General features: G+C 33.9%; 2 protein-coding genes across 2 annotated transcripts; one reads left to right on the top strand and one right to left on the bottom strand.

The window, feature by feature from the left end:
- Positions 1 to 4,409: 4,409 nt before the first annotated feature.
- Positions 4,410 to 34,205, bottom strand: LOC133185358 (dynein regulatory complex protein 1-like). The gene is made up of 20 exons (XM_061320522.1): positions 34,040 to 34,205; positions 29,509 to 29,709; positions 28,127 to 28,178; positions 27,941 to 27,997; positions 25,538 to 25,612; positions 22,405 to 22,542; positions 22,017 to 22,226; positions 21,330 to 21,469; positions 20,969 to 21,028; positions 20,348 to 20,422; positions 20,073 to 20,219; positions 18,682 to 18,779; positions 16,282 to 16,418; positions 10,825 to 10,914; positions 10,534 to 10,629; positions 10,363 to 10,401; positions 8,003 to 8,151; positions 5,619 to 5,771; positions 4,761 to 4,863; positions 4,410 to 4,622 (listed from the first exon to the last, which is right to left on the bottom strand). Exons 1-20 carry the CDS (start codon positions 34,153 to 34,155, stop codon positions 4,560 to 4,562), a joined length of 2,199 nt encoding a protein of 732 aa, XP_061176506.1. The 5' UTR covers positions 34,156 to 34,205; the 3' UTR covers positions 4,410 to 4,559.
- Positions 34,206 to 36,561: 2,356 nt separating this feature from the next.
- LOC133185515 (large ribosomal subunit protein uL5) lies at positions 36,562 to 106,849 on the top strand. The gene is made up of 5 exons (XM_061320796.1): positions 36,562 to 36,726; positions 45,389 to 45,495; positions 62,125 to 62,272; positions 98,205 to 98,299; positions 106,799 to 106,849. Exons 1-5 carry the CDS (start codon positions 36,603 to 36,605, stop codon positions 106,826 to 106,828), a joined length of 504 nt encoding a protein of 167 aa, XP_061176780.1. The 5' UTR covers positions 36,562 to 36,602; the 3' UTR covers positions 106,829 to 106,849.
- The last annotated feature ends 25,303 nt before the right edge of the window (positions 106,850 to 132,152 follow it).

The following is a 132,152-nucleotide window of genomic DNA, read 5'->3' on the forward strand; positions in this document are numbered from 1 at the left end:
CAGGACATGTATATGAGCGTATGGAAATAAGAACATCAGTTAGGTTATTACATTGTGTCACTGTTGGATGTATAAACTGATAAATGGGCTAGCTATTGTACATTTTTTAACCCAAAGTAAATTTAGGTTCAAAATGAGATAGTGTTATGAATACTTTTGACCTGGAAGCAAAAGAAAAACTAGAGTTTTGATCAAAAAGTTGGGGCATCAGATGATGATTTGTTGAGGAAAACTGTTTGGAGTCTTATGGAATTCCAGTCAGTCAATACCTCTAATGGTGCTTGCAAAGAGATGAAAAGATTATCGGCGTTTTGCGAAACCTGCTTTAAATATTCCATATCAAGATTAACAACCAAAAAAAGTGTAAAAAAAAATTGATGGGCTATTTTCAATTGTTTCGGGAAGTAGGCTGGAAAAGTATTAGAACATAGATGACATTCAAATAATCTGAGGGGATTTGATGACAAAGGTCTACTGTAAAATGTCCAAAAATGCCTGGAATTTGTTGACAGACGTAGTGATTTCTATGGTGGCATATTTCTGCCCCCTAAATGCAAGATAATTTATGTTAACATGCAACAAAATTATGTAGACATGCAACATATTTATGTCAACATGCAAAATACTTATGTTGACATGCAGCTTACCAATCTTAGAAAATATAATTTAAATATGTATAAATCTACTGACTCTCGCCATTATCTGGCTTCATTATGGTGGCATATTTCTGCCCCCTACATGCAAGATAAATTATGTTAACATGCAACATAATTATGTAGACATGCGACTTATTTATGTCAACATGCAAAATAATTATGTTGACATGCGAGTTACCAATTTCTCTAGAGAATCTAATTTAATATTGGTAAACTTACTAACGCCATTATATGACATCATACAAGCAAGTTACAACAGGATTATGTTGACTTGCAACTTATTTATGTCAACATGCTAGATAATTATGTAGACATGCAACTTATTTATGTCAACATGCGACTTATTTATGTCACAATGCAACTTATTTATGTCAACATGCAAGATAATTATGTTAAAATGCGAGTTAATTATTCCAACATGTGAGATATGTATGTTAACATGCAACTTATTATCTTGCATGTTGACATAAATACCTTGCATGTTAAAAATATAACTTGCATGTTAACATAAATAAGTTGCATGTTAACATAATTATCTTGCATGTTGACATGAATAAGTCGTATGTTGACATAAATATCTTGCATTACAGTTAACATAATTATCTTGCATGGTATTACATAAATAAGTCGCATGTCAACATAACTCTGTTACAGCTTGCTTGTATGATGTCGTATACTGGTGTTGGTAAGTAATTTTACCAACATTAAAATTAGATTCTCTAGAGAGATTGGTAACTTGCATGTCAACATAATTGTTTTGCATGTTGACATAATTATCTTGCATTTTGACATACTTTTCTTGCATGTTAACATAATTTATCTTGCATGTAGGTGGCAGAAATATGCCACCATACTTCATACATGCAAGATGCAACATGATAATGTACACATGTGACTTAATTATGTTAACATGCAAGATAATTATGTAGACATGCAACTTACTTATGTTAACATGTGAGATAATTATGTAGACATGCGACTTATTTATGTCAACATGCAAGATAATTATGCAGACATGCAACTTATTTATGTCAACATGCAAGATAATTATGATAAATAAGATAATTATGTTAACATGTGAGATATTTATGTTGACATGTAACTTATTATCTTGCATGTTGACATAAATATCTTGCATGTTAAAAGATAACTCCCATGTTGACATAAATAAGCCATTGTTCTGTTGTTTCAGTGAAGTTGTGGAGGAATTACTTTATAGCAATATCTCATTTTTTTTAAAATTTAATTTCATAAAATAAAAAATTAAAAAGAAAGATAAGAATACGTCTGGTTTGATAAAATTGAAAAAGACAAATTTTGGAATAAAATTGTCTATAATTTGGTACACTGTACTAAATTTTTCAAATAGATTCTTGTTGATCAAAGAATACTTATTAGTATGAACAGCAGTCATTTCATCAATAAACATTGGATCTTTAAAAAAATTGTGTTGCACTCCTGACTGTAGAAATATGGATATGTAACACAGACAGATCTTGTAATTGATAGATTTATTTGGTGAAAATATTCTTCGTGTCTTTATTTTCCAAAAAAAAAAAAAAGATAGCAAAGAATCATAAACTTATAAAAGTTTTCCACGTTGATGGGAAAAAAATCAGATGTTGCACTCCTGGCATAAATGGGTATGCACAGATTCTTGACTCTCATTAATGCTGCACTGATTTGATTCATATAACATTTTTAAGTTTTAAATGGTATATCAGTTATTGTCCTCTGCTTTCGCGAAAGCGAGGGGACATTAATTCTCATTCGTCTGTTTGTCCATCTGTCAGTCTGACTGTCACAAAAACTTTAACCATGGTCCTAACTTTTGAACGAGAAGAGATAGGTCTTTCATATTTTACATGTATATTACCTGTGACAAGACCTTTCCAAATATACTATGATTTTTGACCCTGTGACCTTGACCTTTTAATTTGACCTACTTTTCAAAAATGTTAACATTATCTTAAATTGGTCATAACTTTTGAATGAGAAAAGACAGGGCTTTCATATTACATATGTATTTTATCTGTGACAAGACCTTTCCAAATATGCTATGGTTTTTGACACCTTGACCTTGAAGTTTGACCTACTTTTCAAAAATTTTACCTTATAACTTTCGATTGAGAAGAGATAGGGCTTTCTTATTTGACATGTGCATTACCTGTGACAAGACCTTTCCAAACGTACTATGGTTTTGATCCCCTTGACCCCGTGACCTTGGCCTTGAAGTTTGACCTACTTTTAGAAATTTTTATCTTTGCTTATAACTTTTGATTGAAAAAAGATAGGGCTTTCATATATGACATGTGCATTACCAGTGAGGTGTTTCTGAGCATGCTATGATTTTTGACCCTTCACCTTCATGTTTGAGCATGCTATGATTTTTGACCCTTCACCTTCATGTTTGACTTAATTTTCAAAAATTTTAACTTTAGTGATTACAGCTGAATGACACATGACAGGGCTTTCATATTTGACAAGTGCATTCCCTGTGTCAAAATGTTTCTGAATATGCTATGATATCTGACCCCGATTGAAGGTCTGTGACCTTGACCTTCAAGTTTGACCTATTTTTCAAACATTTCATCAGTGTTGCTTTTGAGGGAGCGAATATAGGGCAATCCTATTTGACATGTGCATTACCCGTGACAAGCATTACCAAATGTACTTTGATTTTTAATCCCATGACCTTGTCCTTGAAGTTTGACCTACTTTTCAAAAATTTTAACACTGCTAAAAACTTTTGATTGTGAGAAGATATGGCATTTACAATTGACAAGTGCATTACCTGTTTGAAGACCTTTCTGATTGTATACTCTGGTTTTGATATTTTTTCCTATGTGCATTACTTATGACAAGACTTTTCGGATTTTATTATGATATTTGACCTCATGACCTTGATCTTGAAGTTTGATGTAGTTTTGATAGACTATAATCTTTGCCATAACTGTTAATAATTCAATTATTTATATTTTTTTGTATAATGCAGACAAGACAGGACACACAATCAAGACAGTTACAATATGCCATAGATAATGGCATCCCATCCACTAAGACACCGAAAGCAGGGGACCGCAATTCTTTGATTTTGCTTGTTACCTTGACCTTCCCAATAACCTTTGACCTTACTATTTATTTTGTATAAAACTCAGTTTTAAAGAAAGTATTCAAGATATTTTCATCAAATATCAAACACTAATACAAATTGACTTCAGGACTCAAGTCTTCGTGAGAAGAAAATAATATCTATATATTCCTATGAAAACTCTGATGGCCTATTGTGGTCCCATCCTACCTCCAAGGGTCATGGATTTGATTAAACTTAAACCTACACTATGTAATGAAGATTTCATTGTTTCTAGACCAGTGGTTGAGAATTGGTTGAGAATTAAGCATTAAATTTTTGCTAGTTCTTCATTTTCTCCTTTTGAAAGAAGGTGTTTCACACAAGTTTGGTTGAAACTGGCCCAGTGGTTCTTCAGAAGTCAAAAATGTGAAAAGTTTACAATGACACCAATGATATACAACAGACAAATTTTGAAAAGCTCACCTCAGCTTTTGGCTCAGGTGAGCTAAAAAGTAGCATTTACATAGAAATTTCTACTTCAGTAACCATGGCAGCACTGCTGGTAGAAGTCAAAAAGTGACAGACAGAACTATGTATCTTAGTAGTGTATCAAGTCTTAATGAAATCATTGAAAAAAAAAAATGCCCTGTTAAATGTCATCAGAAACTTAAAAATAGGTCTTTGATCAAACTTTTATTTACAAAATATACATACAGATAATATGAAATATCACACTTTTCTCATGATAAATTTAAATCAGGAATTTGGATGAATCACATTGAAAGATTTTTTCTCTCTGAAACAGTTTGTGACTCAAGAATAATTTATTTTTATCTTGGATTCATTTCTAGCTGCAGAACTCTTGTTGGTGGAATCTCAAGTTCTTGATTAACCTGGAAATAGACATTTTGGATTTACTATAGTAAATAATTCCTTCAGATTATAGTATAAATTTGATTCAAAATACATGTATACCAGAAACATAAAATATGAGAATTTCAGTTCCTAGCTGTTTCATGGAGGTGATTTACCTTAGAATTAACATATTGGTGAAGTAACATTCTCAGCTCTGCATTTTGTTGTCGGAGTGCATCAGTCTCATTAATGAGACTTGCTCTGGATGTTAGAACTTCACTGTAGATTAAAACAGAACTGTGCAAAAACTTATTAGGCAACTTAAAACATATCTTCTTTTTTTTTTTTCAAAAGAAAGGTCTGAAAATTTTGAGTCCATTAAGAGAAAAATTAAACAAAGTTTAAGAAGTGATTGACTAAAAATTTGATCTATGATTAAAAGCACACATATTGTGATGAGTACCTTAACAGAGGCCCATGGGCCTAAAGAGTCACCTGGTTATTGTGGATTCCTCAGACTATGATAACCATGAATTTTGCAGCAATGCCAAAAAAGTGACAGTGAATGTCTTATATGCATGATAGATAAAAATATTTGGGTAAAACATTCTTTATATATATTTACCAAGGAAACAGTGTTGAAAAGCAATATTTTTTAAATTCATTTTGATTAGTCATACATTAATTAAAGTACAAAAGAAATGATAACCAAATAATATAGAAAGAACCTTGTAAGATATTTTAAGGAAGAAATGTAGTATTTTTTATTGGTTGGCAATGGTTGCTGTCCCCCTGTTTGGAATTTTTTTTTTGCCTCTTTTGTACATTTTCTTTAATACACTCTGATTCATATTATTGCCGAATACAATATGTACAAAATGACTATATATTTAATGTCACAAATGATCATGACAGACAACAAATGGACAGAAAAACTCACTTAAACCTTTGGTTCAACTGAGCTTAGATATTAACAGTGGTAGTAGAAGCAGAATTTCTGCTCAATTTTCCTGAAATATTTCATTAAAACTGACCTATATTTTTCAAGTCCTTCAAGCAGAGCATCCCAGAGCCTTTCTTTTTTGTCATCTACCAGCTTGGCATAGCTAGCCCAGTAGTCAGAATCCTCAGAGCTATCCCTCTCTTCCAAAGAGGCAATCTTAAATTGCGACTGTTTCACCTTTTCTCTGCAAAATATAAAAGCACAACATTTATTTCACATAATAATTATTGTTCAGTACACAATTTATGAGTGTTTTTTTTTAGACAGATTTTTGAATTTATCTTGGGTGCTGGTCACTCTTGTCCAGTGCTGTTGTTCCAGCAGGTTGTGTTAGGTAGCTAAACACAGTTTCGTATAAAATCCAAGGGGAGGGGGGGGGGGGGGGTTCTCAGAGAAAAGCATGATGGGTATGGATTTCCCTGCTATTTGCAGTATGTATACATGAAAATTGCAGCTTTTTTATTTCTATTTGCATACAGTAGAGTCTTATCTTAAGATTAAATGAAAAAAGTATGCAAATATTTTTTGAGAATTAATTTTTGTATGACTAATTTTTTATAGTGGAAGATAACTCTAAAAACACCCATTTTTCACATGTGCAGAATTGCATGATTTGACTAGCAGGTAAAATGGCTCTTTAAAAAGCTGGAAAATGTACCCTAAAAGTACAACAAAAAGAAGTCTAAGGACTTGTTCTGTGAAATGCAGAGCACTTATATTTTCTGATTTCTGCACTGTTTGTGATCAAGGGAGCTATAAATGCATAGGTGTACTACAATTAGATGCATAAACTTCCCTATTTCTCTCATGTTTCATGTGTCAAATACATCCTTTTAGTAAGTGATGAATGCAATATATTTATATATTTATAAAATTCACCATTTTATCTTTCTATTGATATATAGATGTCTATGTAACAAGTCTTCATATTATTTCTTTATGGGGGTCACTTTAGCATGGCCCTCATTTAGTAACGTCATGCTAACGTCATACATAAAACTGTGTTTTGCACCCTTAGTAGTTAAATGATTTGGGACTTTTGGATTCTTCAGTCATGGTATGTTTGACTTTCTATTTGGTATTTATCTTGGATGTGTTAAAACAAAAACGTTATCGAGTTATTACTTTAAGTTACGTAGTCATTAATTAATGAGAGAATATTTTATGATTGGTGTTCTGTATTATTATAGGAACACTAGAGTAATGTGTATATTTCGAAAGTTTTGTACATTGATTTTGCAGGGCCAGAGACATATATCTATTTATTTATTTATGCCATTTTTTATATGTGTATTTATGCATAATGGATATAATACAACCTGCACTGAATCTTACAACCTGCGTCGTGTTTAATATTTACACAACCAAGGTTTACAATCTATGGTCAGAGATAATAGTAAAATATGAAAAAAAAGAATGATTTTATTTATTTTTTTAAATAAAGAACTGATTGAATTGGTCTCACCATTATGTATCTTAGAAGTTATGAAATTTTATTAACATATCTTCAAAAGTGAAGTTTGAGAAGGTCAAAGTCAGAAGGAAGTTCAAGGTGAGAAAAATATGACAAAGATAAATTGCTTTTACCAATATGCAACTTTGTATTAAAAGTCATACAGAACATCAAGGTCAGAAAATTAAGACAGTTGAATAGCTCTCACCAAATTGTATCAGTGTATGAAGTTTGATGAAAATATTATGAACAGTTTCTTCTCAACTGTGCTAAATGTGAAACAACTGATAGTAAGTTAAAGATCATATGTAATGTCATGGTTAGAAAATTTTAAAACATCTGAATAGCTCTTATCAGTTTGTATCTTTGTATGAAATTTAACAAAAATATCTTAAACAGGTTTTTTGAAACTAAAATAAATGCTAAATAATACATAGTTGGGTCAAGATCATTGGAAAGATCAAAGTCAGAAAATTAAGACACAGTTGAAATCTCTTATCAATTTGTATCTTTGTATGAAGTATGATGAAAAATCCTTTCTCAGTTTCTTTGAAACTAAGATAATGCAAAATGATAGTTGGGTCAAAGTCTTAGGAAAGCTAGGTCAAAGTCAGAAATTTATGACAAAGTTGAATAGTTCCTACCAAAATGTATCCTTAAATAGTTACTTTGAGAATGAACTAAACACAAAATAGGGAATAGTGAGGTCAATGTCACAGGGAAGGTCAAGGTCAGAAAATTATGCCCCAGTTGAATAGATCTCACCAATACGTTATCAGTGTAAGAAGTTTGGTTAATACATGAATCTTTGAAACTGAGCTAAAGGCAAAGAGTGATGGACATACAGATGAAAGGACAGAAGGATGGAAGATGGACATGTATGACAAACACTTAATATGCTCTGGCCATATAAGTGGTGGGACATAAAAATTACATTTTTAAATAAGTAATGTGACACTTACTTGGCTGGTTGCCTGTTCTCTTCAACAAAAGCTCGTAAAGCCTTCATCACTTCATTAGGGTGGATCAACTCTATTGTTTCACTCTTGGAGGAATCAACATCACCTTCCTTCCCTGTCAGTTTCCTGATTTCAGCATCAATGTCATCCATCTACAAAGAACACAATTCTAAACATAGAAATTGAATATAAATATAGTTGCAAATATAACTTTGTTTACATTTTATTACTTTTTTAAACAAGTAGCCCATTGGCCACAAATCTCTCCTGAACTACGTTGGCTCCTTAATTGTGTTCTTCATAAGAATTTTTTTTATAAAAAAAAATCTTTGATATTCACATATTTCATTGATATTATAATTCTACACATTATATAAAAAGATCAAGCTGGGGCAGACCTTTGTTTGATGACTCTTAATTAAAATATGGACGTAAAATACACTTTTTTCTCTCAATATCACTGAAATTTTGAATTTGTAATACGTCATCTTCTCGACATCATATTTAACATATGACGTGATGGCTGATGAACATAGGTAATGCTTAAAGTCTGCAGATATTCCCCTGCTTTAGCTGCAGAACTGTAGCGTTATGGTTTTATATTTTAGTCTTTTACCATAATGCTTAACGGCGCAAGATTTTCTGAGCACAGTTGGGGAGAATTTCTCCACTTTCCAGCAGTGGTCAATCAACTATCTTTCATTCTCTAATTCTAGACATATTCTTTAACCAACCTGTATATTTTATCCACCTCTTAACCCTTTACAGTCGTCTCTACAGACCAATAAATTCGCTTGTTTTGAATTTTTTGTCGGGTGGCAGATCAGTTTAAGATCTCTGGGAGACATTGATTTATTATAAACATTGTCCAAGTCTGGACAAGTTTGTATTAGGTAAATTTCTTTATTTCCATATTAGACATAGTAAATTCATGCTTCTATACTGGAAAAGTCCTAATTAGAATAATTCCACCCTCCATGGTTAATTTTAGACCCCTTTGATTAATTTGTATAGAAATAGCCCCAACTGATATAATTTCACCCTCCTAGGCTAAATTTTACTGATAAGGGCCCTAATTTACAAAATTCCACCCTCCTTGGCTAAATTTGACTAATAGACAAGCCCTAATTCACAAAATTCCACCCACCTTGCCTAAATTTTACTAATATAGCCCTAACTGACTAAATTCCACCCTCAATGATATTTTACTAATATAGCCCTAACTGACAAAATTCAGCCCTCCTTGGCTAAATTTTACTAATAGACAAGCCCTTACTAAAACATTTTATCCTCCTTGGGTAATTTTACAAATAAACAAGCCCTAATTCACAAAATTCCACCCAACATGGCTAAATTTTACTAATAAAGCCTTGACTAAATTCCACCCTCCATGGCATTTTACTAAATATAGCCCTAACTGACAAAATTCCACCCTCCTTGGCTAAATTTTACTAATAGAAAAGCCCTCAGGGTTCGACACTAACTTTTTTAGGCTTTAGTCCGGCCGGACTAGTGCTTCTTTACTTTTACTAGTCCGCATGCAATTTTATGAGTCCGTCAAAAAAAGGGAACATCAATGTTTTGTAACATTAATTTAAAAAAAAAAACATTGCAATATACGTTTTTATACTTTTGTAAATAAACAAATTATTTACGTGAAATGGTTTATTCCACAGCACAGATTCGTTGAAATCTCGCGATCAACAAGTACGATTGTATTCCTGATCTCATTCTTTTTCTCTTTACATTACATCCAAAATGTCTGACATCTTTCTTTTATGTGTCATATAAATTATGATTGCTAAAATGTTTTTGTTCATATCAATCAGTCGAAAAATTAAGTGCTGACTCGAAATTGTCTAACTATGCGCCAAGAAGCTAGAAAGCTAAAAATAAATGCGGGGTTTTCCGGTAAAAGTTGTGGAGAATCGGACATTCGTAAATTTTTCATATTGTTTTCCAGGAATTTTTATTGGTCCGTTCGGACTAATTAGCCACAGATTTTATTAGTCCGAATGAAAATGTATTAGTCTGAGACTAATGGACTAATGTTAGTGTCGAACCCTGCAAGCCCTTACTAAAAATTTTTATCCCCCTTGGGTAATTTTACAAATAAACAAACCCTAATTCACAAAATTCCACCAACCTTGGCTAAATTTTACTAATAAAGCCTTGACTAAATTCCACCCTCCATGGCATTTTACTAAATATAGCCCTAACTGACAAAATTCCACCCTCCTTGGCTAAATTTTACTAATAAAAGCCTTAATTGAAAAAATTCCACCCTCGATGGCGTTTTACTGATATAGCCCTAACTGACAAAATTCCACCCTTCTTGGTTAATTTGACTAATTGACACTTACGTCTCCCTCTGTTTGTGTATCCTCTATTGTAGTTTCTTTCTGAAATAAGATTAGAATGAATAAAATCAATCAAAATGGAAATAACTTGCAACAAAAAAGAAAGGAAAAAAAAAAAAAAAGAAAAAGAAAAGCATTTCTATCAGAACGTCCATATTTCTGCACTACTCTCACCTCTTCCTCCTCTTCTTCCTGTTTTTTGCCTCCCTTGACATGCATGAAATAACTGGCTAATAGATGGACATCATCCTCTGTGTCAATTCCCAAACCCTATTATTACGTACATTATACAATGATTTCTTATCAATCAACCTGTATATCATGGAGAATCAAATATTTTGGTACAATTATTTAATGAATAAGGAGAATTTAACTCTATTGCATGAATCTATTACTGCTTATTTATTTATTTTTTTTTTTTACAATATATATACCCGTACATGATTTACATATATATATACTCACACTAAAGATAGCATCCAATTTCATTAACGATCTCTCATCTTTCTCCAATGGGGCCAAAAGTTTGTTCAGTTTTGATTCAACCAAGAATCCCTGTAAATGGGCAAAGATCAAAACTAGAATCAAAGTACTGAAAGTACTGAAAGCCGGGCTTTAATATGTTCGAGTGTATTGTCTAATCCTAAATTAGTACATATTTGAAAATCTTTCTTTCTGACCATTGATATTTAAGAGGTAGAGTTTGTATGATTATGATTAACAATAACCCATCTACCAATAATTTACGGTCCAGAACCCAACGTTAAGACCCCAGGATAGGACTTGGTGATATTTTTCATCAAAATACATTTATACCTTTCTAAACATTAAGCTCACAATGGTTATGCATGGTAACAGTGCACTTTGAGTGGTTTTGCTGATTCATACAGGCACATATATAGTATCGGAGGAGCTAGGGGTGTCACCATTTTTCAAACATAAACTTTGACAATGGACAATGTACATTGAAAGGTTGATTGACTCTTCGCAATCAAATTTAAATTGGAACTTTCATCTCACTCTTCGTAATATAAACCAGGTATTTATCACGAGCGACGAACAGATTTACTAAAAGCAAAATGGATATAGTCTAATTTTAATTAGATTGTACCATCATTTTATTGTAGCATATTAAAAGTACGGTAATTTGATAATGAATTAATGAAATTCGAAATGTGAAAGTAAGTTGTAGCCCACCCCTACTCCTTCTCCAACGGAATAGGATTTTCGGGTTTGGACAATTCTCCTTTTTTCTGATAATGATACTACATGCCTGTATTAATCAGAAAAGAAATATTCTTTATTTTTGGTCCTCTAGGAAACCAGCTGCACGAAAATTATAATTATCTAATCTTTATGACATGAATATGAGTCTAGTTCTAGTTCCAGGTTCGGCCATAATGGTCATTGCCTGAGAAAATCATGATGTATTCAGGTCTTTATGGCTCGTACATAGATGGCTCTTCATTCTGAACAGGAAGTTTTGAAGCAAAGACTAACCAACTTTTTCTGAAAAATTATAATGTGTTGTACTTAGATAAAGACTAATGAACATTTTTATATGTTGTTTTCTTTTAATTATATATTAACATAAACGAATTTTATTTCCGAGCACCCTTGAGAGCTTGCATGTGTTTTAAGACCTTTTTTTTTTTGGAATGCGCGCGCACGCTCAATATACTGTAAAGCGCTTTGGGAGCACATGCGAGATGAATCCAAGGTGAGAAGTCTCGAACAAAATTTTCACATTCAAAACATACCATTGACTTTTCACTAAAAATTTGATCTGAATTTGTAAGCATAAAAATTTTCGACGCTAAATTGATTGTTAAATGGGTATAAATAATTTATATATTATACATAAACATATTCACGTGAAATTTCTATCTTAAAGTTTACATTTTTATTTATTTATATTCCATGCTTCACAGAATATAAATCTTTATCCCAGTCATTTAAATTAATACTATTAAATTAAAATATCAACCAAATGGAATGGCATTGTTTATTTCATATTATGAAAGAAAACAAATAGTTTTGAACTTCATTTACATCACCTTTACACAAGATCTTAGTCGCTCGCGTGGCGCAGTGGTAAGAGCGTCTGCTCTAGAGTCGCGAAGTAAGGAGTTAATCCTTACGTCGCGGGTTCGAATCCCACTGTGGGACGTGGAGACCGGTCCTTCCGTTGAGACCGTATAAACCGAGGTCCCGTGTCGCAATAGGTGCTTGCACGAAAAAGATCCCTCACTGCTCAATGGCCGTAAGTGCCGAGTATAGGACAAAATTTGGAGCTCTCCACCGGCAAGTGGTAGTGTCTCCATATGAGTGAAAAAATTCTCGAGAGGGACGTTAAACAACATACAAACAAACACAAGATCTTAACCATCATAAGGATTTTTTTTCGAAATTATTTATTAGAAAGGAGAAAGTTATTTTAATTGCATTCAGGGTTATCGAAGTAATACCGTATTTTCAAACCCTTTTCTTTAAACGCATTCAAATTTTAACTTATTTATTTGAGTAGTAATATATTGAAAACATTACAGCATTACCAGTATTACAACTGTAAGATTAATCTTCATGAATATTTACATACATACATCATTAGGCTAAAAAAAATTGTTTGTTTCCGGTTATACCCGACTGACCTCCTACACATTTTTTTTTTTCAGAAAATTACAAGTATCCGTAACTGTCTCTTTGTTTTACGAATTCGTAATGGCGGCGCACTTGTTTGCTGCAAGTAGTCGGTGTTCGCTGTTATTTTATGCCGTTAATATAATCATAAAATCATCATCTTTTTGCAATTATTTTGAAAGGAAAAATTTAATAAATTGTCTCCTGTTAAGCCGTTTTCACAAGATCAACCCTGAAAATATCAGCAGAAATTAACACGGTATCGTACCAAATTACATCTGATAAATGACCACCGATGTTTTTAAAATTCATTATTACATTAAATTTCTTGCCATTCAAGACACCTTAATGCTATACTGATCTTAAAAAAACAATTACAGATATCACGACATTGTCAGTGAGCTTACTGTTTATACATGCATCACGGACGTAAATTCAGACTAATTATACTATAATATCAGTAAACGAACAAAAAATGTCATACAATTTTTTTTAAATTCTACCAATAACATATGGCTAGTGAGGAGAATATATAAGTCATTTGTTTTATTTAATGTCACTAATTTAAACATTTAAGGTCACTAATTTTAACTTTTAAGAAAACAATTAATTTTTTACAAACAATGTTTGTCTGTCAATTGCCAAACTTTTTTTTAAAAGAATGTTGAACCATATGGTTTGCTGATTTTTTTTTAGATATATTTGAATTAGAAATTAATTTAAAAAAATTATATTCATATTGGTTTAATAATTTATGTAATTCATAGTTAAAGAAATGCACATATTTTTAGAGATATTCTTAAAGTTTCAAACAAACAGTACTTTTATCGCCGACTAGATACAACAGATACACCATGTACAATTGTCAGGCGACCTAATTCAGGCATAACGCACATTAATTAATTCTTTAAACTCCAATTTACTTATCTATTTATTTGCTGAAAGACAAAACAGAGAATATAACCACTCACATAACATCGACGAAAACGATATGAAATATAGGCAACCTGTCGAAAAGCCCGCGCTTATTGAAAATAGTTCGCTTACAATATGCAATCAGAAGCGTATGTGCACAAATTGTTATATCACGATTACCCTAATAAAGTAAATATCTAATTCCTCTTTCAATTTAATTCTCAAACAAAAATATTGATCAATTAACAATTCCGTAGATTGAGATGTAAAAAATATTTGTTTAAGTATCGTCTTTCAGTGTGACTATTTTGTTTATCGGAAGCGTCTGCTTTGACGCTGTTAGGCTTTTTGTTTACTTTTCTGAACATGTGCTATTTATAGTAAGGCAGTCGATCACGATGCCTACAGCCAGGACTTTGCTTTCAGCAAAGCCCGGCTAAAAATCATTGACTGTTCTTTTAATGCATTATAATAGGGATGACAATATGTAATTGGATAACTAGTTACTCTGAGGGAATGCTGGTAATTGGTTAGAAAATCTGTAATCAGTTAGTCGGAAAAAATTAATATTCATTTATTGTGATACTTTGAATGAAAGATTGGTACTTGTTGTTGGCCTGAGAGACAAGAAAAATGAGTCATACATGTAAATGCTAAATTTCATTTTGGTCACAGGGCTCTCCCCTTCCCCCACCAGGGCTCCGCCCTGGATGCACTGGGGGCCTAAGGCGGCCCCCCAGACCCCTCACCGAGATTGATTTTCTGCTATTTCAAAGAACAAGGTTCACTTAGGACCTTTTGTGGCCCTGTGAATTTCGGAAAAATAAAAAATGCACAGTTTTAGTTGAAAATATATAAAATTTTATTTGGACCCTTGCTGACTTCATATCTATTAAAATTGACGTAATTTTCTCGCTAGTTCATGCATTATGATGTCATAAATTGTGTCATTATCCCCAAAACCTGAAAAAATCTTCAGAAATGGCCAAAAATTTAAGCTGTTTTAAAGAATTTTGCATAGACCCCAACCTCTATCTAAAATGTTGAATTATATAATGAAGGTACTGTTTCAGAAGATTATAATCCATGTTTTATTTTTTGGATCACAGGGTGGGCTCATATTTTAATCCTTTGCTGAAGGTGCTCAAATACACCAATTTTCGTAAAAAATTCAAGAACATTACAATTTCACAAAGCTACTTTTTCAATACCTGGACTCTGAGAGGAAACTTTTTATAGGAAATGAAAGCACTAAGTCTCTTCTTTATATTGATGCTTAAATGGGACAATGGGACTTGATCAGTAAATTGGTATATATATCGACAGGGCCATTTTATGGAGTTGGTGAACCTAGCTCTTTCTTTCCTTCTGTTGAAAGTCTTATTGAAAACACTTACTTCAACAAAAATAGACAACCAAGAAAGATGGCAAGGTTTGCTTGTTATGATTGAAATGATTAATATCATTTAATCATACAATAAAACAATGATCATTGTTTTTTATTTCAGTGAATAGGATGAATTAGCCATCCACAAAGTACATTATAATCAGTAAAGAATAGTCTCTATATTCTCTATATAGAGAAACATGCAGTCAACATAACTGATATTAGCTCCAATGAAAATTACTGACTGTCATTTAATTTTTACAGTTAACCAGCAAAGAGAGTTCTCCCCATATTTTAATAATTTTGATTCTGATTAGCAGATTGATTAACCGTGATGTAATGATACCTTTGTGACTTCCAAAAAAAAACATGACGTCCCAATAAAAAACAAAAGCAATTTCCTAGCAAACAAAAGAATGATTGACCGTGTTTTCGGCAACACTGATTAAGTTAGCCCCATGGGGACTCTACATCAGGCAATATTTCATCCTTTATCCTGGAAGTCCAAAAGGCACTGTGAGCATTATACTCCTCAAGTAGCTAAATCATTGTATTTACATCAAAAAACAGCAATACATGTACAAGTAATTGCATAATATATTTTTCTGAAGATTTTTTTTTCAAGCAAACTAAAAAATGGACAAAAAGACTGATACATAAATGGACACATTATCAATTATCAAACTTCTATGGTTTTTATCTAAATAGAGCTAAAATTGACATAAAATTGATCAGAGGTTTCAGATAAGATTCTGAAAATTTTCCAGACTGACAGATCTTGGAGACTATAGTACTTGATAGTACTAGAATAAAAAATACAGAGGTCTCAGGTCATGGTCGGCATAGTACTGGATAGCTCAGGTGATAAAAATATTGAAACTAAAGCATAATTATAAGATCAGTGTATATGTATTTGCTATTGCATCATACTTTATAAATCACATCTCAGTATAACTGACTGTTAACTGTTAGATACTCACTGATTCATCACAAAGAAGTTCCAGTACACTTTTGACAGTGTTGGCAGATATTTTGGACAGTAGTGTACTCTTTGGGAGCTTCCTGTCTGATGGAATGTCATCATCTTCCTCTTCCTCTTCTTTATCACCATGGCTTCCTGTACAATATATACAACACATTTTGCAGGGGTGAATTTTATAGACATGTTTAGCTTTTAGGGGAGGCAACTCATTGCAGTCCTGTTTGAGAAAAGGTGATCAATTCTATTGATTGTCTCTCTGGAATTCTTTGTTAGGCCATTATTTATACACTGAACTGTCTACGGATTTTTCTGTTTTTTTCCTGATCATGACAAGAAGCACTTGGCGGGTGTGACCAGTCTGCAGGGGATGCTCACTCTTCCATGGCACCTGATCCCACCTCTAAATTTTGAGGCCCGCGTTAACTCTGCTCCAAATTTGTATTGTTTCATTGGACTTTTAAGACTGAAGACTGTTCGTTATCTTCATATTTCATTTATACAGTGAAACCTGTCTAATCCGAAATGCATTAGGAGACAAAATTTCTGTCGGAATAGAAAGGGTGTCGGATTGCACAAAAAACATAGAAAATAGTAAAATGGTAATTTAAATAAGGGTTAGAATTTACAGTGAAACAAATTGCACAGGTGTAAGAATGAACAGATTACACTGTATATGTAATTCATGGAAGGCAATCCACTGCAGCCCCAGAGAAGTGAGATATTAATGTGCAAGATTAGGTGTTTTCATAACAGATTGCAATTATTCCATGCTTAAGCTTGCTCAAATGTCAGAATTTTTATATCACTTAAGCTATTAACTCAAGTGAGCTTTTCTGATCACACAATGTCAGGGTTCCATCTGTCTGTTTTTTTTTCTTTATATGTGTAAACTTAACACATTTTCGACTGCTTCTCCATAACTACTGGGCCAATTTTAACCAAACTTGCAACAAAGCAATCTCTGGTGAAAAAATTTTACATAATTTTAAAAAATGAGAAATTGGTGGTATTTTTAAAAAAAATCTTTCAAGAACCACTTGGGTCACCTTAATAAGTGTAAATTGAAAATTGGCCCTCAGGAGTAGGGGGATCACAGTAAGGGATCAAAGTTTTGCACTGGAATACACAGTCAAAAAAAACTTTAAGAATCTTCTCAAGAAAAACAAGGCCGTGGTTACTCATATTAATATGCATTGTACCGGTACATGAATGACAGGCTCAAGTTTGTTCCAGAGGCCATGTTTTAAGTAAATTTGAATCTGCATGACCTGAGGATTCATGCATGGTAATATTACAGTGTACGAATTATGGCCTAGCTTTCATGTTAAGGTTTTCCCTACATAATCCTAGGTATATGTTTAATCCCCCGTTGCAACCTCATCCTTCTCCAGTGGGCTATGATTTGGACAAATTTCAATACCCTAGGATGCTTGCATATTAAAATGAACTAATCATGGCTATGCTGATCTTGAAGGGAAGATATTTATTTATTTATTTTCTTTTTACTATATATTCTGATGTAAAAATTTGTTCCCTTATTGTAATCTTACTCTATCCCTGGAGGCTATGATTTGAACAATTTTGAATGCACACTTTGTAAGGAAACTTAAATTCTCATGTGTCAAATTTTCTGGCCCAGTATTTCTTGAGAAAAAGATTTTTAAATGACACTTCCTATATTTGCCTTTTCTTGATTCTTTCATTGGATGTTAACATAGTTTATTAGTACCAGGCATTAAAGAAGTGAAAGTCATTTTCAGATGAGAAATAAAAAATACAGAGGTCTCAGGTCACGGTAGACACTGGTATGACAGAAACCCTCCCTGTTATAGCCGTGAGTGCCATGCATAGGTCAAAATTTATGGCACTTCACCTAAAGTAGGTGATGCCTATGTATGAGTGAAAAATTCTCAGTTGAAACAGTGTAATAACATACAATCAATCAATCAAGAATGTTAAAAGTTAAGAGACAGACAGATGGCTGTATATAGAATTTAACTGAATCAGGAAAGCTCCTGTAAGCCATTGATTGGTTCAGGTGAGCTAAAAAAGATAGTTTCTTCAAGAAGGTATTGTACGTAATTTTATTTTGCACACAACAACTTGACAAATTATTAAACATCATCCTAGGGATTCAAAATGTTGTACATTTTTGTAAGCCAAAAGTTGTTAACAGTTGACTGGAATTGTGGTAAAATACTCTTGGTATTTCTTATATTAGATATTAAATAGGTATCCTTTACACTATATGGAATGGAAAAAGTGTTCATGTAACACTAAGCTTTTTAAATGTACTATATCAATGAATGCAATGTTGAGAGAGAGAGAGAGAGTCCATTTTTTTTTTTTTTTAGAAATGTTTAATCTGATAAAGCAGAAGGAAGTATTTAAAACTCACCCGTCTGTGACATGATTTCCTGTACCAGCTGCTGAGCTGACATACCTCCTTTTTCATCAGATTTGCTCTTGATAGGACCCACATTCTCCATGAAGCTCCTAAATTGAAAAGGAAATGATTTTTAGAAGCTAGTGAACTACAGGTCTCCTGCCTTAAAAAAGGGGGTTGATGATGGAAAGAGGTCCATATGGCCCATAATAAAATTCACGCTTTCTAAATTTTTAAATCTCCATGCAGTAAGAGCATACACACTGGTTTTCTTATACAGTAATATTCATATGGTATGAACATGGATACAGCAAATTTACCGATAAAGTGAAGTTTTTTTGCAATCTATGACAAAATTCTTAACAATTCCTTGTAAATTTTGTATTTTATACTTCCCTAAATACATTTGGTAGTCATATTTGAAGGAAAAAATGTATATTGCAAATTTGCAATGTATACTTTAATAAATTGATAGGGATATTACAAATTATGGATATAGCGAAGTAAATTTTGCGGGTCCCCAGAACTTTGCTATAACTGAGTTTTACTGTATAACCTCCTAAAAGCCAACTGTGAAGTCATGAACTTGTGCATTTCCCTTACTTTCTTAAAAAGTTGTAGAAGTCATAATTTTTCAGTGGAATTTTCTTTCAGACAATATAGAAATATATAGAGATAACGAACAGTATTCAAACTCAAAAGTCCATTAAACATTACAAAATAGGTGCAGAGCAAACACAGACCTCCAAAACATCAGTGGTGGGATCAGGTGCCATGGACCACATCATTGCTTATATATGTCCATTTATTGCATCATGTCACAATGGTAGAAGTGACGCCTAAGTGTATGTTTCTTTGTGTTTAGGTTGACAGACAGCCAAGACCACGATGTTTGGATATATTTGTGTGTTAATACTTTAGTAGGATTTTTTTTTTAATGGGGATTTGCTGAACAATAATTGTCACAAAGGTGTAATAGAAACTTACCTTTGAATGACTTGAAATAACAAATAAGGGAAGAAGAAAGTGGGGGATGTATATTTTTGGCAATCATACACCAAAATATTGCATAACCAAATAACTGAAAGATCAATTCAATCATCCATTCAACTATTCTTAGCATTATTGAAAAAAAAGGTTGCACATTACAATGAAAGTAATTCTAAGATTTTTTTTTCAAACCTCAGCTTCAGTGAGATGATTCCCAGAAATGTTGGAGGTATAGAATTTTAGGAAAATCTCAGCTGAGGCAGAAATTTAAGATTTGAGCCGGAGATCTAAGGTGAGTTTTTTTTTTTTTTTTTTTTTTTTTTTTTTTATGTTGGTGGCCCTAAAGCCTGGGATGTGCTAGGATGGAGGGCAAATTATGCTACAAAAAGTATAAAACTGCTATTAATACTAACAGATCTGGGACTTGGTATTGCATTCCCAGTTGTTGCTCATGAATGATTCTGTCAGCCTCCATCAGGGTGTGTACCAGCTCTTTACATTCTGCTTCATTCATACACCAAACATCCTCAAACTTCTTACCATCTGCCTGTATAAAATGCCTGAAAAATACCACATACATCCATTAAAAAATCCAGAGAGTCTTTATTTTCCAGACAAGAAAAAAAGTTTACTAGTCTTGTAAATTTTACACTGAAATATATCTGCTTAATCATTTTCTTATATGTACCTGGATTTTCTTTGAAGATCTCTAAATTGTTCTGTAATTCTCTTGTAATCCTCCGTTAACTGTTGGTTCTCATCCCTAAATTATAAATTTCAAATTAATATGCACTATCAGTTTCTCTCAGGGATCAGATCTGAGTACAAGTGAACCAAAGGCTCAAGTCTGATCTGGTCTCTCACATTTTCTTCCTTCCTGTGACAGTATATTCTGTTTAATTGGAAGTTTATTTTTTTTCCTATTCTGTTTCTTCAATATTCTGTTTCAAAATCATCAGTGTACATAAGAAATTTAACTAATTTGCTGAATTATCACACTTTTATTTCTATTGTTCCGTAACTGTCCAGTTGTGAAAGATATCAATCAGATTGCTCACTAATATAGGACTGGCAGAGGGAAATTTTTAGACTGCAAGAACAAAGGAATGACATCACAGCAATGTTTAAAAAAATCTTATTTGGAGGGTAGTTTGGGAGTGGGGTGGGGATTAGGGTCCCTGAACAAGGAGGTATTTGACTATACTGGATCAAATAAGATTGGAAAGGAGGGGCAACCAGCCTTTCAATGAACATTTTCAGAGAGAAGTGAATAATGTTAGTGTTGTGGCCCATGGATTGTTTTTCTTACTTGTATTGTTTCTCTTGTTTTGCAATCTTTATTCTCAGTCCATTCAGAACATCTTGTAATCTGTTTTGATGAAGGAAAAAAAATGATAATAGCCATGCACATCTTCAAAATCCTGTGCTTGCTTGTTTAACATTGAATACACAGAGTGAAGCTTTGATAAATAGTGTACTGTATATCACCGAATATTTGGCATTTATAAGCGAGACAAAATTTTGACAAATTCTGACTACTGTTCTATATAATCTTTGCTATTAAAAATACACATGAGAAGGAAAATTTCACGGTGAGACAGTCTCACATTACGCGAAAATAAAGTTCTCATGAATAAAAAGTGATTTACAATTTCAAAATTTCTGATTACCTTGTAATTTTCCTCTTTTGCTGGTTCCTAGTGATTTGGTTTTCTTCATCTCTCTTTTTCAGCACTTGGAAGTTATAGTCTAGTTTTTCCTGGTTTAGTTGGTAAGTGGCTCTCATTTGCTGCAACTGCTGCTCCAGAATCTGATAAAATAAAACTAAAGTTTAAACTAGATCTGAACACAATTCTTAAATTGTTGCACTAAATCCAATAATTGCCTTTAAAAATGATTACTGAATTTGGTGCAACAATTTTGGAAGGCTTTTCAAAGAAGCCAATTATCCTTTGACCATCAACTCCAAAAGCAATCTCAACAAAGCTCCTCATTGGACCAATAATAGATGCAAATATGAACAGTGCATCCAACCCAAACCCTTAAGATACTGCATTGAAACCAACATTTTCATTTTTTGGAATTTTAAATGGCAGGAAATAAGAAATATTTTTCCTTTCTACATTTCTTCTACTTGCTGAAAAACTGCAAAAATCTGCATCATCAAAGTTGATTAAATGATAAAGTACTAAATCCCAATGAACACTCCAGCCCAATACAGCTAAAAAATATTTTGTGCTCGTATGAATTATTTGTTAATATTTGAAATAAAGTGATGCATTATTTACCTGGGTTGAATGGCCTCATGCATCCTCCAGGGCATGAAGACGATAAGTAATTAAGTAAGTATTATTTACCTGGACATCAGTTTCCATCCTGATCTTTATCCGATTGTATTCTTCAGCATCCTGGACTCGTATGTTATGGAGCTGTTGTTCATAATCTTCCACCCTTTTCTCTCTGGCTTTCATGTATTCAATTTCCTTCTGTCTTCGGTTCTCCATCCTTTCTTCCCATTTCTTCTTGTGCTGTTCTAATAACTCATTTCTCTCTGCCACAAAAGCTCTCTGTAATGATAAAAATGCAAACATCTGCATGTCCAAGTGTATATGCCAAGTCCTCCTCCCCACCTTTATTAGCTATCAAGTTTTTCATTTTTAGGTGAGTACATATAAACATTTCATTTATATATGTATGCACTTGATATTTTAAGTCAGAGAAATTTTCTTCCAAACTGGATCCCACCTCAATTTCTTCAATTTCAGTTTTGTAGGATGTACTCAAACTTTTAATCTGTTCTTCCATTCTCTCAATCATCAAATCAATATCATCTGCTTGTTTCTTCAGGTCTTTTATATACAAGTCATCTTTCTTTTGCAGTTCCTATGAGAAAAAATTAAAAAAAATCTGTAACAAGCAAATTCAGAGAATTGTGGTTGCTTGCTGTCCATCATGCAAAAACATGTATTATTTTGAAAGGATATGTAATTTCTTATATAAAACAAGATGTTTTGTGAACTCTGATGCCCCATTATGGCAGCTTTTGCAAAAGTTTGTCAAACTCAAAGGTCAAAGTCATGGGGTGAAAAATGTTGGTACCCAAAGAACAATCTTGTCACAAGGCATACGTAAGTGCAATGTGAAAGCTCTTTAACGAGGTTGGATCCTGATATTTAAAGTCTTAAACTTTTTTGGTCAAGTATATTTTTAGTTTCTACACACATAGCTTAATTAAAAATCAAAACAAAAAATGGGGGCCAATATGCTTCTTTTGGCGCTACAGTACATTTAATTTGAGCTTTTTGCGTGGAAATTTATGACTTAATCAAAAATCACATCTTCCATGTTTTCCCTCCAAAGTTTTATCCAAATAAATCATGGGACAAAATAAACTATTAGTCTATTTAAAAAAAGAGACATTAAAATTGTGACGAAGAAAAAGTTTCAAATTGCTTCAAATAATCAATTATTTGACCTTTCTGCACTCACAAAATGTGATTTTTCTGGCATTAAACATTTAAAAAGCAAGAAAATTATTTTAAAGTCTTTAACTTTTGCTGAATTTAAGCAGATTGATCAAAGTTATCTCATATATTCAGAAAAGAAAAACAAAAGTGGGGGTCTATGATCTAAATTTTTAGATATTACTAAGTGTTAATTTTATGTTAAAATTGGCTCAATTTTTTCCTGGACTTTCAAAATATATTTACTATATTTGTCACAATATAATGAAAGAATTCATAAGAAATAATCTAATAGATATTTCAGAACCAGCATAAAACATTTCACTGCAAAAAACAGCTCTGTTTGGAACTAGCAAGGAAAAATGGGAATCTAAACTTAACAGTACTGTATATATTTCAAAAGGGAAAAATTGATCATTTTCTTCTAAAAAACCTTCTGCTACAAAATATAGTTCCTGACTTAATCCTATCTGAATGGAATTTAATCGTGTTTTTCATTGGATATAGTTTAAATTGCATTGTAGAATCCAGATTTAATATTAGAACTTAAAAATGATGCAGAATTTTAGAAATAAAGGTCGAGACCAAAATCTGCTCAAAAGCTCAGGATCAAACCTCCTTAACTGTTCAGAAGTCATTGCCAAGGTTGAAATTAAAAAAAAAAAGGTCAAACTCAAAAACCAAGGTCATGAGGTCAAATGTATTGGTACCCAAGGAAAGGTCTTGTCACAAGCAATACACATGTGGCCATGAGTATTACAATTTTGGTGGAGGGCTGAGTGCTTATTGTTTTCAAGCAGTTTGTCTTCTAGATTAAATTGCCATGAGTAAAGAAAAAGATTTTCAAAGATTGTTTTTCATTTTTTCAAAACATGAACAATATAACCCCATCCTGGGGTCATGACTTAAACAGTTTTGGTATAAGACTGAAGGTGTTAATTTATAATCATGCTGTCATGTAAATGTATAAGAAGATTTTCAAAGGTGTATTGTATATTCACCACAAGTCCTTTAAATGACCTCCCTAGCTTTACTCAGGGGGGTTGCTAGATGGACCTGGGGGCCATGAATTTGGAAAGTTTTGTAGAGGGACAATTGCTTATTATTTTCATTTTGACTGCTGGTTGTCTAGAAGTACAAAAAATCTTAAAACAAGAAGTCTGTGAGCCAATGCTCACTAATAATATCCCTGCTCTGATGTAAATACACAAGTTCATTTATGGACAGACACAGGGATAAACAGGAAGTTGACATCAAATTTGTTAAAAAATAAATGCTGCCATATGACATGCTTAAACGAAGAGTGTGCTAAACTCTCAAGCATCTGCGATAAGTAGATGCTGAGAAAACTGCGACCAAAATTTGTTATGTATGGTACAGACAGATGAACAGATAAACAGGAAGTTGACATCCTATTCTCACAAAAATATATCCCACGATATGGCATGCCTAAACAAAGAATGTGCTAAAATTTCAAGCAACTGCGATAAGTAGATGCTGAGAAAACTGCGACCAAAATTAGTTATGTATGGTATGGACAGATGCTTGGATTAACAGGAAGATGACATTGGATTCGCACAAAAATGAATCCCACCATATGGCATGCCTAAACAAAGAGTGTGCTAAAATTTAGAGCAACTGCGATGAGTAGTTGCTGAGAAAACTGCGACCAAAGTTTGTTATGTACTGTACGGACAGACACACAGATAAACAGGAAGTTGACATCAGATTTGCACAAAAATGAATCCCATCATATGGCATGCCTAAACAAAGATTGTGCTAAAATTTCAATTGTCTGTGATGAGTAGTTGCTGAGAAAACTGCTATGAAAATTTGTTACAGACAGACACACAGATGCACACACAAGGGTAAAACAGTATACCCCCCTCTCCTCTGGAGTGGGGGTATAAATATAATGCTTTAATTAACAAAGTATGATCAACGTTTCCCTTTCTTGATCAGGCCTCAAGGATAGTTTGGTATTCCATCAGCTCATTGCATGCTCATTATAATCATCTAAAAGATGTGCTTGCTACATGTTAAGAGCTAAATAAGATGATTAAACCTACAATGCATTTTTAACATATGATCAACTTCTTCAACAAGCGAAATGAATTTCACTGTTCTAGAAAAGGGTTCATTTCTAATTATAATCATGCAAATAGTTTGCATGCTTCATGTCTAGGAGTAATGAAAATTTTCTAAATTTAATGCATTTTCAAAATATGACCAAGATACATGTTGCCCCACCCTTGGACTTGAACAGTGAAGAATTTCACAGTTTTGGCAAAGGTCTCATTATAATCATATGGCAAAAGTTTGAACACTAGACACACTATTGCATAAATACTGGTATTTAACAACAGTTTCTACACAACAAAAAAAAAAAAAAAAAAATATTGAATCATTCTTACCTCTTGAAAGTCTTTAATGAGTTTGTTTTTGTCTAAAACAATTGCTTTACATGCATCCTTCTGCTGTCTTAACATCTGCAAATGGGGATAAAAAAATTAGTTGATGAGTTTAAATGCAGTGTTTTTATATTTTCCATGTAAAATTGAAAGATGAAAAATATTCTTTAAATTTATTTGAGGTGTACTGTAATGTGTAAAGATAAGTTGAGTTAGAGTTACTTTTGGTTATGAAAAGTTGCAGAGATGCATCAATTAATAGCTGACACTGTGAGTCATAACAAAATGAATACAAAAAATATATGCTATGCAAAAGGTTCGTGCAGGGAAAAAAAAAACCCTTAAATTTTACACAAGTGGCTGCCCCAGCTTTTGGAATTACTTATAACTATCAATCAAAATTCACTTGACCATTACTGGTCCACTAATGGTATTGTGGTTTCATTAATGTTTGTGGGCATCAATTTTCCTGGATTTAGTAAAAATTCACAGTTTCAATGATACATAAATTCGTGAATTATAGTCACCTTTTCATTTTTTCTCTCTCTTTTTAGGCTTCATTCATGCCATTTACAATGTTAAGAGTATGTCAATATTTAAATACAATTACTAACAGGTGAAAACTCTTTATTTATATCTATATTTTATATTTTTATATTTATACATTTATATTTTACTCATCTGTATTTTTGAAAGTCGGAATCTTCAAGCATTTACAATGCAGTATACATGGTATAACAATAAAAGGTGAGGATTTCCAAATACTGTCTCCATTGTAAGACTATGAGCTCCACAGGACAATTAAATATTGGATACTGAAGTAGATTACTAAAAACAATAAATTAAAATAGACTTTGATTAAATCAACATTTTGGAAAAAAGGTGTGCATGTATCTTAAAATATTAAGACAATTTGAATTTTATCTTTTAGGCGCACAGACAGACTATAATTCAGCGTTGCAACAGGGTATTAAAAGTAACAAAAATTATTAAGTACTTAGATTTGCAGAATATTTAAACATATTTACTCAAAAATGTAATTATCTACTAATATTTCATCTTTTTTTTTTTAATTCTTAAAATGATAAAATACAATTATAAGTCCACCTGTTTGAGAAAAAAGGGGGAGGGGGGTATTTGCATAAATAAACAAAAGTCAGAATAGGCTTTTTAAAAGTTTATCATAAATCAAAATGGAGGCACCAAACTTTGATGAACAGTTGATTTCATGGATCAACTCAACAATAAAATTATCCATGAAAATTAGTGTTGCACAAATAATATGATGAAACCACAGTATGCAGTTTAAGTTAATTCTGTATCAACTTCAGTCATTAAATTGAATAATTACAGGGAAGTACAGTCCAAAGAAAAGATGAGATTGGGAAGCATGATCACAATTAAGATTATTATACACAATAACAGCAGTATCAGGAAAACAATAACTTTGTTTTTTCAAGACTGAATCCAAATGGTGCATATATATGAAATGATAAAATAAATCTGGTTCATACAGGTACATCCCGTAACTTCTTACCTGGTATAGAGATTATGTAACTTCTTACCTGGTACAGAGATTGTGGAACTTCTTACCTGGTATAGAGATTATGGAACTTCTTACCTGGTACAGAGATTGTGGAACTTCTTACCTGGTACAGAGATTATGGAACTTCTTACCTGGTACAGAGATTATGGAACTTCTTACCTGGTACAGAGATTGTGGAACTTCTTACCTGGTATAGAGATTATGGAACTTCTTACCTGGTACAGAGATTGTGGAACTTCTTACCTGGTACAGAGATTGTGGAACTTCTTACCTGGTACAGAGATTGTGGAACTTCTTACCTGGTACAGAGATTGTGGAACTTCTTCCCTGGTACAGAGATTATGGAACTTCTTACCTGGTACAGAGATTATGGAACTTCTTACCTGGTACAGAGATTGTGTAACTTCTTACCTGGTACAGAGATTGTGGAACTGTCTTACCTGGTACAGAGATTATGGAACTTCTTACCTGGTACAGAGATTGTGTAACTTCTTACCTGGTATAGAGATTGTGTAACTTCTTACCTAGTACAGAGATTGTGGAACTTCTTACCTGGTACAGAGATTGTGGAACTTCTTACCTGGTACAGAGATTGTGGAACTTCTTACCTGGTACAGAGATTGTGGAACTTCTTACCTGGTACAGAGATTGTGGAACTTCTTACCTGGTACAGAGATTATGGAACTTCTTACCTGGTACAGAGATTATGGAACTTCTTACCTGGTACAGAGATTGTGGAACTTCTTACCTGGTACAGAGATTGTGGAACTTCTTACCTGGTATAGAGATTGTGTAGCTTCTTACCTAGTACAGAGATTGTGTAACTTCTTACCTGGTATAGAGATTGTGGAACTTCTTACCTGGTATAGAGATTGTGGAATTTCCTTTTGTAAAGCTTGTTCCCATTTCTTTGTGATCTATAAAAGCATTCAACATTCCAAAAATTAAATGAAGAAACTAAATGAAAAAATATATGATAAAATCAAATTGCACTGCTTGCCATTCTTATTCTTATTTTTTATGCAGTGCCTGTTCAAAATATTCACCTCTTCAAACTTTTCTGCACCTGATTTAGCTTCCTGTTCAAGCCTCTCTTTTCTGGAATGATAGATATGTTTTGAAATTCAATTTAACTGTTATCTATACTTATTAAAAAAATGTTCTAAAACTCAAAAATTCTACATTATATTCAACATGTTGAACACTGTTTGAGGATGGCATTTCAATTTAATTAAAATGCTATTCTCGAACAGTGTTAAAAAAAATAACATGGGTAATCAGAGCTTACAGAGCAATCTAGAAGTGTGCATCCCTAGACACAAAATTTATGCAATTTTGGTCTGATAGGGCTTGCAGTTACTTGGGAATGGACTTAAAACTAGTCACTCATCCAAAAAATGTAAATCAAATCCAGCATCTGAAGCAAGTTTGAGAGAGTTCATCCCTTGATGCATCATCCATGCAAATTTGGTCATCATAGGAGTTATTGTTTCTTGGCAATGGACCTAATCTAAAAACTTTAACCTGGTCACTCATCTGGAAAATGTAGGTCAGATCCAGCATCCGAAGCAAGTCCAGTAGTGTGAATCCTTAGATGTATCATCCATGCAAGTCTGGTCAACATAAGACTTACATTTACGTGGAAATGATACCTGCTCCAAAAAATTAAACAAGGTCATTCATCCGGAAAATGTAGGTCAGATCCAGTGTCCGAAGCAAGTCCAGTAGTGTGCATCCTTAGATGTATCATCCATGCAAGTTTGGTCAACATAGGACTTATAGTTACTTGGAAATGAGATCTGCTCCAAAAACTTTAACCTGGTCACTCATTTGAAAAATGTAGGTCAAGTCCAGCATCTGAAGCAAGTCCAGTAGTGTGCATCCTTAGATGTATCATTCGTGCAAGTCTGGTCAATATAAGGCTTACAGTTACTTGGAAATGAAATCTGCTCCAAAAACTTTAACCTGGTCACTCATCTGGAAAATGTAGGTCAGATCCAACATCCGAAGCAAGCCTGGTAGTGTGCATCCTTAGGTGTAACATCCATGCAAGTTTAGTCAATATAGGGCCTTATAGTAACTTGAAAATGAGACCTGCTCAAAAGACATTATTCTGGTCATTCTTTAGCTGAAATTGCAGAATCTGAAACCTTGACTGGTACAATGAAATACACTAGAAGCATCCTCCATGCATCTCTTATTAATATAAACATTAAAGTACTGGAAAATAAATCTGCTCCAAAAACTTTAACCTAGGATGCCTACGGTATTACATAAGCTTCCCCAACTTCGTTGAGGTGAGCTAAAAATGAGTTACATTCTAAATACTTCTTCAATCTTCAATACACTCAGCAGATCAATATTACAGTAACAACTCTATATAATTAGCCAATAAAATTTCAAATTAATACATGACCTCAGATTTTACCTCTGTCTCTTTGCATCATCATCTTCTGCACGTCTGGCAGCTTCTCGAGCATCTCCAGCAACACGAATGTTAGTCACCAACTCATTGCCATCTTGCTTCAACTTTGTTAAACGCAGTCGACTCTGTTCAACTTGTTTTCTACTCTTACTAAGTTCTTCTTTTACCTCTTTCTTTTCATTAGGATCTTCACCTAGTTCAGCTCTGTAATTTACCGGTAATTAAAGTAATATATGTTAAGATATAATTTTGGCTATAGCCTTTATAAACAGCAATTGCCCATCATCAACTAATCTCATAATAATTTTGTTGCAGAAAGATGCAGCAATTTATTATTGTGGCTTGTTGTCCCTCGCTTTTGCAAAAATGAGGAGACATTTATTCTCATTTGCCTGTCAATCTGTCTGTCTGTCAGTCACAAAAACTTTAACCTTGGTCATAACTTTTGAATGAGAAAATATAGGGCTTCATATTTCACATGTACATTAACTGTGACCTTTTCAAAAATACTCTGAGTTTTGACTCTGTGACCTTTAAGTTTGACAAACTTTTAAAAATGTTCAACATTGGTTATAACTTTTGAATGATTTGAATGACATTAAAAGATAGGGCTTCATATTTCACATGTACATTAACCATGACAAGACCTTTTCACATATACTGTGACTTTTTACCATATGACCTTAAAGGTTGACCTACTTTTGAAACTTTTGAATGAAAAAAGATGGGGCATTCATATTTGACATATGCAATACCTGTGATTAGACATTCCTGAATGGGCTATGATTTTTTTTTAAACTACATTCATTGTGGTAATAACTTTTGAATGAGAGAAGATCGGTCTTTCATATTTTACATGTACATCACCTACATGTACATTACCTACAATAAAAACTTACAGAAAGAATTAGTCTATCATTTTTGACCTCATGACCTTGACCTACAGGTTATAACCTACTTATCCAAATTGAACTTTGGCCATAACTTTTGCTCCAGAAGAGACAGGGCTTTTCATATTTTTTAACATATGCCCATTACTTGTGACAAGACCTTTTCGAATTGTACTATGATATTTGACTTCATGACTTCCATATATATATATATATATATATATATATATATATATATATATATATATATATATATATATATATATATATATATATAAATGAAGGCCCATGCTCACTTGAATAACTATGGTCCTCCTATTCTTCATTAGCAGATTCTTTTTCCTACATATTCTTGATATGTGAAAATTTGATCACATATTATGACCCCACCCTACCCAAGGAGGTCCTGATAATTGAACAAACTTCAATATACACTACCTGAGGATGCTCAATATAAATTAGGTATGTCAACGAGTACCCAGTTGACTGGGTACTCCGTCTAACGTCCGAGTATCAAATACTAAAAATGAAACTCGGTTACTCGGAAGAGTATTTTTTCTTATTTCAAAGTACATATTTTTATAAAAAAAAAATTATCAAAAAATAACTTAAAACTGCATACGGTTATTAGCGTGTCGTCATCTACACATGTAACAAAACCCGTCATCACCTGTGGCTGTTTATAATATACAGTAATTAGTAACCAATCACCTGGTACACAGCTGTTCTTACCTACTGTGGTCCTATATTTTTTTGGATGGCTTCAATGAATGCTTACAGTGAACATTGATTCGATTAAGTATGGTCTTTTATCTTCAAATCATTTTTAAATTATTTAATTAATATATGGTAGCGAAATCAGACATGCATAGAAATGTTGCTACCCACTTCAAAAGTGAAGAAATATTTAGAAATATCAAAAGATTCAAAATAATGTTGAAAGTCAGTTTGTATAGTAAGTTTATATGGGGGGGGGGGGGGGGAAACAACCAACTTAGTCTAGCGATAGGAACAACGTCCGTTCCTTCCTTTCGATAGTCTAATCATCACAAACCTGTGTAACAGACTGTTCTCCTTTTGCGTTGATGAAAAAGATCCCAAACAATTAACTGTAAACCATTTGTAATTGTTGTCGTATTAATTGTGTCTTTTGTGTTTCTTTGATAAAAAAATTTTGTACCAAAAAATCAATTCCATTGGACTCAATGGTTATATACTTTTATAAACATGACAAAAACATCTTTGGGGTTTAACAGAGCTTAACGTTGCTCAAGAAAATTAACACACACTTGTATTTACATTTTTTTTTACATGTATCGAGTACCCAGGTACTCAATCGGAAAAACGTTCGAGTAACCGATTATCAAAAATTGACCGATTTGACATCCCTAATATAAATATAATACTAATCATGGCTTTGCTGTTCTTGAGAAAATTTTTTTAAAAAGATTTTTCTTATGTATATCCTAAATTATTTAAGTAATTCCTCCAAAATAGATTGAATATCAATTAAAGTTGATTTATATAATTTCATTTTGTAGCAAACATCTTAAACGCAATCAAATATATTTATTTAGTTATTTATTTATCTATCTGTTTATTTATATTTTTTATGATCATAGTTACATGTGTCCTTTACAGGTCTGGTACAATCAGTAGATTTAGCTATGTAGCTTGAATATTACCTTCATAGCTTTATTTACCTACTTGAGGCAGCTTTATCTAAGTACTAAATAATACTTATTTATTAAATTAGCATTTTTTTCAGTATGAACCAAAAAAAAAAAAAATCACACTTAGATGCACTGAAAATTTTCAACTTTGATCTGATCTGAAAACAATTCATGAAAAAATCACTCTTGAAGATATGTCTCTTTCAGTGCAATTGCAATCAAAGTTCTGAAAGTTTTGGGGCTCCAAATAACAGTTTATTTGTGACCAAACAGTTACTTTTTGAATGAAATTAAAAAAAAAACACCAGTTTTGGTTAACATGATAATTGATTGGTAATAATCAGTACAATGTGAAGTAATCATACATGCTTCACCACCAACAAGGTCGCTAGTGTACATTTATGCTCAGGGTTCAAAATTAAGTGGAAATACTCGCTAAAATGCGACCAAGAAATACATTTTAGCGAGAGTTTCACATTAAACACTAGCAAAATTTATCAAAGAGTTCCAGTTTGGCGTTTTTACCTTAATTTCCAATTTAAAAGTGTTTGAATGACTGCTTAATTGTCATGATTTTTAGGGCCGATCTGAGGCCAAAATTTGGCAGGAGTCCCAATAGGATAAACCTGTATTTTCCAAAAATATATTGGAAGTTTTCTCAAAGAAAATCTCACTAAATTTGTGATCACAATCAGGGGCCCGTTTTACAAAAAAACTTATGACTAAGACCAAAATGACTAATTCTGCTTATAACTTTTTATTTTACTGGTACATAAATTTGAAAATGATTTTATTCTTTTTAAAAAGAATTTAAAATGATATTTTTATGGTAACAATTTCAAACAGAATAATCAATTTTGCAAAATTTTACAATCAACTCAAGTTTTGGTCTTAGTCATATATTCTTACGTAAAACAGGCCCCAGTTTATTTATTGAAACATTATTTCTCAATAAACTTAAGCAGAAATATTGTGTTGCAGGTCAGCCATTTTGCCGATTTCTTCATTAGATAATTCGATCATGCCACTATTGTTCTTGATGTAAGTTGTAAGATAATTCATATTTGAAATATTCTTGAGTTGTTTGTCAAAGTAATCCAAATATTTGAAACTGCTTATCATATGACAGGGATTTTCTTGAAATCCCAATTTAGCCTAATTGACACTGAAATTCTCAATTCTATCGGCTATTGACAGCTTTGGAGGAGGTTTAATCTGTTTCGCTTTATCTGATTGGTTAAATAATTTAAACTGTATTCCATTGACCAGTCAGATGAAGGGAAACAAAGTGATAAGACCAACACCTCCTCCAAGGCTGTCAAAAGAGAAAATTTTATGTGTCTGTCTAATAAATTGTCTGATTACAGCATATGAAACACTTATGATGGGTTTAGGTTAAAGAGACAATTAAGTAGGCGAACATCTCCCCAACAGAGTGGTTTCAAAAATATGATAGATAACACTTTTAATACCTTGGAAATAAGCCTCGAAGCGGGGAACCCCCTATTTTTTTTTATTATTTTTTTTTCTTACCTTTTGTAATTTTATTATACAGTATATGGTCAATTTTTAAACTTTAACAAAAGAAACAAACCAATTACACAGAATGACATACAGATAGAAAATTTATTGACGGAGAATTACACAGAATGACACACAGATACAATTGACGGAGAAATAACATATTTTTGAGAGAATAAAGACTCCTTATATTTTATTAGTGAGTGGGGGTGGGGTTGTTGATCCACGCTTCAGGTGCCTGTGATATATAAATTTTAGTGTCACATACTTGCGAATTTTTGTCTATTTTAAATAAAAGCAAAATTGTGAAAACTTGCACTGTAATAGCTAAATAAAAGTAACTTCAAGTAGCTATAAAAAGCTAGGTAGGTAAATAAACCTATGTAGCTAAATTTACTGATGGTACGTAATGGACCTACTTAATGTTTAAGAATATGATTATTGGGATACCTCTTGGCAGCTTCGATACGCCGTTTAATTCTCTCTCGCCGAGCCTGAATTCTTTCCTCTGGGTCATTAGAATCGACACTTGGCCCTATTTCATCCTCCTCTCCGCTAGAACTCATATCTTTTTGTTGGTTTTTCTTCAGTTTGCTGCGTTGCTATGCTGGGTCACAGCCATTAACAATGGTTCTCACCAAACTTCCGGTAAAAATAACCGCTTCTACTTCCTTTTCCTGTACAGCAAACATGGCGGTTAGTAGCAGTATATTCCTTGCTAATAAAATCTTTGATCATCTGCAGTTTCTTACCATATTGATTTTAGAAATTTATTAGAGAGCAAAATATCATTTATTTTCTTGACGTTTCAGGTTAAAAAATTGTTCTAAAAGATCATGAAGATGAATTAAAAATATATGATTAGTATATAAATCTTAGATCTACAGCATGTACAGTGGATTAAGTTAAGATAAATAATAATAACAGAGTTTCCAAAAACCAAATATTTCTACCAGTCATTCGGACTGATGAATTAATATGTTCTACCAGTCCAAAGCAAATTTTCAGTGCATATAAATTCTAATATAATTCATGATGTAATTCATAAGAATATGACATTGGTTGGGACTGGTCCGTTTCACTTTCACCTGGGAGTATGTACATCAAATTGCTGCAGAACATCAATGCCAACCTAACTGGACCTTGAAAGTACTCAGATTGAGCGTGTAAATGATTCAATGGATCGTAACAACACCAATTGCGAGCCTGATTGCGAGACATTGGAATAGATCAGAGTACAATTAATTGAGGATTTTTATCTGACACGTCTCATAAGCTTACATGTTATTAAAAACATTTACTTAGGAATCTTTAAAAAAATTAATATTGTTGATGTTTCAGCGATTCATAGTATGCATATTTTGATTGCTGATGCTATGCGCCATTGCTCTGATGTCATAGTGTCAATCCTGATCAAGCAAAGTACTTATTGTGTACACAAAACGGCTCATTTGTTGTGTCTTTTAAACCTATTAGTAAATAAATAAGTGATAATTGGATAATTGACAGCTAGTAAGGTATAATTTTTGGCTTTAGGCATACACAAATGCGCACAAGAAAGGTTTTAGGAAGACTTTTTTCACATTTCTTGAAATTGGTCGAGAAGTGAAAGGGGGCCTTTTTTTCTGCAAACGTGAGGGCTTTGTCCCCAATCCGGAAACTCATTTAATCACGGATTTTTTCTGTACTATAAAATATTTAAAGGACATGGTACCTTTTTTAAATGGAAAAAAAAATACCCAACACACATTTTTAAAGTTGCACAGTATTTAGTACTAGTAGTGTTAGTAGGAATGTTGTGAACTTCGTAATGGCGTTTGGGGCCATTGAACAGGGTTGAAGAAATGTCACTTCTAGTACATGATATTCACTGGAACAGATAGAAGATATACAGGATTTATTTATATATATAGTTTATTAAAATAATGAAGTTGAATTTAAAATTCTCATATTTATATATATATTTACGAAGTCCAACTTTATAGTTATTCGTTCTATTTAGTCGGAAGTCTTCGGTGTCCTCTCCTATTATCGGCATATTTTCTTGGTTATTTCTCTCTGCTAGACGTTCATACATAAAAGATTGACCATCCATAACTGAAAGAATATTGTTGATGTCAAAATTTTCACCGACCTTATTGTGTAGTTAATATTATTTTACGTCAAAATCTTATAATAAGCTTTACGAGTTCTAATTGACCATTGACACCTATGACATTTCAGTACCACGTGACCCCTATCTGATTAGTGGAGATTTTTACTTGGAGAACTCTATATTATGGGTGTTTTATTGCCTAGTTATTACTGTTTTCAAAGTTATTTCATAATTAAATGATAATCCACTTATTGAGGGGATCCACTACAAAAGAATTTGAAGAATACAAAAAGAGTTGCACTGAAAATAACTACTGTATATATATCAATAACAAACCTTTTTGAGCTTGTAGATGTCTTTTATCCAGAAAAGTAACCCATAGAAAGACAAAAATTCAACTCATTTTCTCAACGTTTTTTCTCCTTTTGAATTTATATCCATGTTGACATTTGGAACTTTCTAGATTATTTGTACCGGTAGTTATGTAGATTAGAATTATTTGTCCCTGTTTATTTTGCTACATTGCCAGAAAGTAGCTTGCTAAAGGCTTTTTGATATTATGATAAAAAGAAAAAACTTTACGGGTACAACAAAAACAAACAAAAAAACAACGGATTTTTAATGCAGATATTGATTGGTCATGCAGACTGGTGATGTAGAAATTGCTTTGGACATTTCAATTTTCTATTAGTTTTGCCGATAGGACCGATGGTTTTCAGAAACTCTGTAATAATAATAATGATAATAAACGGGGACATTTTTTTAACTGAAAAAGGCAAATAAAGTTTGAAATCGTGTTACATCATTGTAAGATAACCTGGTACTTTTTGGTTGTTGCTCTAAACGATTTGACAATTTATGATGGTGGTTCCATGTTTGTAGGACAAAGGCAAGAAGAAAGAAAAGAAGCATAATGTGATGCGAGAGCTAAAAATTTCAAAGCTCTGTTTAAACATATGTGTTGGTGAATCTGGTGACAGACTTACACGAGCGTCAAAGGTGTTAGAACAACTAACTGGACAACAGCCCGTCTTCTCAAAAGGTAAGTTTAAATTAATATGCTATTTAAAATATAATAATAAGGAACACCTATGGATAAAAAATACCAAATTTCATTGGATTTGACATACTGTTGAACCGTTATACAGGGCTGTCACTGTCCTTTTTGGTGCAAGGTCGGGGTCCACAAGAATGGGAAAATTATCGATGTTTTTCGTCAAATTGGGAAATTTTACTTTCATACAATAATTTAACAAAAAATATTCAAACGGCAATTTTTTTTCTACCTATTGGGAAAGGGTCCAGTATGGCTTCAATTGGGAAAAATAGCATCTAAGTAGAACAAAGGAGAATTTTCTGTCATTTAAACAAATGAACCGTATTCGAGATTAGCGTCGGCCAGTCGGTCCTGCGCCAATGCACAAACAGAAGGACTCGTGACTAGTATGATTAAATGGTCCTTGAAATAATTTTGGGCTTACAATGATTTGGCGGGAAACAAGTTAACGTCAATCACATCTTCTCGGACCTTTCTGGCGAGCTTGGAAAAAATACACGTTTTTCTTTACTGCTTGTTGGAAATTAAGGCTTAAGAAGTTGCGGTTGAAGTTAACGTATATTGAATTATGCATTTACATTAACTTTCATATCTTTCCTGCATTTTCATTATAGATATATTAAAGAAATTAACCAATGAGCGTCTTTAAAAGAAATTGGCAGGGTTTTCCCTAAGAATTGAAGTAGCAGGGGAAATTTCAAAAAGTAGAAGGGGGTCTGGGGTTCCTCTCCTAACTTGAGGTTGAGGAAGAATACTAGAGTAACAGGGGGATAACGTCATTATAGGCGGGGAAATTCCCCGGCCCCCGGGTCTTAAAGACAACCCTGAATTGGACATAAGATAGGTAAAACTTTTTTTTATCAAGATCATATCGATTCTTCTTTTCATGTACATTTTAAATAGATACTGAAGATGTGATTTTTTTTCTGCATGGAATAAATTTACGCTATATGTATGCAGTTACAAACTTTCCACGGAAAGTTGTCCAAGTACACTTAAGTACATTTTATCAACATATTGTGGCAATCTAAGAAACCTGCGTAGTTCTCTACCCGCGGATTTTAAAAACAGACATTGTAATACCGAGGAAAAGTATGTTTACACAGGGGCTGACAAATCCCATTGCCCGACGCCCGGGGCTAGTGAATTTTAGAGGCGGGCAAGTGAATTTTCAATAGGCACTTGCCCGTGGGCAAGTAGCTTAAAAAAATCAATCAATAAATATTTTTATAAATGTAGTTTTACACGAAATCGAAACTATTTTGTCGTAAGAGTTATCTTCCTTTGCTCGTCACACTTTGTAAGTGAACCAGTGTCATCGTGTATCATTATAAGTCACTATTCAATTCATTTAAAGTCTTACTGAAAGTTTAAGTGAACCGAAAGTGACAAATTGGCATAGGAGAAATGGAGAAAGTTTTAACAAATATGAGGCAGAAAAACGATCATCAGCTGATGAAAAGTACATTGTTAACACGGGTCAGAAACGATGTTAGCGAAAGAGCCACAAAATCTTCTAAGCATACTAAGTTTGAGAAAGAAAAACAATGGAAACACTTATTCCTACCAAATGGCAAAACTCATGTGTGAGCTGAATTACAATAGCGATACTAATGGTATGGTACTTCGTACTTTTTGGCGGTAGTTTTCAATTGTCACCAATATTCAGAACAACACATTCAAGGTTGCAAAATTTTCTGATTTGTTGACAAATTTATTCATTACGATGAATATGAAATGCTGGATAGTAGACAACAATGAAAGAAAAAATGTTTTGTTGTTTTAGATGAAATTGAAACTATTTTGTCATATGAGTTATCTTTAATTTATAGTTTATGGTGGGGCAAGTAAAAATTGAAGTAGGGCAAGTGAATTATGACTATGCACTTGCCCGTGGGCAAGTGCTTGAAAAATCTATTTGTCAGCCCTTGGTTTACAGTAATATAAACACGTTAATTAATTATGTGTTATACCTGTTATATGACCAAGTAAGACTGTGTGACGATTAAATATTTTACCATTTCATATTGTTAATACTTGCAAGTTGTAGATACAATGTACCCTTTATTAAATTGACATATTTCATATGAAGTGATAAACTTACCGAGATCATCAATACGTAAAAGTTTATTTTTCACAAATATTTGATGGTATTATTTTTGGGCGTACGCTGCCCTGGAAGTACTCGTAGTCCCTTTATCTGTGGGTCCTTTGGACCCATAGAAAATTTTGAACACAGAACGTATTCTGTGTGTATTCCAACCTCATTACCTATTACTCCGTGTATTAAAGAATAAACAACAAGTATTGTTTTTTATATCAATGTCCCCCAGGGTTCTCATTAACGCAAGAATCTGCGTCCTAGACGCAGCAAAATTACTTGGGACGCAAGGTTCTTAAAATCGATGCGTCCGCGGACTCATGATCGGACTCGTCCTCGTTAGCGAGAAAATTCGGGTAATTTCAAAAACGGGGAATTTAGATGTTAGGATTTGTCAAAGAAATATTTAATCGAAACCTTCCTGTAACTATCATAAAGTTCATCCAAGAAATAACTTTTCTTGTACTTATTTCTCTTTTTTTTTTTTTAAACAGGGATTGATCATAATTAAGATACTTCATGTTTATTAGTCCATAGTCATAATAATGTTGCATGTCAAACTCCGACAGCTGCAAACACACTGCAGCTTCTTTTTAAAAAAAAAAAAAAAAAAAAAACACTTTTGAATCTTGAGTGTCTACATGTAGAAACCATAATTACTGCTTGTATACACAATGCGGCTTGATTATCTTGTGAATTTCACCCAGTGCAGACTACCGACAGGATTAGTTACGCCTCATTGCACATGACACCTGTGATTGTATACAGTCAACTTTCGGGTTCTCGTTGATTATGCAACAGTTAATTTTAGCTTTATAAACACCAAGTTAATTTTTATGGCAACTGATTACGCGTGTATTTTAGAATGTGGCTTGAATGCATTACCAGTTTACATGGTTTATATACTTGAATATGTTAATATTGCGTAAACAAACTGATAAAATGATAAAGATTTTTATTGATGTTTGGATGGAAGGATACTGCAATAATTTAGTTGGGACTCAACATAATTATTCTGGGACGCATCAAATTTAGCTGGGACGCAACCTTCTCAGAAATCTTGAGTCCTGGGACTCAAGTTGGCAAAATCCTAGTGAGAACCCTAGTCCCCTGTTTTTGCATTTTATGCTTTCAGTTTGTCAAAATGTATGACACTACCAGGCCGCCCAGGCCGTTTTTGCATGGCGGTACTGCCATGCATTCACAATCCCCCGCCATGCATCACACATTGCTGCTATGCTTCCCGCTATGCATGAATTATTATACCCCCTGCAAACGAAGTTTAGGGGGGGTATATTGGAATCACCATGTCCATCTGTCTGTCCGTCTGTCTGTAGACAAGATTTTGTCCAGAGCGTTTCTCGGAAACTATTGCATAGATCTGTCTGAAAATTTGTACGCTTATTATTCACCATATGAAGGTTTGCACCTGGTATTTTCATCATGATTGAGTAATTTTTACAGGTGTTTTTTTCATTTTTATTATGTGGTTTTGTCCTGACCTTTTCTCAAAGACTATTTCATAGAATTGTATGAAAATTTGTACACTCATTATTTACCATATGAAGATGTGCACCTGGTATTTTCAACATTATTTGATAATTTTTCTGCATTTTACAGTTTTTTTTTTTCATTTTTATTGACTTAGTCATTTTGGGTTTATTTCTAAGGTTTGAGACACAGAATCTAGAACATCTGTACAAAAATGTGAACTACAGCTTAAAACTATTCATTAAAACAAAAAAAAATCACCAAGTATTAAAAACAATTTTTACATTACACAGCAGATAATGTAAATCCATTTGTCCCTTGGGAGAAATGAGTGGACATGCATCCAGTTAAAGATTAATTAATGAGTTCAGTGTGGGAAGCTGTTAGGGCATCTCTGATCAAGCATGTGTTATCTATATCTCCTGGGAATTTAAAGATCTCTGTTCTTTAATTCTCTTCATTGTAATTTATTGTCTGTCATAGTACATAGTTAAAGGATGACCAGCCTTTCATTTTTAAAATGAATTTGATATAAAGTTATCAAGATTAATTTGATTTTGTAATTAATTGATTTTTTTTTTCAAAAAATCAATTTGCAGAATGTCATGTCTCAAAAAGATGACAGATAGTTGCAATTTATTTTTTCAATGTATTAAAAACAATGTAATTACAATGTATTGGTATTGATGTTTTATTAGGTTGTTCCTTAGTTTCATTCTTAAAAAAAATATAATGAGCAATTATTTTTTCACTCTAAATGTTAATAAGAAAATTATGAACACCTCTTTGATCCATAGAATATTAGTGATTTGGCACCTCTGAAAAACCCAGCGGGGGGTATTTGTCCCTTTTGGACAGTTCTAGTTAAAGTTATGCCATTGTTAAGAAGACTTACTTACAAAATGTTATCAGTTACTAATCTATCAATAAAACAATTCAAATCACCAGAATACTTCCATGTACATGGTGCGCACCTGTGGTGAACTCGATGCGAATCATGGTAGGGGGTATGATGCAATAGCTGTCAACTTATGTTTATTACAATTTACTGGTATGTCAGTACTCAGGGTTCTCCACATTTGAAAATTTAACCATGGAGGAAGCTGCGTGAAGGCAAAATGTGACCGAAAACACAAATGCGTGTTAGACTTCTTAACCTTCATTAATCAGTGATTGGTTTCACAAAACTTAGCCACTGCAACACAAAAAGTTGAAATAACCAATGTTTTTAAAGCTAAAAAATATAAATAAAAATAAAAAAGATTATGTATCTTACAAAATACAAATGTTTACCAAAATTGGCCAAAAACTATAGGAACATTTTGAAGGAATTTCAAAAAAATATTTTGATAGAGTAACCATGGCAACATTATTAAAAAACTGATATACAGAATTGATGTTGCCTGTTGTATGAATATTTTATTCGAATATGACTAAAACTGATAAATGGGTAGCATTTTGAAAACAAACGAATGGACGAACGAACACCGACATCCTACCAATTTTTTAACTATACATGGTCTATGAAAACTTAAATGATGGCATGCATGGTAAAAGTAACTTAATATAACCAGGGGCATATATTTGACATAACTGTAATTTTGTTTTCCCTATTCTGTTTTTTTTCTAAATGTTCTTTTTTTTCACATATTGCATTTTCGCCAAGTTTCCTTCATTGTTTTCTTCTCCACGTGCCGAAGTGCTAAAAATAGCACCACGCGACGTTTCATATAAACGGGAGGTAACTCTAAAACTAAGACGGCGATTGGCACTTATGTACATTTTATCAGAAAGATAATAAAATAAATACTTAAAAACCAAGCATGAGGAATTGATTAAATGCAAAGAAAAGGAAATTTTGAAAGGGTTAATTTTTTCAGGGCACAGAAACTTGAATTTGATGCTTGTCGATTATCACGTTGTTACTGCTCGTTATGTCATCTTTTGTAAATTTGTTCTCGTACAGTGAACAGGTTGGAATTTCCCAAAATTACATGTGTACAGGATAATTAACTCAAGATATTGATCGTCAGCTGATTGACTCTCCATTGTCACGTTTCACAGCACATTCACTGATCAACAACCATGTTTGTTTAGCACAGTCCGCTTTCTCTCGAGGTATGCGAGGTGCATGGCAGTTGTAGTATAAACACAATTAACTACTCAAGTCATTAAAAAGTAGGTGTCAAAACTAAAATGCAATAAAAATTTAATCATGGCGGCCGATTTTAACCATGGCGCAGCTCGTTTAACCATAGCGGGCCGCCATGGTAAAACCCCTTGTGGAGAACCCTGAGTACAATGTGTTAAGCTTCTATTTGATAGAAGTATTTAATACTAGGAAAAAAATAATTAATTGCTGTCAGATAGTACATAAGGTGAAAGTAACACACTTGTTAATGCACATGTGGGTCATTCTATAAATAGCATTCATGTTCCAAGATCAAAATGATTCATTAGATAAACACATAATTTTAAAGTCATATTTCAGCATTAACATGCTTAAAATAAACACGTCAAATAATTATTATCTTTGTTTATTTACTCTGTGAACTGTGGGAAATACTTGGACGAAGCGCACATGCTGCATGAATACACAATTGCACAATGACCTACGTTCTAAAGCTTACGTTGAAAGGGAAAAAAAAGCAAACTCATACACCAATGTAAATATGTTGTCACAGTATTTACATGTAAGCATGGGTGCTACATATTGTGCACCCTTTTTGTTAAAAGATGACTGTAAAGGTAGGGACATCCAAAATATCAAAGTACTGAAAGTACTGGGAAGCGCTAAGCATATTGCAATTTGAAATTCATCAGAATTATTTTGAATTTAAATTGCCTGTTGTATTGGAATTTAAGCAATATCTTGACAGTGCGGCTGTGCTAGGGCGAGCACAGTTGTTTGATACATAATCAAACGTGAGTCATGAAAATTTCCCCTTGGGCATTGAAATTCAACATTGTCTTATGCCCTTTTATTTTAAGCATTTTACATTTTCTTCTGTCAAAAGATCAATCAATTTCACAAACATGAAATTGTAAGAAAATATTTCACTGTTTCTTAAAAAAAAAGGGAAAAAAAAACAATATACACAAATTAAATGGCAGATATTTACTCCAAACAGCAATGTATTTCTCAAACCTAATAAAGAAGAAAAAAAAACATGTAAAAATATTTTCTTTCTCCATCTCCTGATAGGAGTCTGTAAGAGGTGGCTTTGCGTATAAATCGCAGTTTATTGGAGGGGGTATGGTGGACGAGTTTTCCAACCAAATTTAGACTATAAAGTAGCTATACATTTGCTGGAAAATGTATATTTGTAAATAATTTTGAACGCTTGAAAATGTCGCTGAAATTCCTCTCAGTTATGTGCAACACCGACAGGTAAAATGTTCTGGTGATAATTTTTAATAATGAATTTATTGCTTGTTTACGAGTGTTTCAAATTGAAGATTGGCTGTTAGTGACATTGCTTTAATTTTAGAAACTGCACTCGGAAAATAAAGATGTTATTTGTGTATTGCGTCTATAAATATTTCCTTATTGATAACATAATTATTTATTAAAGTTATGAATAAAACATCTAAAAAATATCAGATACTAGTATTCTCACTAAATTGTTTTTAGTTTATCTTTTTTTTTCATATTCATAAGCAATTTATAAATTTACGATTTTATAGAAAGGATTTTACAAGAAATACATCAATGGAGTGTGTAAGATATTTACACAATTGCTACGAGCGTCCAGTATTTATTAATGATAAATAAAACTTAGACTATATATTACATTCTGTTCTGAATATGCTACGGCTGTGTATTATACATTTCTAACACTTCACAGTCATCGCGCTGTGCAGCATATCGGCATCATGTTTGTAACTACGTCATGTGACAAAACTCTTTGTCAATGAAATGAGCACCTGTAGAGTTAACGTCCTTTTGTCAGAGATAGTTGGTAAATATACATTTTGAGTAAAAAGATATTATATTTGTCTTCTTCGTTTGATGATAAAACATTCGGTGCTATCCTTTTATCTTAGATTTTCAAATACATGATTTATGATGTATTTGCAACAAAAATTTGTCTTTTCTGTTGATCTCACAATATGTATATCTGATTCGTAAATATTACTTTTTTATTTCAAATGGATTTCATGACTGGAAAGAGTTTCTTCTTCCTGAAGTCCACCCTCACGCATAAAAATAAACTATCTTGCATTGAATAATGACACTACCTCACCTACAGTCAGTGTCGGAGATATCATGTGCGACTGACTTGTAACTTTGAATGCATTATTCTTTAGTCTGAAGTTGTGATGCTCGTCAAAAATATCAATAAAAGTTTTTAGATTTAGTATTGGTGCAATTATGCTCTTGTTTTCATTTAAGTGGCGACACTTGTTAAACGTAAGCGACAATACACTTGTACTGGGAGTTGACGCTGTTTCCCATGGAGGCCACCATTGCTGAAACCAAAACTAATATCAGAGCCGATGACGGAAATCGGGGAAAATTCCGGAAATTTGAAAATTGTCAGGAAAAAAAAATAGGGTCGGCGTTATAAAATAGGGACGGTCGGGTAACCAGAACCACACACATTTTTTATTTGGCCTAAAGTTTTTGGAGCAGATCTCATTTCCAAGTAACTATAAGCCTTATATTGACCAAACTTGCACTAATGATACATCTAAGGATGCACACTACTGGACTTGCTTTGGATGCTGAATTTGACCTACATTTTTCGAATGAGTGACCAGGTCAAAGTTTTTGGAGCAGATCTCATTTCCAAGTAACTATAAGTCCTATGTTGACCAAACTTGCATGGATGATACATCTAAGGATGCACACTACTTAATTAAGGGCTAAAGTTATCAGGTAAGTGTTATAAACCATGGGCCTCTTGTTTATCAGTAGCTTAGACTTGGGGTAAAGATGACAAACTTTCAGGTTTTGGTTTATTAGCTACAGCCAGGTGAGCAATTCTGGCTTCTAGGTGCCTCTTGTTAACTTTTTTCAATAAGTCTTATTTAAATGCCTCCATCTTTCAGCCCGCTACACAGTCAGATCTTTTGGGATTAGAAGAAATGAAAAAATTGCTGTACATTGCACTGTAAGAGGAGCTAAAGCAGAAGAAATCCTCGAGAGAGGACTCAAGGTAGGTTTTTTTTTTTTTTTTTTTGAAATTTAAAAAGTTTTCAGTAGTGATGGGCCGAATGTCGCCAACAATGGATTGTCGGTCGTTTGGAGCTCTTCAGTGCTACTAATCGATTACGAAATAAATATCGCTGACTACAATTAATATTGTAATACTTTAATTTTATTACCAAATTCATGTGCAAAGAGTTTTAAAGTAGTGATGAATGTTCAAAACATCGAAAGTATCCATGCCTTGTTGATATTTTTACCGCCATAATTGAATATAGGGTCATACTACTAACAGAAAACAAACGAAATTATCTGGTTTTACTATATATAAGAAAACATTAACAGTATAGACGGTCTGTTAACTAAACTATAATGAGGAATACAAGTCCAAATTCTTGATAACTACTTTTTAGCTCACCTCGACGAAGTCGAGATGAGCTTATGCTATACCCCCGGCGTTGGCGTCGGCGTTATTGTCGGCGTCCCAGGTTAAAGTTTTAGGAGCAAGTCCATTCCCAAGTAACTACAAGCCCTACCTGGACCAAACTTGCATGGATGATGCATATAGGGATGGACACTACCACACTTGCTTCGGATGCTGGATCTGACCTAGATTTTCCAGATGAGTGACCAGGTTAAAGTTTTTGGAGCAGGTCCATTCCCAAGTAAGTACAAGCCCTACCTGAACCAAACTTGCATGGATGATGCATCTAGGGATGGACACAACCACACTTGCTTCAGATGCTGGATCTGACCTAGATTTTCCAGATGAGTGACCAGGTTAAAGTTTTTGGAGCAAGTCCATTCCCAAGTAACTATAAACCCTACCTGAACCAAACTTGCATGGATGATGCATCTAGAGATGGACACTACCACACTTGCTTCAGATGCTGGATCTGACCTAGATTTTCCAGATGAGTGACCAGGTTAAAGTTTTTGGAGCAGGTTCATTCCCAAGTAACTATAAGCCCTACCTGAACCAAAGTTGCATGGATGATGCATCTAGGGATGGACACTACCACACTTGCTTCGGATGCTGGATCTGACCTATATTTGGAGCAGGTCTATTATGATTAAACAGCTTGGATGGTACATCTAAGGATGAAAACTTCCAGACTTGCTTTGGATGTTGGAACTGTCCAAAATTTTCTTGATTAGTAAACAGGTTAGAAGTTTTTTGAGCAGGTCTATTTCCAAGTATCTATAAGTCCTTCTTAAACCAAACTTGTATGGATATTGATCTTGGGATGAACACTAACTAGAAAAAATGTGATGCAAGATTTGCCTTACTTATAGATAGCCTTCGTCGAGGTGAGCTTCGTAATCTTTGATTACCTATGTTTATAAAACTTGTAATTCCAAGAAATAAATACATGTAATGCAAGGTGGGACTAATAACAGTAATATTTCCATTCAATACATTTCATGAGATTTTTTTTATAAAAATAAATTCCCATTCAATATATTTAAATGACATTTGAAAAAAAAAAAAAAAAAGGAAAGAAATAATTCTTATTTTTCACTTTATTAAAAAGAAAAAAATTAATAAACATGATTTTAATAAATAATTAAAATAAAATTATTTTTATTACTTTTTAGCTCATCTTGACAAAGTTGAGATGAGCTTATGCTATACCGTAGTGTCGGCGTCCCGGTTAAAGTTTCAGGAGCAAGTCCATTCCCAAGTAACTATAAGCCCTACATGGACCAAACTTGCATGGATGATGCATCTAGGGATGGACACTACCACACCTGCTTCGGACCCTCAATCTGACCTAGATTTTCCAGATGAGTGACCAGGTTAAAGTTTTTGGAGCAGGTCCATTCCCAAGTAACTTTAAGCCCTACCTGGACCAAACTTGCATGGATGAGGCATTTAGGGATGGACACTACCACACTTGCTTCAGATGCTGGATCTGAGCCAGATTTTTCAGATGCGTGACTAGGTTAAGATTTTGGAACAAGTCCATTCGCAAGTAACTAAGCCCTACCTGGACCAAACTTTAATGGATGATGCATCTAGGAATGTACACTAACCAACCTGGTTCGGATGCTAGATCCGACCTAGATTTTCCACATGAGTGATTTTTAGCCATATTTTAACCAAATTAGCATGAATGATGTATCTAGGGATTGACATTTCCAGACTTGCTTTGGATTCTCAATCTGACTTTCATTTTCCAGATGAGTGACCAGGGTAATTTTTAGCTCTACTGGTCAGAGACCAAAAGAGCTTATGCTGTAGTAAGGTGTCAGGCATCCATCCGTCTGTCTGTAAACAATTTTTCAAAATGCTACTCCTCCTACAGTTTTGCTCTGATTTCAATATAACTTGGCACAAAAGTAGACTACACTAAGAAACATAACTTAGTGCATCGGTTTGAGAGGGGGGTATACTGTTTTACCCTTGCTTGTCTGTCTCTCTGTCTGTCTGTCCGTAACAAATTTTGGTCGCAGTTTTCTCAGTAACTACTCATTGCAGATGCTTGAAATTTTAGCACAATCTTTGTTTAGGCATGCCATATGGTGGGATTCATTTTTGTACTAATCCAGTGTCAACTTCCTGTTTATCCGTGCGTCTGTCCGTACCATACATAACAAACTTTGGTCGCAGTTTTCTCAGCAACTACTCATTGCAGATGCTTGAAATTTTAACACACTCTTTGTTTAGTCATGCCATATGGTGGGATTCATTTTTGTACGAATCTAATGTAAACTTCCTGTTTATCTGTGTGTCTAACCAAACCATACATGACAAACTTTGGTCGCAGTTTTCTCAGCAACTACTCATCTCAGGTGCTTGAAATTTTAACACACTCTTTGTTTAAGCATGCCATATGTTGGGATTCATCATTTTTGTACAAATTTGATGTCAACTTCCTGTTTATCCGTGCGTCTGTCCATACCATATATAACAAATTTTGGTCGTAGTATTCTCAGCAACTACTCATCGTAGATGCTTGAAATTTTAGCAAACTCTTTGTTTAGGCATGCCATATGGTGGGATTCATTATTGTATGATCTGATGTCAACTTCCTGTTTATCCGTGCGTCTGTCCATACCATACATAACAAATTTTGGTCGTAGTTTTCTCAGCAACTACTCATCGCAGGTGCTTGAAATCTTAACACAATATTTGTTTAGGCATGCCATATGTTGGGATTCATTATTTACTAATCCAATGTCAATTTCCTGATTATCACTGTGTTTGTCCATAACTGAACTTGTGTATTCACATCAGAGCAGGGGTATTATTAGTGAGCATTGGCTCACAGACTTCTTGTTGATTTTGTTGAACGGTGTTGCCATGGTTACTAAAAATAGAGGTTCTGTGAAATTCCTTTAAAATGCTACTCCTCGTACAGTTTTGGTTTGATATCATTATAACTTGGCACACAAGCGGACTTCATTAAGATACATAATTTAGTGCATTGGGTTTTGATTTTGATGAACAGTGTTGCCATGGTTACTAGAAATAGAAATTTCTGTGACATTCCTTTAAAAGCTACTCCTCCTACAGTTTTAATTTGATTTCAGTATTACTTTGCACACAATTAGACTACACTAAGATGCATAATTTAATGCATCGGTTTTTGATTTTGATAAACAGTGTTACCTTGGTTACTAGAAAAAGAAATTTCTGTGAAATTCCTTTAAAACGCTACTCCTTCTACAGTTTTAATTTGATTTCAGTATAACTTGGCACACAAGTAGACTACACTTAGATACATAACTTAGTGCATTGGTTGTTGCCATGGGTACTAAAAATAGAAATTTCTGTGAAATTCCTTTAAAATACTACTCCTCCTACAGTATTAATCTGATTTCATAAGTATTTGGCACACAAGTAGACTACACTGAGATAAATAATCCTGTTTATCATTTTTTGATTTTGGTGAAGTGTTGCAATGGTTACTAAAAATGCAAGTTTCTGTGAAATACATTCAAAATGCTGCTCCTTATGTAGCTTTGCTTTTATTTCAGTGTAACTTGGCACGCAAATAGCCTACACTGAGACACATTTTTGTCTTAATCATTTTTTTGATTTTGATGAATGATGTTGCCATGGTTACTAAAATCCAAATTTCTGTTAAAATCATTTAAAAGGTTACTCTTCCTACAGTTTTAGTCTGATTGCAATAAATCTTGACACAAAAAGAGACTAAACCAAGGACCATTACTCTATTTATTGCTGTTGCAAAGCTTCAAGTCCAAGTGCTACTTTTCTTTTCCTTTGTTATAAGTACAAACCAGTAGAGCTACAGTCTCATCAGAGACTTCTGGTTTTGGAGTAGATATTTAATTTTAAGGCCTGTTATGATTATACTTGCATAGATGGTGCATCTAAGGATGAAAACTTCCAGACTTGCTTTGGATGATGGAACTGCAGGGTTCACTAGTCCGTAAAGCATTTGACTAGTCCACCCTTTGTCTTATGATAATGATAACATACCCGTGATAAACCTTCTTTGTAACTTTAAATCCCCCCCCCCCCCCCCATCTACCTTTATGAGATAAAATTATTATTTTTGAATACAAATTAAATTCTGATTCATCTGTTGCTACAGAAAAAAAAATGCAAGGTATCAAACATATAAATATTTTTTTGATTACATCAGTAGAAAAAAAATACTTAAACTTAGTAGTGATATACAGTGATTCCCCGTTATAACGCCAACATTTGTACCTTGGTCATTTTGGCATTATAACGGGGGTGGCGTTATATCGGGGGGAGAGAAGTGACGTGCACAAATAAATGAAAACAAATTTATTATCAATGTACTACATGTATTTCAAGATTTTAATACCTTTATATCAAATAAACAAATATAAAAGCTTATGTATGCTTGTCAGAAAATCACTGTTTTTTGAAAAACATATCAATTGTTGATTGTTTTGATGGTTTTATTTTAATAGCCAATCGCAGTAAAAAGTTTATTTCAGATTCAGTTGTTGATTCTTTTGATTCTAAATGCCGTAACAAACATTCAAGTCCCTGTTTGGCCTCTACGTATGTAGGAACACGCGGAGCTTCTTCTTCACTATCGTCCTCTACCTGGTCTGTATTATCGTTTGAGTTCGCCACGGTTGACGATATTTCGTCATCAGTAAGTGATTGAGAGGACTCGGCATTTTTGTCCAAATTCAAAAATTCTCGGACGGTCAACCTCATGTCTGGATCCAAATCTAGCGAGTCTTGAACTTGTGACAAAGACACCGTAAGGTCATAATCGTCGACAGGTGTGCTATTTATAGATCGATTTTCATCCGTGACTAACCCGCTGTGGATCCAACAATTTCTAATTGTGGGCGTTACACTTTCCCATGCTTGTTTAATAAAGCGAATACCTTCACTTAATAATACTTTCGGTGCATTATTTTTGTCAAAACAATCCACTAAATAGTGCAATTGTAGTTTTCGATAATGTGCTTTAAATGCCTGAATAATTCCAGCGTCTAATGGTTGTAAATGACTCGTGGTGGTAGGAGGGAGAAAGTGAATTTTTACGTTTGTCAATTTTGGAATAGCATGACTCGGGGCATTGTCCATTATAAGTAAATCGTTTCTATTTTGCACACGCATTTTTCTGTCAAATTTCAGAAGGAACTCTTTGAAAATTAATGAGGTCATCCACGCTTTTTATTAGCGGTATATTCAACATAGAGTTCATGATTAAAGTTTTTAAAGCACCTTGGCTTTAAACATTTTCCAATTACAAAGGGCTTCATTTTTTCACTACTGTCCGTGTTACATACAAGTGCTACAGTAATTCTGTCCTTGGATTTTTTAACACCCTTAGTAGCATCCGCTGTTGTCAAAGACCTGTCTGGTAAGATTCTATAAAAAAGGCCAGTTTCGTCAATGTTAAAGATGTTTTTTAAATCATAGTTGGACATTGCTTCTCTAGCTTTCACTCGTCCGTCAAAAATGAGATCTGGATGAATTTCTGCACTTTCACCAGATATAGCATGGCAGGAAATTCCATGTCTGGTTTTAAACCTATTAAGCCACCCATTTGAATATTTGAAATCGTGAACACCAAGATCATCACCAAATTTTTTTGCTTTTAATTTTAAGATGTCGTCAGTCACTGGAATATTTTTAGCCCTTGCATTCGAAAACCACATGTACAGAGCATCCTCCATGTTTTTGTGATGGGCCGAACGATGCCGTTTTCTTGGGGTAGACGAAACAACATCAGCTTCCCTAGCTCTTTTTCCTGATGTTTGAAGAATATCACCTACAGTCCGTCTTTTCACATCAATTTTCCATAGTTCCGTAAAATAATTTGAAATTTCTTGCTGCGAACGCTTTGGATTTTTTTTCGTGATATTTAATGATTTCCAGTTTTTGTTTCAATTCCAAGATAACGCGCCTTGATTTCGGCGAGTCAGCCATATTCAGACTTCAAGAAGAAGAGTCAAGATTTGAACTCAAATAATTATGTGTGTACCTTATTATCTACTCCAAACTTTGATACCTGGAAGACTAATGGCGGATAATTGCTTAAGACTGTTCACTGAAATTCTCTCCCCGAAGATATAATTGGCGGTAATTATCGGGGGTGATTATAACGGTAATGGACAGATTTGTACCTGAAATACGTTGGCGGATGGCGATAGGCGGGGGATGGCGGCAAAACGGGGTTTTATATAGCGAGGAAATCAGGGGTGGCATTATAATGGGGGGAATTATAACGGGGGAGCACTGTACTTAAAAAAAATTCCCCAGAAATGTCAATGAACGGAGTATCAAAAAGTGTCAGTAAACAATTAAAACAATGAATAAATATTTTTATGAATTGATTGTATCACTGAGTGAGAAAAAAATGGAGAAAAAGGTTGGTTGACATTTTTGGGGCATTGCTGGTATTAGTCTTACCCCTGACCTAATTATGTCCATAATATTACCTTGATAACTGTGGTCTGTATGTGATTAAATAATTTTTTAATGATGTTTATCGCATTTGTATCCTTACAAATCATCTGTGATCATTTACCCGATATGTTGCAACAATAACTTGATTATAACTTTTTATTGCTTGAGGATACAATATATCATTATATACATACATGTATATGTTACGATTTTGGGAACTTGCAGGCTGTAAAAAGCAGCTTTAAAATATAGGAAATTTTCAACACATATACTATTTAAATAATTTAGGACGATTTTGTGAATGTCAATAATAATGCATGGCAATTAGCCTCTTTCTGACGGCCACCTTCTCGTGAAAATCTGTCGTTTTAATTTTTTGGCAAAATCGTCCCTGGTAATGCTAGCAACTTCAGCTCTCTAAAGCTTGTTATTGTATACATCGTTTTAATGATAAAACTGTAGACACTTTTGCTTAAACAGGCATTCATTTGAAAGAAAGCATTGAGGAAAAAATACTAAGATTAAATTTATAGTCGGATTTGTCACTAGTCCGTATGGACTAGTGCTACATGAACTTGACTAGTCCAACACAATTTTTACTAGTCTCGGACTTACAGACATGAGCTAATTTCGAACCCTGAACTGACCAAAATTTCTTGATTAGTAAACAGTTTAAAAGTTTTCTTGAGCAGGTCTTTTTCCAAGTAAATGTAAGTCCTACTTAAACCAAACTTGCATGGATATTGATCTTGGGGTGACACTAACTAGAAAAAAAAATATGTGAGATTTGCCTTACTTATAGATAACATTCGTCGAGGTGAGCTTCGTAATCTTTGATTACCTATGTTTTTATACGCCCGTCTTTAGACGGGACGTATTATGTTATGGCGTTCATGTCCGCCCGTCCGTCTGTCTGTTAGCTTTTTCGTGTCCAGCTCATAACTTTAATACTATTAGGCCTAGGATTTTCAAACTTTGTCAGCTGATACTTCTTGGGTAGAAGGTGTGTCACGTACTAAAAGTAGGTCACTTTGACCTTTAATGAAGATGATATGGCCAAATATGGAAAAATCCTGTCTGGCTCATAACTAGAAAACTATTGGACTTACAATCATCAAACTTGGCCAATTTATACATCTTAGGTAGAAGGTGTGTCGCGACCTATTTCAAGGTCACTGTGACCTTTAATTTAAGTGAAATTAAAAAAAAAAAACAGTCTTTTTACTATTAGATTACACAATCCCCAAAAATGCAAGAGTGTTGCAGTATCCTTATTAAAAAAATGTTAAATCAAGAAAATACTCTCTTTTTTTCATTATATACTTTACAGCAATCTATAACAAATGTAATGTTACAAGAGAAATTCCACCTCTCCCAGGGGTGTAATTATCAAGCACTGGTCAAGGAGAATTTGATAACAGAAAATTGCATGTCAAATTAGAGAGAAATTAATGAGTTTAGTGTGAGGAGCTAACTGGTAGAGCATCTCTGATCAAGCAGGTGTTATCTATATCTCCTGGGAACTGGGCAAAAAGAATCAGCCATGTTGGATTAAATATTTGGCTAGCCTAACTTTTAAAATGAATTTGGTGAAGAGTAATTAAAACTTATTTGATATTGTATAATAAATTAATTTGATATTGTATAATATAATTAAAACTGATTATACTTGAAGGGGGGGGGGGGGTATTGCAATCAGCATGCCTGTTACCCGTATGAATTGCAGCTTAAAACCAGTCTGACATTAAATCTAAAAATAAATAATTTAAAAAAATGTTTTAATTATGGTAGATAGTCCCTACAAATCTAAGAGTAATGCAGGAACCTTATTAAAATGTTGCATCAAGATTGCACAAGTTTTTTTAGCTCACCTGAGCCAAAGGCTCAAGTGAGCTTTTCTGATCAAAATTTGTCTGTTGTCTGTCATCGTTGTTGTCGTTGTTGTTGTTGTTGTTGTAAACTTTTCACATTTTCATCTTCTTCTCAAGAACCACTGGGCCAAATTCAACCAAACTTGCCACAAAGTATCCTTGGGTGAAGGGGATTCAAGTTTGTTCAAATGAAGGGCCACGCCCTCTTTCAAGGGGAGATAATTAGGAATTAGTGAAAAAATAATGGCATCATTTAAAAATCTTCTTCTCAAGAACCACTGGGCCAGGAAAGATGAAACTTATGTGGAAACATCCTCAGGTAGTGTAGATTCAAGTTTGTTCAAATCATGACGCCCGGGGGTAGGTTGGGGCCACAATGGGGGATCAAAGTTTTACATAGAAATATATAGGAAAATATCTTTCAAAATCTTCTTCTTAAGAACAGCAAAGCCATGATTGGTCATATTTATATGGAAGCATCCTCAGGTAGTGTAGATTCAAGTTTGTTCAAATCATGACCCCCGGGGGTAGGGTGAGGCCACAATGGGGGATCAAAGTTTTACATAGAAATATATAGGAAAATATCTTTAAAAATCTTCTTAAGAACAGCAAAGCCATGATTGGTCATATTTATATGGAAGCATCCTCAGGTAGTGTAGATTCAAGCTTGTTCAAATCATGACCCCTGGGGGTAGGGTGGGGCCACAATGGGGGGATCAAAGTTTTTCATAAGAGTATATAGAAAAAAACTTTAAAAATCTTCTTCTCAAGATAAGCAAAGACATGATTGGTCATATTTATATGGAAGCATCCTCAGGTAGTGTAGATTCAAGTTTGTTCAAGTCATAACCCCCGGAGGTAGGGTGGGGCCACAATGGGTGATCAAAGTTTACAGAGGAATATATAGGAAAAAATCTTTCTCTCAAGAACAGAAAAGCCATGATTAGTCAAATTGATATGGAAGCATCGTTGGGTAGTATAAAATGAAATTTGTTGAAATGAGTGCCACCACGGGTAGGGTGGGGCCACAATGGGGGATCAAATTTTTACAAATGAATATACGAGAAAAAATCTGCTGCTCAAGAACAGCAAAGTCATTTGTTATATTGATATGAAAGCACTGTTAGGTAGTTTAAAATCCCCCATCCCCCCCCCCTCTCTCCCCCGTTAACTTTTCAATACTGAACTGATTTTTGCTTTTTTTCCTAGCCAATGCGCTCAGGTGAGCGATGTGGCCCATGGGCCTCTTGTTTTTCTTTTTATAAATCTTTGTAACAAATTAAAAAAAAAAATCTTTGTTTTCAAATTTAATTTCAGAATGACATAAATATGCATTTTTGTTAGGTCACCTGAGTCACTCAGGTGACCTATTGCTATCTGTTCTCGTCCGTCGTCGTGTGTTAACATTTGAACATTTTTAGCTTCTTCTCTGAAACCGCTTAACCAATTTCAACCAAATTTGGCATATAGCATCTATGGGTGAAAGGAAAAAAAATTGTGAATTTCATGGTCCCTGCCCCCCTGGGGCCTGAGGGGTGGGGCTAAAACCACCAAAAATAATGCAATCTTTAAAAATCTTCTTCTTTACTCCAGGACATCAAGCAGTCAAACTGTTGGCATCATTGTAACAAGCATTGAGCCCTCTACCAAAATTGTGAAATTCATGGCCCCAGGGTCAGGGGTTTCTGGCCCCAGGGTGGGGCTATATAGATCATATAGTGAAAGTGCATTATTTCTTTGAAAATCTTCTTCTCTGCTCCTGGGTATTAAATAAAGTAACTTAGTACATAGTTATGAAGAGCAAGAGTGCCTCTTCCAAAATTGTGAAATTCATGACCCCAGGGTCAGGGGTTCTGGTGTTAGGGCGGGGCTCTATTGATTATATAGTGAAAATGCATTAATTCTTTGAAAATCTTCTTCTGTGCTCCTGGGTATTAAGTAAAGTAACTAAGTACATAGTTATGATGAGTAAGAAGTCCTCTTCAGAAATTGTGAAATTCATGGCCCGAGGGTCAGGGGTTCTGGTGTTAGGGCAGGGCTCTGTTGATTACATAGTGAAAATGCATTGATTCTTTGAAAATCTTCTTCTCTGCTCCTGGGTATTAAATAAAGTAACTAAGTACATAGTTATGAAGAGCAAGAGTGCCTCTTCCAAAATTGTGAAATTCATGGCCCCAGGGTCAGGGGTTCTGGCCCCAGGGTGGGGCTATATAGATCATATAGTGAAAGTGCATTATTTCTTTGAAAATCTTCTTCTGTGCTCCTGGGTATTAAATAAAGTAACTTAGTACATAGTTATGAAGAGCAAGAGTGCCTCTTCCAAAATTGTGAAATTCATGACCCCAGGGTCAGGGGTTCTGGTGTTAGGGTGGGGCTCTATTGATTATATAGTGAAAATGCATTAATTCTTTGAAAATCTTCTTCTGTGCTCCTGGGTATTAAATAAAGTAACTAAGTACATAGTTATGATGAGCAAGAAGTCCTCTTCAGAAATTGTGAAATTCATGGCCCCTGGGTCAGGGGTTCTGGCCCCAGGGTGGGGCTATATAGATCATACAGTGAAAGTGCTTTATTTCTTTGAAAATCTTCTTCTCTGCTCCTGGGTATTAAATAAAGTAACTAAGTACATAGTTATGAAGAGCAAGAGTGCCTCTTCCAAAATTGTGAAATTCATGACCCCAGGGTCAGGGGTTCTGGTGTTAGGGCGGGGCTCTATTGATTATATAGTGAAAATGCATTAATTCTTTGAAAATCTTCTTCTGTGCTCCTGGGTATTAAGTAAAGTAACTAAGTACATAGTTATGATGAGTAAGAAGTCCTCTTCAGAAATTGTGAAATTCATGGCCCCTGGGTCAGGGGTTCTGGCCCCAGGGTGGGGCTATATAGATCATACAGTGAAAGTGCATTATTTCTTTGAAAATCTTCTTCTCTGCTCCTGGGTATTAAATAAAGTAACTAAGTACATAGTTATGAAGAGCAAGAGAGCCTCTTCCAAAATTGTGAAATTCATGGCCCCAGGGTCAGGGGTTCTGGTGTTAGGGCGGGGCTCTATTGATTATATAGTGAAAATGCATTAATTCTTTGAAAATCTTCTTCTGTGCTCCTGGGTATTAAATAAAGTAACTAAGTACATAGTTATGATGAGCAAGAAGTCCTCTTCAGAAATTGTGAAATTCATGGCCCCTGGGTCAGGGATTCTGGCCCCAGGGTGGGCTATATAGATCATATAGTGAAAGTGCATTATTTCTTTGAAAATCTTCTTCTCTGCTCCTGGGTATTAAATAAAGTAACTAAGTACATAGTTATGAAGAGCAAGAGTGCCTATTCCAAAATTGTGAAATTCATGGCCCCAGGGTCAGGGGTTCTGGCCCCAGGGTGGGGCTATATACATCATATAGTGAAAGTGCATTAATTCTTTGAAAATCTTCTTCTCTGCTCCTGGGTATTGAATAAAGTAACTAAGTACATAGTTATGATGACCAAGAGAGCCTCTTCCAAAATTGTGAAATTCATGGCCCCAGGGTCAGGGGTTCTGGTGTTAGGGCGGGGCTCTATAGATTATATTGTCAAAAAGCATAAATTCTTTGAAAATCTTCTTCTCTGCTCCTGGGTATTAAATAAAGTAACTAAGTACATAGTTATGATGAGCAAAAGTGCCTTTTCAAAAATTTTGAATTTCATGGCCCGAGGGTCAGGGGTTCTGGTGTTAGGGCGGGGCTCTGTTGATTACATAGTGAAAATGCCATAATTCTTTGAAAATCTCCTTCTCTGCTACTGGAGATTATTTAAACAAACTAAGTGCATGGTTTTGATGCATAAGGATGCCTCTTCAAAAATTGTGAATTTCATGGCCCCAGGATCAAGGGTTCTGGTGTTAGGACGAGGCTTTATTGATTATATAGTGAAAATGCATTGATTCTTTGAAAATCTTCTTCTCTGCTACTGGAGATTATTTAAACAAACTAAGTGCATGATTATGATAGGCAAGGATGCCTCTTCCAATTTTTTTAAATATGTGGCTTCAGTTTTTGGGGTTCTTGAGGAAGGGGGGGGGCTCTATTGATTATATAGTGAAAAAGCATTAATTCTATTAATTAATCATTAATTAATCCTGTCTGCTCCTTAGCGTTGAGCTGATAAATAAATTGCTTAGCTATGATGAAAATGGGAGCTTCGAACAGAATTTTTAAATCTTGTGGTCCTAGGGTCAGGGGTTCTGGCATAACGAGGGGGGGGGGGGGGGGAGGGGCTTTTGATAATATAGTGGAAAAGTGTTAATTCTTCGCAGTCCATAGTTATGATGATGAGGGTAACTCTTCCAAATTTGTAAATTTCTTGACCCTTGGTCTTGGGTTCTGGTGTTAGGGTAAGGCTTTGTTGAATCTGTAGTGAAAATGCATTGTACCTGTGAAATTCTTCTCTGCTTCTGGGCATATTGGAAGAAAACTGAGTAAAATTTTAAATGATATAAGTAAGCGTATTTCTACCAGATTTTTGAACATCTGGGCCATTTGTCTAAGCATTCTAGTCCTGGGCAGGGCTCTATTAATTTGTATTCTACTGAGAGAAGTTATTCCCCTTTTCCGTTCACTTTTGATAATTAATCACTGTAAATAATGTATTTGAAAGGTAAATAGAATAAGATAATTATGCAAGAATGTTTATCATATAATTCAAAAAGTATTTTCTTAGTTTTAATAATCAGGTAGACCTGTAAGTAATAGATAAATAAAAATGAGACAAAAATAACTTATCTTATTAAAAGTTCTTCAAAGACCATAAGAGAGGTCAATGCTAGAGGTCTTAATATGGGTTTAAAAATAGTACAGAAGCAATAATAGTTTGTTAATAGTCTGCATGGTGATAGTGTTAAGTGGGGGGCAGATTAGAACTTAAGTTATGAGTTGATACTGAATACTAGACTAATTATTTTTTTGATCCTGATCTTCCTACTTCTCTTGCTTTAGGGCAAAAAAGCTTCATCTCTCAGTGTATTTAACTTCTAAATTGTATTATACTCAGGTGACCGTTAAGGCCCTTGGGCCTCTTGTTGCACTACAAAGCAGATAGTATGTATAGATCCATTCATCCATTGGGAGTAATGAGGGGACATGCATCCAGTTAAAGATTAATTAATGAGTTCAGTGTAGGAAGGCTAGCTGTCTCAATCATTTCTGTTAGAGGATCTCTGATCAAGCAGCTCTTATCTGTATCCTTTGGGAATTAGACAGAAGAACTGCTTGTCAGTTTATAGCAAATGTCATTTGATGGCCAACCTTTTATTTTTAATTTTAATATGATATAGATTAAGTTGTTAAGACTAAATTGATATTGTTTGATATGATATTTTATCTTTTTTTCGTAGAGGTTGCACTTACTGAAATGAAATTTAGTATACAGATTTATCATAGAAATATCTAGGTCAAGATCTGTTTTGGGTATGATCGAACAATTTTTGACAGAGTTATGCCCCTTCAACTTCCAATTTAAAAAAAAAATCCAATTATTTGAAAGAAGGGGGCATAAGTGTTTCACAAACAACCCTTGTTTTCAAAAGACATTTAACAAGTTTTCAAATAATACAGGGATAGACATTAACTTTCAGATTCACTTGCCCTTCGGGCAAGTGATCTCAAACTTTGACTTGTCCGAATGGAAAACTTGGTTGCCCAAAATTAGGATGGAACTTAAGATGAAAATTATTAATTACTGCAAACGTTATGAAAAGAAAAAATGTGACGAAATACACTACTGTCAATTTGGCAAGTTGAGCTACCGGGTACCTGAAAAAATTTCGATCCTGCATTTGTACATAAATGTATACCGCTGTACTTGTAAATTTAACCTGTTAACATACACTGCCATGCAGCAATAACCCTCCGTTTCCTTTAAAAAAAAATCATATATTTGAAAATTAATTGCGGTAGGATCATTTTGTGATTCGTGATTTTCAGCGATAACTGTGAAGCAATGCTTAAGGAAGATAGTTGCTACGAAACATACATCTTACCTTGATCAGGATACAACGTGTTACACTGTACTTATATTCTGTGCGTGAATAATATAATTTCATAATAAGAAGTTAACAAAATTTTGTTAGACGTAGAGTGTATTTCCTACGAAAGAAAACAACAAATTCGATTTTTATATGAACGGTATAATCCAGAAACGCTACCAAGGAATTTCAAATGCAAAACATTGTCAGTCAGGTGCGTGGCGGAAATCAAGTGTTCAATTTATTGTTTTATTTATAAATTAATGTAAACTAAATAAATATGTACATTTGTATGAGAAAAATTCACTTGCCCGATCGGACAAGTATGTCAACAATTTCACTTGCCCGAACTGAGAATTTACTTGTCCCAGGCAATCGGACAACCGTTAATGTCGATCCCTGTAATAATTAATTATTATTTTAAATCTTTGTTAATTGCCAAGATTTTTTTATGACTCTCTCATTATCTTTTTAAAACTTTCTCAGCTAAATCTTTGCATACTTTATAAAGGTTGATCAATTTTAGAAGAGAATGACAATGCTGATTAAAGTTTTTATTTGCTCACCTGAGCTGAAAGCTCAAGTGAGCTTTTCTGATCACCCGATGTCCGTCGTTCATCCGTCCATCCGTCTGTAAACTTATCACATTTTCAACTTCATCTCAAAAACCACTGGGCTAATTTTAACTAAACTTGGTACAAAGCATCGTTGGGTGAAGGGGAGTTTAAACTGTTAAAATGAAGGGTCAAGCCCCTTTCAAAGGGGAGATAAGAAAAGACAAAAGTTGGGTGTGGTCATTAAAAAATCTATCTGCATAGTTATGATGATGAGGGTACCTCCACCAAATTTATGAATTCATGACCCTGGGACATGGGTTTTAGTTTTAGGGTAGGGGTGTGTTGAATCTGTACATGTAGTGAAAATGCATTATTTCTTTGAAAATCTTCTCTGCTCCTTGGCATATTGAAGGCAAATAGAATTAAAGTTTTAATAAGCAAGGATATTTTTACCAGATTTTTGAACATCAGGACCATTTGGTCAAGTTTTCTGGTCCTAGTCAGGGCTCTATTAATTTGTATTCAACTGAGAGAAGTTATTCGGAACCCTTGGCCATTTACTTTTGATAATTAATCACTGTAAATAATGTATTTGAAAGTTAATAGAATAAGAGAATTATGCAAAAAAATTTATTGAATAATACGAAAAGTACTTTCAGAGTTTTAATGATCAGATAGACAAATAATAAATAGATAAAAATGAGACAAAAATAATTTATTAAATGATCTTCAAAGACCAAGAGATGCCAATGTGAGAGGTCACAATGTGGGGTTAAAAGAAGAACAGAGGAACTATTAGTTTGTTAATAGTCTGCATGGTGATAGTGCTAAATGGGGGATAAATTAGAATTTAATGTATGTCAGTTGCTACTAAGGCCCTTGGGCCTCTTGTTTTTTTATTAATTTTACTATTTTCAGTTTCCCATAAACTATATTTTTTTTCCAAAAATAAAAATAAGTGATCGTTTATTATTATTTGTAGGAAAATAAAGCATAGGATGTACCCCTGTGAGCTAAACTTTTATAATCATTTAATTAGAGAAGAAATAACTTTTCATTATGAAAGTAATTCCATTGTTTCTATTTAAACAGTTGTACAATTTACAGAAGCTTAAAGTGTATTTAATGCTTTTTATAAAAGTTTTTTTTTCATATATATGTCTACATACTTTTGGCTGAACTCGTAAGAGAAAATCAGGTCCATTCCTAAGTAATTTTTTTTAAGTCTTGCCTTGTCCAAACTTGCATGGATGTTGCATCTAGGGATGCACACTACCAGAACAAATGTTTAATGAAATAAATATTGGTATATCAGTAAACTTTGTTTATTTTGCAGGTTAGAGAATATGAGTTGAAAAAAGTCAACTTTTCAGAGACAGGAAACTTTGGGTTTGGTATCCAGGAGCACATTGACTTAGGAATCAAATATGACCCTTCCATTGGAATTTATGGAATGGACTTCTACGTTGTGCTAAATCGACCAGGTCAGTTAACATTAGTGTTGCAGAATCGGACAAAAATATTATCCATTAGTAAATTCATTGAAAATGATGTTTTTAGGTCACCTGAGTCCCCAGGTGACTTGTTGTTTTCTGTTTTCATGATCCATCATCTTTTGTTGTGCATCATTTGTATAGTTTTGAATTTTTTTTAATCTTCTTCTCTTGAACCAATTTTTGTATATACTTATCTATGGGGAAAGGGGAATCAAAATCTTGAATTTCAGGAGTTTTGCCATCTATCAATTTCATCACACCTCTATTGCATTTCTTGTTATTTTAATTAAGATAATGATAATTTAATCCTGACTGATCCGATTTTGTAGCAAGGCTATGTTGAATCATATTAATGTGGAAGCATCCTTTGGTAGTATAGAGTCATTTTTGTTCAAATCAAGGCCCCTCTATATTAGGGATGAGCGATTTTATCGGTATACCGGTATATCTCGATTTTTTATTGCGTGATACGTATTGCGATATGGAGACTAAAATATTGGTATTTGGTACATAACTATAAATTCTGGAAATTATTCATTTATTTGTTGAAACTATTGAATGAAAATTACAGGAAGTGTAAAAAATGTTGAAAACAGTAAAACAACGGCATTCAAACAAGCTTTATATTAAATAAAGAAAAATTTAAAAAGTAAAGTTATGTTTTTACAGCATATTTTTAGGAAATATTATGGAAATTCATTTGAAATTGAATTAAAAATTGTGTGTAAAAATATCACGATTTATCATGATATTTTTGGGGAAAAATCGTGATATATCACGATACGAAATTTTTGCCGATACCCATCCCTACTCTATATAGGGACCACGAAAGTCTATCAAAATTTTACATAGGAAAACGTATACTGGGGAAAAAATATGATGCAGAACGGTCTGGCCAACTGACTAGTGAGCAGTGTGGTCTATGGGCCTTTTTAGCTCACCTTAGCTGAAAGCTCAAACGAGTTTTTTTTTGATTACCTGTTGTCTATCCATCTGTCTACGCAGCACAGTTAAGGCTGCAGTAAGGAGGCAGGGCCTAATTTATTTGGGAAATGCTTACTATGACATCACACAAATATATAAGTTCTTCAAAATACCACAAAATGAAATGATTTGCTATTTTAAACTGCTGGATAGCTTTAAACTACTTTAATACTAACTATTGCATGCATTTTTATATGCCCGTCATTAGACGGGATGTATTATGTTATTGCGTTCATGTCCGTCTGTCTGTCTGTCTGTTAGCTTTTCTCGTATCCGGCTCATAACTTTAATACTACAGTGCGGTCTCGTTATTACAGTGACGGTTTTATAAGATAGAACGCTTATTACGTTGTAAATTCAAAGCACAAAACCATTTCTTAACAAATCTATACAAAATAGGACTGTTTATTACGATGTCCTAAAATGCCGGGACTCGGTATTACGATGTAAAAATTCTGTCCAAAATTTTTTTCACTCCGTGTTTATTCAGTGCTGATCGACGGTAGACACTTATGGAGACACTAAATAAACATTGAAACACCTGTTTTCTGACAGAGTGTTAACCTACAGACCCGTTAGGTGATTAGTGACGCTTGACTGCACACACCTTGACTGTTCTAGCGAGGTCAGCAGAACTGGAGACATCGTGTCAAAGCCATTGTTAAACAATTAAATTTAAACTGTTTATTTATAAATGTAGTCTCTAGTTTATCTATGTCTGTAAAGTTTATTTTATCTTTTATACTTTGGTTAAAAGATAAAATTAATTTATTAAATAAAAGGTTACATTTAATCTTGTGCATGTATGTTAAACACGTATTGTGTAATTTCGTTTGCAATTAAACTGCGGTAATGGACAGCTTGGGTATCAAACATAATTTTGGCCAAATTTGAACTTCACTTACATTTTAACAGCTTGGATTGTGGCTTGGACTACCTCACAGGTGTCAGCAGAAATTCAAATCGATAATTGCTGAACTGCTAATTGAACTCTGTTCAGTAATTTAAACAATTAAATTTATTTTGACATATAGCTTGTACGTTGTCAAATTCCGTCCTTAAATATGCCAGTCACACTCTTTCATCAGTTGTTCACTGCTGCTCTAAGCTCATTGAACACCCAAAAGCTCACTAAAAATTGTTGTTGTTATGTAGTAAACGACTATAAATTGAATACGAAGACGGCTTGTTGAATTTTTTTATGAATGCATTATCTAGAGAGTCAGAAACGAAAGTAAAAGTAAGGAAATGGCGGTAGATAAATGAAGATCCGATAGATCACCGAAGTTTTTATAAGAAATATACGTATTTCTTTTAAAATGAAAGAAATAGAAGAAATATCACCATGAAGATATCTATTCAAGATAAGTTGTTAATAAATTATATATGTATTAGCATTTTGATTAAGAATTAGAACAGAAGAAGGGAACAAAAGTCAAAAATACACCTTCCACAAAAATAACAAACTTTCAAAACGATGTTTTAATGGATTTTATTGGGAACTTTTATTACGTTGCCCTCGGTATTACGATATTTTCCCGTGACAAAATGAACATCGTAATAACGAGACCGCACTGTATTAGGCCTAGGATTATCAAACTTTGTCAGCTGATACTTCTTGAGTAGAAGGTGTGCCGCGCACTAAAAGTAGGTCGCTCTGACCTTTAATTAAAGTGCTATGGCCAAATATGGAAAAATGGCTCATAACTAGAAAACTATTGGACTTAGAATCATCAAACTTGGCCAATTTATGCATCTTAGGTAGAAGGTGTGTCGCGACCTATTTCAAGGTCACTGTGACCTTTAATTTAAGTGAAATTAAAAAAAACTCTCTTTTTACCATAGATTACACAATCCCCAAAAATGCAAGAGTGTTGCAGTATCCTTATAAAAAAAATGTTAAATCAAGAAAATATTTATTTTTTTCATTATATACTTTACAGCAATCTATAACAAATGTAATGTTACAAGAGAAATTCCATCTCTCCCAGGGGTGTAATTATCAAGCACTGGCAGTGTTTTCAATAAGATTTTCAATAGGAGGAAATATATTTGGAACAGCAGGAAACCAATCTCGTCGAGGGGTATGGGGGCCACCTCAGGCCCCCAGCGGGTCCAGGGCAGAGCCCTGGTAGGGGGCCCAGGGGGACGAAGCCCCCCGCCCGAAAATGAAAATTGGCATTTTTGACTCATTCTTCTTACCTCTCAGGCCAACAAAAGTACCATATTTTGTCACATTTCTGTCCTATCCATTACATAATTTAATCTAATAAAGCCATATAAAAACTGTTTTTATCCTTTCGCTGATTTGTTATATGGACTTTTGACAGACTGAGGTTTTTGTTCTGAATACTAGGTGTCTATAAAACATTAAGACAACTTACGTATGAAATTCTTGCACAGACAATTGTCTGTGCTAGAAATTCATACTGAAAATGCTACATAATTAGTCCCTTTCACATAAAGTGGTCAGGATGTTTATTCAAAATTAAAATAATTTATTTATAATTCTAAGAACTTTAAGACACCTTTGGTACATTACCAAAAATTAAATAAAAATATTCTTGTTCTGAAAATATTCTGGAATCTTGGACTAAACTATCACAAACTTTTAAATGCTTCACTATTTTGTACAGTGCAAAATAATAAAGAAAATGGATACAAATTTCTACTTCATAAAAATCTTCTTCAATGGGCAAAGTAATACTGTTACTGTATTTCAAGAGATCTAACACAAATAATCGAGAATACAAATTTTACATTTCCAGTTTGAGGAATTTCTGTAAGAATTCAAACGTCTCAGTCACGACTAAAAATATGTGATTTTCACTCGTAAGGTCTTAAAATTATATTGGTCTAGATATAAATATTTGCTGTTGTGTTTGATATTTTAATCTTGACCTAGCTTGTGGAGTGACAGTGAATGTTAAAAACATTTTCCTATTGTTGGCTGTAGATACCTGACGCTTGTGCCAATGAAGTCTACAATTCTCAATAATCTCGTGCCAATTTTGGTCATATTTTTGAAGCTTAAGTAATAATCGCGATTGTTGATTTGTGAATTTTTTATGAGGTTGGAATTATTAATTAAAAATATATTCTTTAAACTTTACTCTCAGCGTCTCGCACTTTGTAGCATAGATTTGGACCAATTAAAACTTCCATGAAAAAGAGTGCACTCAAGGGAAGTTACTCTAGATCATGTAGATAGTTGCGATAAAATCTATGGATTTCAGGTACCAACCCCGGAAAAATTCCAAAGACGGATATCTCATAGCCGGCAAAATTTCTCGTACAGGCGGTTAATTTTGCCGGTTGCCGGCTCTTATTGAAAACACTGACTGGTCAAGGAGAATTTGATAACAGAAAATTGCATGTCAAATTAGAGAGAAATTAATGAGTTTAGTGTGAGGAGCTAACTGGTAGAGCATCTCTGATCAAGCAGGTGTTATCTTTATCTCTTGGGAACTGGGCAAAAAGAATCAGCCGTGTTGGATTAAATATTTGGCTAGCTTAACTTTTAAAATGAATTTGGTGAAAAGTAATTAAAACGTTTTGATATTGTATAATAAATTAATTTGATATTGTATGATAAACTAATTAGATATTGTATAATATAATTAAAACTAATTATACTGGGGGGGGGGGGGGGATTGGAATGAATTGCAGCTTAAAACCAGTCTGACATTAAATCTAAAAAAAATCAAGTATTTAAAAGAAAATGCTTTAATTATGGTAGATAGCCCCTACAAATCTAAGAGTAATGCAGGAACATTATTAAAAATGTTGAATCAAGATTACACAATTTTTTTTTTTCTGTTTATAAATCTTTGTAACAAATTAAAAAAAAATCTTTGTTTTCATATTTAATTTCAGAATGACATAAATATGCATTTTTAGCTCACCTGAGCTGAAAGCTCAAGTGAGTTTTTCTGATCACATTTTGTCCGTCGTCCGTCTGTCCGTCTGTCTGTCCGTCCGTCTGTAAACTTTTCACATTTTTTACTTCTTCTCCAGAACCACTGGGCCAATTTCAACCAAACTTGCCGTGAAGCATCCTTGGGTAAAGGTGATTCAAGTTTGTTCAAATGAGGGGCCACGCCCTCTTTCAAGGGGAGATAATTAGGAATTAGTGAAAAAATAATGGCATCATTTAAAAATCTTCTTCTCAAGAACCACTGGGCCAGGAAAGATGAAACTTATGTGGAAACATCCTCAGGTTGTGTAGATTCAAGTTTGTTCAAATCATGACGCCCGGGGGTAGGTTGGGGCCACAATGGGGGATCAAAGTTTTACATAGGAATAAATAGGAAAATATCTTTAAAAATCTTCCTCTTAAGAACAGCAAAGCCATGATTGGTCATATTTATATGGAAGCATCCTCAGGTAGTGTAGATTCAAATTTGTTCAAATCATGACCCCCAGGGGTAGGGTGGGGCCACAATGAGGGATCAAAGTTTTACATAGAAATATATAGGAAAATTATAACTTTAAAAATCTTCTTCATAAGAACAGCAAAGCCGTGATTGGTCATATTTATATGGAAGCATCCTCAGGTAGTGTAGATTCAAGTTTGTTCAAATCATGACCCCCGGGGGTAGGGTAGGGCCACAATGGGGGATCAAAGTTTTACATAGGAATATATAGGAAAATATCTTTAAAAATCTTCTTCTTAAGAACAGCAAAGCCATGATTGGTCATATTTATTTGGAAGCATCCTCAGGTAGTGTAGATTCAAGTTTGTTCAAATCATGACCCCCAGGGGTAGGGTAGGGCCACAATGGGGGATCAAAGTTTCACATAGAAATATATAGGAAAATATCTTTAAAAATCTTCTTCTTAAGAACAGCAAAGCCATGATTGGTCATATTTATATGGAAGCATCCTCAGGTAGTGTAGATTCAAGTTTGTTCAAATCATGACCCCCAGGGGTAGGGTGGGGCCATAATTGGGGATCAAAGTTTTACATAGAAATATATAGGAAAATATCTTTAAAAATCTTCTTCTTAAGAACAGCAAAGCCATGATTGGTCATATTTATATGGAAGCATCCTCAGGTAGTGTAGATTCAAATTTGTTCAAATCATGACCCCTGGGGGTAGGGTGGGGCCACAATTGGGGATCAAAGTTTTACATAGGAATATATAGGAAAATATCTTTAAAAATCTTCTTCTTAAGAACAGCAAAGCCATGATTGGTCATATTTATTTGGAAGCATCCTCAGGTAGTGTAGATTCAAGTTTGTTCAAATCATAACCCCCGGGGGTAGGGTGGGGCCACAATGAGGGATCAAAGTTTTACATAGACATAAATATGAAAATATCTTTAAAAATCTTCTTCTTAAGAACAGCAAAGCCTTGATTGGTCATATTTATATGGAAGCATCCTCAGGTAGTGTAGATTCAAGTTTGTTCAAATCATGACACCCAGGGGTAGGGTGGGGCCACAATGGGGGATCAAAGTTTCACATAGAAATATATAGGAAAATATCTTTAAAAATCTTCTTCTTAAGAACAGCAAAGCCGTGATTGGTCATATTTATATGGAAGCATCCTCAGGTAGTGTAGATTCAAGTTTGTTCAAATCATGACCCCCGGGGGTAGGGTGGGGCCACAATTGGGGATCAAAGTTTTACATAGGAATATATAGGAAAATATCTTTAAAAATCTTCTTCTTAAGAACAGCAAAGCCGTGATTGGTCATATTTATATGGAAGCATCCTCAGGTAGTGTAGATTCAAGTTTGTTCAAATCATGACCCCCAGGGGTAGGGTGGGGCCACAATGGGGGATCAAAGTTTTACATAGAAATATAAAGGAAAATATCTTTAAAATTCTTCCTCCTAAGAACAGTCAAGCCATAATTGGTCATATTTACATGGAAGCATCCTCAGGTAGTGTAGATTCAAGTTTGTTCAAATCATGACCCCCGGGGGTAGGGTAGGGCCACAATGGGGGATCAAAGTTTTACAAATGAATATATGGGAAAAAAATCTGCTGATCAAGAACAGCAAAGCCATTTGTTATATTGATATGAAAGCATCATTAGGTAGTTTGAAATTCACCCACCCCCCACCCCATAAACTTTTCAATGCTGAACTGATTTTTGCTTTTTTTTCCTAGCCAATGTGCTCAGGTGAGCGATGTGGCCCATGGGCCTCTTGTTATTGTGCTACAAAGCAGATAGTATGTATAGATCCATTCATCCTTTGGGAGTAATGAGGGGACATGCATCCAGTTAAAGATTAATTAATGAGTTCAATGTAGGAAGGCTAGCTGTCTCAATCATTTCTTTTAGAGGATCTCTGATCAAGCAGCTCTTATCTGTATCCTTTGGGAATTAGACAGAAGAACTGCTAGTCAGTTTAAAGCATATGTTATTTGATGGCCAGCTTTTTATTTTTAATATTAATTTGATATAGATTAAGTTGTTAAGACTAAATTGATATTGTTTAATATGATATTTTTATTTAATTTGTTGAAAATATCAACTAATTCAGAGCATCATGTCTCACAAATCTGAAAGCTGGGGGGGGGGGGGGGGGGTGCAGATGGGCATTTGTCAAGCTCTAAAACAACCAGCTGAGGATCTATAATGTAATATTTGTTATAATTAATGCCTACACCACAGGAGATATATATATAAACAAATATTATAAGGAATGGAAAATTCATTGAAATCCTTGAATCAAGGTTGACATGATTTTCTTGCACACTAAACTGTTTATGACAATTGAACAATATTTGACGGGCGTATCATGCTGTGGCGGGGCACTTTATTGTCATTGATTAAATCCCACAAATGTGACGTCATATCCTGAAATTTGACGCAGTTTGTATGCAGTGAGAGGCAGATCAAGTTATATTTTATACAATGAAAAATGTATTTTGTAATTAAATAAAATATTATTTGCAGATATATAGGAGGCCATTAACTTGAATGCGATGTTTATTTTATGATTTTATTCATAAACTTCCCGTACATTCCCTAGACAAGTGATACTGCTGTATATTTGTATGCAGGTTCATTGAAGGGTAATAGAAGGGTTGTAATAAATCGATATATTGCAGGGCATAACCTCAATGAATTATGACAAGCTTTTACACATAAACTCAAGAAGTATGAAGATATTTGAAAAGTGCTGTGAACCTCTTGAATTCTTGTAAAGGAATTAATTATATCTATATTTAATGTACTTGACCAGTGAAATATTCATAAACTTCTAACAAATGTAATTTTAGCAATTAGATATAGTAGAATCTATATAGGTTCGCAGCACTTTTCACAAACTACAAGGAGTGTTGAAAATAATTATAAATTATACTTGGATTTTTAACTTGGTTATACCCTTGCAATATTGGAATTTTTAGATGACCTCAATACTTCAGGTATATTTGCTAAAATCACGTGACTGCCACGTACATCATGCGACAAGTCAAAGTAAGAAATCTAATCATCCTAAACATGTAGTTTTCAACCACATTGCACTTGTCCGATAATAGTAAAGTCCTAAAAAGAATCGCCCATTCTTGTAAAGAATGTATTTTCTATCTAAAAAATTCGCCGATATTTCCATTTGGCACCTTAACTGCACTGAATAGCTGTCCATCCATCTGTAAACTTTTCACATTTTCAACTTCTTCTCAAGAGCCACAGGGCCAATTTTAACCAAAATTGGTACAAAGCATCCCTGGGTGGAGGAAAATTTAAAGTGTTAAAATGAAGGGCCAAGCCCCCTTTCAAGGGGAGAAAATTAAGAAAAAAGGCAAAATAGGGTGAGGTCCTTAAAAAAATCTTCTCTAGAACCACTGGACCAGAAAAGCTGAAATTTATGTTGAAGCTTCCTGAGGTAGTGTAGATTCTAAATTGTTCAAATCATGGTCCCCAGGGCTGGGTGGGGACACAACAGGGAATCAAAGTTTTAAATTGAAATAATGTAGGAAAATTCTTTTAGAAAAGCTGAAACTTGTGTGGAAGCTTCTCGAGGTAATGTAGATTCTAATTTGTTCAAATCATGGCCCCCCGGGGTAGAGTGGGGCCACAATAGGGAATCAAAGTTTAAACAATGAAATATATAGGAAAATGTTTTAAAATCTTCTTCTCAAGAACCACTAGACAAGGAAAGCTGAAAGTTACATGGAAGCTTCCTGAGGTAATTCAAATTCTAAATTGTTCAGATCATGGTCCCCAGGGGGAGGGGGAGGCCACAATAGGGAATCAAATTTTACATTGAAATATATAGACAAAATATTTAAAAATCTTGTTCTCAAGAACCACTTAAGGACCCTCTCTACACTGCACCCTAATTTTAGGGTACTTTTGTGTAATTAGACCCATAATTTGACACACACACACACAAAATGAATTATAATCTGCATTCTATGACATAATTTAAAATAAATTCAAGTATTCTACACATTATATTAGACCAAGATAGAGTAGTTGAAAACTTTATTTGCTTGGATTTTCTCCATTTGAGAAAGCAAAATCAATTTTTCAAGATTATTACTTCATTGTCTTTGAAGATTTTTCCTGGATAAAAAAGGCAGGCTCCCTATATTAAAAATGAATTAGTTAATTTCAAAATATCCTCCTTTAAACTATATAATTTTGGCAAAGTCTAAAAAACATTTTTCAATAGTGTATAGAGGGTCCTTAAGCAGGAAAGCTGAAACTTATGTTGAAGCTTCTTGAGGTAGTATAGTTATTAAATTGTTCAAGTTATGGCCAGCAGGGATAGGGTGGGGCTGTGACCATGTGCTTGGATGTCTTGGACATAATTTTGGCAATTCACATTTTTAAGGGAATGTAACTCAAGTGATTGGGAATATTGCACAAAACACAGGAACTCCTAATAACAGGAATAAATTAGGATTTATTTGATGTCGGATATTAAAATAGTTCACATTCATAAAAACACAAAAATACGCAAGTCAAATGTTCCTAAGTAGATTTAGAAGATGGAGCCTAAACAATATAAATAAGTTATTTCCTAATTCCCTACATTGTTCTTAGTAACTTTCCAACCTAACTTAAGGGTCCTCCACACACCCCAGCTCATGTTCTCATATTATTGAACATTTTTTTAACAAGCATATCAGCCTTTAAAACTGGCCAGGAGTAATAATATAATTTATACTGATTTTTTAAGAAATTAATTTCATAAAGTTCAAAATATTTTTCCCAATGGGGTTTTCACATGTCCCATACCGAAATAAGTTATAACTTAGTTACAACTTTTGTAACTAAAAAAAAGGTACCAAAAAAGTTATAACTAAGTTATCGGAGTTTGGAACCGCCTGTTCTAAGTGAGGTATAATTTAGTTACAACTTAGTTACAAAAAAGTTATAACTTTTGTATAAGTTTTCATCTTTTATTTCAACATAAATACAGCAAGTGCATAAAAGTTACAAAAAGTTATTAAAAAGTTACAAAGTTATACTTTAGTTATACCCAAATAAACGGTTGAAAAAGTTACAAAAAAGTTATACCCGGAAAAAGTTATTAAAAAAGTTATAAAAAAAGTTATACCTAATAAAAAGTTATGAAAAAGTTATAACTAAAAAAAGTTATACCGATGAAAAGTTATACCTTTAAAGATTATGAAAAAGTTACAGAAAAGTTATAAGTATGAAAAGTTATGAAAAAGTTACATAAAAGTTATACCTAAAAAAAAGTTATAACTACAAAAAGTTATACCTAATAAAAGTTACAATAAAATTATACACTTCATGTTAACCTGTGGTGGAATTACTCAATTATAAGCTTTAAAAAAGCTATTCATTAAAATTTTTACAAAAATATTATTAAAATTTATACAAAAAAGATTATTTAAACAAAATTAAAAGCACTTAGAATTTTATTTTATCAACATAATTTAGAGAGCTTGGTTCATTGTCAAATACAATTGAATGAATGCACATGCTTGTTTTCAAGTCTACCTTATTTTTCATCATGCCATCATAACAGATTGAAATTTCTCAGAATGTTTGTTTTCTTAAAATACATTTTTTTTTAGCATATAGTCATAAGAGTTTTTGTAAAATTACCTAGTATACTTCATTCTACTCTTGTGAACTTTTATAAATAGGCATCACTGCCTAGATTTTAACTCCCTAGTTTTTCATGTTAGCACCATGATCTAGCTGATCTAGCTAAAAAAAAAAAAAGGTTATAAGCAGTGATTTTGGTCACAGTTCTTAGCTGCATACCACCCGAGTCCTTGCACAGGTATCCTTGTGGATGTGCAGTTGTGATTTTTATCTGGATTATTTAAAGACGGGCTGCACTGGTAGTCGGCCGAGCTGGTCGAGGGATTTGGCTGTCCGTCCGGCGGTCTGCACCCCTTGACAGGTTGTACTGGTAGTAGGCTGAAGTGGTCAAGGGCCTTGGCTGGCCAGCAGTATGTCCCCCTTGACAGGCTGTACTGGTATTCGGCTGAGCTGGTCGAGGGACTTGGCCGGGCAGCAGATGCTCTGCCCCCCTAAAAAAGGCCTGCACTGGTAGTCGGCCGAGTCTTCATTTGAAATATGCTTGCGATTTCAACCTTCTCTTCATTTTTCTTCAATTCTGCAAAAATTAAAAAGGTTTAAACTTTAAATATTTCAATTTTTTTTTTTTTAAAAAGTTGAAGTGTTTCCTGCACTCAAAGCATATCAGATTAGAACAACTCTTTAATATCAGTTCATTCAAATTCAAATCATATGCATCTATAACTTGGAAAACAAGACTTAGAGTTCTATTGTGTAATTGAGAAAATTCAACCTCAAGGCTCATCACATAAACATGCATTAAAAAAAAATTTTAAACATAAAGAACAATATAGAACCTGACAGCTTTATAGGAATTAGCTTTAGATTTATTGAATTTGAAATAAATATAAGATTTGATTATTTACTTACCTAAAACAGGTGATATTTTTGAAGGATTTCACTCCAGCTTGGCACAGACGTGAGATGCTCATGAAAAGAAATAATGTTCCAGTATACTGCTGTAATTAAATAAAAATTAAAAATTTTATCTTACTCATTTCAGTACACTATATCATGTTATGATCTTGTGGTGTTTAAAGGCTACAATATGTACAATATTAAAACAGTTCAGAGAATCTGTTAAACAATTACACAATATAGGTCATTTAATAATTAAACTGATCTATAGGAATATTTAAGGAATTGAATATGACAAAGAACAACATTTTTTGTTCATATACTAAATGCTGAAAAAATATTATGTTTCAGTTTCTTAACTTCAGTCTTTGTCATTGACATACCAATCAAAACAAACAAGAAATCTAAGATTCACATGCCTAGAATTTTGTTCATTCTATATATTTCTTCTTTTTTGAATGCCCTTCTAGAGGTAATAAACATTTCTTACCAAAAACATCAAAATATTAACATAAATATTGCCTTACCGACTGATTTTGTCATCGTTTTTCTATGAACACTATCAACACGCCAACATTCAAATCGTCCATGAAAAAATCCGCGCTCTGTTATTGACTAATCAGAGAATTAAAATAAGTCACGTGATTGAAAAAATTAAATAATTCATAATTAATTTATTTTAAATCCAAATTAACATAATTGTGTATTTTGAAACTTATTTTAAATATTAAAAAGCCAGTTGGTGTTAAAATTTTGAAACAGAGTTCCAACAGAACGGACAAAACGGACATCGGGGCCGCCATATTTGTGTCGTTGCCTCCATTTTGAATTTAATATTTTATTTATTTTTGAAAATAACTAGTAAAACTGGGTTATTTAATCAGGCAAATAATAAAATCCACATGTCCTAGTCTTCTGCTACAATCTTACTATAACTGGCAGTCTTTATTCCCAACATCGTAATATCTGTTTCTAAATGAACATATACACACACTGTATGTTGTTGTTTATCTTTCTAGCCACCCTTATTACGACTGATTTACTTTAGATTTCAAACAACCTTTGTAAAATTGTACCATTGCGTAATACACAAGCTGAATTTACAAAGTGTAGGCCAAAAAGGTCACCTAGTACAAACACCTGTGTTACGAGAAAACAATGGGGGAAATTAACACTGTTTTGCACACGAAGAAAAATCTGTGCAAAATATTAAATGACTTCATGAAATTATAACATTTGACCACTGTTTATATCTCTTGAACATTTATATCCAACTTAAGACGTACATGCATATAATTTACAAAACAAACATTAAGTCTAAATAATACCGATTTTCTGAGAGAGAGAGAGAGAGATTATTCCCAACTTTAGATGAAACTAGTACTTACAAGACAAATATTAATTAAATAATATTTATTACTGAGAGAGAGAGAGAGAGAGAGAGATTTATTCCCAACTTCAGATGTAATTTACTACAATTAAGCCTCAATTTCACATCTCTTCTGTTGAACTTAACAGTGGATGTGGCTGTGGACTGCAATGGATGAGAAAAACATTGGTAGTAAAGATGTATAAGAAACCCCCTTTTTTTTCTTTAAAAAAAAAAAAAAAACATCTCAGCTCACAACAAAATAGAAGAATAAATGTCTGTGTAAGTAATAGCAGTACATAATGCAATTCATTATATGAATAATTTTTAGATAAAGAAAATTCTACATATAAAGAGTGGTATCTTTATGTAGCCCTTAATCATCCCCACCTTTTTATTCATATCCTCTGTAGATATTATGTAAAACTTTATTACTATACTAATATAATAATGCTTATTTATTATTTTATATGATTAAATTTCAACAGTTAGGTCAGGTAAAATTAATCTTTAGATTCTCATCCCCGCCCGCCCCTCTCAAAGTGCCCCGCCCCGTTGTTTTTTATTTTGATTTTTGGGTGTCAAAAGTATTTTCATGTATTTTTATTCAGCAAGAATTTGGGTCAAAAGTTAAGAGTTATCTTGCGTCTGTATTAAAAGTCGCGTGGCGCTATTTATAGCAAAAAGCCATGTGAACAATGGAGAAAAATCGGCAATAAAAGCATTAAATACGAAAGAAAAAGATAATTTGTCAGTAAAGAGAAGACAGAGAAGCAAAAATAACATAAAGACATCTAGATACTATCACTGGCATGAGCAAGTTTTTAAAGAGATTTCAACCAAGTAAAAACAGACGAAGAAAATGACACCTGGACAAGTTTTAACGATCTCCTGTTGTATTTGTATGTGATTTTGCATTTAAAAAAAAGACATCGTCGGCAGACTTTAGAGAATAATAGTGCAAAGGAAATGTTAAATCTTAAAAATGTTCAGGCCTAGGCTTTCAGTTGAATATTTTACAGATTTTGCAAATATGACATATGATTTTGTTTGGCGTGTGCCGTATCTGTTTACTTGATAATTTGTTAATAGAACTATAAATATTTTAATTTTTTATAACAAGAATCTTCTGTAGACATTTAAAGGATATGAAAACAATAAAATCTATTCATATTGGCATTAACATAATGTAAAGATTTTGTGTACGAAGAGTGTTTTGTTGATACTTTCAATTATAAAAAGTAAAAAATAAAATCCGCCCACCCACCCCAATTTTTTAAGAAATTAGGATGAGAATCTAAATTTTAAATTTATGTGGCCTTATATATAAAAAAATTTAATTTAGGTGTATGGTAAAAAAAAAAACAAACAAACAAACAAAAACACCAAAATATTCAGTTTAACTAAGTAGCCATTCTGCAAAATGACTAAGTCCAAATTAGATACAAAAAAGTTACACAGAAAAATGACAAAGTCCTGAAAAGTTATGTTTTAGTTACATCTAAAAATGACTAAGTCCAAAAAGGTACAAAAAAGTTGTACAGTAAAATGACAAAGTCCAGAAAAGTTATCTTTTAGTTACACTAGAAAATGGTTAAGTTCAAAAGGTACAAAAAAGTTATACAGTAAAATGACAAAGTCCAGAAGACTTATATTTTAGTTACATCTAAAAATGGCTAAGTCCATTTTAGGTACAGAAAAGTTATAACTAAAATGTAACTTTTTCTTGAGGTACAAAAAAGTTACAGAAAAGTTATAACTTAGTTATAACTTATTTCGGTATGGGGTAGCACAACAAATCTTGTTTTTTCCTATCATGTATTATTAAGCTCACAAAGTAACCACAAAAACTTAATTTTATCGGTCAACATATTTTTTTAAAGAAATTAATTTAAGTTATAAAAAATAAATAAAACTCATTTTCTCTAAAATACATCTAGAAAAAATTAAAAAAGACTCCTGATAGTATAGAAGAAACATTAATGAATTAAATTACATCAAGAAATTGAATTAAAATCAAATTCACTGATGTAGAAAAATTATTTTCAAAATCTTTGGTATCAAAGTTCCTTTTTAGAGTTATCTTTCCTGTTGCCCGGGACTCAAAAACTTTGGTAAGTCTGCATACATCATCATACTCAAGTTACTCATTATGGGCTACTGAACTGGACAGATATTAATGAGCAAAAGTAGAAATGCACACTATTTATCAATATTTATAAACACACAATGAGATATGTAGGCCTATTACTGAAATGCACAACTATCAACTTCCAACACAGACTTTGTTGGCGATATGGCAGTGGGCTTATTAGCCTGAAAATGTAAATAAGCTTAAACTTTTCTCGTTATACCAGTACCTTTAATTTATGAATTACAATGCAACATAAACCCAAAGGTCTGTTGTCCATTTATTTAAAACAAAAAAAGGACATCTTTTTCTATCACTAAAATCAGGAAAAAACCAACAGTAAAGACTGTAAACTTTATTATCAATACAAGACAGTTTACTAGATTACAAGTCTAAATGCTGGTTATTTTTTCTTATGAAATTAGACAAAGCAATTCCAAGAAAAGCTACAAGGTGTGACTAAGGCCAACATTTTTTAATAAAATGATTTACGGGAGTGCCGACTGCAATTTTAGCTAAAACCAAATAAAAATAGAAGTCCCTGTTTTTTAGGTCACCTGCGTCACTCAGGTGACCTATTGCTATCCGTTTTCGTCCGTCGGCGTGCGTCGTGCGTTAACATTTGAACATTTTCAGCTTCTTCTCTGAAACCGCTCAACCAATTTCAACCAAATTTGGCATATAACATCTATGGGTGAAGGGGGACAAAATTTGTGAATTTCATGGTCCCTGCCCCCCTGGGGCCTGAGGGGTGGGGCAAAAACCACTAAAATTAATGCAATCTTTAAAAATCTTCTTCTTTACTCCTGGACATCAAGCAGTCAAACTGTTAGCATGATTGTAATAAGCATTGAGCCCTCTACCAAAATTGTGAAATTCATGGCCCCAGGGTCAGGGGTTCTGGGGCTAGGGCGGGGCTATATAGATCATATAGTGAAAGTGCATTATTTCTTTGAAAATCTTCTTCTCTACCCCTGGGTATTATTGAACAAAATTGAATACATATTTATGATAAGCAAGAGTGACTTTACCAAAATTGTGAAATTCATGGCCCCAGGGTCAGGGGTTCTGGTGTTAGGGCGGGGCTATATAAATCATATAGTGAAAGTGCATTATTTCTTTGAAAATCTTCTTCTCTACTCCTGGGTATTATTGAAACAAATTGAATACATAGTTATGATAAGCAAGGGTGACTTCACCAAAATTGTGAAATTCATGGCCCCAGGGTCAGGGGTTCTGGTGCTAGGGCGGGGCTATATAGGTCATATAGTGAAAGTGCATTATTTCTTTGAAAATCTTCTTCTCTACTCCTGGGTATCATTTAAACAAATTGAATACATAGTTATGATAAGCAAGAGGGACTCTACCAAAATTGTGAAATTCATAGCCCCAGGGGCAGGGGTTCTGGTGTTAGGACAGGGCTATATAAATCATATAGTGAAAGTGCATTATTTCTTTGAAAATCTTCTTCTCTACTCCTGGGTATTATTGAAACAAATTGAATACATAGTTATGATAAGCAAGAGTGACTCTACCAAAATTGTGAAATTCATGGCCCCAGGGTCAAGAGTTCTGGTGCTAGGGCTGGGCTATATAAATCATATAGTGAAAATGCATTAATGCTTTAAAAATCTTCTCTACTCCTGGGTATTATTTAAACAAATTAAGTACATTGTTATGATAAGCAAGGATGCTTCTTCCAAAATTATGAAATTCATGGCCCCAGGTACAGGGGTTCTGGTGCTAGGGCGGGGCCATATATATCCTATAGTGAAGGTGAATTATTTCTTTAAAAATCTTCTTCTCTGCGCCTGGGTATTATTTAAACAAACTATTAGTACATTGTTATGATACGCAAGTATGCCCCTTCCAAAATTGTGAATTTCATGGCCCCAGGGTCAAGGGTTCTGGTGAAAAAGGGGGGGGGGGGCTCTATTGATTATATAGTGAAAAAGCAAAATTTCTCTGAAAATATTCTTTTCTGCTTCTGGTTAAAAAGCAAAGAAGCTAAGTGTATAGTTATGATGAGCATGATTACTTCTTCCAGAGTAGTGAATTGCATGACCCCTGGGTCAGATGTGCTGGTGTAAGGGTGGGGCTCTTGATAATGTAGTGAAAATGCATTAATTCTGTTAAATAATCCTGTCTGCTCCTTAGTGTTAATCAGATAAACAAAGTGATTACTTACATGTATGATGAATAAACTTCTGGTCCCAGGGTGAGAGACTCTGGTGTTTCTCGGTGGGGATGGGAGGTTGGGGGGGGGGGGGGGGGGGGCTGGGGGGCTCTATTGATAATGTAGTGAATCTGTAGTAAAAACTGCACTATTTCTTTGAAAATCTTCTCTGCACCTGGGCATATCAGAGGCAAAAAGAGTAAAAGTTTTAATAAATATTTTTGAACATCTGGGCCATTTTGTCAAGTGTTCTGGTCCTGGCCAGGGCTCTATTAATTTGTATTCTACTGAGGGGAGTTATTCCCCTTTGCCATTTACTTTTGATAATTAGTCACTGTAAATAATGTACTTGAAAGGTTAATAGAATAAGAGAATTTTGCAAGATTTTTTATTGTATAATACAAAAAGTATTTTCATAGTTTTATGATCAGGTAGACTTGTAAGTAATAGATAAATAAAAATGAGACAAAAATAACTTGTCTTATTCAATGTTCATCAAAGACCAAGAGAGTCCAATGTAAGAGATTTCAACAAGGAATTAAAATAGTACAGAAGCATTGATAGTTTGTTAATATACTGTATAGTGATAGTGATAAATGGGGAACAGATTAGAACCTAATTTATGAACTGTTAATGAACACTAATTATTTTGTTGAACCTGATCACCCTATTTTTCTTGCTTTTGGGCAACAAAGCTTCACTTTTCAGTTCATTTTATACTCTATGGATTCTCTAAATTGTTGTATTATACTCAGGTGACCGTTAAGGCCCTTGGGCCTCTTGTTATTTTTGAATTTCCGCCGATCGTAAATACAAGTGCACTAAGAAATAAGACAATGTGCAAATAAGTCGGCAATTCTAATTGGCTGCTTTATTGAAAGCCATTATTATCATCCGATCAATTGACGTTTGTTGTCAACTGTTTCGGAAGTGTATAAAGCGTGCCATCATGGATGCAGAAATGTCAAATTTTACAAAAGTTGATAATACTTTGTCCTTATACATGATAGTTTTTCCAAGTCAACCATAGCTAACAGGAAAATCAATTGGAGTATGTCCGATGACGAAGTTAAGTTGGAGTTAAAAAGAAATTATCAGCATAATATGCTGACAGGACTATCACTTTTGGGTGGGTACCGTATACAGTAGTTCCCTTTTACAATTTTGATACCTTTGATGGACGTGATAAATGAATGGAAATCGAAAATAGACATTCGAATTTTGTGAAGAATAAAATGTGAGGTATCTAACTTGCATGTATATCCACAAAACGTTTTCAAACTTGTAACATCATATGCGGCACTGCACAGACTGGAAATTCATATGTAATATGTTCAGGGTTGTGGTTAACTTTTGAAACCTTAGGGGCCATATGGGCTCCTAACTTTTCAAATTTAATGAGCCCACAATGTGATCCACGGGCCCACATTATATGTAAATTAAAAATAAGAACACAAAAATCCTAAATTTTTCTAATTTTTTTTATTCGTAGTATCTATATGTTCGCAGTGTATGGAATTTTGTCACGTTTTACTCTTTTCTAAAAACTTTGATCCAATAATATGTTCATTACATTTTGTAGTATTTAACCTTAACTTGTACAACTGAAGCGTCTATGGTTTAACAAGGGGGCATATTAAACAGGTCGGGAATCTACCTTATATGGATATTATTGTCTAAGGCGCACAGCCGTGCTTACAGTGAACAGTCGTCTAATCCAATGAATGAGCCGAAAAGCATGATGGTCTACTACATGTTTATATTTTACTACAAACACATGGGTCAGGCAAATTTAGGACGCGATTTCAAATGAATGTGGGAAAGTCAACATATAATTATTTTTAATGTTTTTGTGAAAAATACGAAGAATAGGTACCGATTAAGATTACCCATGCTCACATTAAGAAATAAAGTCAATTTTCCATGTTAAATAATACGTTGAAATACCACTCACAAAGTCTTCACAAGTAAATAAGAATCCAATTTTATAACTTGATATTCGTAATTTTGCCATGCTACTGGTGTTATTTGTTGTTGCTTTGTTATTTGTTCACTAGAAATTAAACATTAATGCAATTATTAAAAAAATAAGTTTATTGCTGCATGGCATTTATTTTACACAGTATTAATTCTCGTGTTCATCGATCATAGAACGTGTATTGAGTAGCATATATATCGTACTTAAACAATGACAATATGTGAGTACACCTCAGATTCGATTGTTTTGGATCAGCGAATAGTCACGTGAAATTCATATTCACTGATAGTACAGCACGGGAAAGCGGCCAGGCAATTGTCAACAAACGGACTTGTACAATGTCAATGGAGTGTAGAAAACCCAAATTTTACCATTGTAAAACATCTGTATGTAAATGTGAGCATGGAATTCGTAGATAATGATGTACAGGTTGTATTAAGTGTGTAAAATGCTTGGATAAATGCATCATGTCTTTCCGAGAGCTATTTGAAAAACTGGCCCTTTCGAAACGTACATATAGTATTTTTTGTAGTAACCCATCATGCAACTCATTTAGCCGATTGGTCGGTTTGCCAGTCACGTTGGTGCCTCATTTAGCATGTAAATTTATTCTGATGTCACAGTAAATAGTTTCCTCGACCTGTTAAATAATAAATTACAACCTGTGATAAAGTTTGATCCCGATCTTTTACTGTAAACCAACTATTATTCGTGTCATCTTTTATTCGCGATTCATCAGTTTAAAATCAATCCGTGACAATTAATTTCCGTGACTCAGGAAACAATCTCTACAAAAACAAAATAAAATAAATGGTTCGCGGCGATTAATATTCGCGAGTAAATGTAGGTCGCGAAACTCTCAAATATTTCTCGCACGCAAATAAAAGTTGGTTAACAGTATTGTGTGCATTTGAGACGGTAATTCAAATTCTTATCTTTGAATAACTAGTCGAATGGAATGTGTGACAACCATAGCCGATTGTTACAATATTTCTATTAGAACAATCTCAAACATTTGCTCTCGTATCATCAGATTTAACCGCTTCGATAAATCGCCATTTTTGATCTGAGTCATTTTTGAGTAATCATGCTTGTACGCAACACAAATAATCTAAGTTAGTAGAGCGTTTTCTTAAAAAAATGAAAGTACATAAAATAAAACTGAAATGTGATTATGTTCCGGTAAAAAATCATTCGCTGTGTGGGCGACCAGATTTTTAATATCGAGTTGCCCACCGCAAAGGAGTATTCTACTTAAGTATAGTAGTGTGGTCCCTTTTTACACCCTTGGTTTACCTGTTAAATATTAGTATACGGTATTTTGTGTGTTTTCATTGTGTATAACAAAGTATTTCTAATTAAAACATTATGTATTTATAATGAATAATTAAACATATCAAAAAATACAAGCCTTTTTTAACACCTATCGCACTAAAAAATGCCGGAACATTTCCCTCCGATCAGACTTCGGTTTCTCTATTACATGGAAATGGGCGGAGACATTTAGATTAGATACTATTAAAAAAAAAAAAAAAAAAATTGGTATGATATTTTTCTTTCAAGGACGAATTATATGTTCAAGATTCACAATCAACTACAAATACAATTTTCTATTTACAAAACTTTGACAATTAAAGCTATACACATGTAACAAGATGAACCAAACAAGTGCCATGCTGATCGATATAAAACTGAGTACGTTTCAACTGAGAACTAGCACGTTTACTGGGGCATTTACCAGTAATGATACATTCAAATCCACGTGGCTTGTTATGATTCTAAACAGGTCATAAAGAGGTTAATCACATGCAAATGAAGTCAGCGTAGAGATTCAAAATCACAATACTTTAAATTAGAAAACATAGAGCACAAAGTTGTTCAACAAAGATATTTTAACTCAACCTTTACACATATAATATACACATTATATTTCAAACTCGACTCTGAACAAACCTGTGCTCGGTGTTTATGAAAGCTTTGAAGTGTGTACCTGGCACTGATTTCTTTTGATATTCATGAAAATCAAAGGACCATACTTTCAACGCGCAGCTTCGTATGCTGCCTATATCTATTGTTTGACATTTTTAGATGATGATTCAAATAATAAAGACATTAGTTAATAATAAAATTTAATTTTCAAATTTTTAATAAATGTTCGAAATTTAACGAGTAACCGGGGACCACAGATAAGCCTTATTGAGACTTGTTCTTTATTCGCATTTGCGAATGGGCGAGTGGTTATCCACAACCGTGTATGTTGTGTGTTAAATAGTTTTAGAATAGACTAGATAAAATCCCGCGCAAGCGCGGGAAATTGAATCTATACTACTACCGACAGAAAATATTTTGTAGTTTCTACTGACAGCCTACAGGCTTATAGCAGGAAGAAATTCTTTGTTCAAAATCTCGCATGAAGTAGATGTATGTCTCCACCCCCACCCCACCCCCTTTGTAAAAACTTGAAAATTAACAAAATTTTTCAATAATTATTGTGAAACTTGTTATACTATGTTATAGATATTGTACTTTAGAAGCTCTTATTGCATTTCCGCCAAGGATAAAACCAGTGAATATGCATACTTTACTGATAAATTGATTTGGGGGGAGGGGGGAAGGTAAAAATTCATAATTTAAAATTCAAAAATTCGTACTTGGGTCTTGGTTTATAAATATGTTTGTACCTTACTGATATGTAAATAATGTACTTAACTTTTTTTACGTATCGATAAGATATTACATACATATTTATAAACCAAGACTCAAGTACCGTAAGTTTTGGGGTATATGTCGATGGGGTGTATAGGTCGAAAGACTCATGTTCAGCCGTAATTTTTTTAAAATCCTTAGATAGGATGAATGTGGAAGATAGGACGAGGCTTTGTTTATTGATTTCTAGAGATTCCTACGTAGATACTACGTATCAGAACATGTAAACCTCTTAAACTTAACCTGTGATATTAACGTATTGAGAAAATAAACTAGTATTTTTATGAGTACAGTATTTTAATAGTGTTTTATACAAACATAGTTAAAGTTTCCTTGAATTGACATAAAAAGTATTTTCTCCAACTTGCCTGTTCAATGTCGTCGTAGTTTGACTCTGTCGTTAAACACATAAATACGGTAGTATACAACAGCTATAATTAGGGCAATACCCGAAATCAAACGATAATCATTTCCAATTTAGAACATCGTGGACACATTCTTTTATTCCGACATTATTTACTGGGGTAAAAAATTAACTTTGATGACCGCCATTTTTATATTTTATTGTCCAGGGATTTGCTAAAACACGCAAATGACTATTACATGTAACAGTGATCAAAATAAATCAATCATATAAACATGCTATAATTTTGCATGAGATATTGTTGTAAAAAATAAATTTAATTGAGAGTACATTCGCAATTTAACAGTCATCAAGTATTTCACAGTTTTGTTTGTTCAATGATGTATAGCATTAATACCACTGTAACGGCACGTGGATCTGTTAATCATGCCCCGCAGGTATTTTAACCAACACAGGTGTTAACACCTTTGTGTACACAGTGTATATCCCTTTATCTGTCAGACAATTAAAATTCTATTAGAAGCCAATCTTTGTATAATTCATTGTACCCCTTGGCTTTCAATTCAATCATTTAAAAAAATATATTTATTTTGTAATAATTTCTAAGTCAACCTCATAATATCAGTTAAAATTATATTTCTGTCACCCGCATTTATTACTCGTTTGTTGCTTGTAAAACTCCATATCAATAAAATTAAATTTTTATTACCCGCATTTATAACTCGTTAATTGCTTGTAAAACTTCATACAATCTCTCAAAATTATATTTTTGTCACCCACATTTATAACTCAATTGTTGCTTGTAAAACCTCAAATACCTCTTCACAGAAAAAAATATAAATCAATTTTTAAATGTATTTATTACGATACATAAAATATGGCAATGGTAATAAATAAAGATAGAGAAAATATTCAGCACTAGTAACAAAAATGCACTAATGTCAAATAGAGTCACATTAAAACAAGCACTGGTAAACCGGAAGAAAACCCATCGAAGTCTGAGTCTTCAATGTCACTGTGAAACAGAGCAGCTAAGGCCAACGGCAGGTCATCAGTTGTTTCAGCTAACGGGAGTTCTTCTTCTTCATCAGGAAGGGGGGCGTGCACAATTTCAGCCTTGACAAACCGGCTTATGATCACTCTCTCTGGAAAGGCTGTCCAAGCATCCTTCACCCACTGACACACGGTGGCATACGATGCGCGCCTCATTCTTCCAGTGTTGGTAAAGCTTTTCTCACCATTCGTCATCCAGTCCTCCCAGATTTTGCGGATCTCCGTCTTAAAATATTTGTTGACGGAAATGTCTAGGGGCTGTATTATTTTCGTCAGGCTGCCGGGGATAACTGCGGGAATGGTCCCTGTTGACTTTATTCTGTCCTTGGTGACGTCGCCGATGTGGGCTCTCATCGAGTCGAGGACAAGCAAGCTCTTGGTTTGTCGAAAGAACCCTCCTGGTGGTTTAACGTAGCAGGAAGTCAGCCACAGATCCATAACATCGTTGTCCATCCACCCCTTCTCGTTCTGGTGAACCACAATACCAGAAGGCATCTTTTCTTTAATAGCGGTTTTCCGCTTGAAGACAACCATGGGTGGAAGGTTTTTTGCCAGTAGCAGTACAGCTGAGGACTACGGTGAAGGATGATTTTTTGTGGCCGGTGGTCCGGATGGTGATGGACTTTGCACCCTGGTTGTCGATGGTCCGGTTCATCGGGATGTCGAATGTCAGGGGAACTTCATCCATGTTGATGATGTTGTTGCTGCTTAAGTTGTGTCGCTGGATCTGCTCCATTACAAACTGCTGGAATGATGCGATTTTCTGGACGTGGTTGTCTGGAAGCTGCTGAGCTAGGGTGGTACGCTGACGTATACTTAAAGACTTTTGTTTCATGAAACGGTAGCACCAGGACGCTGTACCCTTGAAGTCGTTGATCTTCATGGTCTGTGCCAAGTCTACGTCCTTTAGTCTTAACTGGACGGTGCTGACTGCTCTACAGGCGGCTTTCTGCTCCATGACGAATTCCTCGAGATGGTTCTCGAGTTCAGGCCAGTATGCAGTGTGGCCGCGGAAGGCTTTCCTGGTCTTCTTCGTCTGCCGGAGGACATCTTTCTGCTTTCGCCAGGTTCTGATGACCTTCTCGCTGACTCCATAATGTCGTTGTGCTGCCATCTTTCCACCATTTTCCTCAGCATACTGGACTACTTCAAGCTTGAACCCTGCGATGTAGGACCGGCACGACTGTACTGGAGGCATTGTGACTTTGATACCCAGTGAACTCATAGCCCCCCTTTTAAACGCTTCGACGGATCGAAATGTTATGCTATCAAAACATACTCAATTGTAAAACGTTTTCTGATTGACGGTTTTGTTTTTTTAATCACATGTCTGATTGGTTTTCTAAAGACAATAGATTTGTTTTTAGGTCACCTGAGTCACTCAGGTGACCTATTGCTATCTGTTTTCGTCCGTCGTCGTCCATCGTCCGTCGTCCGTCGTGTGTTAACATTTGAACATTTTCAGCTTCTTCTCTGAAACTGCTGAACCAATTTCAGCCAATTTTAGCATATGGCATCTATGTGTGAAGGGAAACAAAATTTTTGAATATCATGGTCCCTGCCCCCCTGGGGCCTGAGGGGTGGGGCTAAAACCACCAAAATTAATGCAATCTTTAAAAATCTTCTTCTTTACTCCTGGACATCAAGCAGTCAAACTGTTGGCATGATTGTAATAAGCATTGACCCCTCTACCAAAATTGTGAAATTCATGGCCCCAGGGTCAGGGGTTCTGGTGCTAGGGTTGGGCTATATAGATCATATAGTGAAAGTGCATTATTTCTTTGGAAATCTTCTTCTCTACTCCTGGGTACTATTGAAACAAATTAAATACATAGTTATGATAAGCAAGAGGGACTCTACCAAAATTGTGAAATTCATAACCCCAGGGTCAGGGGTTCTGTTGCTGGGGGGGGGGGGGGGCTATATAGATCATATAGTGAAAGTGCATTATTTCTTTGAAAATCTTCTTCTCTACTCCTGGGTATTATTGAAACAAATTGAATACATAGTTATAATAAACAAAGGTGACTCTACCAAAATTGTGAAATTCATGGCCCCAGGGTCAGGGGTTCTGTTGCTGGGGGGGGGGCTATATAGATCATATAGTGAAAGTGCATTATTTCTTTGAAAATCTTCTTCTCTACTCCTGGGTATTATTGAAACAAATTGAATACATAGTTATGATAAGCAAGGGTGACTCTACCAAAATTGTGAAATTCATGGCCCCAGGGTCAGTGGTTCTGGTGCTAGGGTGGGGCTATATAGATCATATAGTGAAAGTGCATTATTTCTTTGAAAATCTTCTTCTCTACTCCTGGGTATTATTGAAACAAATTAAATACATAGTTATGATGAGCTAGAGGGACTCTACCAAAATTGTGAAATTCATAACCCCAGGGTCAGGGGTTCTGTTGCTGGGGGGGGGGGGGGGCTATATAGATCATACATTGAAAGTGCATTATTTCTTTGAAAATCTTCTTCTCTACTCCTGGACATCAAGCAGTCAAACTGTTGGCATGATTGTAATAAGCATTGACCCCTCTACCAAAATTGTGAAATTCATGGCCCCAGGGTCAGGGGTTCTGGTGCTAGGGTTGGGCTATATAGATCATATAGTGAAAGTGCATTATTCTTTGGAAATCTACTTCTCTACTCCTGGGTACTATTGAAACAAATTAAATACATAGTTATGATAAGCAAGAGGGACTCTACCAAAATTGTGAAATTCATAACCCCAGGGTCAGGGGTTCTGTTGCTGGGGGGGGGGGGGGCTATATAGATCATATAGTGAAAGTGCATTTTTCTTTGAAAATCTTCTTCTATACTCCTGGGTATTATTGAAACAAATTGAATACATAGTTATGATAAGCATGAGGGACTCTACCAAAATTGTGAAATTCATGGCCCCAGGGTCAGTGGTTCTGGTGCTAGGGCGGGGCTATATAGATCATATAGTGAAAGTGCATTATTTCTTTGAAAATCTTCTTCTCTACTCCTGGGTATTATTTAAACAAATTAAATACATAGTTATGATAAGCAAGGGTAGTGAATTTCATGACCCCTGGATCAGGGGTTCTGATGTTGGGGCTGGGCTCTATTTATTATATAGTGAAAATGCATTAATGCTTTAAAAATCTTCTTCTCTGCTCCTGGGTATTTTTGAAACAAACTAGTAAGTACATTGTTATGATAAGACATGATGCCTCTTCCAAAATTTTGAAATTCATGGCCCCTGGGTCAGGGGTTCTGGTTCTAGGGTGGGGCTATATAGATCCTATAGTGAAGGTGAATTTTTTCTTTGAAAATCTTCTTCTCTGCCCCTGGGTACTATTTAAACAAACTTAGTACATTGTTATGATACGCAAGGATGCCTCTTCCAAAATTGTGAATTTCATGGCTCCAGGGTCAAGGGTTCTAGTGAAAAGCTCCTTAGTGTTAAGCGGATAAACAAAGTGATTACTTATGATGAGCAAACTTCTGGTCCCAGGGTGAGAGACTCTAGCATTTCTCGGTGGGGAGGGGGGGGGGGGGCTCTATTGATGATATAGTGAATCTGTAGTAAAAATGCATTATTCCTTTAAAAACTTTTCACTTGGGCATATCAGAGACAAAAAGATTTAATAAGGAAGGGTATTTTTAACAGATTGAACATCTGGACCATTTGGTCAAGTCTTCTGATCCTGGCCAGGGCTCTAGTAATTTGTATTCTACTGAGAGGAGTTATTCCCCTTTGCTGTTTACTTTTGATAATTAATCACTGTAAACAATGTACTTTAGAGGTTAATAGAATAAGAGAATTATGCAAGAATTTTTATTGTATAATACAAAAAGTATTTTCGTAGTTTTAATGATCAGGTAGACTTGTAATTAATAGATAAATAAAAATGGAACAATAATAACTTGTCTTATTAAATGTTCATCAAAGACCAAGAGAGGCCAATGTAAGAGATTTCAACAAGGAATTAAAATAGTACAGAAGCACTGATAGTTATTTAATATACTGTATAGTGATAGTGATAAATGGGGAACAGATTAGAACCTTATTTATAAACTGTCAATGAATACTAGATTAATTATTTTGTTGATCCTGATCATCCTAGTTTTCTTGCTTTTGGGCAACAAAGCTTCACCTTTCAGTTCATTTTATACTCTATGGATCCTCTAAATTGTTGTATTACACTCAGGTGACCGTTAAGGCCCTTGGGCCTCTTGTTACAAGTTTAGTATTCTGATTAAATTATTGGTTAAAAATCTTTGCAAATTATTGGATAAAAATTAGTTATAATGTAAGTTTTGGGGTATATGTCGATGGGGTGTATAGGTCGAAAGGCTCATTTTCAGCCGTAATTTTTAAAAAATCCTTAGATAGGACGAATTCGGAAGATAGGACGAGGCTTTGTTTATCGATTTCTAGAAATCTTACGTAGATACTACCAGGTACGTATCAGAACATGTAAACCTCTTTAACTTAACCTGTGATATTAACGTATTGAGAAAATAAACTAGTATATTTATGAGTACAGTATTTTAATAGTGTTTTATACAAACGTAGTCAAAACTTCCTTGAATTGTGATATAACGTATTTTCTCCAACTTGCCTGTTCAATGCCGTCGTAGTTTGACTCTGTCGTTAAACACATAAATACGGTAGTATAAAACAGCTATAATTAGGGAAATACCCGAAATCAAACAAAAATCATTTCCATTTTAGAACATCGTGGACACATTCTTTTATTCCGACATTATTTACCGGGGTAAAAAATTAACTTTGATGACCGTCATTTTTATATTTTCTTGTCCAGGGATTTGCTAAAACACGCAAATGACTATTACATGTAACAATGCACAAATGAAATTAATCATATTAACATGCTATAATTTTGCATGAGATATTGTTGTAAAAAATTTAATTGAGAGTACATTCGCAATTTAACAGTCATCAAGAATTTCACAGTTCTGTTTGTTCAATGATGTATAGCACTAATACCACTGTAACGGCACGTGGATCTGTTAATCATGCCCCGCAGGTGTTTTAACCAACACAGGTGTTTACACCTTTGTGTACACAGTGTATATCCCTTTATCTGTCAGACAATTAAAATTCTATTAGAAGCCAATCTTTGTATAATTCAGTGTACCCCTTGGGTACGAGGAAGCTTTCAATTCGATCATTTAAAAAAATATTTATTTTGTAAAACAAAAACCAAAAAAAAAAAACTGTGAATAAAAAATAACGTATAGTAAATAAATGAATTTATAACTTCCAAAAACATATTAATAGTATATTCAAGATAAGTTCGTTTTATTTTAATTAATTAAGATAAAAAACAAAATAGTTATTACTAGCGGTATATTTGGTAAATAAATTCTAGGAATTTACTGGCAACAATTTACTTCACGCATTTTACATTTAAATAAATATCACAAGACAATGAACAAATATTTAGGCATACTATTTCAATTAATCGTTACAAATAAATGGTAAAAAAAAAAGATTACAATTGAGATTTTGAAAACTCTTCCGTATTTTAAATTTTGATACGGCTGCAGTTTTCTTTTTAGTAATCGATTGCGACTTCCAACTTCACAAGATGGACACAGCATGTTGTAAATATACTTTGAAACATTAATTACTAGAAGATATACCGGTAATAAGTTTTTTTTTTGTACATCGACGGATATTTAATGGAACTTATTTTGTAAGAAATGAGTGGAACAAATATTTAATTCTTTATTATTTTTTTTTTTTTCTCGGTAAAATAATTTTATAAAATACGAAAATGGCACAGATTTGCTTTAAAATTGACGTAAATTTTACTGATTTGGAGGCATTTTTCATAAACTTGAGCCTTAGATAGGTCGATTCGTTAAATAGGACGATCCCAGCGGTTCCGAGAAAAAAAGTATCGTCTTATCTACCAAAACTTAAGGTAAAAAAAAAAAACAACTTTGAATAAAAAATAATGTATCATGAATAAATGAATTTATAACTTCCAAAAACGTATAATAGTATATTCAAGATAAGTTCGTTTTATTATAATTAATTAAGTTATATAATTAAATAGTTAATACTAGCAGTATATTTGGTAAATAAATTTAGGAATTTACTGGCAACAATTTACTTCATGCATTTTACATTTAAATAAATATCACAAGACAATGAAAAAATTTTTAAGCATACTATTTCAATTAATCGTTACAAATAAATGGTAAAAAAAGATTACAATTGCGATTGTGGAAACTTTTCCGTATTTTAAATTTTGATACGGCTGCGGTTTTCTTTTTAGTAAACGATTGCGACTTCCAACTTCACAAGATGGACACAGCATGTTGTAAATATACTTTGAGACATTAATTACAGGTGACTCTTGATCTCTCGAAGTTCAAAGGACCGTAAGAAAAGTTCGAGAGATCGGGGGGTTTGAGAGATAGAAAGTGAATAAAATCCGGAATTTTCAGTTCCGATCATCACTGTTCTACTATTATACATACCAAAAGTATATGTTGATAATGTCATTACACGTTTTTATTCGTATTTTACAGGTAATTCACTTGATTTCAACAGCAATGATCGTGTTTTGAATAAATGAAATGATTAACTTAAGTTTCAATATTTATTTGTTCTCATTTCATGATTACATGAAACCTGAATAGCAATTTTGCTAACCCCGTGCGAATTGGTTTGCGGGCTTGATCGGTCCTTCACTAGATTGCTCGTAATCGGAATACAATTCTTGAGATAGGATTTCTTGTGCAATGTTTGCCAAACTGGGATTGTGTAAACTCTAATAATATTAAAGTTCATAATCTATGGAAAATTACTGACACGTCCCTAAATTATTTTCTCAAAATTATCATCTCGTCCAGTCAAAATAAGTTGTGAAGCTATTGGTTTATAATTTACCAATTAACCAATTAATTTTATCAACACTCGGACTACTCACAGGTGTAGTATCATCTATGTAAACACCCAATTAACCCGTCCATCCCAGCCCTAGGCGTTCACTGTTATCCAGATAAGTCCAAGCTGAATTAATTTTACGCTGGATCGACGTGTATACATGCGCTATCAAAACTTCGAGAGATAGAGAGTAAAAAACAATGAAATATGTGTAATGGGACCCAGGTCTTGGTTCGAGAGATAGAGAACTTCGAGAGATTGGGAGTTTGAGAGATCAGGAATAAATTTGCTAAGTTATATAGAGGGGAAAAAACGGGACCGGGGGTTCACTTCGAGAGATCGAGAACTTTGAGAGATCGCAGTTCGAGCCATCGAGAGTCACCTGTACTAGATGATATACCGGTAATAAGTTTTTTTGGTGCATCGACGGATACTTAATGGAATTTATTTTGTTAGAAATCAATGGAATAAATTTTTAATTCTTTATTGTTTATTACTTTTCTCTCGGTAAAATAATTTTTAAAAATACGAAAATGGCACAGATTTGCTTTAAAATTGACGTAAATTTTACCGATTTGGGGACATTTTTCGTAAATTTGAGTCTTAGATAGGTCAATTCGTTAAATAGGACGACCCCAGCGGTTCTGAGAAAAAAGTATCGTCTTATCTTCCAAAACTTACGGTACCTTTGGAAAATAAGCTTTTAACACCCAATGAATAGGTAGAGTATTTGATACAAAAGACTGTTTTCAGAAAAAAAAAATGAAATGTATTGATTAAAGCACAAAATTTTACATCTGTAATTGTTTTTGAACAACACCTTATTCATTAATTTTCTCTTTACATGTAAGCAAGTTTATTACGAAGTACAAATTAACTTCGGGTTCATTGCCACGATGCTCTCGGTAAGGAATATATACAAATTTTACCTTTTGACTTCTCTATGTGGAGAGGGCTTATATAGGCTATGCCTGCTGCCCAATCCATTTATGATTCTACGTAATAAAATATGTTAAATTAAAAAAAATAAAAATTTTACTGATAAATTTATTAGGAAAACATACTACATACATGTATATATTTGTAATAGTTTTTCAATATGTAAATATATTCACGACTTCTAGTTTTATTAATGATTTACCATTATTTCAATGACCAATCACACAAAAGCTTTTTTTTATGTTGTGCAGCTATAAGCGCCTCGTTTTTTAAACATCGGGCTCGATGCTATATGATGTTCTAGAAGCTTCCGTCAATATTAAGATCGGTGAATGACAAAAATAATTTGCACATTTCCCTTTTTAATTGGTTTTACAACTTATTTCTTTTATATCATTTAAATCAAGTTTTGATTGAATAATTCAGTCATGACGTTTTATGAAATAATAAACAATTGTTTGTAGTCAGTTTCATTAAAAATTGCCAGTAACTTAGATCCGCCAACCGGAAACGCCACCGTATTCACGTTTTTGCTATTTCATGGCTGTTTATAGAAAATAAAAGTAGACTTTTAATTTAATGTACGATACTTACTATGAGAGTGAAATCTAAATATAGTGTACGGACATCATCTTGTATCTAGTGTGTTGTTACAGGAGTAAGAAAGAACTCTGGTGCAACTCCGGTATTTAATGTGTTAATACTTTCAAGCTTTCAGAAGTTTGTTCATCTGCATTAACATATGCTGTATTGTAAAATACAGGGTTAACTGTTCAAATCATGATTCTGGGTTTTATATTAATATATTGAGATTTTCTTTATAACAATATTTTCCATTTTTGATTTGTTGGTACATGATTTTTTTCAGTACTTTGAGCATAGTGAGGTTCTCATTATAAACTTTTTCCTTTGGTTGTCTTGTATTCATGATGATGATGAATATTTTGATAAAAAAAATTCCTTAGATTTCCCCCATTTCTCATAAGGGTTTAATAGTCTACTTAAGTTTTTGTGTTGCGGTTATCATATTTTAAGCTCTACACTGTATATATGGCAATTTTTATCAAATAATTGAAAAAAAAAAATCAGACACTTTTTCCAATTTTATTCTTATTTTTTTAGTCGACTGTGTAAAGTATGGAATTTTATTTTTATTTATCCCCCCCCCCCCCCTTGGACCCAATTTTTCAAAAAAATTTCCAACAAGTCATTTAATAAAAAAATGTTGGCCTAATATAAGCCATGTACACATTCAATAAAATATTGATGTTAATTTTTTTAAATGATTTTTTTATGAATTTAAATTAAATTCAAAGTTAAAATCAAACAAAACTGTTGTTGTTACTTAGTTTGATTATTTAATGTATTTTTTAGCATTCTAATTTACTATAAATGATTTTTCCCAATTTGAGGAAAATGTTGCTAACTTTTCCTAATTCAAAAGGACGGGGTGGTGGTTTAAAAAACAAAAAAATCATTGAATATATGTAACATGATATCAAAAGTGAAATGGGAGCCATTTCACTGGTGATAGGGCCACAAAAGGGAATCAAAGTTTTACATTAAAATATATAGGAAAAATGTTTATAAATCTTCTTCTCATTGGACTAGGAAGCTGAAATATATGTGGAAGCTTCCTGAGTTAGTATAGATTTTAATGCCCTGTTCACATGGAGAATTTAATGCAAATTGGTTTAATTCGAACTAGTTTACTGTGCATTAAATTACTTCACATTACCTCTGTGTCAACGCTAAGCGAAGCTAATTGTAATTAAATTCTAATGCATGCATAATGTAGGGGTGAAACGATACACCTCCTTCACGGTTCGATACGTATTGTATAATGTCTCGGTTCGGTTATTTTCGATACGATACATTTTGATAGAAGGAAACAAATTCAACGTTGTTTTATGCTTTCTTTTTCTAAATCTAGTCACATATTTTACGAATTTTATTTGCAAATTGACTAGAAGAAATTGATTAAAATTATTTGACTGTCAAAAATTATTTTACAAGCTATCAGTCATCAAAAATTTACGTTTTCTATACTTATTGATACTGAGTAACGTGTTTTTCCTTATGCCAAACCCGACTGAATAACGATCCAGACCGAAAAATGAACAGAACCGAAAATTAGAGATTTTGCACGGTGTATCAAACCGAGAAAAAATACCGCGGTGAACCGTTTCACCCCTAGCATAATGGCAGAATTAAGTTACATGCTACATATCTGATATGTGCTATTTTTGAGAGAAAAACAAAGGAAAATTATGTTAATCACTAAAATGTGTCACTACGATATTATGTCAAAATAATCTGCTCTGCATTTGTGACCTGATTTGCAAATGATGTCATGAAAGCCTTACTGAAAGCATTATTGTAGAAATGAAATTTTAATTCGCATTATTAGTTAACTTCGCATTAGCTGTCATGTGAACGCAATTTAATTTGCATAAGTTAAATTCACATTATTAGGGTCCCACAAGGATTTGCAGGTGTCAGTCCGTCTGCCATTCTTCCGTCCACAAATTTTCTTTTTTTTTTTTTTTTCTTTTCTAATAACTTTTTTTATAGTTGACCAATTAAATTCAAATTTGGTATGTTGATTGAATAGGCAGTAAGACATTTTTTGATGCTAAGTTTGGTTCTCTATGTCATCCAGTTTGGAACTGGGGTGGTGGGGTAGATTCGTTAACTTTACATTAGAATGAATGCCAGGGCAAAGAGGGATAACTGCTGAGAATGTTCCTATTGTAAAGTATGAAAGCTGCAACTAGTCCCGTGGGATTAATTAACTTTCCTCTTGAAGAAAATCCAAAGCATTATCTGTTTCTGTCATATTGAGATTAATTTACACCTCTGTCTGCAAATGAAGTTTGTTTTGAAGTTAAGGTCAATTCTGAATAATAATTACATTCTCTGAAATACGGATTTAAATAATGTTCATACTTTATTTTGGAAAAGTACACAATGAGTTATGATTTTATTGAATTCCAAAAGCAAGATATACATAAAGATATCTTTTTTTGTTTTTGTTTTTAATTTATTTATTTTATTTTATTTATTTATTTATTTATTTATTTTTTTTGCTGCCTTATGTAGATTCAAGAATACTATTAATTTTAACAGGTAGTTTGATAATAACCTCATTCTATCATTACTGAAAAGTTCTTATTGTAAACTTAGAAGATAAGGATGAGAGAGCAGTACAATTAATCCCCAGGGATTAATTATCTTGCCTGGTGCAGAAAATTTTAGAGGCGTATCTTTATTTGTCACTTTAAGATAAATTTATTTGTCACTTTAAGATAAATTAACACCTTTGTCTGCAACTGATGTTTGTTTTGAAGTTAAGGTCAAGCCTGGGTGATATTTGCATTCACTGAAGGCTGGCATTTTATTAAACACATGCTTTATTTTTGTTTAAATATACATTTAATTGAATTATTAAAGATATGTTTTTTGCTGCCTTATGTAAATACACGAATACTATTTACAGGTTATTGGATATTTAGGAATTGCATGCATCTTGAAATTTTATGAATACAGTTGTTGTTGCATATTCTTCTTCATATCTTTTTTAAATATTTGTAATCAATTAAAATTCTCATTCTGTAAGCTGCACCCTTATATTTCTATCCATCGGTGGGGCCCTTGCTGACTGGTCAGTTTTCTAGTCTTATTTCACATAAAATTACTGTGAATTAAACTCTTTGTGTGAACAGGGCATAAATTGTTCAAATCATGGCCCCCAGGGGTCAGTGGATCCATAATAGGTATTAAATAGTGAAAAATCCTTGAAATCCATTATAAATCATATTAATGTGGAAGTATCCTCTGGTAGTTTACATCAATTGTTCAAATCACAGAACCTGTGTGAAGGATGGGGTCAAAAAGGGCAATAAAAATTACAGAGGAATAAATGTATGTTTAGGAAAAATTTTGATGCAGAACAGCAGGGTCAAAGTGAACCACTGAGCATTGTAGCCCTTGGGCTTCTTGTTTTTTTTTTACCATGACCTTCCCAATAACCTTTGACTTTACTATTTATTGTGTATTGAACTCAGTTTTAAAGAAACTATTCAAGGTATATTCATCAAACTTCATACACTAATACAAATTTTCATGTTGCATTACTAATAAACCCTGGGTGGGGCATTCATGTCCTGTGGACATATTTGTTGTTATTTATATATTTCACTAGCCAAAATTTTTAATATTTTGTAATTTTTTATCATATGAAAAGTCTTTGAAACCCCCCAGGCTTTTGATGTTTTTGGTTGGGGGAGGAGAATTTAAAATGTAAACTTGCATAGGTTACTTTAATTTTGACATCATCATGGTGATTGATAATTTGATTGTAAAATATGATATGAATGTAGATCAGTGTAGCAGAAATTATTAATGGTGCAAAATGTACTGTTTTACAGGTTTCAACATTGCATACAGACGACAGAGAAAAAGTAAGATAGGTCCACAGCATAAGATTTCAAAAGAGGAAGCTATGAAATGGTTTCAACAGAAGGTATAATACTTTAAAAAGAGATTTAAATACAGAAAAGTGATTAAGTACATTGGAAAGGCAAGGTTTTCAGGAGAAAAAAGGTTTTTTACACGGGTTTTTTCACTTATAAAACTGTGATTGAGAGTGATCTCCTGTGTAGAATTTTTCCATGTGGTAAAAACCAATAAAGCGTATGTTACAGAGGTAAACAAAAGCATGTGTGCTTCCTTCAACAGTAGAATTATCTATACAGCAAGAAAGAAAAGTATTGATGACTTTCTTGTATATCGTGTTCAGGGGACAGAGAGCCAACAGATGCTATGCTGGGAAGGGCAAAGATAAGACATGCTTAAAGGTAGACCGGCTGAGAACAGTACTTAGGTGGTGTGAAGGAGGCACCATTTAGTATCTACAAATAAAAATTAAAAACAAATCCATACCAATATTTTAAGGACAATTTGTTTCTAATGAAGTAAATTACAAAATAGAAACAGTCAATTAGTCTATTGACCATTTATAGATGTTAAGGGAAGTAACTCTAAAATAAAGATCAGTGCTGCTATGTCTGTGTCTTGTTTAGAACTACATATAATTTTTTTCAGCTGAAATATCTAGATGTCTTAGGAAAAGAGGATACAATAATGTATATAATACATGAACAATATGAAATAAATGGGTTTAGGAGAAATCATGTGGTGAAAAATTATGTAGGTCCCTTTTATCAACATTTTGCATAGGAAATGCATTGAGAATTTTGTAAAATCATTCATTTGACGAAATATAAAAAAGTATGTTAGCTTGGTGGGTGAAACTAACCAGAATATAACCTGTTTAATACCATTAAACCTACTCCAGAGTTCTTGAAAAATTCTGTAAGATATCCAGGAACCTTGCATATGTCCTTAATTTAGGACGTTTGGAATAAAATTAGGCAGTATTTTGTAGTTTACTGAAGAAAGTTTTTCTAAAATGTAGAACTAGAAGTCATCTACAGGTAATTCTTGATGGCTGGAACTTCCATCTCTTTAAATTCTTGATTGCTCAAAGTGAGTCTTCTGTCCCTAATTTTAGCTCACCTGAGCTGAAAACTCAAACTCTAGGAAGTAGCCACAATAGAGAAACCAAGCTTTACATTGAAATATATAGAAATAAATCTTTAAAAATCCTCTTCTTAAGAACCACTGGGCCAGAAAAGCTTAAAATTATGTGGAAGCATACTGGGGTAGTGTAGATTCTAAATTGTTCAAATCAATGACCCCTGGGAGGTAGGGTGGGACCACATCAGAGAATCCAAGTTTTACATAGAAATATATAGTAAAAATGTGTAGAAATAATCTCTCAAGAACCACTGGGCCATAAAAGCTGAAACTTATATGGAAGCATCCTGGGGTAGTATAGATTCTCAGTTGTTCAAATCATGACCTGGGTGGGGGGATGGGGGGGGCACAATAGGGAATTCAAGTTTTACATTGAAATATATAGAAAAAAAATCTTTAAAAATCTTCTTTTCAAGACCCACCGGTCCAGAAAGGCTGAAGCTTATGTGGAAGCATCCTGGGATAATGTAGTTCTAAATTGTTCAAATCATGACCCCCGGGGGTGAAAGGGGGATGAACAAAAGAGAATCCAAGTTTTACATAGAATTCTGTAGGAAAAATGTTTAGAAATCTTCTCAAGAACCACTGGGCCAGCAAAGCTGAAATATGGAAGCATCCTGGGGTGGTATAGATTCTAAATTGTTCAAATCATGATCCATGGGGGTAGGGTGGAGCCACAATAGGGAATCCAATTTTTACATTGAAATATATAGAAAAAAATCTTGTTCTCAAGAACCACTGGTCCAGAAAAGCCGAAACTGATCACCCGTTGTCCGTCTGTCTGTTCGTCCGTCTGTAAACTTTTCATATTTTCAACTTCTCAAGAACCACTGAATCAATTTTAACCAAAGTTGGCACAAAGCATCCTTGGGTGAAGGGGAGTTTAAATTGTTAAAATGAAGGGCCTAATCCCATTACAAGGGGAGATAATGAAGAAAAGACAAAAACATTGTGGAGTCATTAAAAAATCTTAAGAACCACTAGGCCAAAAAAGCTGAAACTTATATGGAACCTCTACTGGGGTAGTGTAGATTCTAAATTGTTCAAATCATGACCCCCTGGGATGGGGTTGGGCCATAATAAAGAATCCAAGTTTTATATTGAAATACAGCTAAACTTCGAAATCTCGAACACGGATATCTCGAATACCCCGAATATGTCGAAGTAAGGCCACAGTCCCGATGAAATTTGCTTTATAATTGATTAAAATAAACCCCTCTATGACAAACATGGTAATGTAGAATACCCCAGTTATCTTGAAGTAAAATTGTGTACCCATTCATTAAAATCGTGTGTTAGCTCGAAGTCAAGATAATTTTCCGCTCTGATGATCAAGTCCGATAGGTAAACTGAATGTACTATTGATAACAACCACTGTTTGTCATGCACGAGTTACATGTGTTCCTGTGATCAACAGATAATAGCGCGATAATTATACGAGGTGTATGTATGGCTTACTTTGATTTTAATTAATTATGCAAGCCAAAGGTTATTTGTATTTAGTCTAATGCATAAGCGATGACACGTTAATTATTTTGTGGCTGGGGTACGTTTATCTTGATAACCGCTATTTAATGCTATGTGTAATATGCACGCTTACATAGTTTATGCATATGAAAGTGAAAACCATAAACATCAAAGTGAAACAAAATTCTGTAATGCAGTTAGAATTTATTTTTCCTATATGAGGGTGCAGAATTTACAATCGTCAGTACACACCATCATGTGAGCGTGTGTCGGAGTGAAAACTTGTGCTATAGTGCCCTGTGATTCTGTAGTTAGACAAACGTCACAAAAGGTTTCTTCTTTTGCATTTGATTTTATTATGGAAAAATAATTTTCTTTTAACTGATTATACATGTATGAACAGTATGAATTAAAAAAATGAATAATTCGTTTTCGTTATTCTAACAGAGACTGGTTTTTAATTTATGATGCATAGATGATATCTGGTTATGTATACTTGGGAAATGATGCTAGCGGTTGACTTGGGTTGGTAGAAGGATTATACTTCTGTGCATACTATACAATCTTTTTATTTTGTGAATTGTAAAGAGCTCTTGATGTAAAAATCTTTTTTGCTTAATACATGTACATGTATATTAAAGGTGCTTAGACACAGATTTGAACTTAATATTTTTTCAAATTTTCTGCATAATATCACGACCTACATATTGCAATAGCATTTCACATGAAAATATAGTTAAAAACTTATTTTATCTGGAAATTATTGGAGCTACGAATTCTGGGATGCGTTTGATTAACACATCTTTGCACTTACACAAATTTTAACTTTATCCTTAATATTTAAGAAAAGAAGCGATTTATTATGTATTAATGAAAAATATTACATCTATAATCCAGATAATTCAGAGTAGAAATGTGCGAAAGCAAAACCAACTCAACAGTATTGTCAGTCCGTGCTCTGTGATGTGTACAGAGTTTAACAAATTGAACACACCCGTGAAACGTAAACTGTTTTTGTAAACAGGGCATGAGCTCTGTTATTGTTAATGTTTGTGATTCACCGGGTGTGCTCAATTGTTAAACTCTGCACATACCTCTGAGCACGGACTTACAATACTGTGAGTGGGTTTTGCTTTCGAACATTTCTACTCTGAATTTTCTGGGTTATAGTTTTAATATTTTTGATTAATACACTACATTCTTTAGTATTAAGAATAAAATTAAAATATCTGAAAGCGCAAGGATGTGTCAATCCAACGTATCCAGAAATTTGAAGTTTTAATAACTTCGAGATGAAATAAGATTTTTATTATATTTTATATGTTATAGCAACATATATGTCATGAAATTATACAGAAAATTTGAGAAAATATTTACTTCAAATCTGTGTCCAAGCATCTTTAAAGAAATCATATACAGAATTTCAAAGAAGAAGGAATTGGATAGGTTTTTACTATTAAGTACATGTTCACTGCACGAAGTTTATTTGAAGTTCATTTGAATTAAAACCCCTTGATATGTCGAACCCCTGAATATATCAAAGTTCGTCATCGGTCCCAAATACTTCAAGATGACGAAGTTTAACTGTATTTAGGAAAAATCTTTAAAAATCTTTTTCTCAACTGCTTTTCCAGAAAAGCTGAAATTTATGTGGAATCATCCTAAGGTAGTGTTGATTCTAAATTGTTCAAATCATGACCCCTGGGGGTAGGGTGGGGCCACAATAGGGAATCCAAGTTTTACATTGAAATATATAGAAAAAAAATCTTCTTCTCAAGAACCTTTTGGCCAGAAAAGCTGAAACTTGTGTGGAAGCAGCTTGAAATTTATAGAAAAATGATCTTTAAAAATCTTCTTGACGAGAACCACTGGGCCAGAAAAGATGAAACTTGTGTGGAAGCTTTCTGAGGTAGTGCTCCTGGACATTATGCAAGCAAAATAAATGCATAGTTATGATGATGTAAGGTGCCTCTTCCAAAATTTTGAATTTCATGGCCCCAGTGTCAGGGGTTCTGGTATTAGGGCAGTGTTGAATATGTAGTGAAAATACATTATTTCTTTTAAAATATTCTCTGATCCAGGGCAAACAAACTGAATGCATAGTTATGTTATAGTTATAGTCTTCCTATATTGTGAATTTCATGGCCCTTGGTCAGGGGTTCTGGTTTTAGGGTGGGGCATTGATGATTACATAGTAAAAAAGCAATAATTCTTTTACAATCTTCTCCTTTTCTCCTGGGTATTAAGCCAATGAACTTAGAGTATAGTTATGATATGTAAGGTGCCTCTTCCAGGTTCTGGTGTTATGATGGGGCTCTGCTGAATATATGGTGAAATGCACTATTTCTTTAAAAATCTTTGATTCTGGGTGTTTAGCAAACTGAAGGCATAGTTATGATGAGTAAGGATGCCTCTTCCAAAACTTGTGAATTTCATGGCCCCTGGGTCAGGAGTTCTGGTGTTAGGGCAGGCTCTATTGATTTAATACATAGTAAAAATGTAGTAATTCTTTGAAAACTTCTCCTTTTCTCCTGGGTATTAAGCTGAGAAACTAAAGTATAGATATAATATGTAAAGGTGCCTTTTCCAAAATTGTGAATTTTATGGCCAGGTTCTGGTGTATGGCAGGGCTCTAATGATTACATAGTGAAAATACATTAATTCTTTGATTATCTTCTGCTCTCTCTGGGTATTAAGTAAGCTTACTAAATGTAAAGTTATGATGAGCAAGTGTGCCTCTTTTGAAATTGTGAATTTAATGGCCTCTGGTTTAAAATGTGAACCCAGTTTAATTGTGGCAAAGTTGTTGCATGATACTCAGGTGACCTATAAGGCCCATGGGCCTCTTGTTAGGCTCTAGCTTTGTTAATCAATTTTTAGCTGTACTGGTCAGAGACCAGAAGAGCTTATGTGATAGTTAGGTGTCAGGCGTCCATCCATCTGTCTGTCTGTCTGTAAACAATTTTTCAAAATGCTACTCCTCCTACAGTTTTGGTCTGATTTCAATATTACTTGGCACACAAGTAGACTACACTAAGATACATAATTTAGTGCATCTATTTTTGACTTTGATGATTCAAATTTTGAATTTAATGAAATGTGTTGCCATGGTTACTAAAAATAGAAATTTCTGTAAAATTCCTTTTGAAACGCTACTCCTCCTACAATTTTTTAGCTCTACTGGTCAGAGACCAGAAGAGCTTATGCGATAGTAAGGTGTCCCATGTCCGTCTGTCTAGCTGTCCATCTGTCTGTAAACAATTTTTCAAAACGCTACTCCTTATACAGTTTTGATCTGATTTCAATATAACTTGGCACACAAGTAGACTACACTATGATACATAATTTAGTGCATTGGTTTTTGATTTCAATGAACGATGTTGCCATGGTTACTAAAGATAGAAATTTCTGTGAAATTCCTTTAAAACGCAACTCCTCCTACAGTTTTGGTCTGATTACAATATAACTTGGCACACAAATAAACTGCACTAAGATACATAATTTAGTGCATCGGTTTTCTTTGAATGGTGTTGCCATGGTTACTGAAAATAGAAATTTCTTTGAAATTCCTTTAAAACGCTACTCCTCCTAGAGTTTTGGTCTGATTTCAGTATAACTGCACACTAAGATACATAATTTAGTGCATCAGTTTTTAGCTCACCTGAGTTGAATGCTCAAGTGAGCTTTTCTGATCACTTTTTGTCTGTCTGTCTGTCCATCCTTCTGTAAACTTTTCACATTTTCGACTTTTTCTTCAGAACCACTGGATAATTTCAACCAAACTTGCCACAAAGCATCCTTGGGTAAAGGGTGTTCAAGTTTGTTCAAATGATGGGCCATGCCCTCTTCCAAGGGGAGATAATTAAGAATTGGTGAAAATTTTGTGTCATCTTTTAAAAATCTTCTCAAGAACCATTGGGCCAGAAAAGTTGAAACTTATGTGAAACCTTCATAACATAGTGTAGATTCAAGTTTGGTCAAATCATGACCCCCAGGGGGTAGGATGGGGCCACAATGGGGGATAAAAGTTTTACATAGGAATGTACAGGAAAAATCTTTAAAAATCTTCTTCTCAAGAACAACAAAGCCACAAATACTCATATTGATATGGAATCATCCTCAGGTAGTGTAGATTCAAGTTTGTTCAAAGAATGACCACCCCTGGGGGTAGGATGGGGCTACAATAGGGGATCAAAATTTTACATAAGAATATGTAGGAAAAAAATCTATAAAAATCTTCTCGAGAACAACAAAGCCTTAATTACTCATATTGATATGGAATCATCCTCTGGTCGTGAAGATTCAAGTTTGTTCAAATCATGACCGTCCCCGGGGGTAGGATGGGGCCACATTGGGGGATCAGAGTTTTACATAGGAATATATAGGAAAAATCTTTAAAAAATCTTTTCAAGAACAGGAAAGCTATGATTAATAATACTGATATGGAAGCATCCCCAGGTATTGTAGATTCAAGTTTGTTCAAGGCATCCTCCAGTAGTAGGATGGGGTCATAATGGGGTATCAAAGTTTTACAAAAGAACATATGTATGAAATTTCTTAAAATATCTTCTTCTCAAGAACAGCAAAGCCATGATTAGTCATATTGATATGGAAGCATCCTCAGGTAGTGTAGATTCAAGTTTGTTCAAAGTATGACCCCCCCCCCCCCCCCCCCCCCCCCGCCCCCCGGTAGGGTAGCAGGCATCTTTAAAATTCCGTTTTCAAGAACAGCAAAGCCATGATTAGTTATTTGAATATAGAAACATCCTCAGAAAGTTAAGGTTCAATTTCATTCAAAACTTGGGACCTGGGGGTAGGGTATGCCTAGAAGGCGTTCAAAACTTTACATATGAATATATAGGAGAAGAAATCTGCTGACGAAGAACAGCAGGGCCATATTGACTCAGGTGAGCATTGTGGCCCATGGGCCTCTTAATGATTTTGATGAACGGTTTTGTCATGGTTACTAAAAATAGAAATTTATGTGAAATTCATTGAAAACACCACTCCTCCTAGAGTTTTGGTCTGATTTCAATATAACTTGGCACAGAAGTAGACTACACTAAGATATGTAACTTAGTTCATCGGTTGTTGCCATGGTTACTAAAATGAGAAATTTCTGTGAAATTCCTTTAAAACGCTACTCCTCTTGTTGTTTTGGTCTGATTTCAAAATTACTTGGCACAGAAGTAGACTACACTGAGATACATAATTCTGTTTATCGGTTTTTGATTTTGGTGAAGTGTTGCCATGGTTACTAAAAATACAAATTTCTGTGAAATACATTCAAAATGCTGTTTTTTGTTGTTTTTTTTTTTTTTTTTTTTTTTTTTTTTTTTTATAGTTTTGCTTTAATTTCAATGTAACGTGGCATGCAAGTAGACTACACTGAGATACATAGTTGTCTTTATCATTTTTTTTTATTTTTTTGATGAATGATGTTGCCATGGTTACTAAAATCAAAATTTCTGTTAAAATCTTTTGACAGGTTACTCTCCCTTCAGTTTTAGTCTGATTGCAATAAATCTTGCCACAAGAAGAGACTAAACCAAGGACCATTACTCTATTTATTGCTGTTGCAAAGTTTCAAGTCCAAGTGCTACTTTCCTTTTCCTTTGTTATAAGTACAAACCAGTAAAGCTACAGTCTCGTCAGAGACTTCTGGTTTAAAAATACAGTAAACAAAGCTCTAGATGGGCATTTGTAAAACTAACAAAACCAGTGAAGAAATATATGATGTATGATTTGTTCTAATTGATAACTACACCATAAGAGATGCACATCAAACATTAGGAATGGAAAAATCATTCTATCTTTATACCAAGGTTGAAGTGAGTTTCTTCTTTGCACTGTAAACTTTTTATGATAAATGAACAATATTTGACAGGTGTATCATATGCTGTGGCAGTGCATTTTGTTTAGCTGCATATAAAATTTTAACTTTTCTCTTTTTCAGTATGATGGTATCATTCTTCCTGGAAAGTAAAGACTGTGTACCTAAAAAAAATAAATTCAGGTCATAGGATGGGTTGTTTTATTTTTAGAACTTGAAGAGCATGTCTTTGAGAAAACCATGCAAAATGTGGTGGAAGCAGGGTTCTGTGATCAACATTATGTATTATATGTAACAAATAATTTCCTGTAAAAAAATTGTTCGCACTAAATTGGGTTCTGCTGCAGTGATACTGAAAATAGCATTTTTAGCTCACCTGAACTGAAAGCACGATTGAGCTTTTCTGATCACCTGTTGTCTATCCATCCATCTGTCCGTCTGTAAACTTTTCACATTTTCAACTTCTTCTCAAGAACCACTAGGGCAATTTTAACCAAAGTTGGTACAAAGCATCCTTTGGTGAAGGGGAATGTAAATTTTTAAAATGAAGTGCCTAACCCCTTTACAAGGGGAGATAATCAAGAAGAGACGCAAATAGGGTGGGGTCATTAAAAAATCTTCTTTTCAAGAACAACTGGGCCAAAAAAGCTGAAACTTAAGTGGAAGCATCCTGGGGTAGTGTAGATTTAAAAATTTTCAAAGCATGACCATGGGGTGCATGTGTAGGGTGGGGCAACAATAGAAAATCCAAGTTTTACATTGAAATATTTAGGAAAATGATCTTCGTGTCTTTATTTTCCAAAATAAGAATCAACAGAATCATATACTGATAAAAGTTTTTCCATGCTGGGGAGCAATACGTGAAATGTTGCACTCCTGACATTATTGGGTATGCACAGATACCTGACTCACATTTTAAAGTTTTAAATTGTATATCAGTTATTGTTTTACACTTTGAAAATTCTTTTTTGACTTAATTGTCTTTCAGATTTTAGAAATCGCTGATTTTTTGGCAACACTACATTTTTTCTGTTGCACTCCTGACATGGTATGACATTTTTTTCAACATCAGCCATGGCCACAACTTGGTCACACAAATGTTGCTACAGTCTACATGTAAAGCCCAATACTTTGAATATTATCAGAAAAGTATTTATTTCCAACATAAACCATTATTATTTATTTCACAGATCTTCAAAAAATAATGAATTTTCAAAATGTCACAGAAAAGGTGTTGCACTCCTGACATTTTTAGCATCATTTTTGGGCATAACTTTTATGTGAATTGAGGTATCAATGAGATATTTGTCAGGTGTTTAGACACTATTCAATGACATATGCTGGTATATAGAAATTTATTCCGATTGCCTGCATTTTTAGTGCAGATTGATAAATATGAATTTGGTCATTTTTTTTAAAATTCACCCTTTAGTGCCTTTTATCAAGAATGTACATGCGTAAAAAATAGATAATTAAAAGAAAATACACAAGACCTTATAAAAAAAAAATAGAGAGGGTATGCAATGTTTTGTAGATGAATATGGAATTTATTTCACGAGTGGGACAGGATTTTTTTTAATATTTTCACGAGTGCAAAGCACGAGTGAAAATATAAAAAAATCCTGTCTCACGAGTGAAATAAATTCCATATTCATCTACAAAACATTAAATTATCTGTTTATTGCATTTTCTTAGATTTTCCCTTTGCCTCTGTCTTTTCGGAACATGTCATAGGCTGTGACGTCATAGTTGAGCGGTTGAGACGTCATAGCTAAGCGATTGCAAGATTGAAAAACGTTGTAAACATGGATTTTTAACGACATATTTGGGAAAACTTTGGCGGGATAACAATAAAGAACAACAAGCCAGGGATTGTTTTGAAAAACATTCTTCCTGAAGGGAAGGAAAATCGTAAGTTTTGCCGCACTTCTGATATTCTCGCTCTGTGAGAATACCATTTTGATACCCTTTCACACTGTTTCAGAATAGCACTTTTATTCAGTATATAAATAGAGGGTATTCAATGTTTTGTAGCTGGATATGGAATTTATTTCAAGAGTGGGACAGGATTTTTTTTAATATTTTCACCAGTGCGAAGCACGAGTGAAAATATAGAAAAATCCTGTCTCACGAGTGAAATAAATTCCTTATCCAGCTACAAAACATTGAATTTTCTGTTTATTACATTTTCTATGATTTTTCTTTTGCTCTGTCTTTTCTTAACACGGTGCCATAGGGTGTGACGTCATAGTTGAGCGGTTGAGACGTCATAGCTTAGCAATTGTGAGAATGAAAACATTGAAACATGGATTTTAACAATATATTTGGGAAGAAAGTGGCAGTTTTAGTCTCTATCAAGACGGTTTAGTTAATATATCTTATGACAGACCAGAATTTTTTTTTTATCTTTGACATCCTTTCACACTGAGAGAATATCATTTTGGTATCCTTTCACACTGTGAGAGAATATCACTTTTATTCAACAAATAAATCACAGTATTTCACTGTTGAAAATGTAATAAATTACAGTATTTCAGTGTTCAAAATGTAATGAAAAATAGTCTATAAAAAGACAAGAATTTGAAAGTGTGGCACCAGGTGGATTCGAACCACGACTCAAAAAAGTGTCTTTGGTGCCTATACCCAGCTGTTTTACCGATCTAGCTATTCTGGATTTGAAAATGGTGTGTATAAATGCGAACTTGGTTTTTTAGTCGGCTCACAGAGCGACTGATAGGTATCACAACTGTAACTAAGTGTAAAAATTATTGCAGCCCGGAGGACCGGGCTGCTCTATACATATAAGTTTAAGTGTTGGTATATGGGGATTGAGGTGGGAGAAGTTATTCAAAATTAAAGGTTTTCTAAACATTAAAAAGATTGTTAATCAGAATGTTCTTTCCCTTTATAAATTACGAGATACACAATATATTTACTTCCATAAAGTGAATCTGTAAAAATATATATGTTTTCCATATTTAATATATAAAGTTGCTTATCATTTACTATCGAAAAAACGACAGGTCCCTTTTTTTAGAGCATCGAATTTTACTTATCGCATAAAAACGTTAAAACGTACTTTACACAGTTCGTGTTTTATAATCTTAAAATGAAAAACATTTTTGAAAATACGTGATGCATGTGTCTGGTTTCAAATTATATTTTATGTAGCCAACATTTACTTGAGGAATTGATAAAGTTTAAAAGGGTATCGTTTTTGTTCGATTTTCATCCGACTATAAGTTTTCAAAATATTCTCTACTATCGTCTCCATCATTTAGACGCATGCCTTTTTCACACATATCGAAGCGGTTTGATGATCAAGACTCATTTCCATTGTTTACTTTATTTATTTCCCGGGCGACAATTGATGGTTACATCAATGTTTTCTTGTCACTCATTCATCTAGGTTATTCATAAACCAAATAAGATAGTTCTAGCAAAAAAAATGCTTTTGTTTGAGTGATTGCTTAAACTAGGAGGTATAAACAGTATAAAATTTCATATTGTAACATATTGTAACATTATTTATGTCTTCAGTTTTTTAAAAGAAAAATTCGATTAAATATCTGTACAATGCATGCACAAATACTGCGTATGAATATACTAGTATGTGCAAGCATGTTAGGCGGATCTAATCTTACCATCTGAAGTTTATTTATCATTGACTTAGAATACTCCCTAACACACACACCTGCTGTTCTCATCCACTGCAGCTAGTGATACTTTGACTCCCTTTTTAACATGATTTTCCTTTTTTCCCTTTTTATTTCACTTTATTGTATTTTTTTCTTAATAGAACACTGAGATCTAGTAAGATTTATGATAATTATAATAACAAAATACTGAAGAGAAGTTTTTTTAAAGAACTCATTTGACTTAAAAAGGTGGGAGATATTAAAACCCTTCTCCTTTATTTACTTTGGGGGGGGGGGGGGGGGTAATTGAGACCCGTTCAAATTTAAACAGTTGTATTTGGATCCCTATTCAAAATGTTATTTTTGTCACATTGTGTATTTACAAACCCAAACTTTGAATAAATTTAAAAAAATCTCATGTGAGATGGGATTGATTTGAAGCCCTTAATTTTTAAACCAATCATGGAGACCTGATATTCAATTTCTTAAGATGCAATAAAAACAATATAAGGCATGGTGACATTTTGTATGAAAAAGCTCCAACTCGAGCGAGTCGACTCTCAGGCCCTTCAGGCCTTTGATTAAAAACAGGTTTTTTGGGTTTTTTTTTTTTTTTTTTTGTGAATTTCGACCCTAGGGCAGGGGTGCCCCTAAAAATTCCTTTCTTAAATTATTTCTTTCATCACAACCTATCAAAATATCATTATGATATTTTATTGAGGGGCAGGCCTGCCCTGAAAGACTTCTAGGCCAAAATTCGTGCAAAAATCTGCCCTAACGGACAAAATGCTGTTTTGGCCAACTTTCGAGATTAATTTTTAAGTTGTAAATAATAAATTTTAGGTTCAGAATACAAAATTGAAAAATTTAGACATATATACGTTAGTTAACAACTAATGAACATTCATTTTTAAAAATGACTTTTTCCGGGAAATTGTTCTCTCCTTTAGGTCATTTTTTTTTCAGGTAGTGAATACATCCTTTGGCATATTTCCAGATAAAATATATTACGATTTTTTACCTTGAAGCTTGACACTGCTAAAAAATATTAACATTGGTGATAACTTTTGAAGAGAAGATAGGGTGTTTATATTTGACATGTGCATTCCCTGTTTTAAGGCCTTTCCGAATATACTTTTGTTTTTGACCTCTTGACCTTGAAGATTAATCTATAGCACTTTTCAAAACTTTTAACATTGGTCATAACTTTTTGAATAAGAGAATTTAAGACTTTAATATTTGATATGTACGTTACCTGTGATAACACCTTTCAGAAAGACCTATCAATTTTTATTTCATGACTCTCACAGAGAAGTCCGTCGTCGTGCGTTAACATTTGAACATTTTTAGCTTCTTTTTTGAAACTGCTCAACCAATTTCAACCAATTTTGGCCTATAGCATCTTTGGGTGAAGGGCAACAAAATTTGTGAATTTCATGGTCCCTACCCCCTGGGGCCTGAAGGGTGGGGCAAAACCACTAAAATTAATGCAATCTTTAAAAAATCTTTTTCTTTACTCCTGGACATCAAGCAGTCAAACTGTTGGCATGATTGTAATAAGCATTGAGCCCTCTAAATTCATGGCCCCAGGGTCAGGGGTTCTGGTGCTAGTGTGGGGCTCTGTTGAATATATAGTGAAGAAAGCATTACTGATATTTCTTTCAAAATCTTCTCCTCTGCTCCTGGGTATTAAGCAAACAAACAATATGCATAGTTGTGATAAGGAAGGGTGCTCTTCTAAAAGTGTGAATTTCATGGCCCCTGGGTCAGGGGTACAGGTGTTAGGGTTATAACGATTATATAGTGAAAATGCATTAATTCTTTAAAAAATCTTCTCCTCTGCTCCTGGGTATTAAGCTGATGAACTTAGTACATGGTTATGATGAGAAAGAGTGCCTCTACTAGAATCCTGAATTTCATTGCCCCTGGGTCAGGGGTTCTGGTGTTAGGGCGGGGCTCTAATGATTATATAGTGAAAATGCATTAATGCTTTACCAATCTTCTCCTGGGTATTAAGCCGATGAATTAAGTGCATAGTTATGATGAGCAAGGATGCGTCTTCCAAAATTGTGAAAGATATGGCCCCAGGGTCAGGGGTTCGTGGGGGGGGGGGGGGCTCTATTGATTTTATAGTGAAAATCCATTAATTCTTTGAAAGTTTTCTCTGCTCCTTAGTATTAAGCCGATAAAATGAGAGCATAGTTATGTGAGCAAGAATGCCTCTTACAAAATTGTGAAAGGATGTGGCCCCAGGGTCAGGGGTTCCAAGGGGGAGGGGGCTCTATTGATCATATTGTGAAAATGCATTAATTCTTTAAAAATCTTCTTCTCTGCTCCTGGGTATTAAGCAACCAATCTAATGCAATACTATAGATATAAATGTATAAACATAAATAAATGTGCCTCTTCTCTGCTCCTGGGTATCTAGGAGGAAACATAGTTCAAAATTGCATTAAGTGAAGCAAATGAGAGTTACTCCTCTTTGCTACATTTTATTCATTAAGAAATCCTTGTATATAATTTTTTAATTAAAAGGTTATTTGATTGATTGAGAATACAAGAAAGAATGTTATTTATTTAGAAGCAAAATAAAAATGAATGTTTGTTTTAAATGAGCAAAGCATGCTGAAAAGAGATTCTTGTCTGTAAAGCTTTATAAAAGATTGACATAAGTAAAGGTTATAGGCCAAAAACTGTCCATTCTAACGGCCCTCCAGCAGTTCTTTCTTCTCACAGAATGGACAGTTTGAGGCCTATAACCTACTTAAAACATTTACTCTATTGAGTTCATAATGTACTCTCTTAGAACTCTTTTTATACCATTCTACGAGGGGTGATCAAAAAGTTCGCGAACTATCTCTATATTCAAAAAACCACAATTCAGATCAGAATGATATTTGGCACACTTATAGTCATACACATGTTCTATAAAAAGCAGATGTTAAATAATGTTTTGCTCCGTGTTTGTGACGTCACAATGTGAAAATGACGTCAGTATGTAGGTCACTTGTGACAAAAAATGGTTGACTCAGTCGTACTCGAGCAACGAACGGCTGTAAATTTTAACGTATATCTCGGAAATTCCTTTGCAGTAGAATTTGATAATTTGTACAACGTTTATGAAGACAAAAGACTTACCAAACGTTTAACCATTAATTGGATTGAATGTTTTAGTGAAGGCAGGGAGATGGTTAAAAATGATGTTTGTTCTGTTGCCGAGCGAAATCAAGCCGGTAAAAAGATATGTCCTTAGTTGAGCAACTTGTTTTGAAAGATCACCAAGTTACAGTTAGAAAAATAGTTGAATATCTGAGCAATAATATAAATATTAAATCCCTAAAATATCGTTTGCTTTAGACTTTAAACATATGAGATATAAAAAAAGAAGGCGCCCATACTTTTTCCACATTGGATAAACGACGCTCTCGAGACAGAGGACTCGGGTTGTGATGGTCACCATGCTAATTCTAGGTAGGGATTTCCTTATCCACCCATCCTATTGCCGAGATTTGGTCATTTCCGACAGATTGTCTGTTCTTGTTATAAAAAATTACTTGCATGGTAAGAAATATAAGACTCGGAAAAATATCTTAGCTTCTGTGAAGCATGTCACGTGACCGCCTGGATCACGTGATTGCGAATGGGCAGAAAAATGGCAGATGTGCATTAAAATCGGAGAGAACTACTTTAAAAAATAATGAACACTGAAACCTGATTTTATTTCTTTTAAGGAAGTAATACAATTAGTTCGCGACTTTTTGATCACCCCTCGTATTAAGTAAGTATTGTCTACTTAGTGTCTTTGGTAAAGGTTGTTTACAATTGAAAGAAACTTACATTCATTGTAACTGTGAACTTAGTGGACAGTTACAGGTAAGTGCTATTTTTAGATAACTGAATAAAGAATATTTAAGGACCCTCTCTACACTCCACCCTAATTTCAGGGTACTTTTGTGTAGTTAGACTGACCCATCATTTGATATAGAAATAGAATAAATTGTAATCTGCACTGTACGACATAATTTAAAATAAATCCAAGTATTCTAATCATTATATTAGACCAAGATAGAGTAGTTGAAAACTTTATTTGCATGTATTTTCTCCATTTGAGTAAGCAAAAGCGAATTTTATTAATAATTACTTCATTATCTTTGAGGATTTTTCCTGGATAAAAAAGGCACGCTCCCTATATTAAAAATGCATTAGTTAAATTCCAAATATCCTCCTTTACGCAATATAATTTTCTCAAAGTCCAAAAAACATTTTTCATCAGTGCATGGAGGGTCCTTAACCACAAGGCATGAGATCCGAACACCATTTTCCTGTAATTGTGAATGTTGAAAGCATGTCTTCCGAGGAAGAAAGCATAGTTCTGATGCAAAACAAATTCAGATAATGATGAACAGTCTAGTAATAATACAGACGTCATTCTCAAGTGATAAGATAATGAAGTTTGTTTTAAGATTGACGTTTTATTAAATATTTCTCACCTTTTGGTTTTTCAAGGAAGCAGAAAAATAAAGGGAATGTAGAAAGATTTCCTTAATTAAATCAACAATATTTACATGATTTAGAAGAGGCTTATCGCAGAAAATGGAGCAGAAATTTAAATAGGCAGTGACTGTGATGTTTAAGGTTTTGCCAAAGGCCAACATGTCCAAAAATTTATTTTTACAATAGCTCCAAAACTATGTGGTTTATAAAGTTAAAACTTTTACAGTTTATAAATATATCATTGATTAATAGATAGAAAGTATCACTTGATAACAAATACTTAAAAAAATATTTATCGAGAAAAATTCTTCTAAAAAATGCATATATTTTTTTTTTAAAAATACACCTAATTAATTCCGTACTTATAGTGAAAGCCATCATTGCAGAAACAATATATGTTTATCAATGAAGGGCAAGTTGGACTTCGATAGCCTCTGGAAAGTGGTTTTCCCTATTTATTTTGTCCAAATGTTAAGATTTGAAACCGAAAGTACATTGCAAATGGCGGATCTTATAGGGGTCTTAATACACGTTATGCTTTCAATAACAATCCCTTCAGAGACCATTCACGTCCAACTTGCCCTTCATTGATAAACATATATTATTTCTGCAATGACCTTTGACCTTTGGCAAAACCTTAACAGACAGGGAGAACGTTACACAGTACCAAACGTTGATAATTTTTTGCTTAAGGACATCAGGATGAAATCGATGAAATTATTAACTTTTTTGTCACTGAAGTCAGAAACGAACCGGGCGAAGACTATTGACCAAACACCCTTGCATTCCTATAATAGAAGAAACAGTGTGCTCCTGCATCAACTGAGCAAAATTATTCGGAGTAGTAGTGAGAAAGATTGATTGATTGTTGTTTAACGTCCCTCTCGAGAATTTTTCACTCAAATGGAGACGCCACTACTTAACGATGGAGGGCTATAAATTTTGACCTATACTCGACACTCAGGGCCATTGAGCAGTGAGGGATCTTTTTCGTGCCAGCACCTACTGCGAGACGGGACCTCGGTTTATACGGTCTCATCCGAAGGACCGATCTTCACGTCCCGCATAGTGAGAAAGAAGAAGGATGGTTGATTTTTGTAAGAGGGCATTTAAAAGGGAGAAGTAATATTACCAAGTGTTGTTGATGCTCGTACTTTACATTCCAAAAGAATATTGGATATATTTCCTGCAAATTTATCTTTTGACATTCATTGTGGGTTGGAATATACATTTTATCATTTACTGGAACAACTACAAAGTTTAAGTTTTTGTTTCCGTGACTTGGAATTTATATTTCATTACATTGTGAAACATATTGGATTCATTTTTGAGCACATCTGACGTAAGTCAGCCTCGGTAAGCTGCTGACCAGCTTCAATGGCGCCCCCTCTGATCACTACCATTTGCAATTTATTATTTATCTTCACTCTTCGATCGGGACAATTTTTCACTAATCTTGATGTTAACATGTGATACCTTAAAAGACAAGGATCAAATCAGAGATGGAATGCTAATATGTAAACATTAGCACTTGCAAGATTGATTGGAAATATCAAAACGTTAATTTTTATCAGTTCACTAAGAAATATAATGTCTCTGTTTATACGTGCATTGAAATAAAAAAAAACTTCGGTTATAAAACAAGATCAAAAATGTATTTAATGTGATTTTCAAACAATAAGTAGTATTTTCATGGATTAACGAATGCTAAATACAAGTTCTTGGGTGGGAATAAGATATGAAGTATCCCTACGCTCCGAGCCATTAAGCGAGGGTAAAATGTAAACAACTGGCTACGACAGAGATTATGACCTACATAATATGTGTATTGAACGTCGATCGCAGGCAAGATCGTGGAACAAAACTAAAATACGCGTTCTGCTTACCTTGAAATATACTATGAAATGAATTTGGGGATCAATTTATAGGGGCGACTGTAGCTGCAATAATGTAGCCCTCTCCGATTTTTTTTAATCTGAAATTTTCTGGAGAGGGCTACAATTCCACTGCATCTCCGTAATGGTGCAAATATATTTTTTAGATACGGGCGACTGCAGGCAAAATAAATTGTTTTTGCATTCAACTTTCTTCCAATAAGACGGAATTTTTATTCACTATCAACATCATAGCCCTTTATGAGCGAAAACCAAGTAAAATAAATCTGCGTGTTTACCAGTCGTTCTCTTCAGCAGCCATGACAGTTCTCGCGTGATGTACAGAGACTTGCGCTTGAATTTTAGAATCACTTGATAAAGTGAATGTCGGTGTTGATAAATGTTTGTGTGGTATGATATCACTAAACATCGATAAATAAAAGCATTCCATGTGATCTTTTTTTCATAAACAGTGATATTTATGCTTAAAATAAGGGAAATCCTAAACGATCCGCTCCCCTAGATCCCGATTTCTCATTGGTTGTCCCAAAATAAAATCGATCAAGGTCAGTAAACATGGCGGATAAATTCAAGTTGTGATGTTGACATACACGAAAAATAACCGATATACGGCTTGTTCTGTATATTTTTGGATCAATTCATGTCTTGCATAACTACATTTTATGAGTTCAGGTAAGATATGTTAATAAAATACCCACTTACTGATCATTTGAGCCGAAATCTGTGCGGTAGTGAATCACTCCCGCACTTGCACCATTACGGAGATCCTAAGGAGTTGTAGCCCTCTCCCAAAAAAAAAAAAAAAAAAAAAAATCGGGAGAGGGCTACATTATTGCAGCTAGGGCGACTGAGGCGCAGTAGTCGCTACTGAGCTTTAAACTTCACTGTAAATTATCACAAAAGCGAAGTTTAACATTTTCAACCCCTCTGTTTTGTAAATCATTAAAAAATCTGTTAAGAATATGTGGTAATATCGTCACTATTTTGTAAATCTGTTTGGTGTTATAGTTGAAGTAGGAAAATAACGGCCGAGTCACTTCATCGAATACTCGATCGGAACACCTCAGTCGACAATTAACGCTTCCACATATGAAAACATAGGTAATCAAAGATCACTAAACTCACCTCGACGAATGTTATCTATAAGTAAGGCGAATCTCACATCATATTTTTTCCTAGTTAGTGTACATCCCAAGATCAATATCCATCAACATCAGATTCAGAATCCAAAGTCTGGAAGTGTCCATCCCTAGATACATCATCATCCATGCTAATTTGGTTAAAATATGGCTAAAATTCACTCAAGTGGAAAATCTAGGTCAGATCCAGAATCCAAAGCAGGTTAGTTAGTGTACATCCCTTGATGCATCATCCATGCAAAATTTGGTCCAGGTAGGGCTTATAGTTCCTTGGGAATGGACCTGCTCCAAAAACTTTAACCTGGTCACTCATATGGAAAATCTAGGTCAGATCCAGCATCCGAAGCAAGTGTGGTAGTGTCCATCCCTAGATGCTTCATCCATGCAAGTTTGGTCCAGGTAGGGCTTATAATTCCTTGGGAATGGACCTGCTCCAAAAACTTTAACCTGGTCACTCATCTGGAAAATCTAGGTAGATCCAGCATCCGAAGCAAGTGTGGTAGTGTCCATCCCTACATGTATCATCCATGCCAGTTTGGTCCTGGTAGGGCTTATATTCAGGTACCTGCTTCAAAAACTTTAACCTGGTCACTCATCTGGAAAATCTATGTCAGATCCAGCATCTGAAGCAAGTGTGGTAGTGTCCATCCCTAGATGCATCATCCATACAAATTTGATCCAGGTAGGGCTTATAGTTACTTGGGAATGGACTTGCTCCTAAAACTTTAACCTGGTCACTCATCTGGAAAATCTAGGTCAGATCCAGCATCCGAAGCAAGTGTGGTAGTCTCCATCCCTAGATGTTTCATCCATGCAAGTTTGGTCCAGGTAGGGCTTATAGTTACTTGAGAATAGACTTGCTCCTAAAACTTTAACCGGGACGCCGACGCCAACGCCGGGAGTATAGCATAAGCTCATCTCGATTTCGTCGAGGTGAGCTAAAAAGTACATTGTATATAAGTTATACTCAACGAGACGCAAAACAGCTGGATATCTATCGATGTCATACCAAAGATGCTGGAGATAAATTTAGACTATTTTTATTGTAAAAGGATAAATTCATGCTGTATTTTAGAACTATTATCTGCCTTGGGCGATCACATATGTGAAAAACAAGGCATGATAAAGTCACTCAGTCGGCATGCAGTAGATGATCCAGTTTTCATAATATAGTAATAAATTTATTATTTTTTGTTTTCATTTATTAATAATTACACAATTACAAAAAAGAAATAATAAAAATAACAAGGAATTTAAAAATGAATTTTGAAGAGAATATAACAAATTTGTTAACTTTTTCACGACCCTGAATAATATTGAGAGACGAGAAGAGAAAAAAATGTTTTAATCGTAAATATAATGTAAATAAACTATGCAAGAAATGAAACAACTTTGAAAAAAACTAAGTCTATTAGTTGAATACTTTAGATTGACAATGTACGTATAATTAGTTTTCGAGCTAGACATTTATATGCCTTGTAATTGGAAAATATCAAATAATGATGATTTTTTTTTAGATATACCTTTTTGCCTCTATCAGTATTCGTATGATTTTAGTTTATTTAATGTTGAACATTGATATGTATTTTTAAAATTTTTCAAAGTTTAAATAATGATCAATGTGCACTATGAAGTCTCCCTAGAATATAAAACTTCTCCCTTAATTTCTCTGAGGGAGAGGTGATGTTACCCTAAATTTTGGGTCTAGGTTGGATCCTGAGTTTACGAATTTGCTTTTCTGTATTAAAAGGTTTAAAAAACTTATTAATCATTTTTTATTTTTAAAATATATGCTCTTCAGTCGCGGATGCATGGGCTGCAATAAAGGTGTTATAAGTAAAATATTCCTAAAAAGAGGATTAGCAGCAATTAAAAAAGGGAGTTGCGTCTGTATGTCTGTCACACCTTAAAATCTCGAGAACTGTAAAAGGTATGGATTATATATTTTGCACACACATAGCTTGGCACTATGTGTTACATTGAAAGTTTAAATCTAAAGTTTAATCTTATCTATAGATAAGTTTAAACTTTAGATTTAAACTTTTAATGTAACATATGGCTTTTGTATTTTACCATGCTTACCGACCTCTTGAATTTGACCTTTGACCTACTTTTTAAAATACTGTAAACCAACTTTTATTCGCGACGACTTTATTTCGCGATTTACCGGGGGTAAACTAGTTCGCGACGATTAATTTTCGCGACCAAGCCTTTTTTTATCTGTTGTTAATAGAAAGAGAGACTTTAAGGACCGGTTCACGGCGAGAAATATTCGCGATGACGAGGCTCTCGCGAACCTCGCGAAAATTTCTCGCACGCGAATAAAAGTTGGTTTACAGTAGTTCACAATGACGATATACAACTTACTTTTGACATTTAAGAATTGAGTTTAGGCTACATAGCATGTGCACTGTTTGGCATAAAATATTGTGAAGAAATACCAACGTTACATTCCACTTGACCTTTGACCTACTTTGCAAAATATTCTGCAGACTGTTTTATTAAACTTTTTTATATAATTTAGAGAGGCAGGGATTTGATAAGTAGCATTTATACATGTTTATGAGCTCATAACAATGTACTTTCAATTGATATTGTATGATATACAGTTACTGTTACCACAAAAACTGAAATTTCAGTACCATGAAAATTAGGGATGGCAATCGAATACAGAATTAACAGGTTAACCGTATCAAAATTTGCATTTCCTTTATATACTTTTCCCTAAGTAGCTCTATTCTTATACACATTTAGACTAAAAAAGACAATAGAAATTAAATCATTCTATTTGTCTTGATTTTTGATCAGAAAACTAAATGCATATTTATTTCATTTCAGTTTCAATAGACTAGAAAAAAATTTAAAAACCACAAAACATGCCTGAAAAATCATTGATAATTTTCCAAAGGAAATGTCACACAAGTTCATTCTGCATTGTCACCAAAATTAAAACAAAGTCGGAACTACATCACTTAATTTACAATCTTTGTAAAGTAAATTATTCGATAGATAACTGCAAAAGATAAACATACTAATTCACAGTGCTCATCGGTGAATTAATTATCATTAATGAAATACGGGACGGTCGGCGTAACAACATGGTGTTTTAACACTAATTAACACTTCAAACACAAGATGTCCAATTACCCCCACGATCCCAATCCGGAGAACCATTAATTACCTCTAAATCTTCTGGTATAGATATGCGAAAATGAATTTTAAAGAAATTGCGTTCAAATTTACATATATTTTAATAGAGATTTTCTAACCGATTGCCATCGTTTCGACCGAGTAATCGATTATCCGGTTACAAATTGCCATCCTTAAGGAGGTTCGATCCTGAGCCTTTGAGCAGATTTTGGTCTGGACCTTTATTTCTAAAATTCTGCATCATTTTTAAGTTCTAACATTAAATCTGGATTCTACAATGCAAATTAAACGTTATCCAATGAAAAAAAAAACGCGATGAAATTCCATTCAAGTAGGATTAAGCCAGGAACTATATTTTGTGGCGGAAGGTTTTTTTTAGAAGAAAATGATCAATTCTTCCCTTTTGAAATATATACAGTACTGTTAAGTTTAGATTCCTATTTTTCCATGCTGGTTGCAAACAGAGCTGTTTTTTGCAGTGAAATGTTTTATGCTTGTTCTGAAATATCCATTAAATTATTTCTTATGAATTCTTTCATTATATTGTGACAAATATAGTAAATATATTCTGAAAGTCCAGGAAAAAATTGAGCCAATTTTAACATAAAATTAACACTTTTTTAGTAATATCTAAAAATTTACATCATAGACACCCACTTTTGTTTTTCTTTTCTGAATATATAAGATAACTTTGATCAACCTGCTTAAATTCAGCAAAAGTTTAAGACTTTAAAATAATTTTCCTGCTTGTTAAATTTTTAATGCCAGAAAAATCACATTTCCTGAGTGCAGAAAGGTCAAATAATTGATTATGCGAAGCAATTTGAAACTTTTTCTTAGTCACAATTTTAATGTGTCTTTTTTCAAATAGGCTAATAGTTTATTTTGTCCCATGATTTATTTGGATAAAAACATTGGAGGGAAAAGGTCGAAGATGTGATATTTGATTAAGACAAACTTTTCAGTGCAAAAAGGTCATATTAAATGTACTGTAGCGCCAGAAGAAGCATATTGACCCCCATTTTTTGTTTTAATTTTTAATTAAGCTATATGTGTAGAAACTAAACATATACTTGACCAAAAATGTTTAAAACTTTAAATATCAGGATCCAACCTCGTTAATGAAAATACATCGGGATCAGTATGCGGTAAATACAGACTGAAGTCTCTTTTGGGTGCAAAACACCTGTCAGTTTAATCATAGACCTAAAGCAGATTAGGTCTATGGTTTAATGTATGACGTTATCATGACGTTACTAAATGTGGACATTATAAGTAACCTCATAAAGAAATAATAAGTTGACGGTGCTACCGTGAGGGCGAGCGCAGATACACCTTTTCAGTGCACTCTTTACTATTTAGACCCGTCTCTTCAAATTGCACGTGTACCGTTCATGGTAGCTCAGTCGGTAGAGCGCTCGCTCCGTGATCGGGAGGTCGTGAGTTCGAATCTCGGCCGCGACTGACCGAGTTAAATAAGTAAGTTCGATAAAAAATGGGTAGTAACCGTTCCTTCGCCATGCGCTCGGCACTTTGAAGTGAAAGTTGCGGGTCCTTCGGATGAGACCTTAAAAACCGAGGTCCCGTGTCACGGCAGGCGTTGACACGATAAAGATCCCTTACTGAGTAAAGGTCAAAATTTGAAGCCCTTCACCGGTATATGGTGACTTCTCTATATGAGTGAAAAATTCTAGAATGGGACGTAAAACAACAATCAATCAATCGATCAAACCGCACGTGATATTTGGTGTGTCTAGATACTTTGACGTCACATGACGTCGTATATAAGTTGCATTACCAAACTGAACAGTGCTTATTTTAATGAAGAAAGTTTTATGTACTGTTTATCTGCAGCATATTCATTAAATCAAGGCGAGTTTATTTTTTGTTGAACTTTTATTGTTATTCTCGCGAGAACATAGCTTAAACAAGCGATGCATTGTGGGTCCAGAAATTACTGCGGAAAAAAATCATTTGGATCAATGTGCATGTCCGAATTTTCTCTTCGCCCAGGTGTTGTCGTTAGAGCTCGCTGCGCTCGCTAATATGAAGACTTCTTACATAGACATCTATATATCAATAGAAAAATAAAATGGTGAATTTTCTAAATATATAAATATATTGCATTTATCACTTACTAATAAGGTGTATTTGACACATGAAACATGGGGAGAAATAGGGAAGTTTATGCGTCTAATTGTAGTACACCTATGCATTTTAGCTCCCTTGATCACAAACAGTGTAGAAATCAGAAAATATAAGTGCTGTGTTACAACGCACTTTGAAAAATTACGCACTTTGAAAAAAAATTTCAAAGTGCGTTAATTTTTGGACCACGTTAACGCACTTTGAAAAAAAAAATTCTTTTCAAAGTGCGTTAATATCGACCATATTAACGCACTTTGAAAAAAAAAAAATGTGCACGGCTTGGTCAATATTCTTGCAAATTTTAGATATGATAAATAAATATTTGAACCTGGTTGGGTAACTTTACGGTTATGACGTCAGGATCTGAGATATAGATGTTTTAAAGATTTTTAGGAGTTATCTTGTTTCCAAAGGTTCTCGTAACTGTTATAAAAGGGAAATGGGTCTTTTATAAATAGTGGAGGAATGATTGTTTAATAGCACAGTTTCGTTTCTTTTTTCTTCTTCTCTTTTTAAAATTTTATCCAGTCTCTAATAAGTTCGGTAGATATAGGTGATGATAAGTGACTTAAAGCATCGCAAGGGAGCAATTAGATTTTTCCATACCATGGAAATTCTCTCTCTCTCTCTCTCTCTCTCTCTCTCTCTCTCTCTCTCTCATATTCATCTATCTATCTATTGTGAACATATATGAAACAATGGTTGACTCATTTATTTGATAGTAAGAAAATAAACCTTAGCCACATTACTCACTCGACTGAAATTTTTACCTCGTTCACTAATAACTTTTTCTCAAAAAAGTTATGCAGTCAGATTACTTCTAAATCTGTTATTTGATATCATAAAAACTCTAGACATGTCAAATAGCATGTTTTAACAACCATGTAAATGCCTTTTTTCAGAGGAATCATTGTGGATACATTTTGAATAAAGGTTATGCGGCTCTCTTCTTAAATATAATAGGGTGCATAATTTTTTTTTTCAGGAAAGCTCATCTCAGTTTTTTCATCTATTTACGTTAACTCAAATTTATTGAGAGAAATTATATCAATGTCATACCAGTTATGTAAATACATATATTTGTGTAGGAAAGATAGAAAGTTGGGCTGAGGGACTCTCTACCCGTCTTCTCGTTCTCGATGAGGGTAGATCAATTTATCAGTTTTTCGGAAGAAATATAACAAATTATTGCTGTCTATTACTAAAATATAAGTCCAGAGGTTTTGTTTTATACGTACTTTTTTCAAAGTGCGTTAAGTGTCTCCATGGTAAAAAATGTTGATGTACGCTCTTAACGCACTTTGAAAAAAAATTTCAAAGTGCGTTGATTTTGTCCCAAATTTAAGGTACTTTGAAATTTTTTTTCAAAGTGCGTTGATTTTGTCCCAATTTTAACGCACTTTGAAAATTTTTTTCAAAGTGCGTAATTTTTTCAAAGTGCGTTGCCACAGTGCTGTGCGTTTCACAGAACAAGTCCTTAGGTTTCTTTTTGTTGTACTTTTAGGGTACATTTTCCAGCTTTTTAAAGAGCTACTTTACCTGCTACTCAAATCATGCATTTCTGCACATGTGAAAAATGGGTGTTTTTAGAGTTATCTCCTACTATTAAAAAGTCACACAAAAATGAATTCTCAAAAATATTTGTATACTCTTTTCATTTAATCTTAAGATACTCTACTGTATGCAAATAAAAATAAAAAAGCTGCAATTTTCATGTACACTGCATAAAAATAGCAGGGAAATCCCTATCCATCATACTTTTTAGGTCACCTGAGTCACTCAGGTGACTTATTGCTATCTGTTATCGTCCGTCGTCAGTCGTGCGTCGTCCGTCGTGTGTTAACATTTGAACATTTTCAGCTTCTTCTCTGAAACCGCTGAACCAATTTCAGACAATTTTAGCATATGGCATCTATGTGTAAAGAGGAACAAAATTTGTGAATTTCATGGTCCCTGCCCCCCCCCCCCCCGGGGGCGTGAGGGGTGGGGCTAAAACCACCAAAATTAATGCAATCTTTAAAAATCTTCTTCTTTACTCCTGGACATCAAGCAGTCAAACTGTTGGCATGATTGTGATAAGCATTAAGCCCTCTACCAAAATTTTGAAATTCATGGCCCCAGGGTCAGGGGTTCTGGTGTTAGAGCGGGGCTATATAGATCATATAGTGAAAGTGCATTATTTCTTTGAAAATCTTTTCTACTCCTGGGTATTATTTAAACAAATTAAATACATAGTTATAATAAGTAAGAATGTTGTCATGTTCTAAATTTTGTATTTACTCCCACACGGTAAATTCAAAACCATTTTTATTAAATATTTGATGTTAAACATGTGGATCTTAAACTATATAATTGTATATTTTAAAATTCTAGAAAATGGAATAATTATTTATAAATTTATTATGTTTATTTTTGTTGACTTTGGTAAACAAATCTCTTTTTAGAAAATGTCTCATAAAACCTTTTTGTAATTTCACCTCACATTCCAATGTATAGTTTGGCTTGGTAAATAAGTACATTGTAAATAACACATGTCTAATTTCCTGTCAAGGTAGATGTAACAAAAGATGTCATGACACTTTTTACTTTTGAACAATAGCTTACGCTTTTTGCAGAGATTAACTCTATGTAATTGTTTATACAAGCGATTAACGAAAATTTACTTGTAACAACATCAATAAGACCGACTCTTGCCGTAAGCATCTGAGTAAATTAAATTGAGAATAGGTTTTCAGACAAAGAAATTGTTTTTTAATCATGTGATCAAAATTTATGAATTTTCATTGGTCAACTGTAGGAAAGCCGATTTTTGGTGACGCGCTCGCAAGACATTTTTTGTACATTCTATTGCGAGTTGCTTAAAATACAAGACGTAAACCTTAATTTGCTCTTGTTCTCATTTTCCTACAGAGTACAACAAAGACCTTTGGTCATTTACTCAAGAAGGAATTCCCCATTCTTGTGGTGGTTATTACAAAGGAATAATTGTCATGTTCTAAATTTTGTATTTACTCCCACCCGGTAAATTCAAAATTTAGAATATGACAGTGTCTCTATTAAAATTGTGAAATTCATAGCCCCAGGGTCAGGGGTTCTGGTGCTAGGGCGGGGCTATATAGATCATATAGTGAAAGTGCATTATTTCTTTGAAAATTTTCTTCTCTACTCCTGGGTATTATTTAAACAAATTAAATGCATACATATATTTATGATGAGCAAGGATGTTTCTTCCAAAATTGTGAATTTGTGAATTTCATGGCCCTGGATCAGGGGTTCTGGTGTTAGGGCGGGGCTCTATTCATTATATAATGAAAATGATTAATGCTTTAAAAATCTTCTTCTCTGCTCCTGGGTATTATTTAAACAAACTAAGTACATTGTTATGATAAGCAAGGATGCCTCTTCTAAAATTGTGAAATCCATGGCCCCAGGGATAGGGGTTCTGGTGCTAGGGCGGGGCTATATAGATCCTATAGTGAAGGTGAATAATTTCTTTGAAAATCTTCTCTGCCCCTGGGTATTATTTAAACAAACTAAGTACATTGTTATGATACGCAAGGATGGCTCTACCAAAATTGTGAATTTCATGGCCCCAGGGTCAAGGGTTCTGGTGAAAAGGGGGGGGGGGCTCTATTGATTATATAGTGAAAAGGCAAAATTTCTTTGATAATATTCTTTTCTGCTTCTAGTTAAAAAGCAAAGAAATAAGTGTATAGTTATGACGAGCAAGAGTGCTTCTTCCAGAGTAGTGAATTGCATGACCCCTGGATCAGAAGTGCTGGTGTAAGGGTGGGCTCTTGATAATATAATGAAAATGAATTAATTCTATTAAATAATCCTGTCTGCTCCTTAGTGTCAAGCAGATGAACAAAGTGATTACTTATGATGAGCAAACTTCTGGTCCCAGGGTGAGAGGCTCTGGTGTTTCTCGGTGGGGGGGGGGCTCTATTGATAATATAGTGAATCTGTAGTAAAAATGCATTATTTCTTTGAAAATCTTCTCTGCACTTGGGCATATCAGAGGCAAATAGAGTAAAAGTTTTTTTTAAATAAGGAAGGGTATTTTTACCAGATTTTTGAACATCTGGATCATTTGGTCAAGTGTTCTGGTCCTGGCCAGGGCTCTATTTGTATTCTACTGAGAGGGGTTATTATAACTTTGCCATTTACTTTTGATAATTAATCACTGTAAATAATGTACTTGAAAGGTTAATAGAATAAGAGAATTATGCAAGATTTTTTATTGTATAATACAAAAAGTACTTTCATAATTTTAATGATCAGGTAAACTTGTAAGTAATAGATAAATAAAAATTAGACAAAAATAACTTGTCTTATTAAGTGTTTGTCAAAGACCAAGAGAGGCCAATGTAAAAGATTTCAACAACGAATTAAAATAGTACAGAAGCACTGATCGTTTGTTAATATACTGTATGGTGAAAGTGATAAATGGGGAACAGATTAGAACCTAATTTATGAACTGTTGATGAATACTAGACTAATTATTTTGTTGATCCTGATCGCCCTATTTTTCTTGCTTTTGGGCAACAAAGCTTCACCTTTCAGTTCATTTTATACTCTATGGATCCTTTAAATTGTTGTATTATACTCAGGTGACCGTTAACCTGAGCGACCGTGACCTTGGGCCTCTTGTCTCTGAGAAAAACCCCTGGATTTTACACGAAACTGTGTTTAGCTACCTTTGAAGGATTGTTGAAAACACGTATTGGTTAACTTAATAGTAATAAATTATTATTTCTAATAATTTAAATTTTATTAATATTCATTTAAGCTTTGAGGGGTTGAATATTTATATTTCTATTTGATTGTCAGATTCCATGGCAGTCTTACTATCCGTGGATTTTTTTTCTTTTCTGCCAAATGCATGAACTGTAATACTACTAGCAAATAGCTAACCACTCTTAGATTTTTGAACATCTTTAATGAAGCTAAAAGCAGGTGACACATGCGTTCCTTGGAACACTCTAGTTTTATAAATCAAATAAGTTACAAAGTGCATTTGTCCTGTTGTTCACTTTTTAATCCAGTAACTTACCTGTAGCCGTCCAATTATTAAATACTGTCCATTATTTTTAATAATGGACAAATTTTTTAACATATTGGACAGTTACAGGTAACTTACTGAACTGTCTTGGGTCTTAAGAAATAGAAGGTATTAAAAGAACAAAAGATGATGTTATACAAATGTTTTAAGTATGGAGAAAAACTGCAGTTTAGTAGTTAGAACATGCTTCAATTACATCCGGAAAATTGGTCGCATCCGTTCGTTTGATTAATTCACTTGTGACTTCCCGACTCCATTACGGAAATTTATTTAAGAATCTTTTTCTCAAAGACCATTGAGCCAAAAAAGTTGAAACTTATGTGAAACCTTCATTACCTGGTGTAGATTCAAGTTTGTTCAAATCATGACCCCTGGGAGTAGGGTGGGGCCACAATAGAGTTTACATAGGAATGTGTAAGCAGAAATCTTTAATAATCTTCTTCTCAGGAACAACAATGCCATCGTCAGTCATATTGATATGGAAGCATTTTCAGGTAGTGTACAAATCATGACCCTGGAAGGCAGAGTGGGGCCACAATGTGGGGATCAAAGTTTTACATAGGAATATATAGAAAAAAATCTTTAAAAATCTTCTTTTCAAGAACACAAAAGCCATGATTTGTCGCATTCTTATGGAAGCACCCTCAGGTAGTGTTGATTCATTTTTTTTTTCAAATCATGATCCCTGAGGTTGGGGTTGCCACAATTTGGAATCAAATTTTACAGAGGAATTTATAGCTAGGTAAAAAAGTTTGCTGACGAAGAACAGCAAAACCATATTGACTCAAGTGAGCGTTGTGGCCCATGGCCATTGGGCCTGTTGTTTCTTAAATTTGTTTTTTTTTTTTTCAATTTGTACAAAATACTGGTTAGAATAATCTGTGTCTCATGACAAGCCCTCATCGGATCCATATTTTAAGATAGAATGTTCTATCTACTTCGGCCCTGGGTAAAAATTAAATCGGTTATCAAGTTGTGTCTCCTTTGTACTCAAAGTTCTAAAAGTTTTGGGGGTACAGTGTATATAAAGCAATTGATTTGTGACTACACAGTTCTTGAAAGAACAATTCTGGTCAGTAAACTGATTGGTAATAATTCAGCAGATGTGAAGCAATCATACCTATTCACGCTTCAATGCACACAAGGTGGTGTGCATTTATCGACTTTTTGTGTTTTTTTTCTTGCAAAAACATTTTTGAAATAAAAAAAAGAAAAGATAAAACTGCATATAAATAGCTTTATCAAGCTATTCTGAATAGCTTATTAGAGCTTTATATCTAATTCAAGCTATATAGCTAAATCAAGAGATTGTGCTGGACCTGCTAACTGTTGAAGACCTACATTTACATAAAATGCGTACTGCATAAATGCCATTAATAAAACTGAACATTTCTATAGTAAATTAACATATTGATCAGGAAATGATCAAAACAGTCCAAAACATACTAAAAAAATCTCTTTTTCAGTTTTTTAGCTCACCTGAGCCGAAGGTTCAAGTGAGCTTTTCTGATCGAAATTTGTCCATTGTCGGCGTTGTAAACTTTTCAAAATTGCATCTTCTTCTCCAGAACTACTTAGCCAATTTCAACTAAACTTGGCTCAGAGTATCCTTGGGTGAAGGGGATTCAAGTTTGTTCAAATAAAGGGTCACACCCTCCTCAAAGGGGAGATAATTACGAATTAGTGAAAAATTAATGGCATTGAAAAATCTTGTTCTCAAGAACCAATGGCGCAGGAAAGATGAAACTTATGTGGACTCATTGTCAGGTAGTGTAAATTCAAGTTTGTTCAAATCATGACCCCAGGGGTAGGGTGGGGCCACGATGGATGATCAAAGTTTTACATAGGAATATATAGAAAAAATCTTCAAAAATCTTCTTCTCAAGAACAGCAAAGCAATGATTGGTCATTATTTATGTGAAAAACATCCTTAGGTGGAGTAGATTCAAGTTTGTTCAAATCATGACCCCCTGGGGTTAGGGTGGAGCCACAATGTGTATGATCAAAGTTTAACATAGGATTATATATAGGAAAAATCTTCAAAAATCTTCTTTCAAGAACAGCAAAGCTATGATTAGTCATAATTATATGGAAGCATCCTTAGGTGGAGTGGTGAGTAAATTCAATTTTGTTCAAATCATGACCCCCCCCCCCGCCACCCCCGGGGTAGGGTGGAGCCACAATGGACGATCAAAGTTTAACATAGGTGTATATATAGGAAAAATCTTCTTCTCAAGAACAGCAAAGCCATGATTGGTCATATTTTTATGGGAGCATCCTCAGGCGCAGGAAAGATGAAACTTATGTGGACTCATTGTCAGGTAGTGTAAATTCAAGTTTGTTCAAATCATAACCCCAGGGGTAGGGTGGGGCCACAATGGATGATCAAAGTTTTACATAGGAATATATAGAAAAAATCTTCAAAAATCTTCTTCTCAAGAACAGCAAAGCAATGATTGGTCATTATTTATGTGAAAAACATCCTCAGGTGGAGTAGATTCAAGTTTGTTCAAATCATGACCCCCCAGGGATAGGGTGGGGCAACAATGGACGATCAAAGTTTTACATTGGAAAATATAGAAAAGATCCTTAAAGATCTTCTTCTCAAGAACAGCAAAACCATGGTTGGTCATATTTATATGGAAGCATTCTCAGATAGTTTAGATTCAATTTTGTTCAAATCATGACCTCAAGGGGTAGGTAAGGGCCACAATGAAAGTTCAAACTTGTAGGAAAAAGAGTCACATTTTGTCAAAAAATAAGTAAGTATCCTTAGTAAGTGTAGATTCAGTTTTGTTCAAATCATACCTCCTCTTCCTTTTAGGGGTATGTCGGGACCACTTATGCATTTAAGCTTTTCAATACTAAACTGATTTTTGCTTTCTTCCTAGCCACAGTGCTCAGGTGAGTGATGTAAAGAGAAATTAAAGAGGTCTAAGTAAACCAATTTTTAAACACTTGTTATTCAGAGTGATGCTTTGATTTATTCAAATTTGCCCTCAGTTATAAGAAAGCATTCAAATTAACAATATATTAAGTATACTCATCAAAGCCAGAGCAGGCCCATCAGTGTGCCAATTTCAACCAAATTTGGCAACAAAATCTTCCTTGGACGAAGGATTTTAAATTGTTCTAATAAAGGGTTCAAATGAAACCCTTTTCCAAGGGGATATAATCAAGAAAAGGCAAAAATAGTGTGTAGTCATTAATTTTTTTTTCTTTTCAAGAATCACTAGGCAAGAAAAGGTGAAACTTATCAAATCATGAACCCTAGGATTAGGATGGGGCCACGATTGGGGATGAAAGTTTTACACTGAAATATATAAGAAACATCTTTAAAAATATCCTTCTCAAGAACCACTGGACCAGAAAACATGAAACGTATGTGGAAGCTTCCTGCGGAAGTGTAAATTTAAAATTTTTACATTGAAATATATACAGTGTAGGTAAAATCTTTGAAAATTTCTTCTCAAGAACCACTAGATTAAAAAAGATGAAACTTACGTGAAGGCTTTCTGAGGAAGTGTAGATTCTAATTATTCAAGTCATGATCACCAGGCGGAAAGTGGTGCCACAATTATAATTAAAGTTTTACATTGAAATATATAAGAAAACTCTTCTCAAGAACAGAAAGGCCACGATTAGTCATATCTATTTGGAAACATTCTCAGGTTGTGTAGATTCAAATTTGTTCAAATCATGACCTCCAATGGTAGGGTGGGGCCACAATATGTGATCAAAGTTTTACATAGGAATGAGCAGTAGGGCCGTAGTGACTCAGGTGAGCGTTGTGGCCCATGAGCTTCTTGTTGATATTAATTTGGTATGGGTTTCCGTAAATAAAATCGTAGATTGTGATTTGCAATTAAGTTTTTGAAAAAAAAGAGCATTTTCTAGAACTATCCCATTGAGAAACAATATTCTATCTTAATTGGTGAAAAACCGTTC

The sequence above is a fragment of the Saccostrea echinata genome, unplaced genomic scaffold (genome assembly GCF_033153115.1).
Source record: "Saccostrea echinata isolate AGI-Se365-2 ecotype Australia unplaced genomic scaffold, CSIRO_AGI_Sech_v1 ptg000001l, whole genome shotgun sequence".
Taxonomy (NCBI): Eukaryota; Metazoa; Mollusca; class Bivalvia; order Ostreida; family Ostreidae; genus Saccostrea; species Saccostrea echinata.

Excerpts from the sequence above, each read along its gene's own strand:
- LOC133185358 (XM_061320522.1), bottom strand. The coding sequence starts at position 34,155 with ATGAGTTCTAGCGGAGAGGAGGATGAAATAGGGCCAAGTGTCGATTCT. Across the intron at positions 10,915-16,281 it reads AACTTCTTTGTGATGAATCA|GGATTCTTGGTTGAATCAAA; the intron begins GTGAGTATCTAA and ends GCCCATTTACAG. Across the intron at positions 8,152-10,362 it reads ATACACAAACAGAGGGAGAC|ATGGATGACATTGATGCTGA; the intron begins GTAAGTGTCAAT and ends TGTTCTTTGTAG.
- LOC133185515 (XM_061320796.1), top strand. The coding sequence starts at position 36,603 with ATGCGAGAGCTAAAAATTTCAAAGCTCTGTTTAAACATATGTGTTGGT. Across the intron at positions 36,727-45,388 it reads ACAGCCCGTCTTCTCAAAAG|CCCGCTACACAGTCAGATCT; the intron begins GTAAGTTTAAAT and ends TCCATCTTTCAG. Across the intron at positions 62,273-98,204 it reads CGTTGTGCTAAATCGACCAG|GTTTCAACATTGCATACAGA; the intron begins GTCAGTTAACAT and ends ACTGTTTTACAG.